Source organism: Mesoplodon bidens (assembly GCF_964165515.1).
Source record: "Mesoplodon bidens genome assembly, chromosome: 14".
Classification (NCBI taxonomy): domain Eukaryota; kingdom Metazoa; phylum Chordata; class Mammalia; order Artiodactyla; family Ziphiidae; genus Mesoplodon; species Mesoplodon bidens.
Window position 1 is genome coordinate 88,721,086 of NC_138170.1, and position 144,179 is coordinate 88,865,264.

General features: G+C 42.3%; 3 protein-coding genes across 8 annotated transcripts; 2 read left to right on the plus strand and 1 right to left on the minus strand.

The window, feature by feature from the left end:
- The first annotated feature begins 22,342 nt into the window (after positions 1-22,342).
- On the plus strand, positions 22,343-30,016 carry ALKAL2 (ALK and LTK ligand 2). 2 transcript variants are annotated; one of them, XM_081254181.1, is made up of 5 exons: positions 22,343-22,722; positions 24,311-24,364; positions 24,450-24,530; positions 27,277-27,342; positions 29,899-30,016. In XM_081254181.1, the coding sequence occupies exons 1-4, from the start codon at positions 22,464-22,466 to the stop codon at positions 27,339-27,341; spliced, it is 459 nt and encodes a 152-aa protein (XP_081110307.1). In that variant the 5' UTR covers positions 22,343-22,463; the 3' UTR covers position 27,342; positions 29,899-30,016. The 2 variants fall into 2 exon arrangements, with proteins under 2 accessions (XP_081110307.1, XP_081110306.1); XM_081254180.1 differs by lacking the exon at positions 24,450-24,530 and having other exon boundaries at positions 22,421-22,722.
- On the minus strand, positions 29,766-46,782 carry ACP1 (acid phosphatase 1). Of its 3 annotated transcripts, none has more exons than XM_081254178.1 (8): positions 46,636-46,782; positions 42,247-42,320; positions 41,884-41,997; positions 35,211-35,272; positions 33,120-33,225; positions 32,893-32,961; positions 31,797-31,892; positions 29,766-30,165 (listed from the first exon to the last, which is right to left on the minus strand). In XM_081254178.1, the coding sequence occupies exons 1-7, from the start codon at positions 46,676-46,678 to the stop codon at positions 31,839-31,841; spliced, it is 522 nt and encodes a 173-aa protein (XP_081110304.1). In that variant the 5' UTR covers positions 46,679-46,782; the 3' UTR covers positions 29,766-30,165; positions 31,797-31,838. The 3 variants fall into 3 exon arrangements, 2 of the variants coding, with proteins under 2 accessions (XP_081110304.1, XP_081110305.1); XM_081254179.1 differs by lacking the exon at positions 41,884-41,997 and adding an exon at positions 42,045-42,158; XR_014017441.1 differs by lacking the exons at positions 29,766-30,165; positions 31,797-31,892; positions 32,893-32,961 and adding an exon at positions 34,412-34,518 and having other exon boundaries at positions 33,151-33,225; positions 41,884-42,158.
- A 171-nt stretch (positions 46,783-46,953) lies between these two features.
- Positions 46,954-88,980, plus strand: SH3YL1 (SH3 and SYLF domain containing 1). 3 transcript variants are annotated; one of them, XM_081254296.1, is made up of 11 exons: positions 46,954-47,113; positions 47,428-47,552; positions 62,892-63,002; positions 65,991-66,104; positions 68,231-68,295; positions 73,806-73,918; positions 75,049-75,177; positions 77,202-77,370; positions 77,986-78,064; positions 83,168-83,224; positions 88,128-88,980. In XM_081254296.1, coding segments are annotated over exons 2-11 (1,029 nt in total). In that variant the 5' UTR covers positions 46,954-47,113; positions 47,428-47,551; the 3' UTR covers positions 88,319-88,980. The 3 variants fall into 3 exon arrangements, with proteins under 3 accessions (XP_081110422.1, XP_081110421.1, XP_081110423.1); XM_081254295.1 differs by lacking the exons at positions 46,954-47,113; positions 47,428-47,552 and adding an exon at positions 47,206-47,427; XM_081254297.1 differs by lacking the exons at positions 46,954-47,113; positions 47,428-47,552; positions 62,892-63,002; positions 65,991-66,104; positions 68,231-68,295 and adding exons at positions 71,091-71,210; positions 71,657-71,693.
- Positions 88,981-144,179: the final 55,199 nt, after the last annotated feature.

Genomic DNA, 144,179 nt, shown 5'->3' on the forward strand with positions numbered 1-144,179 from the left:
CTGAAAGAGAAATTTAAAAAACACTCCCATTTACCATTGCAACAAAAATAATAAAATACCTAGGAATAAACCTATTTAAGACCTGTATACAGAAAACTGTAAGACACTGATGAAATAAATTAAAGATGATACAAACAGATGGAGAGATATACCATGCTCTCGGACTGGAAGAATCAACATTGTGAAAATGACTATACTACCCAAAGCAATCTACAGATTCAGTGCAATACCTACCAAAATACCAATGGCATTTTTCACAGAACTAGAACAAAAATTTTCACAATTTGTATGGAAACACAAAAGACCCTGAATAGCCAAAGCAATCTTGCGAAAGAAAAACTGAGTGGGAGGAATCAGGCTCCCTGACTTCAGGCTATACTACACAGCTACAGTAATCAAGACAGTATGGTACTGGCACAAAAACAGAAATATAGATCAATGGAACAGGATAGAAAGCCCAGAGATTAAACCCATGCACATATGGTCACCTTATCTTTGATAAAGGAGACAAGAATATATTATGGAGAAAAGGCAGCCTCTTCAATAAGTGGTGCTGGGAAAAATGGACAGCTACAGGTAAAAGAATGAAATTAGAGCACTCCCTAACAGCATACAGAAAAATAAATTCAAAATGGGTTAAAGACCTAAATGTAAGGTCAGACACTAAAACTCTCAGAGGAAAACATAGGAAGAATATTCTTTGACATAAATCACAGCAAGATCCTTTTTGACCCACCTCCTAGAGAAATGGAATAAAAACAAAAATAAACAAATGGGACCTAATTAAAAGTTTTTGCACAGCAAAGGAAACCATAAACAAGACGAAAAGACAACCCTCAGAATGGGAGAAAATATTTGCAAATGAAGCAACTGACAAAGGATTAACCTCCAAAATATACAAGCAGCTCATGCAGCTCAATATCAAAAAAACAAACAACCCAATCCAAAAATGGGCAGCAGATCTAAATAGACATTTCTCCAAAGAAGATATACAGATTGCCAACAAACACATGAAAGTATGCTCAACATCACTAATCATTAGAGAAATGCAAACCAAAACTACAGTGAGGTATCACCTCACACCTGTCAGAATGGCCATCATCAAAAAATCTATAAACAATAAATCCTGGAGAGGGTGTTGAGAAAAGGGAACCCTCTTGCACTGTTGGTGAGAATGTAAATTGATACAGCCACTATGGAGAACAGTATGGAAGGTCCTTAAAAAACTAAAAATAGAACTACCGTATGACTCAGCAATCCCACTACTGGACATATACCCTGAGAAAACCATAATTCAAAAAGAGTCATGTATCACAATGTTCATTGCAGCACTATTTAAAATAGCCAGGACATGGAAGCAACCTAAGTGTCCATTGACAGATGGATGGATAAAGAAGATGTGGCACACATATAAAATGAGATATTAGTCAGCCATGAAAAGAGACAAAATTGAATTATCTGTAGTGAAGTGAATGGACATAGAGTCTGTTATACAGAGTGAAGTAAGTCAGAAAGAGAAAAACAAATACAATATGCTAACACACATACATGGAATCTAAAAAAAAAAAAAAAGGTTCTGATAAACCTAGGGGCAGGACAGGATAGACTCAGACATAGAGAATGGACTTGAGGACATGGTAGTGGGGGAGGGTAAGCTGGGACGAAGTGAGAGAGTGGCATGGACATATATACACTACTAAATGTAAAATAGATAGCTAGTGGGAAGCAGCTACATCGCATGGGGAGATCAACTTGGTGCTTTGTGTCCCCCTAGAGGGGTGGGAGGGAGGCTTAAGAGGGAGGGGATATGGGGATATATGTATACATATAGCTGATTCACATTGTTATACAGCAGAAACTAACACAACATTGTAAAGCAATTATACTCCAATGAAGATGTTAAAAAAAAAGCTTGGGGCTTCCCTGGTGGTGCAGTGGTTGAGAGTCCGCCTGCCGATGCAGGGGACGCGGGTTCGTGCCCCAGTCCGGGAAGATCCCACATGCCGCGGAGTGGCTGGGCCCGTGAGCCATGGCTGCTGAACCTGCGTGTCCGGAGCCTGTGCTCCGCAACGGGAGAGGCCACAACAGTGAGAGGCCCGCGTACCGCAAAAAAAAAAAAAAAAAACTTGTAAGTTTGATTAGGTCCCACTTGTTTATTTTTGCTTTTATTTCTATTGCCTTGGAGAGTGATCTAAGGAAACTTTGGTACGATTTATGTCAGAGAATGTTTTGCCTATGTTCTCTTCTAGGAGTTTCATGGTGTCATGACTTATGTTTAAGTCTTTAAGCCATTTTGGGTTTATTTTTGTGTATGGTGTGAGGGTGTGTTCTAACTTCATTGATTTACATGTGGCTGGCCAACTTTCCCAGCACCACTTGATGAAGAGATTGTCTTTTTTCCCATTGTATATTCTTGCCTCCTTTGTTGAAGATTAGTTGGCTGTAGGCGTGTGGGTTTCATTCTGGGTTCTCTATTCCGTTCCATTGATCCATAATCATTCAGAATCATTTATGGAGTGTCTACTAGGTTTCAAATATTCAGCTAAATGCAGAGTCGTCTATAGGAAGCAAAACAGATATATTGTTGCTCTTAACACAGTTATGATCTAGGAGAACTGGAGGCTTTTCTGATGCATACTTTCACCTGCAGCCCCAGCCCATGGACACTTAGAGATCCACGTGCACTGCTGAACTAAAGGACGGATAAACAAAACATGCTCTGAGGGTTCTAACCCACACCGCACATCCCGGAGGGATGATACTGACCTAAGAAAGCCAGGTCTTTACCTTCTTAGGAAGTAGAACTGCAGTGGCGCCGGCCACCGCATTCTGCCACATATGGACCATACTTTCAGTAGCTACTTAGTGCAGAAACTTATAAGGTTCATTTTGAAGGCATTGGGTGACCTCAGTTTTATATGCAAAAAATAATTATTTTCCTTCTTTCTCCTGTTTTCAATTCAAAGACATTCTTTTCATAAAGCCCAAGGGGAAAAACCAAGTAAATGTTAAACAAATGCACTTAGGAATAAAAGCTAAAAACTGAAACCAAAGCAACATCTCGGGCAGGACTCAGGTAAGCAGTCCTGGCCGGGTAGCAGCCTCAGGCGGCCGGGGCTGGGAGGGGTGGCCAGGCCAGTGGGAGAACAAGGGTGGCCCAGGGCCAGACCTTCAGCAGTGGGTGGTCTGCTCTGGGCAGGGCTGGGCCGTGGGCTGCAGGTGAGCCCCCAGTGTGTTTCCAATTTGGGGAACAGAAACATACCATAAAAGCTGTAAATATATACAGCTTGCCCTTCCCATATGCCAATATGTCTCTGGACACCCTTCCCGGAAGACAGCAGTTGTTTCAAGAGAATTCCAGAGAGAAACAGGTTCGACCCGGTGGAATAACAGCCAGAGGCTCAGTGTCCTGAACCGGGTGACAGAGGAGGTGAGGGGAGAGCAAAAGAACAAAGCATGTCTGTTGTCCTCCTGATCCAGGCCTCTGGCTATGCTTTGTAATCTTTCTGTTTCCTTTGGACCAGTTTAAGTGGAGGATTGTCATGCATTTTTGAACTGCACTGAACGCTATTTCAAACTCTCCTAAGATGAACAAATGCTAAAAAGCCAACTGGGGACCAAGGGCTTAGACTGAACACAGCCTAAATGTTTGCTGCAGCCCACCCAGCCCCAGGGTCCTTTTTCTCCATCTGAACTGAATTCCAGATGTCTCACAAGCACATAAGATCTGTATTGTCCTCTGGGCACAAGAGTGATGCAGCCCCTGCCTCGAGTCCAAATAGCACCTGTGAAGCATTTACACCCAACAGCGGAACGTGCGCTCCCAGGGAAATCTGCTTTGTATAAAAACTGGGCTCATTTTAAGATGCAGTTGTGAACACAAGCATCAACATTTATGATGTCACCTTCATCCTCTTCCTTGGCAAATACATCTTATATCTTTTTTATTCAATATTTTTAAATTCTCACTTTCTTGTTAGACTTACAGTATGAAATTCCAGTTCTGCCACTTACCCCTTAATGAGACATGGGGGGCATCATTAAGGCTCTAGGACTGGGTTTCTGGGTCTGTAAGCAGGGACAATTGATCGTAACACTGACCTCATGAAGCCAGAAGGGAACCCCTGACCCTGCTTCAAACTGCACACACCGCGCACTTCCCCTTCCTCTCTGTTGGCTTTGTTTCATCATCTGACACACCATATGCTTTACTCTATTTGTCTGCTGTTCATCATCCCCCTCACCAGAATTAAGTTCCATGAGAACAGAATTTTCCCTATTTACTCACTGCTGCATTTCCAACATCCACAACAGTGCTTGACACATAAAGGGCACAGATGTTTGTTGAATGAATGAATGTGTGTTTCCAGCTCATGCAAGCTACTGGCACATAGGACGCACCCATCAAGTGTCAGCAGCTGTGGTGCTGGCCCTGGAAGGTCACCTGCAGAGGGTCTGCTCTCTTGTTTACAACCCAGAACAAAGAAAATTACTTTATTTGCATGAAACAGTCAACATGTATTTATAGAGTAGCTATAAATTAGAGAACATTAGAGCATATTTTGCAAAATGTACTCTGTAAACCACCAACATCAGATAAGTTGGGGGATCTTTAAAACAGACTATGTCTATATGGGTATATATACAGGGGTTGGGGAGAGACCCATATAAATAGATGTAATGTGATATGGATGTGGAGGCAGGTATGGATGGGTCCTCCTTACTGAATCTGAATTCACTGTTGATGGGAACAATATCTTACTCTCTTTCGTGGCATTCTTAGTTTACATAGGAATCACCTGGCATCTTGTTCAAGGAATACAGGGCTCTGGGCTTCACCCAGACACTTGGTCAGCAGTGCCTGGGCAACTCCAAAAACCTGCCCTGTAAAGCTCTCCTATTTCATCTGATGCTGGTGGCTACAGACCACATTCTGCAAAATATGCTCCAGTGTTCTGTGCAGAAGCTCCTCTATAAATGCTTGTTAACTGTTTAACCCCCCAAAAAATTCTTTGTTCCTATTTACAAACAAAAGAGCAGGATATAGATAGTTCAAGCAGCAAAGTAAATCTTAAAACGGTGTAAGATGGTGGAAATATCTCCAAGAGCCAGAGCCAGGCTTCCAGCTTCACATGGAGCCATCGCAGGGGCTCCTCTGAAAGGTGCTCCTGCCACTGGCCACGTGCGGGGCCAGCCAGGTGCCAGGGGCTTCTCCCCCGCCCCTCCCAGGTGGATCACTGGGTCTGACTGAGAGCTGAGGTCACACATCGGCAGGCTGCCCCTGGGACACCTGAGACACCTGAGACAGAGCAAACATATGGAGCAAACTGGAGCAAACATCCAAAGCCTTGATTCTGGCCTTGAATCTGCCACTTAATAAGGTATTCAAGATGCCTCACAACCTCAGGTGGCAAAGGTCCCCAAAAGCTGAAACACCCGCTGAAATTTTCCTCACTTCCCAGAGGCCGTGAAACACTGCCTGCAAGTGAAATGCATTCAAAGTGGCCACGGCAATCACTACTTTCTTAAAAGAGGTGTGGTCATCCAAATTCAGGGTCTGACATGCATCAGCCCAAATACAGCCACCAGCCACGGTCTTACATGTGCATTGGGCCAATCTAAGAAAATAATCAGCCCAATAAATCACAGTAACTACTTGTTGCTAAATTATGGCAAAAGGTGTCTGTTTACCAACATCACAGGTTATTCTCTTCGTGATATTGAAGGAAACAGAGCTGAACACTTTGGAGTGGCTAGAACATAGATAAAAATGTAAAGAAATTTAAAAAATAAGTTTTAGGAGGCATATTTTCTTTCATAGTTGTAATAACATTAGGTCACTAATAACTATGAGAATGGTGTTAAAGTATGCAAAGTTGCATAGCACAGAGACTAAGCAAAGTGCTTTGAATGCTGGAAGGCAATTCACTTCAGAATATGGGAGTCATCATTTAAAATATGTAGCCCTTACATAGTCATTCAACTCATTGTCTAGGTTGAGATTTTAAATTATAGGTGCAAGACTTTCACGCTGGACTAGGGCTGCCTCTAATCCACTTTAAGGAAATCTCTCCATTCTCTCATTATCTGGGGGAGGAAGGTAGCATTTCTGCCAAAAATAAAATGTTTTCTGTAACAATTGGCTATATGAAATAAAATTGGAGAATAAAACAATGCCTCATTCTTGCATCACTCAACATGGTCATGTTTCAATGCAATGTCGATTCCAAGGCAATCAATTTACTGTGTTGAACCCACAGAATTTTATCATCAGTTATTAGTGAAAGCAATTGATATGTTTCCACTTTATTATTTTGAAATTTTTATGGAGTCATTTAAGGAGATGTTTTAGCCTCTGGTGGAGGAAATCTTGTGCATTGAAGACGTGCTCTTCAATTAAATGGTCAATGTCCTTCAACAGGGATTTCCAATCAGATTCCAGTCACCACCTGCCAAGTAAAAATACTGATCGCTGGATAAGCAAGAAATGTTCACGAGAAACCCTTGGGCAAAATAAATGATCTGTGTTTTATTTTTATATGTACAAAAGATTCAGAGACAGAGACAGGGCAGGAGAGAGAGAGAAAGAGAGTAGGTGCTGATTTGTCTCTCCATTTATATGAAATGTGTAGAAACAGACTCTCAGGGACACTCCAAACTACTTAGGAGGAGAGTGGAGTGAGGGGGAGAGTCCTGATTTATTCTACATTAATATAAATTATTTATTTCTTTTACAGTGAAAATGTATTTTCATGTTACTGGTGTTATTTAACAAAATTCAAAAAGAAATATAGTATCATACTGTACTTTTAGAAATATATTAGTGAAGGTTAACAATTGACACAGCACAATAAATAACTGTTCACACTGTTAAAAAAAAAGATTCAGAAGAGAAAAAATGCTAGTAAGCAAAGGAATAGCTGGCTATAAACCCCCAGGTTGAAGTCCCTTGGTCAGCAGAAAAACTGAAATGGAATGCTAATTAAAGCTCCATTTAGCATGAAGGATAAATTAACACAGTGGTTACCATAGCAACAAAGGGAGTCTAAGGGTATTGGGGTACCCGCATTAAAACAGGTAACATCATAGTTGATATACTTGTGGAATAAATTGATCTTGATAATTCACTGCACTCACTCTCACCTGATGCATATCACCCTGTCTAAGAAAAACTGGGCCATACAGGACCAATGTATTTACATAAATTACATTAAGAAATAAACTAACAGAAAATACTAAATACATGTAAGACAGATGAATTTTGTTGACCATCAATTGCCACTGAGATTTCCCAGACAACCTTGGCTTGAAAACTCTTTCACTTCACCTAATGTCAGTGTCCAGGGGTCCAAGCAAGCCCTGGAGACCATGGGGGATTTGTTCCCCGTCAGCATCCTAACCTCAGAGATGCTCAGACACCGAAGCCCCAGCTCACAGACAGCAGCTTCATCTCCTCCTCCTGCCTGCTTCTGTGGGAGGCACAGCCCCGCCCCTCATCCGCCTTTTACCCAGTTTGTCCCCACGAACACGGATATCCACTGAGGTTCCCGACTCCTGTTCTTTCTACAAAATAAACCTGTATCTTCATCTTGTTTACATAGTTACCTTAAAAAGGTTAGTATAAGAAACTAGGAGGCCTAGTGGGAGCAAACATCCAACGCCTTGATTCTCGCCTTGAATCTGCCACTTAATAAGCTGTGTGATCTTAAGACACTTAACTTTTCTGAATACTTTCCTACAAAGGTGAGAGCATGGGAATAGATGAGTAATTTTCAATTTTTATTAAGCAGTGAAATTCTTTAAGTTTTTCAAAAGTGTAATATTAAGCAGAAGCTCAATTTAAAAATGAAGGAGGGTTGTTCTAGATTAAGGGCCCTACTACCAGAAGCTCAGGCTTGCTGGCCTCTCGTGGGGCTCCCTGGAGCTCTTGAAATACTGGTGCTAGTTCCAATGCAATATGACAAGAGAATATCAAGTAACTCAACAACAAGAAAAACAAATGGAGATTTTCACACAAAGACATGGGAAGCACAAAATGGTACTGTCTCTAAAATGGGGACATCTCAGTTCTTGATGAAAGAGGAGATATGGGGAAGTTGTAATTTGTAAAGGGAATGACCCAGGTTAACATTTACAGTAGCAGCCTTGAATCACAGCGATTGATTGGGGGATAGCTTGTTCCACTGACAAAGTAGCATGCATTAGGTCGAGTCTGGTTACATGGACCATCACACCCAGTCTGCAGTGGCTTGACCACACAGAGAATTATTTTTCACAGAAAACAAGCAGATGTAGGTAGGCAATCTAGCTCTCAAACAGCAAACCCACAATATCAACAGTGTCCCACCGGCTTTCTGCCTCATGCGTCCTGGGCTTGGCTCTTGTCTTAATGGCTTCCTCTTGGCCCTGGCTTGGGGGATAAGAAACAACATGTGTAGCCAACCAAGGAGCCACCACACCCTCACACGGGGCTTCAGTTAGCAAGGGGGCCAAGGAGAACACGCATCGGGCAGCTGTGTCTTCCCCTGACCTTCCCATGGGCTCTCTGCGTTTTCCTCCATGTCTGCTCCAACGTGGCTGACCTAAACCACCCTTGTGGCCCCTTCCTTCCAGCTCCCAGCAAGGCTTGGCCAGCAGGAAGTCCATCTGAGGGAGGGAGAGAATGTGCTTGGGCTGTCTTCCCCTTGCTCCCACCCTGTACAGTCGCCCCAAGGTCATTTGTCTCTCTCCTGAAGCCAGATCCTCTGCATTGTTCTGACCCTCATCCTTCTGGGTCTGGGAGGTGGGAAGCCCCTAAGTACTGCAGTAGCCTTTGTGGTTTCCCCATGGCCTGTCCCTAACCTTGTAAATCATCATATCATTAAATTTCCCCTACTAATTCTAATGACAGATGAGCGCATCTATGAACCATGCACTAGCAGAGTACCCACTTTGGCCAGCCAGCCCCTGGACACTGTCTTCTGCAGAACCCTACACATTTCTCACCAGCATGTTGCCTTCAGTTCAAAATCCAGGATTGCAGATGATACGAGGACAAGATGTGGCTCCTCCAGTCCACCAACCCATTAACTTAAAAGATAAAACTAGCTGCCCTGCTGACATATTCCACGTGCTCTGGTGCTGAGGAAACAGGAACAAAACTGAATCACACAGTAAACCCTCGGTCATCAACACGCTGCGGACACTGGCTCGGGAAGACTCTCCACCCGAGGATGGGGAAACGAAACCCTCAGTCTGAGGCAGCTAACGTGAGACCACAACGAAACGTCCAAACAAATGACAGAGGTGCTGGACCTGACGTCCCAGAGCCACTGACCAACCCCTGAAGCTCCTACCCTTTGTGTACGTGTGTAATGTACATACATACGCATGTATATGTGTATATGCATTGTACATGTATATTTTAAGCCACCTTTGAGTTTCCCATTATTGTTACAAAAATCATTGCTAAAACATTCATTCTCAACTTTTAGGTCAACTGTAGCCAGAGCATGATAGACTTAATGGTGGTTTGAACAGAATGTGTGACTTATCAAGCTTGAAAGTAAAAATCAGAGGCCCAGATGCTGAGGTGATTGAAAGAAAGAAAATGCTTGTAGAGTAGAAGGTCAGGTGTCTTATCGATAATAAGTGTAAGGTTAAAGCATATGTCTTTGGAAATTTCCAGTGAAACAAGTGGAAAAGCAAAACACAGAGAAATAATTCCATGAGTCTTGGACACCAGGGAGAGAGCTGGGGGGAAGCAGACCACCCCCAGACGTCAAAGGACATAATTTTAAATCTAACATGTTTAAAATAATGTAAATTAATGCTTCTAACTTTTAAGGTGTGTGGAATCCCCTGGGGTCTTACTGAAATGCAGACTCAGATTCTCAGGTGGTGGGGGGAGGGGTCTGCATTGAGAGGATGCCGGGCTGGCCGGGGACTTGCACCACCTGCACCTGGGGGCCAACACCAGCTGCAGGAACGGCTTCAGGAACTGAACATCTCCTGTGGAGTGGAAAGGACTCAGGGCCTCAAGGCACGGGTTGTTTTATTCTGTTTGAGGTTGTTTACTTGATCTGACCATTATAAGTCAACGATTTTTGGAAAGGACAGTGTATATGTACAGAATGTGGCATAATGTGCAAGTGGTCTCTCCTTGACCTTTGAAGAAGATTTTCTAGGATGTGATGATGAATGATGATGATGATGAATATAACGAGAAGGACAATAATAAAGAGGAATCTTTCTTGAGTAACAAAAAGGAGCTGCACTGTACTGCTACGTATTCTTCCAAAGCCCCTCACCCTCACTCCCCAAACTCAAGTCTAGCCAGAGTCCGCTTGGAGGTAATGAGACTTGGAAATGCAGAATTCCACAGCAGTAAACACGACGTCTTTGTACATCTGCAAATATCACAATGTTCTTCCGTAGCTTATCATTATTTAAATATTAGGATTAAAATAACTATTGTAAAAATATGAAGAAATAATCAAAATAATCCTAAAGCATCCAAGATTGTTTTAAAAATCTATTTCTATGTAGTGACATAAATTTAAATTTCCAAAAAATAATAATGAATAGCAATTTTCCTTATGAAGTACATATTTCTTTAAAAATAAATAAACCAGATTCTTTAAATAACAAACACCCTTAGCACGTTTAGGATTCAATTCAACTTAAATTTCACCCATGTTCTCAAGGATACACGTAAACTATTACAAGCATATTCTCAGGGTCAGCTCTGCAAAAATACTTTCTAAAAAAATTAGCTAGTTACTCAGATGGAATTTCTACAGATGCCAAACATTTGAAAGCATCTGAATGATTGATTCCATTTTTCATTTTTTATCTGAATGTTCTTGCTTTTTGTAGAGTGGATATTGCCATACTATATATCAGTTTCTCAAAACTGAGTGCATTTTAAAAGATGGAGGAAATTATAATTACCAAACCCCTGAATATGGGACTATTCTTTCACAAACCTGCTAATCATAAGGGTTCAAATAAAAGTCAAAAATGTAAAGAGCTCTTTTACTTCTTGTACATACAAAGTATATTAGAAACGAAGCTGGACCCAATGAAAGCTACAAATTTGGAATTGATATCAATGTGTTCCTACTCTTTTCTATCACTCTAATTTCAACATGCTGACAACAAAAATGGAATTTCTTCATACTGTGGTGTGTACGTGAACTTCATCATTAGAAATTTCATCAAGATTTGAGTAAGAGCACAGTCAGGAAGTAAGAAGCACTGTCAACCACTTTAAATAGGACCTCAGCTAATTTTAGCAAAAACATCCCTTGAAAACGGTTTATTGCCATCAACTCAACTAGGGATGCTTTTAAACTTACACCGATCAATTCCAGGTTGTTCCAACACAGATCTCCACGAGACTGGTTCCATTCTCATTAATGCCGTGGTTATTGATGACATTTAGTCAGGGCCTGCCTGAACAAAGTCTGGTAACCAAGATTCTGAATAATGTAAACTGTATTTACTTTCTGCTATTTATGTCCAGCTACTACGTCATAAAATAAATGCAAAACGATATTAAAACCAAGTGCCACGTTGAAAGGTGTTGTCTTCTCTCAGACTCAAATGCTCCCACTGTGTGGGGAGAAAATAATCCCCCATTGCCATTGACTTAAACCCTGTTGTACAAGATATCGTTCACATTTCTGCCGCAACACTGTTAGAATGTGCTCATTGCTCCTACTTGGATTTTTTTTTTTTTTTTTTTTTTTCGGTACGCGGGCCTCTCACTGTTGTGGACTCCCCCGTTGCGGAGCACAGGCTCCGGATGCGCAGGCTCAGCGGCCATGGCTCACGGGCCTAGCCGCTCTGCGGCATGTGGGATCTTCCCGGACCGGGACACGAACCCGTGTCCCCTGCATCGGCAGGCGGACTCTCAACCACTGCGCCCCCAGGGAAGCCCTTGGATCATTTTTAATGTGTGTTTTTGTAAATATGCAGAATGGTTACCTATGAAATAAAACCATATGATACATTAGCAGGACTCATACCTGCAACATGCAGCTTTTCAGTAATGCCCAGGAGTAAAGAAGAAGCAGGACAACGGGGAAGGGGTATCATGCCAGGTAAGGACACGGCGTCGAAGAGGCGAGAATGAAACCAGGAGACCTCAGCCTCTTCAGGTCTTTAAAGCCTCTGAAAAGGATCCATAATAGGGCATAATAATTATATGACTGTGGCCATTCGTTTATAGATAGAGGAAAAAAAGATAGGAATAAAATGGATCTTTTCTGGATATGGGAAAGTGGGACCAGCACATGGGTTACAAAAATTCTGAATCCACGTGCTGCCAGCAATGGAAGAGTAAACATGAAGTCTGCCAGAGACACGAGCACGTCAGATTGGAAAATGCTAAGCCGTTCAAGAAATATCCACCAATACCGCTCAAAACTGTGAAGAAAAAATAGTGAATTTCAATTTGAACATATACAGAGGGAAAATAAGCCGAAGTGTGCCTGAGGCACGTCATCAATTTTTAGCCACTCAGCAGCAGAGCCTGGGTCCTGAGAGAGGGGTACCCACGCACTTAAGGGGCAGAGGTAACAGCTAAACTCGGTCCAACACCATAGTCAGCAGGAGGGTGGCAGGTGCAGTGATGATGCTTTGACAAACTTGTCGTGGCAACTCCACTATGACAGGTTCTAAGACAGACAACAAAAAACGTTGCCATATAAGGACAAAAGCAGGATGCAGAAAGGACAGAGGCCAGGTGAGTATTTGGTCAAAGGCAACGGACACGAGTCGTGTGAAAACCCAACACTGCCTGTTGCTTAGTTACAGAGACTTCCGCATCCTTTGTCTAAAAAGACTTGCAGATGAAGGAGTAAGAGGCAAGAATTTAAGGGACTAGTCTTGGCCTCAGCGACTGTGCCAAAGTGAGAGCAGATCCGCTGCCTGCCTGGTTTCCTGTGACTCCAAAGCCAACCCAGGGTGCCTCGTGCTAGATTCCAGCAGAAGAAGACAAAGACAGGCACGTTTGGGCGTCTCTGAATCATGCTTATGTCGAACTAAAGAAAGTATTTTAATGAAAAGCAAACTTATGGAACTCACTGCCACGACATGAGGCATAAACTACAGACATAAACCTGTCCAAAGGCATCTGTGAGGAATCACTCCAACATTTATAAACAACCTCAGGGATGACGCAGCAAAATCAGGAAGTCAGAGGACAACCTGAATTTGGCATCACCGAGCCTTCCTAACTGTTCCCCAGAACGCAGAGCTGGAGGGATCTGGAGTCCTTCTCGGGGGTTCTAGTTTTGTGCTCTCCTTGCAAAGCTCTGAACCTGGCACACAGGTGGACCGGGCCACACCCAGTGCCGTCCACCTGCGCACAGGTCCTCAGCCACAGGCTCGCCTCGGAGAAGAGCTGCATCCACAGGCCCAGCAGCAAAAAGCGGTCAGGTGTGCGACTGCCCTCTGTCCCACACAGAGTAGGATAAAGGTAGGATAAGGCTTTTATTTAAACTTTTGTTTTGTATTTGTTTTATTTTGCCTATTTTTTCTAAGTAATCTAATATGACCTCTGAAGCCTAGTATTGAGAACATACTTTGCACACTGCGGTCAGTATTCCTAAATCTGCCGAGAACTATGTCAGCACGTGGTGGGCACAAGACCAGTATTTGCTGAATGGATGGATGAATTACCTTATGGAAGCTAAAGTTTACGTTTCTTCTTTTCACTGTTTGTTTTTTTGTTTGTTTTTTGTTTTTTGGGTTTTTTTTGGCAGTACGCGGGCCTCTCACTGTTGTGGCCTCTCCCATTGCGGAGCACAGGCTCTGGACATGCAGGCTTAGCGGCCATGGCTCATGGGCCCAGCCGCTCCGCCACATGTGGGATCTTCCCGGACCGGGGCACGAACCTGTGTCCCCTGCATCAGCAGGCGGACTCTCAACCACTGCGCCACCAGGGAAGCCCCATTCACTGTATTTTTAAATGCACACATGGAACCTTGCCTCACTGGGAATGCTGATCTCAGGGTGAAACATTCAAGAAAAAGAGCCAGTTCTCTCAGGCAGCGGCAACTTTCTCTCCTCTCCAACCTCATCTCCATGTCCTCTCTCTGGGCTTCTTCCTTTTTTCACTATTGCTGCAAAATGGCTGCTTCCATTCTTTAGATTTGAGTTCAAATGACACCTCTTCAGAGGAGACTTCTCCAGCCACCTAGTGAAATGTAGGTTCCCCTCTACCCCTTGTCATCCCATCTCTCTCTCAGCATTTCTTTCTTCCCTTCTTCTGCACTCTTTGTAACTTGCTAGTTTTTATTCAGTCTTCTATTAGCTGGCGTAAGAATGGCACTGGGCAGGGACCTGGTGCAGCGCTTGACGCGCACAGAAGGTCCACGGCTCTGTGGAAGGACGGCAGCTGCCTGGAGGGAGGGGGGAGTGAGGGAGTGAATGTTAGGCCCCCTCACTGGTCCATCTGCCGCTGGCAAACCCTCTGGGCCCATCCTCCACATCCACCTCCAGAGCTATCTACGTAAAATACAAATCTGAGCACCCATGGTCACTTATTACAGATCACAGGAGAGAGTCCACAGAGCTCAGAATGGCCTCTTCTCTTTTCATTTCTCCCTTACACTCTGCTCCAGAGAGGAACTCCTCAGATGTTCCCAATACGCGATGATCTTTTACACTGAGATACCCTCTCCCTCCTCATCCCCCTCCCTCCATAAACCACCTGGCTCCAGCCCGACACGTGCACTCCATCCGCCCTGGTCTCACTAACTGACACGCTCCGTCACCCCAACAAACACCGAGTCTTAGAGGCAGAAATCCTCACCTGTGCATCCTGCGCATCTACTGGCTCACAGCAGCCGCAGCTGAATGTGTGAGTTCAAGTTTCTCTGCATGAATTCACCCTTCCTTGGTAGAAGTGTAGAACTGTTTCTGTTTGATGTCACTGAAACTGAGTTCTATCAGGACCAGGAATCAGCCTGTATGTGATGGGTACTGAGTATACCAGATCCTCTTTGTCTAATGGATTGCATTATAAAAGTGGCAAAAATATTAGAGAAAGCAGTACTGCCATGTTCAAATGTCCCCATGATTATAAGCAAGGGTTAGGTGAGCAAAAAATAGACCATTCTTAGCAATTCATATCTCTAGCCCACCGTACATATCTATCACCTTCACTTAGGAGTAGACTGTGTGCTGCCTCGGATTCAGCAGTAGCCCTCACCCAGTGGTCTGAGTGCTGGCTGGTCACATGGACAGTTAATACTTCAGGATATTTCAGTCCACTTTCTAACTATAGATTTTCCATGCAGCTGTGAACAAGTCACAAAATGCTGCTGCCCCAGACACTCTGTAGGATTTCGATGATGCTCTCTTTTATGGCATATTGTAAGAGATGATGAAATATAGAAAAAAAGACTTTTAGGACAGTACACACCAAGAAAGACTTAGACATTTTTTATCATTTAAAAAAAATTTAGACACTGTACTAAAAGGTTAACATACATTATCTTGTTTTAATACTCACAAAACTCCTGCAGTAACAGATTCTTGTCATGTCCGTTTTAGACATGAAGAAACGGGGTTCAAAGGGGAATCTCACCCAGGTTCACACACTGGGGAGTGGAAATCAGACCTGAGCCCGTGTTCTCCTCCACCCTCCTTGGCTTTTTAGTCAGCAGAGCTGTTCCCACCTACTTTCTTACGGTCCAGACTCCCATGGCTCTGTGCTCCCACCTTGGACTTGTATATGCACATCTCTCATCCCAACAAGACAACACCCCATCATTCAAGTGCATTTCAAATATCACTTTGCCTACAAAGTCTTATGAGATAGCTTCAAATGGCTATCATCTTTTCTTATTAACAGTATATTGGTCATGACTTTAACGTCTGATCAGATACTTTCTAAAGAGATGGTCTATGTTCAAGTCGTCTTTGTAATTCTACAACACTGGTTTTCATAGAACAGGTGCCTGATAAGTATTTAAGTGATGTTTTATGAGCATCTGTCAGAAAAAAATACATAAGATAATATCTTTGTCTTTTCGAAAATTTTACTTTGCGTGCACAATGTTCCCTGCGTGATGCTAAGCACTGGCGATATAAAATAGCTCCTGGCTGCCAAAATATGATCGTCTAATGGAAGATACAGAAAAGTAATGCAGGATATCTCGGAAACTAAGTGGAGTGAGTGAGGTTGGTGCCGTGATAGGAAGAAGCAAGGATGCAAGCCTCAGGGAGGTGGGGGCAGGGTGTTCCCAGAGGATCTGGTGTCTGAGTTGGGAGTAAGGATGAGTTATTCAGTGAAAGCCAGGAGCAGAAGGATGTGGTTCTAGACAAAAAGAGCCGTTTGGGTGAAGGTCCAGGGGGCAAGAATTTACGAACAGCTCCGCATGGCCGAAGCACAGATCTTGAGACTGGGGTTCCCTTCAGGGAGGCCAGCGAGCCTTTCAGTCCTGCCTGTCTGCCCCGAGCCTGGCACTTGGCTGCACAGGGCTGGCTGCTGGCACACACTCCGCCCTGTCCCGCTGTCCACAAGAGGGGCTAGGGCCCCAGACTCTTGGCTAGGGGTTAAGAGTTGTTTCTTCCTGAATTGCTTAAGGGAAAGAAAACATAACATGTATTAGTTCTCTGAAGAGAGCCTGACCCTCCTACTCACATTGATCTGAACCCACCCCTTGCGAGAGGACAAGCTGAGTGTTTGGCGGGGTCCTGACCACGGGAACTGGGCAGGAGTGCCATGTTCCAGCTCCTGGCCTGCTCCACCACTTCTCCCAGGCCAGATGCAGAGAACCCAGTGGTGATTTCAGATCCCAAGAAAGACAGAGCCTGAGTGACAGCAGGAAGAGACCACTCCCCTCCACATATTAGACCAGGACTTGAGAGAAATAAAGTTTTATTGCATTAAGCCACTAAAATGTATGGACTGCTTGTTACAGGGGTTATCTTACCCTAAAAAGCACTACTTGGTTTGGGAATATCTTTGGAATATGGCACCTTTTTGGCACATTGGAAGTGCCTACATGACCCCAATCAGTACATGTGTCTCCTTTGATCAGGATATTTGATCTCCTGCAGAAAAAAAAAAAAAATCCAGAAAATATATTGATGTGGGTATGTCGTATTGTTCCTCAGCATGGCTATACTTTGTATGATATTCCCATGGGCAAATCTGACTGTTTGTAAATTTGAGATGGGCTTTTTACCAAATAAATAGGAGGGTCTTTTTTTTATGTGTTGATGCAGGGTGTGTACATTTCAATTTACTCTCATTGTTGCCATCAAAGAGTGCCAGACTGGAGCCTCAAAGGACAGATAAGTGTCACCAAGCCTCAAGACATCTTCCCCAGTTGGATTTTGTAACTGAACCAGTTCCAAGGAACAAGGTAAAGTCCACGCTCCCTTTAAGCCTTTTGCCTCTGAGGAGAACTCTTCAGCTTGGCCCTGGGACAAAAATCCAAGCAAGAGTCAGTCAGTCATGCTCAGCGTGTCCCTAGCCTGTACACAGCCTTCGGCCTCTATCGTTTCTGGACCAGCGTGCAATGTGGTTCTGCAAATTCAGAAGCATGTATCGAGGAGTGGAAAGGGGGTGGGTGAGCTACATATCCTTAGAGTAGTGTGCTCCCTCTCATATCTGAGGGAAAGAACTAGGTGAAAGCTGTATTTCGTTAATCCAGATACACTACGAGGTAGTGTTGTTACTTATAAAGGGTTACATGTATTATTGATACATTTATACTGAGAAGGTCAGTCCTGTTAGAAAGCTTGTCTTCCTAAATGTTTTATACAGTTTCTAGGACATTCCTAGCATACTAACATCATATTAATAGTGAAAATAACAGAGCTGATAAAAGTTAAACATTAAGCAATATTTCTTCTTTTTAAAAATTAATTAATTTATTTATTTATGGCTGTATTAGGTCTTCGTTTCTGCGCGAGGGCTTTCTCTAGTTGTGGCAAGCGGGGGCCACTCTTCATCGCGGTGCGCGGGCCTCTCACTATCACGGCCTCTCTTGTTGCAGAGCACAGGCTCCAGACGCGCAGGCTCAGTAATTGTGGCTCACGGGCCCAGCCGCTCCGCGGCATGTGGGATTTTCCCAGACCAGGGCGTGAACCCGCATTCCCTGCATTGGCAGGCAGACTCCCAACCACTGCGCCACCAGGGAAGCCCAAGCAATATTTCTTTATAGCACATGTTATCCTTTATGAAAGGTAATTGTTTTCTCTCTTATTAATAAGAGTTTAGTTAGATTATTAAATGATCAACATAATGGTTGAACAAATGTAACAACTCATTTTATTTAAAAAAATTTTTAAAACATCTTTATTGGAGTATAATTGTTTTACCATCTTAAAACTTACAGTTCATTAATATATATCTACTTTAGAAGTCTTTGAAGTCAGTTAATTGTCATCTCAAATAAAATATATTCCTTTTGGGAGGGAAAGAGTAAATTGATTGTAGTTGAAACATGGGAGTTTTACAGTGTTTATAAATTAAAAAAAAAAAAACCTTTTTCATCTGACAACATAGATCTACAGTATAAGTAAGTTAAACACAGCTTTTCCCTCTTTGGTTAGTTTTCTTTCTATGATCCAATATAGTTTTCTCAAAATACTAAATCAAATCTAGAAAAATACACCATTAGTTATTTTTTTACCAATAATGCTAGAATATAGTTTGTTGTGTAATTTTCTCATTTATCTTTTTTGGGCACTTCATAGTAGAAAGTTATTCGCTTTCTAAAGGAGGGAATTAAATTACTTAATATGAATATGTCACCTCTTCTTGCCTGAAAACAGATGTGAAACTCATAATGATTATTTCAGTGAATTACCTTCAGCTTTTTGTAGGAAACTTGCATTATGCTGTTTTTAAACTTTGTTGGTAACAATCATAGAATTATATAGCTTTAGACTTCAGAAACCATCCAGTCCAACCACCGTTTTGCACAAAAGATAGTGGAGAGTCTAAGCGATTTGCAGCTACAACTTGAAAGTTGTGCACTTGAAAAGTTGAAAAAGTTGAAAAAGTCTGTAAAAAAGTCTCAAACTGAAGGCACTTACAGTCATTTCAGCACAGAGCTCTGCAAAAACGGATGAACTAACACATGAACTGTCTGATCCTCAAATGCCAGATCTCATGAATCTAAAGACTGACCAAGTACCAGTTTTTGTTTGTTTCTTTGTTTGTTTTTTTGCGGTACGCAGGCCTCTCACTGTTGTGGCCTCTCCCGTTGCGGAGCACAGGCTCCAGACGTGCAGGCTCAGCGGCCATGGCTCACGGGCCCAGCCGCTCCGCGGCATGTGGGATCTTCCCGGACCGGGGCATGAACCCGTGTCCCCTGCATTGGCAGGCTGACTCTCAACCACTGCGCCACCAGGGAAGCCCCAAGTACCAGTTGTGTCGCTGTTGTTTATACATCTAAAGATCTAATAAGCTGGGCTGAAGTGTTGGCATATATATAATTGGGTGGTAGAAGGAGTCATTCAAAGAATCCATGTGTCTGTCCCGTTAAAAACTGCAAAATATAAAAAGGATAATAGTGATTACTAACAAGACTTCTTTGCTTGGTGGGGCAGTGGAAGATAGTTCTTACTGGTATTTTTTAGAAAAAAATATCTAGCTTTTGATATGGTAAGATACTATTTAGAAAGAAAGATTATTTGTAAATTTGAAATAATATGTGATTGGGCTAATTTCTTTTCTTTTTTCACTGCAGCAAGATGTTTTTCCAAAAACAGATTCACACCAAAATATTTGACAATAGCAGCGTCACATGCTTCCATTATGCCGGAAAGGTTCCGGCGCAGACAGTACCCGGGCTGCCTGAGGGACGCTGGTGAGTGCTGGCGGAGAAAGACTTGTCACTAGGCGGTGCTCTCCCAAGAGGAGCTTAAACTTCCATTTACACACAGAAAGGGGAAAGGGAAAAGGAAAAATATCTCATTTTATCTGCTTAAGAGCAGCTTGATATGAATGTTTACTGTGTCTAGAGTCTATCTTGACAGAAACATTCACATTTTAGTCATATTGCTTGTGGGGGGCGGGGAACCTCCCTGAGAAATCAAACCATCTCCTTTAAACACATACCCTTAAAAGGTGCGTGTGTGGAAGGGGCTGGACTTGGATGCTCACAGTTTTGTATCTTTCGTCTCTGTTCTATTTACCCCACCTGACTCTGCCAAACACTCCTGTCTTCCTGAGGAAACAGACCGAGGGAAGGGTGGGAGAGGGAGAGGCGGAGAGACAGAGGCTCGGCGCGGGCCCTGCCTGGGGCGTCGAGGCCGCCAGCGCCGCGCCCGCATCATCCTCGGCATCCGTGCCATCCACCCACTGTGCGCTGCCCGGCTAATGGCTGAGGCTTTTAATTCTGGTCCCCACGCTCCCTTTCGGGTATTGAACTGAGAACACCTTTCTCAGTCAGATCGCCGACTTGGAGGATGTCCAGCGCCTGCCCAGAAAGCGCCAATAAAATGGGAAAGTGCGCAATTGATTGATAATACATTTTACAAGAAAAAAAAATTAAAGGAGATAAATTGTTGAACTCTCACAAATGTGCCTGCCTACATCCAAAGAACCAAAACTTTCTGAAAGAGTCGGGCCTGGAGGGAGGTGACCCGGGAGCGCTCCCGCGGGCGTTTCCGGGGAAAGGGAGCGAGAGAACCCGGGGAGCGGGTGGGCGCTGACGATCCAGAGCGCTGTCCTCGTGCGTGGGTCCGCGGGCTGGGGGGGGGTGGTGGTGGCGGGGGAGGGGTGCTGCCGGTGTCCTGCCTGGCAGCTCTGCCCCGAGGTGCCCAGCCCTAACCCAGCCCCTGCCCTCCGGGCTGCCCGCCCAGGACCAGCCTCGGGCAAAGCGGACCTCGGCCCCAGAGTGGTCCCCAGCCTCGCCGGCAGGTCCCCCCAAAACGCACAGACTCCAGTTGACTTATTAAATGCCGAGGCAATCAGGCAGCTCCTTTTTTAATAGCCCAAGATCTACATTTAGACAAAAACAGATCCGAGTTCCTGGTAAAGGCGTTTCTTCTCATCCTGTCACAAGTGACAGGAACGGAGGGAAATAGACTGAAGGAGAGAAGGTGGGGGGGTGAATGGGAGGGACAAAGGGGAGGAGGAGGGAGATGGGATGAAGGGGGAAGAGGCAGGAGAGGGGAAATGGGGGAGGTGGGAGGGGAGGGGACAGGGGAGGGAGACCGACAGGGCGGGTAGAGATGGAGCAGAGAGGAAATGGGGGAGGTGGGGGGGATGCGGGAGGGGGGCTGGAGGGGGGAAGTGGGGGAGCTGGGGGAGGAGACGGGGGAGACTCGGAGGGGGAGCTGGAGGGGGTGGGGAGAGGGGAGACAGACGGGATACGGAGACATGGGAGGAGTTGTTGGCGGGGGGGCGGGGGGGGTGTCTGACGAAGATCCGCGCGGGGATACGAACACTTCAGCGGCTTCTAATTAAAGCCCCGCGCCGGGCCCTCGGGGACCCGCCTGACGTCGGCGGCTGCGGGGATAAGAGGCGCCCCGAGGTCCGAGGCCGGACTCTGCCGGTGCGCACCCCAGGCAAGCGCGGGTTCCCAGCTCGGAGCTGCCGAGGCACCGCGTCCCCTTCCCCGCGCGTCCAGTGCGCTCCGCCGGCCCGGGCGCCGCCGGGCATGGAGTAGCGAGCGGGGCGCGCGGCTCTGGGGCGCGCGGACAGACGCCGGGACAGACGCCAGAGGACGCCCGCGGCTCCGGGGCGCGGGGACAGGTAACCCGGCCAGGCTCCTGCGCGCAGGTGGCCCCGCGGGCGGCGCCGGGCAGGTGTGGGCCGGGCCCCTTCCCCGGGAGCCAAGGGTTTTCCAGAACCTGGCCCAGCGGGCGGCCGGGGCGAGGGTCCTGGCGCGGGAGCTCCTCGGTGGGGATCGGGGACAGCGGGGGGAGGGGGCGACCGCCACACAAAGGCGCTGCTGGAAACTTGAGCGCGGCCGCTCCCCGAGGGAGAGGGGTGTGGGCCCGACCCTCCGAGCGGCCGCCGCCGCCCCGCTCGGCGTGTAAAGGGGACGGAAAGTTGTGGCGACGCGTTGAGCCGCGGGGCGCCGGCGATGCGCCATTTCCAGGAAAGTTCGGAGGCCGGCGGCGGGGGCGGGACGCGGGCGCAAGGCGGCCAGGGCCCGTGCCGCCCGCGCGCGGAGGGCGGGCGCACCCAAGGCTTACTCTCAGCATCAGCGCGTGGGACCTCGGGGAGGGCGAGTCCTCGTGGAGACCGCCGCCCAGCCTCTCGCTGCCGGGCCCCCGCCCGCCCTCCAGGCCTGGGACGGCGCGGCGCGTCCCTCCACTGGGTTGGCGGGCATCCTCTGGGTCCGCAGGGCCGGGGCGCGCGGACCGAGGGGAGTGGTCTTTCCCGCCCTCCCCGCTCCCCCCGCCGACTGGCTGTCCGGGTCTCCCCGCACCCCTGTCCCTGCAGTGAGCCGGGCTCCGGGAGCGCTTCGGATCCGCCCAGCCTGGCCGAGCGCAGGATGCGCGGACCAGGGCGCCCCCTCCTCCTGGGGCTGCTGCTCGTGCTGGGGGCGGCGGGGCCCGGCCGGGGGGTCGCGGAGACCCGGGAGGCCGCGGACAGGCAGACGCTGCTGCAGCTCATCGTGGAGATCGTCCAGGAGCTCAGGAAGTATCACTCGGGGGAGTCCAAGAGGCTGCAGCTCTCGGGCCGGCAGGACTACACCCCGGGCCGCAGGGAGGTCTCGGACTACGGGGCTTACCCGGAGGAGCAGAGAGTGGGTGAGTGTCCCCGCCGCGTGGCTGTGTAGGCGGAGTGGACCGCTCCCCAAGGCCTCCCGGGTGTGTGCGGTGTTGACGGCGGGTCCGCCTGTCCTGTCTCAGGAGACGCTAGAAGAACTAGTACTTGCTTGGAAATAGAACTGTCTTTGAGAACACATATGTATTTTTAAAATACAAATACATTTTGACTGTTAAAAAAACTGGGAAATATTTTTTTTAGAGAAGGAAATAGGAATTCCATGAATGATGCCTGGCAGATAACGTAACTATCCCTCATCCACTTCTAAGACGTGTGAGTTGTTACCTAGGTCAGTCATTTCAGCATAGAACTGTCATCTGTTATTTTGGAAATGGAAATATTTTCAGCAAAGCAGTTTCAACTGAGACAGAAATTCCCATTCCCCCCCCCACACCCATGGCAGAGCCTTCCCAGAGTGGCTGCCCCTTGGGAAATTACCAAGGAAAGCATGCAAGCTTTTAATGCTTTCATGACACAATTAGGTCAAATATGATAAGGTCAATTTTATATAGACTGACTAAAGTTAGTTGTAAATGAAGACTGACATTTAGGAGATGTCTAAGCCTTGCAAGTAAGATTCTTATGGAAATGCTCCCTCTTCAGATGAGAACTGGTGGTAGTGTGACCATGTGCCATCGCATTACTAGTGCAGAACAGGTGAGTGAAAATGAATCCAGATGACTGTAAAAAGAAAAAAGCAAAAACAAGGCTGAAGTCAGAAAGAATGTGTCAGGTTAGTTACCAACACTAACTAGGCGCTGTGCCGGTACAGTCTTTCCCTGGGAATTGTACCTTTATCTCATCCAACCAGGTTAATGTCTGTTTCCATGCATTCACACCAGCCTTCATAACAAGTGGTTTTGACAGCAACTACCCCTTTTTCTAAATATATACCTAGAAGAATATATACCTAAAGCAAATTTTTTGTTTGAAGTACGAGATCAGGTTTTCTTCCTAGAACTGAGAGGTTGTTGAATTTTTTTTTTTTTTTTTTTTTTTGGTACGCGGGCCTCTCTCACTGTTGTGGCCTCTCCCGTTGCGGAGCACAGGCTCCGGATGCGCAGGCTCAGCGGCCATGGCTCACGGGCCCAGCTGCTCCGCGGCATGTGGGATCTTCCCCGACCGGAGCACGAACCCGCGTCCCCTGCATCGGCAGGCGAACTCCCAACCACTGCGCCACCAGGGAAGCCCGAGGTTGTTGAATTTGATTCCCAAGCTCTTCAAGATGAAAGTGTCTACGAGTGATTTATTCACTGGAAGATAACTGTCTCACACACACACACACACACACACACACACACACACCTACCTTTCTTTTCCTATAACTTTACAGTCCCTGCCTCTATCCTAGTGGTGGAGACTGGACATTAATACCGGAGTTTGGAGGACAGTTAATATGATTTGAGGAAAATGTGCCCTATCACCCGTCTTCACATTGTCACGTACTGCAATCATGGGGCTGCTGTGTTCAGGGCAGAATTTCCGGTAACTTTAAACATTCACTTCGGATCACATGAAAACATGCTTCTTTCAGGCAATTTAATAATCAACTTACTTTCCCTCAAACAGAAATTGTTCCTCGAGATCTAAGGATGAAAGACAAGTTTCTGAAACATCTTACAGGTAAGCTTTCCACGCATTACTTCGCCGCTCCCCAGCTCCTGGCATCCCGCAGCCCTCACAATCTGTTTCTTCTTCCACGTTCCAGGTCCTCTTTATTTCAGCCCAAAGTGCAGCAAACACTTCCACAGACTTTACCACAACACCCGAGACTGCACCATCCCCACCTGTAAGTGACCGCATCCAACTCGCTTTAGAAATGCCAGTACAGTGTAGACGAGACTTCAGGCCCCTCCACCTAGGTGAACAGGCCCCTGCCTTCTGTAACCCAGGTTTGCTAATATTACTCCCTGCTGACTATGCAGTCAGGGGCTGGGGTGAGTAGACCGCTTAAGAAGATAACCGCAGGCAGCAGCTAGTGGAACATGGTTTACAGTCATTGGAATGAATCGGCTCTTGGAAAGGGCTGGCCTCTTCCACGCACGTTCCCGAATTCTGGTCTGATGCCAGTCCTTGTATCCACTCAACTCTGACAGTGGAACAAATGTTTCAAATGAGTTGCTAAAATGACCACTGCAGGGTGTACGGTAACTATGGTTGGCCCTGGGCCATCCCCACTGCCCTGGCCAGAGACTTTTTGTTTCCACCGGTAATTATAACCCCATCACCCAGGAATTTTACTGCTATTTCAAAATCCTGCTCTTCTGCTTGGCTTCATCACTAATTCAGACATGCAGGTGCCCTTTTCTGTCTGGCTCTCAGCTGTAACTTTCTGGTTTATACACAACAAAGTGCACTTCATTTTCCCTCAAAAGTGCTTCCTGTGCTCTTCACAAAACAGAGAGTGCTGACAAGTAACTTATTAGCTAGAGTGACATCTGCTAGAGCCCTACACCAATTTTTTGTGTGTGTAGGGATCACAAATTTCCTTCCATTTAAGGCTCACAGGAGGGCAGTTGTACAAATAAGCCAGGTCTCTTAGGAGCTGCTTTCAGGACTGTCCCAAGGGGCAGCAGACCAGACCTGCCTGTCCTGCTCAAAACAATAAGCCCCTTTCCATGAAGGGGAAGCTGCTCTGTGCAGGCAGCAGCATCCCTTTATGGAGCTCCTTGTCTCGCACGTCCGCAAACACGGCAGGCAGACAGGGAGCCCCTTCAGGAGGGAGCTGGGGTGGTCCCGGTCAAAGCTACCACGGGGACAGTGGCATGAGTCAACGGGTGGCACCGTGTCCCAGAAGCTCCATGCTCCAGTCTCACCCTCTCATCCAGGCCACGTGGACCTGGGACACCTCACCTCCCTCTTTCCTTCCTCTGAAATGGAATCACCTTCTGTTTGAGAATTACTAACCTGTTTGCAGGGGTCAGAGAACCTTCTCATTTTGTTTCAATGTGTATATATTTTTATGTTAAATCTTGTTTTACAATAATAGGATCATAGATTCTAAATTTGAAAGTGACCCTTAGGGTCATTGCTTGAATCCTTTCATTCACGGGCAAGGAGACAGACAAGGCACTTAGGCTGCGTGTGCCCCATCGCAGACGCCGCAGGTGCCACCCACATTGCTGCCTCCTTTGCTGAGTGGGCCGCCACCAAGCTCCTAGTCACCCGTAAGGTGAGGTGGTGGGCCCAGGACCGGTCAGAAATGCCCCTGGGCCTGGAAGCAGATCTGTGCCCTGGACAAGTGGCTGCTGTGTGGGTCCCACCTCTCTCAGCCCATAAAGAGCTGCAGAGCCAACCTGGCCACTTCTGTGCTGCTCAAGGCTGCATACGACAGTTCCCAGAATCCTGGCCGGTTAGACAGAAGGAACCACAGACCTTCTCACTCAAGGTGTGGTCCTGGGGTGAGCTCCTGGGAAGAGCAGGGCTTTTGAGTCCACCACACCTGCTGAGCAAAGTCTGCACCTTAAGGGGACCCCAGGTGGACATCAGGGTGGAGAACATGTGGCCCAGTGGGGTCATGGTCGCCCTCAGGATCTCAGGGTGTGTGGCAAATGCCAGTATCTCCTTTGAGCTCCTACAGTCCGCTGCTTCCACGTGTGGTCTCTTTAGGAAAACCACATCCTAAAACACATGGCGCATCTGAAGAAGAGCAGAAAAGCCAGGAATCCTGATGACCCTGCTTCCAGCTGTCAGATAATTTTTTCCTTTGAGCCCAAACTATTATGTCCTCCAGATATTTAGCGGGTGTGTTTTTAGAAGACTTAGGTGCTTGCCTGACAAACATGCTGGGCGTATTTATTGCTGTCAATTTACTCATTCACTCAGAATTTCAGCTAAGAGTATGAATTCTTCCATCTTTAAGTAGGATTTTGTGACTCTTGAGAAGTGAACTTCATATTGAGGAATCCCTTCACGGGCGTGATTGCTGTGTCCTCTGAGGCAGCACCTATGAGACTAATGAAATAGGAAACCATATGAGACACCTAGGAAAACCAGTCTGCGCTCAGAAATCAGCTCTTGCTTCCCTCCATTGTCCAGCCAGGTTTTTTTGCTCTGGTACTTGGCTGTTGACCCACTGTCTTCAGAATTTCTGTGCGGAAGGCTTTGTGTTATGATTAACTCAAGAGGGGACTCGGCCTGCACGTGACCTAGAAGTTAAGTAACACGGGGCACGGGAAGACCGAACTCTAGGAAGCAAAACGAAAGCTGTTTTAATGAGCCCAGCAGCTACTGCGAGAAGAAAACAGGCAGAGAGCAGCCGCGTGGGAGACTCTGCATCCCCACTTCCCACAGCCTCCCAGTTACATCATTTAACTTCTGTCACGTGATGCTAAAGGCCCCGAGGCACCATAAATTATTAAATCAACAACTTCGAGCCATGATTGCAGATGACAGTCTATGTATTGTTTCCAAGGAATTCAGAATATTTAAAGGAATGAATGGCTTTAGCAGTTGCTATGCTTGTTTAAAATGAATGCTATTCATTTAAGTCGTTGAGGTAGCTGACGAGGGTCTGTGATTTATTTCCCTTGTAGACTATAAGAGATGCGCCCGGCTTCTTACTCGGCTGGCTGTCAGTCCGATGTGCATGGAGGGATAAGGTAAGCTGACAGCCCAGTCGCTGTGGCCCACACACCAAAGACTGGATGCATTTGGGACATGAAAAATTCATGGGAGTTTAGAGACAGTCATTCTTCGGGTAAAGTAGACTTACTCTGAGCAAGGTTGACAGAACACTCAAAATAGCTCTAGATACTGTGGCCAGCGGTAAACACACAGCCCCCCAGGCAGCCCCTGAGACCTGGTTGCAGGAGGACACGCTGGCCAAGCGCACATTAACCTGCACACAGCCCACTGGCTACTGACTTCGGTGCGTGACATGGTGTGTATCTGCCCACCCACTTCTAGGCTTTCATTCAAACATTCATAAACGAGTATATGACTAACCACGTCCATGCAAATTTTAGCGACATATCTGGCAAATGTTTGCATTGAATTCTGTCATTATACCAATACACTTATAAAGAATAGCTAAGAATAGGTATCCTCTTTAAATGTTTCTATCAAAGTTATTTTTTCAAAGCCTCTGATGGTAAAAATATAAATACACATTGAGTTTATGAGCTACACTTTTTACCTTGGGCTCTTGAGGGCTGACATGTAACACATAACGCTGTCAGCAAGAGTCAAGGGATGGGCTGAAAGGTTTTATTTTCCTGAGACAAATGCCGTCGATTCCAGCCACAAACTATAACTTCACAACTGGACACTAGCCGTGTGTCCTGGGTGCTATAGGCACAGCCAGACGCCGGGTCTGCCTTGCAGTCAGATGGCTGCCCCTTCGTCTCCTGTAAGTGGAGGAGGGGTGCTTACCGTGGCGAAGGCTGCACTCAACAATGTCTGCACAGACGCTCGGGGTCAGCCGGGCAGGGGGTGCTGCCCCGAGCTGCGTCCTTAGCGCTGCTTCTTCCCATCAGAAGTCCCACTCGCAAGTGGGGGTTCAGTGAAACAAGTGGTTGGGGGGGGTATCATCCCACATCTCCCACAAGCTCACTGAAGCGTGTATGACACTGTCTCTGTGGGGGCCGTGAAAGCACAGGTTTTACTGCCACAGCCGAGAGGTTCCTCCACCGTCACGCCTCCTCCGGATGCTGTCCAGTTTCTCCTCCACGGCCCACGTGGCAAACAGAGAACTTATTTTTAAAGCAATGAATGGATTCTTGTAAGTCTCCCCAAGTACCTGCCCGGGGAGATGAGAATGTTGCTTTTATTAAGCAGTTCTTTATAGTTAAAGCATCACTGTTTCCAAAGATGAACCAGGCACATCCTTGGAAAACAACTGCCGTCTACTCACAAGTGGGGAGACCAGATGCCCGGCGTCCACATCCACCGGAACAACCACTCAGGCCACAGGCTTCCTGTCTCTGTGCCTGCGAGCTAACCCCGTGCTTCCCCACAGTCGTTCCCCAAAGACTGCTCTCCTGCAGAGACAGCTCCCCGGAGCGAAAAGCCCAGAGTAATGGTACCCAGGAGCCTACACTTCCGTGGAACTGCTCCCGAGCATGGGCCTGCCTCTGCGCCGTCTCAGGACGGGCACGCCAGGGCTTTCCCAACACAACACGGAGACCCACGTCACACTGGTCACCACCGTCAGTAACAGTGTTCACTTTTGTCAAGAAGTGGGTAGTTTAAAATACAGATAGTTCTGCTAAAATAATTTTATAACATTTTAAAAGATTAATTGCTTCCAATTCCTGAAGTTCTAAATCGCAGTAGCAAAGTCGTAACTGGCTGGTGACGACGCAGACAGTCAAGGGTTTCTGTGTACCCTGACATCCCAGAGGGCAGAGCACACATCCTGCGTTAGCAGCAGGTTTTCCTTAAGTGGCATAAGCTGCGTCCACATACCTTTCTTCTGCTGCCCTAACACATGAAGATGTCAGGAAAAGCTGCAGAGTAAGACTCCTCTTCCTACTCCAGACCAGAGCCTCAACTTCTTAAAGGCTAAGTCTGAAAGAAGTGGGTCTTTAGAGGGGTCCGAGCACAGGGACCCTCCACACTTGTGGTCTCAGAGCAGAGCCCGAGCCCAAGCCCTTTGCTCCTTCTTGCTGAAACTCATGACCTGATCTCCTCGAGCCAAAGAGAAGCTGTAGCTTCCCAGCCATCCTCTCACACAACAAGAGAGCCTCTCAAACACACCCCTTCGTTACCTGGACCTGCCGCTCCAGTAAGTTAAAAGCCTGAGCCCTGGAATATTTTCAGAGAAACGGAGTTTTGAGCAACAAGTATCCAGCTCATTCTACAAAATGCAGCCTAATCTGAGCAACCCAGGATTGCCCCAAATCAGTGTGGACTGAACTACTGAGGACTTGACGGCAGACACATCAACACTGAGCACTGTTCTTCAGATCCTAACAAGCATTTTCTTCATTTGTGATGATTTTCATCCCTTTAGCACAGCAGGCCCATGATGACTGAGGACTGAGTTACTTTCCAGAATAAAACAGACACACATTTTGGCACACAGGGAAACATTCAGACTGCAATTCCTCATATCTATGCACACATTATGTTACATGTAATCTAATGTATAGGTCTTCCAGAATCAGTAAGCAACTGTGAATCATTCTCTGAAACCAAACGTGTTTGTTTCGCAGTGAGCAGAGCACGGTGTAGCAGCAGCGGCCGAGGAACCGTGAGAAGTGCCTTGGAGACCAACGGGACAGAACCCACTGCCTTCTGGACACACCCCATGAACAGAGATTTATTTTTGCAGACAGACTCTTCCATAATTCCTTTACCTTGAGTTTTGTATGCTGACACCGTCTGTGGACACAGAGTCAGTAAATGGGTGTGCCCGACAGCAATGCTTGCCACTGGTCATTTTAGAAAACAGGAGAATGCTCCACATTTGATGTGTCACGCTGTGAAATGGCAGAGAGATATCTCATTTTCCTGATTAGGTGATGTCACAAATATTTCTTTAGAAGCATAAGCAGAATCAGCAGAATCTAAAACTATATTTTCATATAGCATATGGTATTATTTAATATTTTATTACTTTTACAACTAAATGCCCAGAGTATCATTTGGAATTGCATGAAAAATTAAAAAAAAAAAAGAAAAGAACTTCAGTTGTGGAGACATTGGAGGGTAAATCTGTGTACATGCTCAGGCTAATTTCATTTGTCCTTTGTATAATAAATGTAAAATAGTATCCAGATACTGTGCAATATGTAAATACTGTAAATAAAATGCAAGTAATAAATGAAGTGTTTGCTATAATGAAGTCTTCAAAGTGACTCTTTACTTCTGAACAAGTTCATCGTTGGGAATTCATGATTTACAAATCTTTTGAAAAGACTGAAATACTGGCAGGATATCACAGAATATAAAAGGCATAAATAAATAAAATGAGAAAGCTATGAATTCTTGTAAGGGACATCAGCATTTTTTAAAGAGAGTGGCACTATATGACGGTGACATATTTCTTAACGTACGTGCTTTGGTAGCGAGTATTTCAAATAAGATTGCATCCATATTTCCTGTATGACTTTGTAATGGAAACACTGAACTCCGTATTTCCTGTATGACCTTGTAATGGAAACGCTAAACTAAGAGGGACCTTAAGACTTCCAAAAAGCTCCAGATTTTTACAGGTAGACATATTTTGAATAAATCTGACTGGATCTAATTTTTAAGACAAGTGAATTCAGCAATGAGGTTTTCTGTTCATATGACCCCTAGTCTGGATACAGCCTAAGGACAAAGTCAACTTAGGAGTCCTAGGATTTGTCTGAGGATCTGTATTTAAGACATATATGTAAATATTAAAGAAAACAAACTATAGAGATTTATTTATCAACATAAAGAAACAGAAAATAAGAAATTCCCTTACTTTGAGAGTATTAAGCAATTGCTGAACGATTAGGGCCCTAGGCTGTAATTTCTGAAGTGCTTTACTTTCCTGTTTCCTAGTTGCAAGAAGACTTTTTCCCTCAATTCTTTAGAGCTACCATTATCAAATTCTCAATCCACCCAGCCTCCCACGTTTCAGGATAAGCCCTCATGGAGCAATCCCGCAGGCCGCCACACACACGCCTGGCCAGTCTTCTTGCCGTGGCCTCCCAGTGTCCCTGAGTCTGCCACCCCCGGTGGCCTGGTGGGAAAGATGCCTTGCTCATCCCTCAGGCCCGAGTGAGTTCAGGACTGAAGGTCCCCCATCTGGGACCCCTGTGATACTGAGGACTAGAAGCCGTTCCTCTGAACTCCCCCTGCTTCTGAGCGACTGTCACTCAGACTGATCTGTGACTCAGAGTCCTCCCAGGACTTCGGGTCATCAACGATGAACTGGGGTGAAGACCAGGAGTGGAGAAAAGCTGTCCCTCATCTAGCCATCCACAGGGGTCTGCCTTGGGGTGCTGGCCCCAAGGAGGAGAACCCACACTCCACTGAAGATGGGGGCGCAGGCAAGGCCACTGTGGCTGCAGGGCTGCCAGCTCCTTTCATGAACAGATTACTTAAGTGGAAGCAACGTGCTTACTTAGGCACTTACACTGCTTAGGGTGCTGCCCGGCACGGAGCAGACGGGCACACATCACACAGCATCCAAAAGGGACAGTGGAGGCAATGCTTTCTGATTCTTCTCCACCTGTCAGTAAAAAAACAGGCAGACACCAAACTTGTACTTAGTTGTATTTTTGTAATTTCCCCAGTTTATTTGAAAACAATCTTTTCTGACATATATTCATATGAATTTTAGATCAGTTATCTCCAAGTGCACAGAAATTACCTATATTTGCCTATAATCTAAGCACTGATAAAAGAATACTTAACATATCAATATTTACGCATTCCAACATAAAATGACTTTTTCCCACTTATTATTTCTTTCCCATTTAAGCCGATCTATATTTGACATTCAGGTTACTCACATGCATGTAAAAGCAGACGTGGTCCCCACACTGACCCTAAGGTAAACCAGCACACAAGTGTCCTCCTTCCCAGACATAATCACATTTCCAGAGGCAAAGTGGTTCAAACAGGAACACATAAGCTGACTTCCTTATGAAATCAACTAGACAGACACAAACTAAGGAGTGAAGGTGCTGAAGATTAGTCACACAAACCTTCCTCCTTCCTGTCCTGTAAGTGCGTAAGTGTGCACTGTGCGTGTGTATGAACACTTCTCGCCAATGTCACTGGACACCAGGCCCTGGCATCAGGAGGTAGTGCAGGGCAGGGGCCCTGTCCGCACAGAGGGGAGAGGTCGTGCAGATTCTTGGAAGTGCCAATGGGCTCCGATGCTGACAAGCCTTACAGTGATGTTTTGCTTCATTATGTTCTATTTTGCTGCTCTACTACTTTGTTTGTTCCACTATTTTTGTAACTGGGGCAAAGCGGGAGGTTCAACTAGTCTAAGAACACTAACCCCATAAACTGTCTGAATCAAAATTTTTTATTTATTCGTCCACCAAACGCAACAACTGATTTCCATCTACAGTTATTTTTCAAGGTAAGAAACAGTGAGTCAACTGAAAAAAGGGCTGCGGCCTTGGCTAGGGAATGGTGACACTGTGACACCTGACTGAGAATGCAGGCCTGTGGGAACAAGCCTGGGCCGCAGCAGGACTGGACCCGGGTCAGCGAACCTTCTCCAGGAAGGCTCTGCAGCACCGCACACACTGCTGGTAGACGGTCTCAAAGTCAGCGTCATTACCCTGAAAAGACAGGGAAAAGGAAGAGCAACAAAGCCTGCGTGAGGAAAAGGCCCTTTGGGAGCCTGCCTCCGACTCCCGACGTCAGGGCCCACAGACAGGCTGGTCTTTACGTTATCCCTACCCGTGAACCGCAGGATGGAAGTGAGAACCATACTTACATAATAAGGGTCTTCAATGATGAATTGTTTCTGTGGATCGTAGCTCCCAAGTAGTTCAATTTTCGCTCTGCAGTTTTTAACTTGATTACTTTTCCTATTCAAATCTCTGTAAAATTGAAACATGAACTTAGTTTTCTAATCTATGGTTTCAAGTTAACTGGGACATCTGCTAGGGTTTTATGAAGCATCCATATCAAAATCCAGCAAAAGTGACCTGATTTAAAGAGGAAATCGAACACTTGGCAGCTCTGTACGGCCCTCCGTGGGGCTGCAGTCATGGGGCTCTGTCTCTCAGGGAAGGGAGCTCGCAACAGCAGGGGATTTACACAAAATGTACAGCTTTGAGTCAGACGATAATTAGCATTCTCCTGACAAGGTGACAGAATGGAATGCAAAAAAGCCATGAGAACCAAGTCCCAGAGGGCGGGAGGTTCCACGCTAAGGTGTCCTGATGGTCATCCTCGCACCTACTCCACTGCCTAGGGGGGCTCCACTCCCATCTCCCACCTCAGCTTTCTCACTGAGCTTCATGTGGACTGTTCCTGCATTTGGTTACCAAATCTCTATGGGAGACAACAGAGTCTAACGGGAAACCCGCGAGGCCTCAGAGCACAGACCCTCCCCAGGAAGCAACCGAGGCTGAAACGTGAAGGGCAGGTGGGAGCAGGGGTGGCTCGGGCTGCACCACCAAGTGCCAACCACGTCTGGACATTTCATTAATAGGGTGCCACACAGAGTTCTCTAACAAGACACTGTTGATGATACGGATGAGCTATTCTGTAAGTGAGAAAAATGAGGACGAAACAAAACTAACAAGTGAAAAACAAAAATAGAAAATCTATGTATTTTAACGCAGTTCGTGATTAACGAAAACCTAGGTAAGCCTGTTGCGTCCGTACCTGTCCACCCTACAACAGTGACTAAAGGAAAGAGTTTCTGTTAATCAAACACATGCAACATTTACGGGTTAGCAGTGAAGCAAGACAGTGTGGTCCTGTGCTCACACCGAAGGCTCATCTCTGTCCTCTCGGTGAGGGCAGACACCAAGGGCCCTGCAGGCGGACTGCTGAGGCATCTCACTCAGCAAGACCTATTGTGTGACAGGCAGCACGGTGCCCGTCTTGCAACTGGCGCATGGTCTGCTCATACATTCCCTCTGGTCACTTAGCCCGAGTCTGCCTCTATATTTGTAAAATACATCATATTCATTTATCTTTGCATGGTCACGTTGTATCATATTGTTTGTTAGGTTTAATTTTAATACATGAAGCCCATAATACAAGTAAGCCCACCTCTGACTTCACAAGGAGAGGCCCAGGAAAATGCTCTCATCATTGGTTACCAATGCCTGGCTGAAGAAATGCCACACCAAGTTCCTTGTTGCCCAGATCCATGTCCCCTGAGGTCAAACGCACACGTGAGGCGATAGGGCACGGTGGTGAGTGTGACTCATGACTCACAGAGCACAGGCTAAAATTCCAACACACCCACCAATGAATCTGTGAACTTGGGCAAGTAACGTAACCTCTCTGTGCCTCGAATTCCTCTTTGATAAGATGGAGCAACAGTGCAAACCTTCAGAGGAAGCGCTTTGGTGTGCACGGCACATTATATGCACCATGCTTAGCCATTTTTATCTAATACCTTAATCTGACAGTTCTTGTTTTTTAAATTGATTAAGGCAATCAAAAATTTAAATGAACTAAAACGTCTTCTTTTTGGTTAGTCTTTTTTTGGGGGTTGCTGTGAGGCAGCTGTAAGGGAGAATAAGATGAGAAACACAATAAAACACCATGCTGGCCGTGAATCATTATAGCAATGACAAACTCATTCTCCTGCAAAACAAAGCATCACCTTATATATCAGACTTTTCCTTATCAAAGGGTGTGTCTCAGTGTAAACAGATCTATGAGACTTCAATTCTAAATTATTCTCTGGATTTCTTACTATTCTAAATAAGTACTTCTACATGTTGTGACCATCATTATATATTACAAGTTTAAGGTACTAGAAAAGTCATTTTGGACAACAAACTGCTTAGCCTATTACTGAACTGAGTTGAAGAGAAATACCCTTTAAAAATACGATTACCTCAGGTTGCTTTCATCCATACATAGCATATAATCAAAAGTGGCAAAGTCTTCTTTGGTAACCTAAAAGTAAATGAGAAGTGAAAACATAATGTTTACGTTTAGACCAATCGAGCCTAGAGGATCCAAAACAGAACCTTAAAAAAAAAAAACGATACTTGAATCTGCTACTCACTAATTAAGTTACAAATCAATTAAGGTACTTTAAAGTAAAACAGTTAACCTGATTTCCTAAAATTGTATTGCAAATAAATTTTATTTTATACAGTTCCCTAGAATAATCATAAAATAGTATAATATGTGGATGCAAAGTTTATACTTCATCTTCGACTTCTTAGAAACAAAGTATAATTCAGTTAACTTATTAAAATGTTCCGTATCTGAGCCCTATTTTTCATTCTACAAGTACTCATCCTCAGCCCCCGTGACATGTAGCAACTGCAGCACTGACGGCTGTCCTCGTGGGGCTTCCCTCCTACGCAGGGTGGGCAGCTCTCAGGAGTGACAATGCCTCACAGAAAAATAAAGCAGAGAAGATGGCAGAGAGGAAGATAACATTTTAAGTAGGGTGGTCAGGCTGACTAGAAAGAAACACATGAGTAACTGAATCTCTGGATCTTCTCTATTCTGACTAAATATCCGTAACTTGGACGTGACACGGAAGAGAGTGCCACTCAATATTTTTACTAATTCTAACCTAAACTTTGCACTGTTTTCTGACATAATTCATAAACATAAGCTCACTAAAATATAAACAAAAAACTCTCTTATGATTTTTTACTAGTATAAGTAATGACAGAATAAGAAAGGAACAACTATATTCAATTTTAATAACCTATAAGGGAAAAGAATTGGAAAAAGAATATATATATATATATATATATATATATATATATATATATATATATATATATATAACTGAATCACTCTGCTGTACACCTGAAACTAACACAGCACTGTAAATTAACTATACTTCAATTAAAAAAATGGTAGGCAGGTAGGAAGGAAGGGAAACATGCCGTAATCAAGGATGGAAATAATTTCTAAGAATGCTTTCAATACTCATCTTCATCACTAAAAAAATCCTCTAAAATGTAGTGGCACAATGAAACTACAAAGATTTTGAATACCTGGTTAAACAGAGTAGTGACACTCTACTATAATCAGCGCTGCAAAAGAACCATAAATATACTCACTATTCTGTTAAAAATAATAAATTTTGGCTCTTCGTATGCACTTGCATTAATTTTTAGTGTAGCACATTAATAAAGTACTGGGACCAAATTTTGCTAACATTCCCAAGGTACTAGCTTGTTTTAAAATCTATTAGAACAAATATTACAAGTTATTTCCCCAAATTAGTTGTCTGAGAAATGTCCTGAGATTAAATATTAAACATTGTTTTTAATTTTGGAATGACTGCAATTGCAGATCCTAAGAAAGACTTAGTAACTGACAGCTACATGTAGCTACATGATGTTTAGATGTTAAAATGACTGTGGAAGAAAAGGAACAGCTATAATTAACATCTTATAAAGAATGCATGGTAAAGGATTTCCGCTTGCAGCTATAAATGAAATAGCTTGTGGCAAAACAACCCTATTGCCAGAAAAAAAGTAGAAAACGCCCATCAAAACTAAACACTTCTGCATAATCATTAACGTGCTCCCATGACAGCCAGGCTCAGAAAGGCCAAAATCCCAGCCACGTGCACAGGACCAGGTACGCAAACTGGCGGGCCCTCTGCTGCTACAGATAAGCCTGGCTACCTGAGAGGGCTGACTGGCCACAAAGGGCAGCTGGCATCTTGCTCCCACCCTCAAGAGGACTTGCTGACCCTGGGCCCTGGCTAGAGCTCGGAAGAGAGATCTCAAACTTCCTGGATGCAGAAATTTTTAACTCTTAAAAATTATTTAGGCCTTCCCGCTAAACAACTTGTTACTTAGGGTTATATTTATTGTACCAATATTTACCAAAGCTATTAAAAGTGCAATTTTTATAACACTTATTATTCACTTAAAAATAATTAAAATTCCTTACCTGTTATTATAACATTTTATAAATGAAAAACAGCTCTACTTTCCACACTGAAACTTAGGGAGGAGAGTGGCACTGTTTTACATTTTTGCAAATCTCTTTAATGTCTGCTTACTCAAGGCAGACAGTTCTCCTGTGTGCTTCTGCATTTGATCTGCTGAAATATGCAAAACCAGCCTCACACAAGTATGTAGCTTAAAAGCAGTATTTTAACAGCCATTGCGTAACTGTGGATATTCTCTGATGCAACCCCAAAGCTCATCAGCAGTGGTTCCTTACAGGTTATTTGCAAAATGCAGAACATGAAAACATATGAGCAAACTTCTCCTACTCTGTCCAAGCTCACTGGTTATGGTTAGTCTGACCCTTTGAATGGATCCCTGACTCACACATTTTGACCTCACGGGCCTAGGGGTCCCTGGAACCCACTTTGGGGACTGTGCTTTAGACTCTCACAGGAGGGGCTGTTAGCAATGTCTGAGGACATCGTGATTGTCACGATGGGGGATTAAAGGGGTGCTCAGCATCGCGTGGGTCAAACCATCCAGCCTCCCAGGTCACGAGAAGCCTGCGCAGAAGGCCGCTGATGGAAGGCAGAAGCACCAAAGGGCCAGTGGGCAACCTCACCGGCTGGAGATGCTGGAGGTGAAGCTGGTACCCACACGTTTTCTCCTCAGAGCATCTACCAAGTTCCTAAACTATTCAGAGAAAGAAGCCAAGAGGACAAGTGGAAGGCCGCATGCAGCAGACTCAGTGAGGAAGGAAGAACTACTTCAGAAGCTGCCAAACAGGAACAGCCCTGTGTGCCGAACGCCTCCCCAGCAGGTGGGGCTCCTGGAAGTTCACCCGAGAGGGGCCCGTCCAGCACAGCCCGAGCCCCGCGAGGCAGGTCCAGAAACCCATCAGCTCCAAACCAATCCCTGCCCTACCGAAGCGGAGCCATCTGGGGGCGAAGGTCCTTCACCCAAAGCTTCTACATTGTTTATACATCATGCTCAGCATTTAATCCAAACTAGCAAGCATACCAAGCAATACAACAAAGAGGAAAAGAAAAAAGAAAGCAGACTCACAGATGACCCAGGTATTAGTTACTAGACTTTATGTAAAATAACTGTGATCGGAATTGTTCAAGAAAATATAGGGCAAGATGTAGAATTTCACCAGAGAGCTGGAATCAATTTAAAAGATCAAATAAAACTTAAAGAATTAAATAAAGTAACAGACACTAAATATTCAATAAATAGAGGCTTATGGACTGTTTGAAAACATAGAAAGATTTGTACGTCACAAAACAGATCAGTAGAAAAATCTGACTGAAAAACAGAGTGAAAAGGATGGAGAAAGTAGAAAAAGCACAAGAAATTTATGTTTAAAATACATTTAGGTTGAATCTCAGAAAAATGAGGGGAAGAAAAATATACAAAGATAACAGCCCAGAATCTTCCAGCACTGATGAAAATCATCAAGACACAAATTCAGGAAGTGACTCTGACCACATAAAACTGCTGGTAACTACACACCAAAGAAAAACTAAAGACAGCAGAAGAAAATGACAGCAACTGCAGGAAACAACAAAAAGACAATGGATTAGATGAATCCTTCCAAACAGTTAAAGCAGAAATACCATCATTGTTTGACAAGTTTTTTAACAGAAGAGGGAAAAAACATTAGCCAACTTGTTTTATGAGGCTGCTCGACCCTGACACAGTGTGTGATGCCAGGTGTGTATCCACCCCTGACACAGTGTGTGATGCAGGGTGTGTATCCAACGGAACTGCACACATACAAAAATATTCAGTGGAGCTCAGCCCCAAACTAGAAACAACCCGAGTGCTCATCAAGAGTGGAAGTGATAAATAAACTGTAGCCTAACTGTAAAATGATACTGAGTCCACAAATGAAGATGACTAAAGCTTTGCTATGAGCAACAATACGGAGAATCTCACAAAGGAAAATGCTGACAGAAGTATACACACTATAGGATTCCACTGCCATAAGGTTAAAAAGGTAGACGGCATTTTGAGTGGGGACCTCTGGGGTAGAGGGAGTAGAACTGGTCGTGCCGGAAGATGCACTGAGCACCCTGACATCTGTGTATGTGTCAAATAAAGTTTACTGAAAAGGGAAAGAATGTATGATAAAGTAAACATCCCCACAGAACTAACCGGATATGAGAGTTCCCATACTCCAGAGACATGATTACACGCGCTAAAAAGAAAAAAGTACCCTTAATGTATTTTGTCTATAAAACCCAGGTTTAATAGAAATATTAGAATAGTTCTCATACAAATTGTGATACTCACTAAAGAGGAAATCTGTAAACATTAGAAAATGCTAAAAAGTAACAGAGATCTCACGTGATACTGACATATCCTACTAGGACTTCCAAATTTTAAAAAAAATCATTGTTGAGAAAATTTTCTTAAAAGCAACAAGAAAAAGAAAAAGAAAATAGATCATGTGGAAGTACTACTTCTAAAACTGGTAATAATTTCATAAGCAGTAACTTTCTAGCTTTGTTTTTTTAAGGCATGTGTATTTAAAATATTTCATTTGTACCCACTTTTATTATAAACTTAGTGTAGGAAAAATAATCTGATCTTAAAAATAGAAAACATGGAAGTATGATTGCTCATAATTCTGAAGGTCTACTCAAAATAAATCTACATTATTTAAAAAACAGAAAGTAGAAATTGGCAAGGTATGCAAAACCCTGAAGAGATCAGAATGGACAAATGATATAAAAAATGTTTAATCTCCAATGAAAATTCCACTTAAGGGTCCTTAAAATAGTTAATTTAAATAGGAAATTGTTAACATGCAGAGTCAACTGATGTAGCCAGAAACTAGTTCACAGATCTCAGTTATCTAAGTCAAAAATAATGTGTGTATTACTAAGTTCTGAGACATTAACATATTAAAAGTGTTTCTATAGTAATTTTGTTTTGTGAATTTTCTGGCTCACACCTCAACAAATAAACCTGTAATTAAATCCAAGTTCTACCACTTTGCAGCCGCATAACCTTCAATAAGTCATTTATTTTCTCTCCAGAACTGTTTCTTGACCTGCAAAGTGTGTTTACCAACCACTCCTTTCCGTAACTGATAAAAATTGAGAACGACCAAAGTTTAAAATATGATGTTATATGGCAAAGCAATCTGCAAAGTTTTAAATAGAGACAAAATTTAGTATAACAGTGACTAAGGAATCTTTATCCAGTCTTACAAAAAGTTCTGATCCAAGCACTAATACTAAATTATAGTTCTCCCACTGCCATCCATACTTACAAACATGCAATATATTTGACAACTGATTTTCAAAATATTTGGCTTCTCACTTTGAAGGCCTCAAAAGCTCATCTGACACTAAGCCATGACCTTTCTTGGCCTATAGAGACTACATTTTGTTAGGATGGATACAAAAGGAAGTTAGCAGATTTTAGCGAGGTTTTTAAAAAATCCAATTGAATCTCCACAAAATAATCATATTGATAAAAATAGCAGTCCCTTTAGAACAACACGCTAGTCAGAAACGAAGCGTGTTTCTGTAGCAGCTGGTCCCCGTGGTTACAGAAGGTGCCAGCACAAGCACCCACAGCAGCTCCTAGACTGGGAGGGACTGGACGGGCCGCCTACAGACCCCAACGTCTCACCACGAATGCTGCCATGAAAACCTCAGCACCCCACCTCCCACGGTTCCACGGGAGTCTAGAACCCTGTAGCCCAATAAGGTGCCCTCCAGACCAAGTGGCTATTTAAATGAGTTACAATTTAAAGTTCAGCCTCCATCACACTGGCCATATCTCGAAAGTGCAAAAGCCACATGCAGCTGGTGGCTTCCACCCTGGAGAGCAGATAAGGCACCATCCTCCTCGCAGGACGTTCTGCTGGGCCACATTCCAGAACCGAAACCCAGAAGTACTACTGGTGTGCAAGATATGCATCCATAATAATATCAGCATTACCCTGTATTTCTAAGGCACTTCACAGTTGGCAATATGTTTCTGTATTTATAACAGAAATTTATTCTAGCAACAACCTAGTAATGGAAGCAGACTAAGTCACTATGCCTTAAATGTTTAAAGACCTGACAGACAGAAAAAAAAGGTGATGACAACTCAGGTCTTCCAGCTCTTAGCCAGGGCTCTCTCAACCATGCATTTTTTTTTTTCCTAGTCCCAGCTCATTTCCACTTTTTTTTTTTTTTACATCTTTATTGGAGTATAATTGCTTTACAATGGTGTGTTAGTTTCTGCTTTATAACAAAGTGAATCAGTTATACATATACGTATGTTCCCATACCTCTTCCCTCTTGCGTCTCCCTTCCTCCCACCCTCCCTATCCCACCCATCTAGGTGGTCAGAAAGCACCGAGCTGATCTCCCTGTGCTATGCGGCTGCTTCCCACTAGCTATCTATTTTACGTTTGTCAACCATGCATTTTAATAAGTCAACTCAAAGACCATGCAAACCTTTCAGAACTGTGGAACCAGAATGGGTGTATTGTGGCTGGTTAGGCCGACCCTAAATAAACACACTCAAATAAACACACTCATTACACATAAGTCTGGTTAAGCCTCTCACCACCTCTCAGGTTATGGGATCAACGTATTAGAAATTAAACAAGGTCTCTTCTACCTGTCTTGCTTTATGGGCTGTGTTAATGCCATGATTTCTTAGGCAGCTCACAGCTCTTGGATCTGGCGACCGGCCCACGTTCCAGTCAGAAACAGCGCCACTGTCAATGACCCACTGCAACACAAAACACACAAGTGCACCTTCAAGGTCAAGTACGGTACCTGCCGGGCAATGTGATTCATGGGGATACCATGCCTCTTCATGCAAGCCTGCCCCCGATAATCAGGAGGGTTTCCTAGTTCATACGTGGACGTTGCTGCACTGTCTATCCTCCACTGCAGGAGAAAAAAAGAATTTTTTTTCACAATTTTCTGCCCCAAAGCCATTCAGGTTGGCCTCTTTAAGGTAGTGAAGAGTACTTACAATATCTGAAATGTTTTGATCAGTTACAAGTTTCCTGAAAACTGCTTCTGCGATGGGTGATCGACAGATGTTACCTTGAAAAGAAGGAGGGGGCAGAGAGTGAGCACCTGGTTTGAGGGAAGCAAGGTGCTCTTCTCTGAGGTGACCGTCCTGCCAGCACATGGCAGAACCTGGGGGAACAGCTGACCCAACCCTGCTCAATGATTTCACACCAACTGTCCAAGTACTCAAAGTACAAATGACAAAGACATCAGAAATCAGAACAGTTATGAGCAAAATCATCGTTTTTCAGGTTGCTATCACTGACCCAGAAGCGAGTCGTGAAATCAACAAAGTGGGTCGCAACCAGCCTATTTTAAAATGAAGTACAACAGAATAGAGTTTAAAATATGTATTTTCAAGTACTGCACATAATAAAGATGGCTATTGTTTCATAAAACACACAAGCAAATGTATTTAGGCCTAAGAGTAATTCCACACAGACTTCTACCGCAGGACCTGTGCGGAGCCCTTGCTTGAGTGCTGTGGGCCCAGAAGTCAGCCAGCTGGGGTAGGGATGGTCCTCCAGGCTGTCCAGTCTGCCCAGAACTTACAGCAGCTACAAGTTCACAGAGCCCCAGAGCCACCCTCACTTCAAACCAGCTGAACCTTCCAGGTTCAATATTTCTCCAGAAGGATTGCAGAATTCAGGAAAATGCTATACTTATGATTATAGTTTTATTATCACAAAAAGATACAGAGCAGAACCAGCCAAAGTCAGAGAGCACAGCAAAGATTCTGGAAGAGTTCCAAATAGGACACTTCCTGGTCCTTGGGGACGTGTCACATTCCCGCCACCCATGTGTGACAGTACTCAGCGTACTGCCAATCCAGGGCACCTCCCAGAGCTCCAGTGCCAAGGATTTATTGGGGTTTCATAAATAAGCCTAACTGATTGAATCTCTGGCCTGTGGTTGGACTCAGTGTCCAGCCCCTTCCCCTCCCACGTGTGGCTCGCAGCCTCCACCCCGAGTTACCTCCTCAGCATAAGCTGTGTAGGGCCATCCCTGAATCACAAAACACTCCTGTCACTCTGAGGGAATTCCGAGGGGTTTGAAGGTTACCTCCCAGCAGCCAGGACAGAGGCAAGACCTCTCATTAAATTGGGTCAAATTCCTTACTACACAGGGGAAGATAAAAGACAGAAAATCTTCCCTCAAAATATTTCTACCACGTGCCAAGCAATGTATTTATGGGAGATACGGAATTAGCTGTAATAAAAACAAGAAAACAAATGCTGATAGACAAGCAATATACTACAGGAGCACGGGAAAAGATTCTAAAAAGCATAAAGAATAAGAAAATTTCTTATGAGAAAAAAAGAAAGAACAATTAGGGCTGGTCTTTAAAGGATGAAGAGTATTTAAATACTGGTTAATTGTAGGAAAAAGGTAATCTGACACCACTATGTTCTCTCTCATCTCCCACTGTGTTGGCTGGGACACAATTAACAGCACACATTCTTTAGACCTTTAAAACATTAAACACTTAATAATCTTGCCAAAATAAGGAGTTCCGTTCTTTTCTGCTATTACCCTTACCAATGGTATACATCTGGCACTTCCCTGCACTACAGTCTGAAAAAGGTCCAAATAAACGCTTTGAAGGAATAAAACTTTTGTTTCAGAAATGTACTGTTGTTACTGTCCTGCATACAGGCTACCAAGTGAAATGGCAAACAGCAACCTCAAATACCCCAGAACTCCATGTCTCACCCCCTCCACCGGCAAAGCTCTGGTCCAACACACGAACTCTCTCTGAACTGTGGGTCTCCCTCCTGTGGCCCTCACCCCTTCTCAGTCCAATCTCAACACAACAGCTGAAGGCTTCTTTTTAAACTTCCCACCTCTGCTCAAAATCCTCCAATGGCTTAACTCGCTCAGTGAGCCCAAGTCCTCACACGGTCTCACCAGATCTGTCCACCACAGAAACTAAATGTGGGTCTGAAAACTAGGGCTCAGGACCCACCAGCTTTGTATATAGTTCTCAATGCTAAAAATAATTTTTTACATTTTTAAACAGTTGAAAAATACTCAGAAGTAGAATATCTTGAGAATATTACATAGAATTCAAATCCCAGTGTCCATACACAATTACAGCCAAGCATAATCATTTACGTATTGGCTAGGGCTGCTTTTGCACTACACCTTTGGTATGGCCTACAAAGCACAAAATATTTGTTCTCTGGCTCTTTACATAAAGAGTTTGCAGACTCCTGCCCCAGAACACTCACTGTATGTGAGGAAGTAACTTCTCCCCTATGTACCAAGAACAGTACTACTTATGTATCCACTGGGAACTGAGAAAACAGTCACATTATCTCTGGGTCCTCAGGTACAGAGGAGTGTCTGACTGAGAAGGTACTAGGTCACCAGGCCCAGAACTTCAGCTTCCCGGCCGTTTCTTGAACATGGCCAGCACCCTCACTTCAAAATCTTTCACCTGCCTTCCTCTGGGTCCAGAGTGCTTTTCCAAAATACCCTACACTTGCTTCCTCATCTCCTTCAAGTCTTTGCTCAAATGTCACCTTCTCGGTAAGGCCTCCCCCGAACAGCCTACTTACAGTTGCACTCCCCTTCCTCTCCCCCTTTCCTGCCTTACTGTCCTAACCAAATACTTGATTGTTGATGATATGAGATGCCCAACCTGAGCTGAACTGCCCTTTAAAAAAATGTGTTGATGGGCCTCCCTGGTGGCGCAGTGGTTGAGAGTCCGCCTGCCGATGCAGGGGATGCGGGTTCGTGCCCCGGTCTGGGAGGATCCCATATGCCGCAGAGCGGCTGGGCCCGTGAGCCGTGGCCGCTGGGCCTGCGCGTCCGGAGCCTGTGCTCCGCAACGGGAGGGGCCACAACAGTGAGAGGCCCGCATACCGCAAAAAGAAAAAAAAAAAAAAAAAATGTGTTGAAGCTGTCAGTCAGCCTTCAGCGGAGAGCTTAAAAATCAAATGATGCCTACTGTCAAAGTGAAACAAGGAGGCCTTTTACTTTTCCCCTCATAGAAATTCAGTTCTGCAAATACCTAGTGTGCATCATATTTTGTCTTAAAGCTGGAAATACAAAGAAAAATAAGAGACAGTTATTGCCTTCAAGAGGGCTAAATCTAGCTATAATCTCAGGAGGCTATCAAGTTAATTATAATAAAGTTTGTGTGAGGAAAGGTGTCTATAAAGCGTCATGGGAACAACTACCTCTACCTAGAGGATCTGGAAAAAGTAAAGAAGGGAATACTTGGGTCTGACCTTTTAGAAAGGCTTTCCAGGCAAAATGCAAACTGGGTTCCCAGAAAGAAGCACACAATGGAAGGCACACTGAGCATCTGAAGTGCTGGGGAACAGGGAGTCCAGAGGGTGTGTGGGTAGGAAACGGTAAAGGGGGTAAAGTGGGAAACGCTGAGCACACTTCTGTGGTCTTCTTTAAGGGTGCACCTAAAGAGGAGTGGAAGGAAATGCAGGAAATGCAGACTCATCGGAAGGTTTTAAGTCACTGGACTATTGACCATATAGGCCTTCCTCTCCGGGGAATTAAGGCGATGGGGTGGAAGCACTGAGGTGCCCTATCAAAGGAAAAATCCTGAAAGCTAAAGGGAAAGTGAGCTCTATTTTAAGTAAGGGAGGCTAACTGTTGAAATCCTAAAAATGAAAATAATTCTGAGCTGGAAGGTACCTGAAGAATTAAAAATAAAAAATACCTTCATTTTCATGTAGAGGAATATTGGCACATGGAGCTGTTACATAGCAACCTAGGGAATCATGTCTCCCTGGTTTGGCTTTTACAATCAGGAAATCCTAAACCTTTGCACTTCCCCTGCCTTTAGGTCAGATCCATTTGTGAGCATGCGCCGAGGAAACATGCCAGCAAACCAGTGTTGTCATGGGTTTCGGCGCATCAGGAGGCCCTTAAAGGACAGATCAGTCCAGTGGCCTTGAGTCTATCTGATGAAGGGGAAAAAGGGATTCTAGGCAAGTGCAGTGCCAGGAACCCTGGCTTGGAGTACAGGTGCTGCAGGTGAGAAGGGAACCGGGCTTGGAGAAAGGACTGTACAGAAGCTAGAGGTCGAGGCTTGCATAGAGGACTTCAGCAGGTGACAGGGGATCCGACTCGGAGACAGGACTGAACAGAGGACCCCGCTTGGAGAAAGAACCGGGCACGTCAATGACACGCCGCCTGCAGAGCTGCCCAGGCAACTGCGCCGCGCTGACGGAGAGCGCGGCGCCCCATGCCACCCTCGGGTCTCCCCTCTCCGGCCTCCTCCGCATCACCGTTCCTGGTCCAGCGGCGCAGCCCAGAGCGCACGAAGCCCTCCCCAGCCCTCCAGGAAAGTCAAAGTGGGGCTAGATCGGCGCTGTCTCACCCAGACACACGAACAGCACTGACTTGGTCACCTGTTCGGCCATCTTCCCGCACTCATAGAGGCGCTCACTAATCACGTCGGAACGTTTCTGGCGCGGCGCATGCGCATCACGAGGGGCCCGCTCCGCGCGCCCGCGTAGTCCTGCCCCGGCCCCACCCGGAGCGAGAGTGCAGTCTCGCGCTTGCGCAGTCTGGCCCCAGAGCCGCCCGCGGGAGGCGGAGCCGAGAGCCACCCCGAGGGCGGGGGGTGGGGCGCGGGGAGGGGAGGGATGGGGCGGGACCAAGAGCCACCTGGAAGGGGAGGGGCCCAATGGGGGAGAGCTGGGGTCACGCGGCTCTGCGGAGTCACCACCCGAGGGCAGGAGAGGGCGTAGCCCCGAGCCCCGGGGTTTTGGGGGCCACAGACTGAAGCCAGAGAGACGGGGCCTGATGGGTCCCCGAGTGTCCTCAGAGAGTAGGGAGTCAGTCCTGGGATTCAGGTGAGCGCCCGCCACCTGGGCCGCGCGGCCGAAGGTGAGGCCCGCGATCAGGGGCTGGGCGGGGTCCGCAAGGGCACCTCCTGGTACCCCGAGACCCCCGCCCCCAGTGCCCGGGTCGGACAAGGTCCGCTCTGCGGCAGGACGGCCGCTGGGCTGCCCAGTTGTCGAAAATGGGCTGCTTCAGCAGCCGCCCTGGGACCGGTGAGGGCGAGCGCACACCTCCCTTAGCTGCTGTTTTTGTCCTGCGAATATGTGCAAAGTAGCTGCTTTGCCCTGGAAAAGCGGGTGTTTACCTGCTCCCTCACCTGTCTCAGGTGTGCACCTCGCTAGACCGGTCCCTGCGCTGGGAGGCGGAGCCGAGCGGGGAGGGCCCCTCCTCTTCCTGGGTAGGTGTCGGCAGCTCCAGGGGCGCCGGAACGGGCCAGGCTCGGGGTCGCAAGTGAGTACGTGTGTCGGTGACGCCGCGGAACCTCACCTGGAAGCGGGACCACCCCTTACGCTTTACAGAAGTTTTGCTGGGGAGTGTACATCTTTGGTGAGAGAGGTAGAAACGGTGTCTTTGGGATTTTTTTGCTGTTGCGCATCTATTAACACTTAGTTATCCCACAACTGTCAAAAGTTAAGAGGAGCCAGCTCCCTGGACTCTCCACAAATGCGGTTGTGATTCAGGTTTAGCCCCAGTTGATTCAGTTCACAGAATGGCTCTTCTCGTCTTTAATTTTAGCGATTATCATTCACTTCATTTGTAAATATCTAATATTTGAAAAGCCAAGTATTAGTCACTATCTTTTTTCGTTCCCGTCTGTTTTAGTGGGGGACATGCTGGACCTTTGTTGGAAGGTTTGGCTTCAGCCTGCGCCTGGCTCGCGCAGCAGGAGTCAGAAGGCTGCCATTGTTTGAGGGCTCCCCAGGTGTAAGTGCCAGGCCCTCCGCACCTCACCTGGCCCTGCCTGTGATCAGCCACAGTTCCGGGGAACCTCTTGGGGCAGAGTGGCCGCCTCCCTGGTGCTGTGAGCGCTGGACCTTGGACCTCTTTCCTTTACTGTGGTGGTTTTTCCTTGTGTGATGAAATAGGAAACTGCTCTAAACAGGTAGATGACCATAAGGTAATGAGATTTACCCTGCTAGCTGGAAATGTGTCAATTTCACTTCATCTCAACAAATAGTTCTGTGTCACCACTGCTGCTGAGTTGGAGAGAATGACACAGACAGGGGACCCCTGCCCACAGAGAGAAGGAATCTGATGGCCCCAGAATGTTCTACCAAAGGGGAGGAGGTTTTCAGGTTTTCTTTTGTATACAGAACATGCGTGTCCTGCATTTTTGTCCTCATGAGAGTTTTTATTGAGGTGTGGGAGATGCCTGAATTAATAATGGGTTAGTCAGAAACTCTGCACACACGCACCTCAGAGAAATAACAAGTCTCCATGGTGCTGTTTAGTTCTTTGTGTGGCCTGCTATTGGAATACCTGCGCAGTGACCAGCTGGAGGTTAAAATCAGTTGTTACTTCCATCCTGTTTATCATGCATAAACTAAGGAGAATTGGTTATCTGGTTTACAAATGTTCTATTTAAACAAAATTTCTTTAAAATGAGTTAATACTATCCCTCATCTTTTGTAAGATTAAAGAAAAACATTTAAAAGAAATCTGTGCTCATCAAGAGTGATTTGATGCTTTTATTCCATTTAGGAAATTTTCTCAGGGGCTTTCTCACTGTTTAGAAAGAAGGATATGGTGTTTGGAAAGAGAACGCTGACAAGTCAAGGGGATGTTGCTGCCGTGTCGCTGAGTGACCGGTGGTCACAGACGTCTCTCTACAAGTTGCCTTATGTGCAAGTGTCATGATAAGACATCATCCTGTGCAGTTTAAGACCTAAACACACTGAATTTTTATTTTCTTTGGGAGGAGTCCATTTTTCACAGTCACTGATCAGACTAATGTGGCATGTGTAGTTCTGCTCTGAGCCAGGATCACTCTTCAGTTTGAGCAAAGGTAAAGTGGTATAAGTCAAGGGTCTCCTTATGTTGGAAGTTATGGTTCTTGTCACTCCATACTCTCTGTCCCCTGTCTGAATCCTGTGGTCAGGGGAACAAGAAAAGAGGCACAGGCCACGGTAATGTTTGGGGCTCAAATCATCAGTTTAGTTTGAAGTTTGGATTAGAAGGTTAATGACCTGACCAGAGAGACCAGTTTTGATTTCTAGAACTGACAGACTTTGTCTCCTTAAGACAAAGGAAGCAGTTAAACGCAGGCCACAGAGAGATAAAGCAGAAACTAATAAAAAAAAAAAATCTTCCAACAAAAAAAAAAAAAAAAAAAGAATTAGTTTAAGAAACAGTGGTGTCCACCTAGAGGGGTGGGGTAGGGAGGGTGGGAGGGAGACAGAGGGAGGAGATATGGGGATGTATCTGTCTGTATAGCTGATTCACTTTGTTATACAGCAGAAACTAACACACCATTGTAAAGCAATTATACTCCAAAAAAGATGTTAAAAAAAAAAAGAAACAATGGCCATAGTTATCACGTGGTAGTGTCCGAGATGATAACGTCCTAATAAAGCTAAACTCAATATTTCAAAGGCTTTCAAAAGATTACATAGATATATAAAGTTTCTTTTACTTTAGCTAAGGCTTATAGCCAAAATAATAATTAATAAAAAATTTCCTATAGGTAGCCCTCTCATAATTGACTCCATTAAGGAAAATAATATATTAGATGCTTGTTGACCAGAGGGAAAGTTTGGGAAGCCCTTGAAGTCTTAAAATGGTGAGGTGTTGGGAAGGGGCCTTTCCTCTCCCTGCTTTCATTCTAGACCGGAGGGCTAGACTGGAAACTAGTCAGATTTCTCCCCCCAGGTGGCAGTTTACTCCAAATAGTATTCTAATGTCACCGTGGCCCCCAGTCACCCCAGCCCTGACTTTATTGCCCTATGACCAATATGGGAATTATTTCTACATCTTAAGCTCATTTCAAGCTTTTGAGGTTTCCAAAGTAAAAATTTTCTCAGTATTAAAAAAAAATCCTCTTAATTAAAAAAAAAAGTCTTAGTATGGAAATTTTCAAATATTTCAGTTACTTTTTAAAGAAAACTTTACATCTGTTTTCTTGGCTTGAGGTTTGGCATCCATCCTTCTCTTAGGAGTAAACTCAAATATTTATAGATGATTTGCTTTGCCTTGGAATTCAAGAGACTTAAGAATTTTATGAATGCTGAGATGCAAACCATGACAATAATGACCTTATCTTCACAACTTCAGCAATATAATGATATCAGCATTCTGAACAGACCATGCCCCTCTGCCTAATGGTACAGCAGAGGAAAAGTGGATGAGCCGTGACTTGATGCTGAGGACAGGAATTGAGGCTTGTCTCTAAATCGTTGTTATTATTTGTTGGCTCTGACAGAAAAATTCACCATTATACAACTATGACCTGGCAATATGCTCATATTAGAAATGTAATAGGATCTGTACTATTCAAACAAATGAGCCAGGTTCTTCTGGAATTCAGCTGAATGTGAAGGTGTCCTCACCATGACCAGCCTTGTGACACCCAGCTCGCAGTGACACAGGGCTGTGTCTAGCACTCAGGCTTAGTGATTGAGCTTTGTGGTCTGCAGGCATCCCGGGCTGCATGTGAATTCCCCAGTCCAGTAGCTTTCCTTCCCATGTTTATAAAAGAGGCTCTGACCTTCCCTACACAGGATGTTTGCAGTAGTGACTCTCAACTGTGGAATTTGCTTATTTAACTGGTTTAATTCTGCTTGGTTGATGGAGTTCAAAGTAGAAGGTCTTTTGGGGGTAAGGTTTATGTATCATTTACTAAGCTTTAGTTGCACGTGCCAGAAAATCTGATCCAAATTGGCTTTAGCAGAAAAGGATTTTACTGGTCCATGTGACTGAAGAGTCCAGAGCTGCTTGTGGCACCAGCTGTGGCCCAGCCCTGGGCTCAAGCAGTGCCGGCAGAGCCCAGGTTCTCTCTCCAACTCTAGTCAAGCGCTCCTCGGCATGGCTGTGCTCTCAGGCTCTCCCCAATGGTGACAAAACCTTGCAGCAAGTCCAGACAGAAGTGCCTGTGAAAGAGGCAGTTCCGGCAGCTCCCACACAAGCCCTTGGTCAGATGCTGATGTGGATCAGCCTTGGTTCCAAAGCTCTGCTGTAGCACAAGGAGGGCACTGGGTCTAGTTCTGCAAATGGGTTCCCCTTCAGGTGCGGCGTGGTGGAAACAGACACACTGTGATGGTTCCAAAACCAGAGGCATAGATGCTCAGTAGGAAAAGCAACCAATTTCCACTGACATTTATTGATTCAAGTCAATGCGATGTACTGACACCTGGATATATGAAGAGGGCTCTGCAGGGGCACAAAGCTTTGTAAAAAGCACTGCTTCTGGCCTGTAAGGATTGCAGCTGAGTGGTGGACAGCTGTGTGGGTATGAGTCTCAAATCACAAGCTCGAGTGCCGGAAATGTAAGCATTCTATTGAGTCCTCGTTTTCAGCCACGTCTCAGAGTGGGAGTTGAGAAGAAGCGTCAGGTGTATGCCGTCTCTGCCCACTCAGGTTTGCTTCTGGGTCTTCAGTTATCATTAGTTCTGAAGCTGGGCCCTGCTGCACTCACAAGGTCCTGACATCCCAGCTCTGGTGGAACAACAGCAGAGTTTCCTGCAAGCAGAGAGCTGGCTCTCCCGTGCCTTCTGGGCTGAAGGGGTCTTAGTTGGGTGAGCACCACTTGGCAGTGGGGCTGCTTGAGGCTTTTTAGACCAGTGTGCTTGTTGGTCTCCTTACACTCAGATCTCCTTAGTTTGGGGTTTGGTTTGGTTTGGTTTTGTCCTCCCTTTCCTGTGACAACCTAGAAAGGACTATTTTAAGGTACTATGCCATCAACTTGTACCACGCTTCCCTCTCACCCTCCTCTCTCTCAAGATCTAAGAAATGTTACAGAGTCTGAGAGTCAGGGAACCTTTGCTCTTACTCAGCACACATTCTTCTAAATCCACTGGATTTTCTATGTAAATGAGCCTTTCCTAGTCCTCACAGGGTTTTAATCTTTAATTCCTAAAAGCAACAAATGCTTTATTCATTTAACAAATATTTATTGGGCACTTACTATATGTGATTATGGTGTGTGTTGGAGATATTACAGTTAATAAAATAGTCAATGTGCTTAACCTCATGGCACTTACATTCTAGAGAGGGAGATTAGGTTAGAACGATTAGATTAGATAGATAGACAGATAGACAGACAGGGTAGATAAAAGCCATGCTGTAGACTAAATATGGTGGAAAAACTTTGAGGCATGTTATCAATGAGATATTACTTAGAGCATTTCTTTGGAGAAATGACCATAGGAGTTCAAGACTGGAAACAGAGAAACCACAGAGGAGGCTGCTGAACAGACACCACAAGAACGGATATTCCCTGGGCCAGACTGGTGGCAGGGGAGCGGGTGAGATGTAATCAAATTCTGAGCATGTTGAAGGTCTATACTCCAGTAGGGTGTGCTGGTGGATTGGCACTGGGAATGAGAGAGATATGGAAGTCACAGTTGACCCAGGTTTTGAGTGTGAGCTCCCTGATGGATGAAACCTACCTGGAGAGGAAACTCAGGGAGCAGGCTGGAGAGGAGGTTAGGGCATCACAGTTAAGTCTAAACGTGATTAATTTGAGATGCTTACTTGGATACTTGATTTCAAGGTCCAATCAGTAATTGATACAGTGAGTCTGGCATTTAGGGAAAGGTTAAAGAATAGATCAAGCTTGGAGGATTATCAGATATAAATGGTGCTTAAAGTCACAGGACCTGAGGTGTGAGTGTGAATAGGAAAGGTGGAGCCTTGGGGAAGCTGAGAGGACCCTGATAGGGCTGGCCTCCACTTCTTCACTCCTTCTCGGAGGCTGTCGATGGGGAAAAAATGCACAATGTGAGAGTTGTGAGTTAAGTTTTATTGGGGGCAAAATGAGGACTGTAGCCCGGGAGACAGCCTCTCAGATAGTGCTGAGGAACTGCTCTGAAGAGATGGTGTGGGCAGGCCAGTATACACGTGATTTCGGTGAAGGGGGTACATGTAATCAAGCACACATTTTGGCAGAAGTTCGCTGCCAGTCACAAGCAGATATCTCTATCAATGATTTTAGTGCTTTTCTAGATAGGAGAAAATGCGAGAAGCTGTGCTCTTAAAATCTTCTCCTGAAAATATCTAAGTATCTGAAGGCCTGTTTTGCCAGTTCTTTCCAGAGCACAGAGGGCTTCGTTCCTGAGCTCCGTCCTGAGCTCCTTTCAGGGTGTGTTAAAGGTCAGCGACTGCAGTGACCTAATCTTTGTAGAGTCAGATGGCAAGTGACAATTTTCAGTTGGCAAGACAGACGAAGGCAGTGTTAGCAACCTTGGCACTGCTGGGTCCTCTGGGACCTCTCCCACAAGACATGGTGGCAGGCGTCTTCCTTGCTTCTTGGGTCATCCGTTGTTTTGTGCGGCCCAGGTGGTAAAGCTCTGCTCAGCTGCCCCAGGAAGGGATGGCCCCGGGGTGGGGGAATCTTGCCAAATCTCAGGTCTGGTCTGAGATTTAAGTTAGTCATGGTTTCAAGTAGAAGCAGTGTTTAAAGTTGATTTTGAAGAATGAGTGGAATTTTAAGAGGTCAGAGGTTGGCATTTTTTTTCCTCTAAGGCCAGACAGCCCGTATATCAGGCTTTGGGGGCCAAGAGGAAAACTGAGGCTATGTATCGACACTTACGCAACAAGAGAGAAAACAATCTTCCACAAATTTTTACTGATAAAAACTGAATTATAATAATAATTGAGAACTTTTTTTGTAATCCAAGTCTACTGATGGGTAGAATGGGATTCTCTTTATGGGAGAACGTTTTCACCTTGAGTTCACTATTTAGCGCCCCTCATCACGATAGATCACAAATGTTCAGCTATCAATGCTGATCTAGGATGGGATTTTACCTGTTTCATCTTTGAAAGTGTGCTCACACACAAAATATTCTTCTTTTGATTCATTTTTTTTCAACCAGCCGTGCCCATGGGAGAACAGGGCATGGCTGGATGTGCCGAGTCCTCGGGGCCTCTGAGCTCCCGACGCCCCTTCGGTACGTGCTCTGGGAGGGGCGGTGGGGCTCCTGGGAGGGGCTGACGCCGAGCTCCCTCAGGGAGTAGTGAGAGGCCATCTGGCGAGCCCGTTTGGCCAGAGGCCCGGGAAAGCCCTCTCGGAGTCCTCTCCACAGCCCCCCGCACTGAGAAACCAGAGGCCCCACTGCTCTGAGGACTCCTGCCCCTGCCGCCCCCAGAGGGAGCCCAGCCTGGTGGAGCGCAGCTGTCCGCCGTCCTCGGGCTGAGCGACAGCTTCTCCAAGGAGGGCTGCATCTCCTCACATTTCCCCCCCGAGGACTGTCCCTCAGCCAAGGGCGCCACACAGAGCGAATAACTCCCACAGTGAATATCCGCTCTTTGACCCGCTGTGTGCATCCCACCTGCCATTGGACTCTGTCTGCTATACCTATTCCAGGTGAACAGGGCGGTTACGGCCAGAGGCATAACTCGGGCGCAATGAGGAAGGTACAGGAAGGGGCCTATAACATGAAGTTTTCAGGCACGTGCTAATAGGAGCACTTGGTACAGCAAAGATCTGTCTTTTTATCCATTTTAACATTTAATAAAAAGGCAAAACTACTGCTTTGCTTTTAGAAGGACCTGCAAGTAGTCTATTAGGAATGCCACGTAATCAAAGAGAAAGATACTGACATATGGTATGTTATACTTTATGTGTTTTTACCCAGTTATCTACCTCGCCAAACTAATTAAGTGATGAGAATGTATATAAAACAAGTCTAGTCCTAGGTTAGGAAATTAAAATTACAGATTCTTCTCCATCTTTCTTCTGCAGCAAATACCATGGAGAGATGAGAAATAATTTTTAAACATAGTAAGTAGGGTTATGTCAGCTGCAGCAACAAGCCCCCAAATCTCGATTTCTTAGCACAAGAAGAGTTGTGGTGGGCAGCTTCCCCTGTGTTCTGATCCAGGGGTCTCCATCCCTCCCACTGTGGCTGTATCCTGGAGACCCCTTCAGGCAGCCAGTGGTAGGAAAGGGAGGGTGCAGAAAACCCTCCTTCTCACTATTTGGGCATAGAAGCAACATCCATTACTGTCTCTTGGCAGCCGCTCCCGGGGCCAGAGCTGTGCTGACGCGGGAAGCACACGAGTGTGTGGGAAACTAGCTAACACAGCAGACCCCCTGCATGCGACTTGTTCATTCCATAAAGAGTAAGGTTACATCATCTTAGATCCCAACAGAAATTAAGAAAACAAAGGCCTCAGCTAGTCCTACGCCAGGTATCAAAGCATGTGCGTTACAAATGGACAGTGCACGTTAGTCGGTTTTCTAGTCGCACTCCGGTTGCCTTGCTGATCGCCAACTCGGTACCTCCTTTGTAGCGATCCAGCGCAGAAGAGGCGGGCTCCCATCGCGTCTGTTCACACCGGTTGTGGTTTTCGGAAGCTGTCAATTGTGTCAATACCATATTGGAAACATGGAAATGCCCCCTACCATGCACACTTTTTCTTGATCACTGTGGAATACCAAAGCCAATTGTATGTCATTAGCCTGCTACTGACATTAGTCAAGTCATGATTAACAGCTACTTCCGTAAAATGTACTTTAAAGGCCGAAATATCTACATAAATATGTTCACTTGGAATTTTTCTAGGTTGTATTTTTTCTAAGACCTTCTAAATCCAGACTGTATAACCAAAGCATTGATAATAGGAAAAGTTTAAAGACCACTAGTAAATCGACATAATTTTAAATGGATGTTTTAAGATTCCTTCCCTGTTTAAAAATTATGTGCTTCTGAGAAGTTTTCTGTGTTCTTCTTTGTGTTTCATATTCACCATCGCAAGTGAAAGTAGAGAACCAAGAGTATCAGCCTTTCTGTATGTCAGTACCATCGTCAAAATGGGACAGTGTGATTTTAAACAAATACATGATCGAGAAGATGAAGAGCAACTTTATGTTAGTTCCTAAAAATTCAAAATTCAGAATTGTCAATGGTATACAAATGCATATAATAACAACTGAATATTTAGTGTATAGCCACTCACCAAATCCCTGTCCTTTGAATTATGTGTGTGTGTGTGTGTGCGCGCGCACGCTCCCACATGTGTGGGGGAGGGGAGGCTATGTGTGCTCTCTTGTTTGTGTAAAACATAAGGGTACACTTTTCACTTTTCTACACCTCTTCATGCAAGACATGTTGTTGGCTGTGAGAGGTCAGATTTTAAACAAAAGACAACTTATGGAGTAATTATTCATAATATACATATTTTTTTACAGGTGGATTCATGTTTCCACTAATATATTAACTATTTAATAGTACAGGATTCAACTTATGCTGAACAATCTTTGTTCTGTAATAGTTCAGACATACAAAGGACTATTGAGAATAACAATTTTTACATCCGTGACTTACTATGCACAGCCTAAGGGGAAAAAGTACAACTTTCCAGTAAGCTTCCTATATAAGCCTTCCCCAGGGCCACCCCACCCCCAAATCAAATATCATTTTACTTTATTTTTATATATAAATATTTGTATAACATTTATGTAAATGTTTACATAAATGTGTGATACCCTATATATCTTTATGCAACTTGTTTTTGCTGTCAATATTATTCACATTTTGCCATGTTGATACAGTAGATCTAGTTTATCTGAAGTTCTGTGTAGAATACAATTTTAATACTACACCAAACTAGATATATCCGTCCTCCTCTTGAGGGACGTTTGTCTCCTGTTTGAATGTATTTATTTATTTGTGCTGTTAAAAGCCCTGCCTCGGTGGGTGGCTGGGCTCAACAAGTTACCACAGACTGGTCGGCTTACAACAGACACGCCCTCTCCCACCTGGAGGCTGCCCGTGGGGTGTCAGCCGGGCCGCGCTTGGAGGCACGCACCCCTCCAAGAGTCCTGACTTCTCTCTCCCAACTCCTGGGGTCCCAGTGCTCCTGGGCTTGTGGCTGCACGGTCCAGCCTCTGCCTCTGTGACCACGTTGCCTTCCCCTCCTCTCTGCATCTTCCCCTTTCTGTCTCCTTAAGGACTTAGGGGCCGCCTGGGTAGTCGAGAATGATTAACTTAATTACGTCTGCAAAGACCCTGTTTCCAAATAAGGTCCCTTTCACAGGGTCCAGGTAGACATGAATTTGGGAGCCACCATTCATCCGGGCAGCCAGTGCCTCTGAGCACGTCCAGGAGTAGAATTGGTGGGTCATCTCCAGCTGTCCTCAGCACAGCTCCCACAGCAGCTGCACTTACTCACGTCCCCACCAACGGGACAGAGGCTTCCCTATGTGCCCCTGCACAACCTACACATGCTCATTGGCAGGCTTTTTTTAATTTCCGTCAACCTAAAGGACAAGAAACGGTAATGCATTATGGTCTAGCTTTGCATGTCCCTGGCTTCTAGGGAGTTTGATCAACTTTTCATATATTTATTGGCCATGGAGGTTTCCTCTTCTGTGGATTAACTAATTGAACACTTTGCCCCATTTTCTATAGTGATTTCATATTTTTATTGATATTAAAAGATCTTTATATATTCTGGGTGTGGTACATATATACAATGGAATATTACTCAGCCATAAAAAAGAATGAAATCATGCCATTTGCAGCAACATGGATGGACTTAGAGACTGTCATACTGAGTGAAGTAAGTCAGACAAAGAGACAAATATATGATATCACTTATATGTGGAATCTAAGAAAAGGGTACAAATGAACTTATCTATAAAACAGAAAAAGTTACAGATGTAGAAAACAAACTTATGGTTACCAGGGGTTGGGGGGAAGGATAAACTGGGAGATTGGGATTGACATATGCACACTACTATATATAAGACAGATAACTAATAAGCACCTACTGTATACTACAGGGAACTCTACTCAATACTCTGCAATGGCCTATATGGGAAAAGACTCTAAAAAAGAGTAGATATATGTATATGTATAACTGATTCACTTTGCTGTACACCAGAAACTAACACAACATTGTAAATCAACTATACTCCAATAAAAATTTTTTTAAAAAAAGAAAGAAATGGAAGAAGCAAAATGTCCAGAACTAAAGAAGGATTTAAGAATTCAACTTCAAGAATCCTAAATTTTAAATAACAAAAGAAAAAGTAGAAGATCCTAAAGATATGATAGAAATACAAATTGAAAAATTCAGATTGATTCATAATTATAATAAATCAATTAACCATAAATCATGTCAATCATAATAAACATAAATAAGTTTAAATTTTCTATATTAAAAAATAAAAGATCTTTAGATATTCTGGATCCTAAATCTCTGTCACCTAAGTTTATGACAAATATCTTCCAATCTGTGGCTTATATTTTTATTTTTTAAATGTATGTTGATACAACTTTTTAAACTTTAATGTAGTTGAATGTATCTGTAGTTTCCCGTTATTGTTGTGCCTTGTTTGTAGCATTCCTCCATCCTCAAATCATAAAGATATTCCCTATTCTTTTTATTCTAAAAGTACTAAGTTTTGCTTTTAATATTCAGGCATTCAGTTACATTGAATTTTTGTGTGTGTGTATGATGTGATATTGTAATCTAATTTTATTTTGTTTTCCTTTGAATGACCTAAAGTCCCAGAATAATTTATTAATCTACCATGTTATCTCTGTCATATACTTTTAAATATATGAGTATATATATATACATGAATATTCCTTTCTTGCTTTTGTCATGAAGGTAGCATTTTTAATTAAGTACTGTGGATTATTCAATGAATTGTGTTGTATATTTTTAAAATATTAGGTTCTCACTTCATATCCTATACCAAGGCAAGTTTGAGGAGGATCAAATATTTAATGTAAAATAAAAGCTCTGGAAGAAGAAAATTTAGAATAATACTTGTATAATTTTTTTCTTAAAGGCCTTTAGTCACAATAATAGAAAGGTGATAATGGTAGAAAGCTCAGAGAGATATTGCCATATAAATAAAAACAAATACTGAAAAACTATACATAAAAGTATAAAAACAAGAAGCTGAGATACAAACTTGCGAAATGATTAAAATTATAGACAAAAGGAGTATGGCACCAGAAAAATAAGCAAAGAACATGAACAGAAAATATGCAAAATAAAATGTAAACAAACAAACAAAAATCGCTAGTATTCAGATTAAATCAAATAAAAATTGCTCATCCTTTCTGATGTGCACACTTTGCCTCGACCAACTTCCCTAGTAACAGTACGAATTTTTTTATGGTAATACCCAGTGGTTCTAAGGTTGGATAGTAATTTTAGAAGGTGATTTGATAATGGAATAAAAAGCTAGACATTTTTGATTTTTTTCAGTCATTAATTCCAACTCCTAAGATTCTCTCAAGATAATTACCATCGAACAGTGGTATCACTAAAAACTAAAAATGGAAATAATCTACTTGTTTAGCAATAGGAACCAACTGAAGCACACACTAAAATGCAGACAGTAGTATTGGTGAGTATGAGTAGTAGGGATGCCTTTTTTCTTCAATATTTGTGTATCTATATCTTTCCTTTATTTTTACAATGCACTTATGCCATAATTTCTGGTGGTTAAAAAATATAGAAAAATTTTCAGGGACTTTCCTGGTGGTCCAGTGGTTAAGACTCCATGCTTCCAGTTCTGGGGGCGTGGGTTCAATCCCTGGTCGGGGAGCTAGGATCCAACGTGCCACGCGGTGCAGCCAAAAAAAGAAAAAACAATTTTTCCTCATAGTTGGGCCTTTTGCACTATGAATTTGAAAAGTAATTCTCCCATAATTTCTGGTTCTTTTATAGTATGACTTTTGAGGGTTTTTTATTTTATTTTATTTTTTTTCCGGTACGCGGGCCTCTCACTACTGTGGCCTCTCCCGTTGTGGAGCACAGGCTCTGGATGCGCAGGCTCAGCGGCCATGGCTCACGGGCCCAGCCACTCTGCGGCATGTGGGATCTCCCTGGACTGGAGCGCGAACCCGTGTCCCCTGCATTGGCAGGCGGACTCTCAACCACTGCGCCACCAGGGAAGCCCTGACTTTTGGTATTTTAAATCATCAATGCATTTGGAGTTTATTGTTATGTAATGTGAAACTGTGGATGACTTTTTTCCCCCAAAGGACCACTATTTATTGTGTACAACAGCTTTTCCACAATGATTTGAGGTGCAATATTTATCATATATTAAATTAATTTATATATTTGGGCCAATTTCTGAATTTTTTTAATGGATTATTTTATATATATAAATTTATTTTATTTTACTTTTTTTTTTTTGGCTGCGTTGGGTCTTCATTGCTGTGCGCAGGCTCTCTCTAGTTGCGGCGAGTCAGGGCTACTCTTCGTTGCAGTACGCAGGCTTCTCATTGTGGTGGCTTCTCGTTGGGAGCACGGGCTCTAGGCATGTGGGCTTCAGTAGTTGTGGCACGCGAGCTCAGTAGTTGTGGCTTGCGGGCTCTAGAGTGCAGGCTCAGTAGTTGTGGTGCATGGGCTTAGTTGCTCCGCGGCATGTGGGACCTTCCCAGACCAGGGCTCGAACCTGTTTCTCCTGCATTGGCAGGCGGATTCTTAACCACGGTGCCACCAGGGAAGCCCTGAATTTTCTATTTTGTGAAATTGATTTTTCTGTCTGTATTTACATCACTAAGAGGTAAACTATTGAGGCTTTATAATATGTTAAACCAGAGCTTATCCCCTTCATTCTTCTTCTTTCACATATTTTCTTCTAGCTTTTCTTGCTTATTTTTCCATATGAGTTTGGGAACTACTTTGTTTAATAGTTAGACACTTGTTAGACTTAAAAGAGAATATGAATTTGATTTCATTTTTCAAAAAGTAGAAAAACCATCATAAGAAAATTGAAAAGATAAATGGCAAAGAAGAAATCAATGTTTGTAACTCATATTCTAGAAAAAAAGGTTTATTCCCTTAATATACAAATCAATAAGGAACAGAGAAATAGCCTCCATAAATGGGCAACAAATAAAAAAAAAAGATTTGACAGAAATGGAAAGATATTCAATATTACTCCTCATAAAAAACAAAAGTACACTGAGAGCTTCATGACAAAGAAACTGGTACTGGAATTGCCACTTGCCGTAAACAACCAGAAATTGGGGAAAACATATGGAGCATCTGTTTTCATGTTGGACAACAGGCGAGTGGGTCTAGGATCCCAGAGGAGAAGGGAAATTGAGGTAAAGTCCACAATTGCCCGTTTTTCTGCCTGGAGCACTTTCCAAGCTGCAGCACAGGGAGGGAAGCCCACCGTGGCATGGATTCGTTCTGAATGGGAGAGACAAATTGAGTTTGGAGAGGCTGAGCAACTGGAGTTTACAGAGCAGATTCCCAGAGGAGAGTGAATCAGAGATGGAAGGAGCTCAAGAAATCTGCAGAGGGACCCGTGAGTCCTTGGCTGAGCAGGAAGCGTTGTGTGAAGGGGACACTTTCAGGGCAGGGCAAAGAACGACTCTCAGGAAGCTGTGAGGCAAACAGTCCTCAGAGTTTATGCAGCATTGGGAGCAGTGGTTCCAACCAGCCAAATGAGAGAGTGTGTCACATCTGAGGACATTCAGGAGAGAGCCCAGAGTCACGTGGTAACTGCAGGCCTGGCACCGAAGACTACACACTCCAAGCAAAACATAAAAGCAAGCCTTGGAAGGACTGAGCTGATCTGCAAGTGACTCCCTGGTGCCAGCACAAACGCAGCAACACTGTTTAAAGAAGACAACAAGATCTAGATCCTCACCATGGCAGTGTTCATAGCTCTAGCAACCACCAAATTTCACTAGCAATGGGCAGAAACAGTAAAACATAAACCATAACTAGGAGAAAAGTCAGTCAAAAACAGACCCAGAAAGGGCGGAGATGATGCAATCATCAGACAAGGATATAAAAACACTTTTTAAAATATGCTCAAGGATTGAAAGAACAACAAAAACACAATGAGGATAGAACTGGAAAGAATGAAAAACAACCAGTGGAACTTTCAGGGCTGAAAACACAATCTTTGCAATGAAAAATTCATCTGATGGTCGGAACAGCAGGATTTATATTGAAGCCTCTTGATTTATTTGACTCTTCTGGTTCCTTGTCCTGTGATAAAGGAATGATCCATCCCACATACTTCAGAGCTGGAAAGATTATGTGAGCATTGCTAAGATGAATAAACCTTCCTCTGAGTTTATGAATACCCAACCAATGCTGAAAACATAGAATGCTATACAAGTGCAAATGTTCATTAATTGAAGTAATCACTCAATTCCTGAGTCTACTAGAATTTTACTAATAAGGAAAATCTGTGCAGACAGGTCAAACATTTTCAACAAAATAGTCAAATATATTAAATTTTATATTATCTGTTATAGACAGTAGTAAAATACATCTTTTGTTCATTCTTAACATTTTAATATTTTTTGTTAATATTGTGGTGAGTTAAGAATTACAGGGAAAAGATACATAATTGGGAGACTGGACCAGATTTTAAGATCCTTTAGAATTCCATGATTTTATAATTTCTGAGATTTTGAGAGTTTAGGGTTTCCCAGTCTCAGTGAATTTAATTTACTAGGAAAATAGAGATGAAATGATCAATAAATAAGGATTTTCAATTTATTTCCTTTGCCTGGTAGGATACAATTTGATAATGCTTAATTGTGTATGAAAAAATGAAATTACAGCAAATTTCTAACTTCTATTTAGTAGATCTCTTCATTAAAATCATTTTTTTAAATCTTTCAGTGAATAACCCTATACCTTCCAATTTGAAATCTGAAGCAAAAAAGGCTGCTAAAATTCTAAGAGAGTTCACAGAAATAACTTCCAGAAATGGACCTGATAAGATCATTCCTGGTAGGTAATAAAATATATACTTTTCACTTCTACATCTGCTCTGTTCCTTAACTTACCTTCTCAAACCTTGACTTCACACAGGTCCTCAGACCACCTTTCTCCTCTAAGCCCGTCTTCCCGGCTGGTGTCCTGGGAAGCCTCCCTCTCCCACCCGCCTTGTAAGACTCCCTCTCCTCCTCCCCTTTGCAGGGCCCATGGCCCTAAGTACCCTGTGTCCTTTTCCACTTCCACTTTCCTCAAACTCACAGGTCCTTGTCCTCAATTTCTGAGGACTTTTGCAAACTCATCTTGCTAACTCACTAGCTAATCTCATAAATAAATTTTAATTTTGTGTTTTTTTTCTTTCTAGGTAGGATAGTTATACTTTATAGTGGTTTAAGAAGACTAATCAATGATTCCCAGCACAGCTACACATCTGTATTCCCTGGGTCATTAAAGTGCAGTTCCTAAACTCCCCCCGCACCCTGACCTGCTGAAGCAGACCCTGGGAGCAGCGTGGCCAGGATTACAAATTTTATCACGTCTCTAATGTGATTCTCCTGTAGTCAGGCTGACCACACAAGACCTGGTCCAGAGGCAAGCCTTTGGGAACCACTGTCTGTTCATTACTACCACCAGTTATTTCTAAAAGGTGTTTCCGAGAATACCTACCTGATGCAAAGACACTCATATGCAGGCTAGCTTAGGCAGCTGCGGGCTAATTTCCCTCTTAGTGCAAAACTCTCATCCTGCATTAGAGAAACCAGTTTAATTTCTTAAGCCAGATTTTCTGAAGTTATTTAACAGACCTTTCAGGATTGTAAAAATTTCTAATTTGTTGTTGTTATAGTAATAATATTAAGTGTTGTTATTTTGGCCCAGCCACTCCTCCCATCTTAAGAAAACAGCGCTTCATAGAGCCTTGCTACTCGAAGGCAGATGACCACATCTGGGCATCACCTGGGAGCTTGTTAGAAATGCAGGACCTCAGGCTCCACTCCAGCCTGATGAATCAGAATCTGCATTTTTCACAAGATCTCCAGTGAGTTACATAAACGTACAAGTTAGAGAAGCACTGTGTAACACTTGAAGAAAATTCAACCGGAAGAACTCAATTTTCTTTAGCTCTATTCTGAAGCAGAAGACAAGACATTTCTCAATATACAGCAGCATCTACATACATGTCAGGCTAGCCCAATTTACAGATAAGCTGTATTTCCTACCATAAAAACATTTGGGTATGGATTTTTTCTCGTGGATTTTGTCCAGCAAAATTCTGCCTTGACTTTATTCTGCTTCCAGTCAAGGGCCACCCGACTCCCTTTCACTGGGTGTAGCTCAGAAAATGAAAACCCGTTTACACAGCAGCCTGAATAAGGGAAGTCCCGCAGGGGTGCGGGCTGTGTGTCTGATGGAAGCCAGAGAGGCCACAGCTGCCAGATGACCAAGCCTCATCTTTCCTTGGGATGAGGAGGGAGGGCCCATTACGCGCACATTAAAGCTAGGGAGGTGTATTATGTGATAGGAGATAAAATCTAAAAAATATTTTAAAACAAAATGCCCAGACCTTTAGACTTTCTTACGCTGTGAGTTCACAGTCCTTTGGTGTGAGGGGCTCTGAGAAGTAAGTGAAACTCAATTTAGAGAGTAAATCTGCAATCAGTGCATCTACTTTACAAATGAAGAGCCAATTGGACAGTTATTTAGGGGTTATTGGTATTTTAATGTCCCTGAATCTGGGTGGATAAGATATAAAAACACACCTGACATTTGAACTATGTTCATTTTATTAAAAATATACTTCTGTTATACCTAATGTTTCTGAATAGAGGCAATACCCACTGTAAAAGCACTGAGAATGGCATGTGAGGATATTCTACCAACAAGTGTATAAACAAACCTACCTGATGTATAATGAAGCTGTCAACATCAGTACCATGTGTCACACCCTTTAGAACACAAGCTAAGGCACACTTAGTTGATGACCATCAGAGAGAAGAGAGCCTTACTTCTAAACCTTGTTTAAGTACCAAGAGCTCCAGGAATGGTCTGTGTGTTACCCTCCTCGTGCTCTTGGTTGAATCGTCTCTGAGAGTCTGTTATTAATTTAAACTTTGAAATGGTGTGCATAAGTGTATTAGAAATTTAGTGTTTCCTAGGGACACCCACAAAGCCTTTCTTGTGTATTTGAGTACACTGTCTGGTTTGACTTCCTTGACAGAATATTTGACTAAAATGATGATAAATTAAACTACCTTAAAAGTAACATTGGGATCCAAGAATAATTTCCAATGTTTAGGCTTCCTTTGTTATTTGAAAGATGTGCTATTGTGTAAATAAATCCACAGACTAGTAAGGCACTGTGTTTAGTGGGTACCTAAGTTAATAACCTTCCTTTTATGTAACAAACTTCCCTGAAATGTGAATAAACCAATATTTTGTAAATTGAATTATATTTTCAGTGCACTGGTAGTTATGTGTTATTCCAATACTGATCAGATCACTTTATAAAGTCAAAAAACTTTTTAAAGTGGCAAAATCATTTAATTGTCCTGGTTTTGAATCCAGATTTTCATATTAATAGCAGCTGAACTCAACAATGTGGCTCTAAGTTCCAACGTCCTGCTACACACTGCGTGTCAGTCACTTTGGAAGTCTCTCCTTAATACTATGTAGGTCTTAATTTCTTTGAAAATACTTTTATAACTTTTAAAATTATAAATTATGTTGTAAATTAATTGAAATCTCCAAATTATTTGTCCTGCTACTAGATATCAGTACAGTCTCAACCCAGTGTCTCATTTCTTGTGTCCATTGCAGGATCCTGAGCACCTGCCCTGTCGGGTTAGGGCCACCAAAGGCTTCAGGCTTCTCTGTCCTGGGGCGGTTTCCTCGCAGTTCCCTGTGCTGCTGAGGCGAGGGAGGCCCTGGTCCCGGGAAGCAAACCTGCATGCACAGGCCTGCTGAGCTGTCACCTGCCCAGTGCTCACCTGTCTTCATCTTTTGCAGCACACGTCATTGCCAAAGCCAAGGGCCTGGTGGTCCTGTCTGCGATAAAAGCTGGGTTTCTGGTCACTGCGAGAGGTGGCAGTGGGATCGTGCTGGCGCGCCTTCCAGATGGAAGTAAGCTAGCGTCCCTTCACTGGGAGGGGCGGAGAATCCTCGTCCCTTTTTTGTTCTGTTTCCACTGTGAACAGGTTTTGTAGGGAGACAGACAGGTTTTCCGGTGCCGCCTGGACTACCTTCCTCGGGCCGCTCCCTCCGTTTTCTCCATGGTCAGCCAACCCGTGAGACTCAGAATATCAGAAGAGGGGGCCCCCGTCTTTACACACTTTGTTGTCCTTCCATGGAGCATATACTAAACATTGACATTGTATTTCTGTTGTTACATGTGCATTCTTATTCCTCAGCTTCACCTTACAGTTGCTTTCTTTTGTTTTATGGAAGCCTTTTTCCCCCCTTGTTCCTGTTCGAGATCTTAAAAACTGAAACATTTTAAAGAATATCCCCAGGGCAGAATCAAATTACGATCCGTATAATTTGGTTTTACTTTCTCGGGCGAAATCTAATACTTGCTTTTTCAGACATGACATCAAAATATGTTTGCTTGAATCCCAAGAACCAACATATATAATACTTAAAATGTGTGTAGGCGTGTCATAACCAACTAAAAGGCTTTTATATGAATTTAACATTTGCTGTTCAGTTATATAATTGAACACATTTTTCTGTTAATAGCTCTTTTTAGTGTAGATAATTTAATTTTATTTTGAGGGAGAACATGGGCCATCCACTGACAGGAGATACATCGGCATTTGGGGGGCGCACGGCCCCAGAACTTGAGTCAGCGGGATTTGTTGTCCCCTGTGAGGCGTCCCCACAGCAAACGTGAGTTTGCCCCTGAGGTTGTGGCTCAGATTCCATAGCTCTGGGCTTGGCTACGAAACAAAAAATGACAACATTCTCTTCTTCTCAAGAAAAGAAGCATTACCCAAATTTTCATGGGCAGATTCCCAGCAGTACAACCAGACAAGTAGGCACACTCAAATCGAGTCCACCGTGAGATGCACTCTGAGTCTGCAAGGAGCCCCCAGCCCTGCAGGTCCGAATGGTCATGGACCGGTGACTGTCAGAAAAGCGGGGGGGGAGCCGTCGACACCTGGGGCTCCTATCAGAACCTCAGGTGGACCTTCCTACTGGGTTAGATACCTAAGTTTCTGTCCCCCATCTTCCCAAGTAGCTGCTGGTCACTCTGCAGAGGGTAATATAAAAGCCACCCAGTGGGGCACAGCAAATCCCCAGACCCTGGCCAGGTGGGCAGTTTTTAAACAGGGACAGTCCCTAACATAGGAAGTGGAAAATAACTTTGAGATTATGAGACATTAATTTCTGTAATCAAAACCCCTCTAAGCCCAGATAGATTAGTTCTGGGTATATTCAAGCACTAGCCTGTCATCTAGAATACATGATAGCAAGAAAAGTTAGGCTTAGGTAGCTACTGAGCGTTTTCAGAAAGTACTTCATCTAGACTATCCCACCCACCCCCCAATTATTTTTTTCTAGACTTGTTTAACACAATTGTGTCTAGATCAGGAAAAATAGGCACACAATAATCCTGAAATGTACCATATCATGGCAAATGGAATTATTGTACTTAGTTTCCAAATGTAAGGATATGTATCTTGTTAGAATTTTAATAATCTTGAATTTATAACCTATGTCTTGTGCTTCTACTAGGTACAAACTGTGTCAAAACAGTTTTTGCCCTCCAGGATTTACAATAGAAATGGTTTAGTATTATGCTACCCTTAGAAGTGATTATAATAAAATCTTTTGAATCCATTTGCTCTCTAATATCTATGACAAAATACTAACAAAAGACTAGAATTCCAGCTCAATTATTTTGTAAAACATTATGAATACTGATGGTTGTAATTATCAAATGCTATGTATATTTAATTGGTGAGAATTCAATAGTTTGGTATTAGGCATGTTTGTAGGGAAAGATTAGAAAACATAGACTTGTGAGTTTATGAGGCTCATAATGAATACCTAACACCTTTCAAACCTTTTTAACTTAAAAAATTATATATATTTATTAAAGAACATTTAAAAACATAGGCAAAAATGCCAAAATCTCATCATTTTAAGAAGAAGCACTATTAATTCACAGTTTAGCATTTTTCCTCCCCGTATTTATGTGCCAAGGAGTGTTAATCTTAGAGTAAATGTTGGTTTGTTTTTATTAGAATGGTCTGCACCTTCGGCCATCGGGATAGCTGGGCTTGGTGGAGGATTTGAACTAGGAATAGAGGTGAGTGGGTGATGTGTGTACATACAATTGCCCTATTCTCTAAAAGCAACTGATACATGAAAGTTGGGTGATCGCCTACTGTTCTTGTTTAACCACCTATGGAAATTGTTCCCTTTTATTTTCTTGACTCTCTACCTGAAGCTGTGTAATGTTTATAATTTTTCTCCTTTTGCTTCATTGAGAGTAGAGTTTCTTTCATTCACCATCTCATCTGTTTCCATCTTTAGCACATCTGTAGAACACTTATTCTCAGATCTGACAAACTACAATTGGCAGTTTATGGCTTCTGATTGCAGAGTCATGGGTGCAAACAGCTCAATGCCATGTATCAACATTTGTGGCAAAATCCATTTTGGTATCCCTAATGTTCAAACTACTTCCAACTTTTTAAGTAAAGATTGACTTTGTATTGTTTCATTTTACAACTTTGCTGCTAATGATTACGGTTTCTATCAAATGGACTAGAAATTATACCAGTACACACTTGTTTACAGAGGTCTCTCCCACAGGGAGCATCTGCATGATATCAATCTTTCGTCTGCTGCTTTATTGCTAAGTGATTGGTAAATCAAATCTCCTAATATTCCCAAATCATTTTCTTCTCAAATTTCAGTCCATTTCTTCCTGAACTATCCTTTTATGAATTTGCTGTGTTGCCATAGTTTTAAATGCCCTTGGCCTTATTAGGAGGAACTATTTCCACTACTGATTTTCATTTTTATTTGACCTTTACTTGCTGCTGCATAAATTTGTGATATAAAAAGAGGAACATATTTTAGTTTTGCTATCATGACTGCCTTTTGGTTTTATATTCAACCAAATCATGGCCTTCAGAAACATCGCACTCATGTGGAAAGCGTATTTTCAGCATCTGTTGTGCAACCCTGCTCACACCTCCTGGCACTGTACCCAGGTGTCCCTCATCACTGCCCTCTGACCCCAGGCTTTGGGGCTCCATCTCAAAGAGCATTTGCTTATACTTGCCATTTGTGGAAACTTTGAATGCAACTTACCCTCGTGGCTGTATAGAAATTAACTCTGGAATTCCATTTAAATACCTTACATGGAAGATAAGTATTAACTTTTAAAAACATCCACTTCAAGTAGAGATTAGAAGACTGTCCTAGGAGTTTGTGCCTCTTCAATATGACCTGGCTTTGCTTCCCTGAGTGTGGCTGTAAGGTTAGAGCTGTCGGTCACTTTTCAGTGCTAATGAGAGGCCGTGCTGGTTCCCCGGGAAGCATCTCAGACCTGGCCAGAAACATGCAGTTTCCGGGTGCAGCTCTGACCCAGGAAGAGCGAGGGAGCTTGGGGGTCGGCGGCCATGCGCCCGCGGAGCTCCTGCGGCTAGATGCTCTTGTCGCTCCAGCTCCAGTTCCAATGAAGTGCAGCAGGCCCGTGGCCGACTCAGGCAGCGGGACCCACGCCCTCGAGGCTGCAGCCCCCCCAGGCTGCCTGGGCTCCTCTCTGGCATTCTTCTTCCGCCAGACGCTTGCTCCTAGCGGGATGGGGTGCTCGGCACATGCTCCAGTCTGGAGATTTTCTTGCCTGGCCCTTACCTAGGTTGTGAGTCCTTCATACCTGTGTCCTCAGACTGGCCAAGTATCAAGCTCAAGTAGACGCCCAAAATAAATCTGTTTCTTTAAAGCACTGGCATCATCGGTTCAAACTATTAAATGTTTGTTGAATAATTTAATTATCTGCCATTCTGTTTTGGAATGGAATAATTAGCAATGATGGCTAACATTCTCATAAAACTCTCACATGCCCTCTCAGAGAATCATTTCCATACTGTAGCCATACTGAGTGGCCGTCGCTGCCATCGTTGTGTAGATAACTGAGTTACGTGACGTCTCCAGCCAGAGAATGACAGGCTGGCCATTCAGAGGGAGGCCTCTGGCTTCCATGGGTGCTTGGGTGAGTCTCCTCGCTGCTAGTGCCCCCTCTGGTTCTAACTGTAACTCCCACCCATATAACACACCGTGGATTTCAGGGCACGGATGAGGTAGGCAGGGCGCATGTGATTATTTTCAATGCACAGAGATGCTAAGCATCTTGCAGAGGTGGTGTGTGGCCGTCTCTAATTGGTTTCACTGGAGACAGAGCCTGAGACAGGGCTCGTGGTGCACGTGACTTACTGAGCAAATGTTCTGGGTTGGAGGGAAACTATAAGGGGCTAAGGGAAGCAGGACAGAGAAGGGGAAGGGTCCAAGCAAGGCCGTGGTTCCAGGTAAACTCGCCCTGGTCTGATGACAGGAGGAGAAGGCAGGTCTTACGACAGAGGCAAGGGGGCTGGCGTTTGGGGTCCGCTGCTCTCGCCACCTGGCAGCACGTGGGTGTGGCGTGTGGTGGCAGGGCTGGAGGGGACTGCAGTGCCCCCCGTGGTGGGACCAGACCCCTCTCCTGAGCCCAGGACCCCCTGTGAGCTTCCGCGCCCCTGCTGCCTCCCCCAGGTGGCGACCCCTTCATTACACGTGGAATGCGTACTTGACTATCAGGAAGTCTAGTTTTAGCTCCGCTTTGGAATCTAGACCAGGTTACGGTTCTGAAGGTATGTGAAGTTAGGGATGTGTACAGAATCTGTAGGCCTTCAGGAGCTTGGGCATTAGTTAAATATAGATTATGGCACTGGTCCACTCATGAGAACTGCTGAGAATTCCCAAGGTTGTATAACTCACACACACCCACCAAACACAACAAATGAAAGATTTAAAAGTCAGTGGAGTAAGGAAAAATAATGCTAAGACTTGGTTTAAACACCATTAATATTTTCTTTCCAGGACAATTATAGCAGAGCCCAGAGGTCTGAAAACCCTGGTACCTTGGATTATCCAATTGTTCGTTGTTTACCAAAAGCCAGAATCCACACTGGGCCATCAAGTCAGATCAACCTCGCTTTCACCCAAGATTGTAATGAGAGAAAAATGACTCCGCTTTTTCCAGGAGAATTTGGATGAACCCTTTTACTTTAATGATGAGGAAGGCATCTAGGCTTAAGTGGAGAAACTACAGTTAGAGATCAGAGTTCAATTTCTAAGTCCCCTAAGATTGCTGTGCAAGGGGAGGATCTGTTGGTGTGAGGAGAGGAAGCGGATGGGAACTCCTCAAATTTGGGTTGAACGTTGAGGCTGATGATGCCACGTACTGAGAGTATGAAAGCTTACTGCCCACAGGATGAGGCTTTCTGGGGAGTGAGACAGACTCCCAAGCAGAATGGCTTGAGAGATGGGAAAGAAGACCCTTCTATGGAGGGTAGGGGTGGGGCTGGGGGACGGGTCTCACTAGAACCACAGGAGGGAGCCCTGGGCTTCCTCACCAGGTTGTCTGGATTTGGGGCTTGAAAGCTGTTGTTTCATTACAGGACGACAGCATCAGAGACTCGGTGGCTTGGGTTCAAGGTGGGTAAACACTTGAGAGGGAGATGGGACAGTGCCGTGTTGGGGACAGGGTGTCAGGGGACGAGAAGCCCTCCGGTTCCTGAGAACATTTCTCCCCCAGCTTTTCCTGCATGATAGTTGTATTTTTTTAATTCTTTTTAAAGAATTGAGTTTAATTGTAAAACTCACATTTTATTTACAGTTAATTGTATCTTAATGCAATCTTATTAAGAAGCCTTTATCAAATTCTTAAATGTCTGTCTTAACTGTTTATTTGCTCCATTGCTCCAGTTTTCTTTCTGGGAATCTGTTTTGCTTTTTATTCTAAGCTGTGGAAATAAATCAAGAGCTGTTGGCAGTACTGCTGCTCTTCAAACTGTGCTGCTTTGGACATAGTTCTCTACTTAGTCATGTCACCAAAGAACACAGGATTATCTTACTCTTATTTCAGGAGAACTGAATTGAGACTAGACATAAAATTAAAGGATTAATTTATTTTCTTTATTGACTCATATAGTTGTGCCTTACTTAACTATCCTAAGACGTACCAAGTAGAAGGAGACATAACAACTAGAGTATCCACAAGGTCACGGCTGGAAACTTATACTATCTGTGTATACTCTAAGCATTACGCAAAGTAATTTCATATATGTTATCTTAAAAAGTATATAAGATTTGGTTATGTAATCAGTGGCAAAATTGCTTAACTTTGCATGAGAAACGCTAAATAATTCTGTATCATTCAACACCATGATCCTCAGAAATTGTCCATGTATAAAATGGAATTAACAGTTGACATGAGTCTCAGTGATATGTTTTGCATGCGTCAATTAGCTGGCATATTTGGTCTGTCCTATGGAACTTGAGTGTATTTTTTCATGAAGGGATTCAAATTAAACTGTATCAGAAATTCCACTAGGCCCTTCCAAGTGCAATCACATTTGGTAATAATCAGATTCTTCTGTCAGATGAAAACAAAGATTTGAAAAATTTAAAGAACAATATAAATGAAGTCATCTTTTAAACATTAATCTGCATGGCCTTTGCATATTTTATTGAGATGTGGTAAATATGCCAGGGTTTACAAATGATTTCAACTCATCTTTCAAACAACCCTAGATTTGTGTATATGCATATATACATGTATATACATATACCTATACGATTATATATACTTAGAAATCTGGTTACTATTATACCCATTTTACAGAGGAGATTGGGGCTTTGAGCCACTCAATCATTTGCCCAAGGTCACACAATATGCCAGGGGCAGAAGTGGAATTAACACCCAAATGGTTTCCATTTTGAGCCCAGATTCCCAGCGCCAGGCCCTCAGGCCTTCCGTTCTCTGGCACTTGACACACGTGCTTGACCTCCACGTGGTTCAGGGGGCAGGTCCTGCTGTGGACTTTAACCATGAAAAGGCCAAATGGAGCCAAAATGCTGCAGATGGCCCGGTGCTGCGAAGAGGAGCTGGGTTGAAAGTCTGGCCTCCCCAGCCGGCGCCTCTCCTCTGCGGTCGTGGGGTGAGGGGCCGTGGCCTGGGCACCCTGCGCGGCCTCACCGGGTGTCCCGCCCCAGCAGAGGCGAGTCTGAAGAACACGCCCTGTCTACAGTGATCCGCCCAGAGCGTGGAGACTCGCTCCAGCTTTGCTTTTACTTGGAGGATTAACCATGGTAATAGGCATAAAATCTTCCTCCTGGTGTTCTGCGCTTTTGGGCGGCTTCTGCTCGGGGGTCGCGTGGACCTGCAGGGGCGCCGGTGGGGACCAGACTCGGGCCCGCGGACTTTCCAACCTGTGTGTGACCTTTTCACGTGTCACTAGGACACGTCACTCAGCCTCACTAACCCGCGAGGCTGCAGAGAAGAAGAAGTCGATGCCCGGAGACCTCACACCACGTGCTCGATGCACAGTGAGTGCCCGGAGGCCTGTGCTCTGATTCCCGGTGGGAAGGTTAGCTGCTCACATCGATGCTCAGCTGAAAATACAGCACGACTCTGCTTGCATACTTTCTTTGGCTGCATTGAAAGTCTTGCTGCATTACATATCGTATGTTGAGTTTTAGTAAACATGTATTTAAAATAATATTTAGACATAATTATTTTAAAATAAATGGCTGTCTACATTTCAGGTATCGGATTTGGTAATAATTTTGAATTATGACAGAGCAGTAGAAGCTTTTGCAAAAGGTGGTAACCTAACACTTGGAGGGAATTTGACCGTGGCAGTTGGGCCCTTGGGAAGGTGAGCACTCTGAAATCCCTTTTGAGCAGCTCTTGGATAGTGAAGGCTTTAAAACTATATTGTTTTCCATTAAGAGAAATGAATTAAAATGACAGAAGTTTATGATTTACACGTGTCCCAGAGGATTTGAGGCTGCTTACAAATAAGAAATATACAAAACACAAGCCATTGTGATAAAATGAGAAAATCTGAAGCTAAAACACACAAAAAGAAATTAAATATTTCAGAAATGCAGGCTGTTGTATCTACAGGAATCAACATAAAATTTACCTTTAAGCTTTGAAGGAGCCAGGTCGAGTCAATTTTAATTCACTGAGAAAGGACAGCGTTGATCAGGGAAAAAAAGGGTTTTTTTCAAACTAAATTATGAAAAATTGAAATGGAAGTGTTTTACTTGAGTGATGCTTACAATACTTAAAGTGTATTTCCTTCTCTATTAATCAATAACTATTCTTGAGTTAATTGAGCAATTAAATATTTTAACCCCAGACTGTTTATAGAAGTTACTCAGTAAAATCATTTTAAAATGTTTCTAAGTTCCACGAAAATACTCACTGTAAAAAGAACCACAGTCTTTTACTCTTGAGGTATGTTTCCCTGTTTTAGTGAAGGAAGACAATATGGGAAAATATCAGCGGTACGTGTGTTCTCCACATGCATCACACTGTGCTACAGCCACCTTACCTTCTATGTACTTGCCATGAACTGTCCGTCCTCTAGACCACTTTGAACACACCTAGCTTAGGCCAGCAGGAAGTAAAATATGTAAAAATGATTGAAGTTGGGGATGGGGTTGGTGGTGTGATGAATTGGGAGATTGGGATTGATGTATATATATATATATATATATATATATATATATATATATATACACACTAATATGTATAAAATAGATAACTAATAGGAACCTGCTGTATAAAAGAAAAATCAAATAAAATTTAAAAAAAGAGAAAGTCCTATGGACGTGACCTCATTAGATATTCAATAAATAATATTTCCCCCCCCCAAAAAAAATGATTGAAGTAAGTGCAGAGCAAGATCCTTCTTTTGGGTTAGAAGTACAGTGCCAAACAGTCATCTTTAAGTGAAGATGCTCACAGTTCTGTGATGCAAAGCCTTCTGTTTTGCAGGAATTTAGAAGGAGATGTCTCCCTAAGAAGCTCAGCTGCTGTCTTTACTTACTGCAAGTCAAGGGGCCTCTTCGCTGGCATATCTTTAGAAGGTAGCTGTTTGATTGAGAGGAAAGAAACTAACCGAAAGTAAGTGCAAGGCAAATAATTTTAATTGATTTGAAAAACGTGCGATGAGAAAATAATACTTTGTAGATTCATGTCGTTCTTAAGAGAGTACAGAGTACCTTTGTACAGGCAAGTCTGTTGGCACCGTTTTTCCAACAGCATTTGCTCACTTTATGTCTCTGCATCACATTTCGGTAATTCCTGCAATATTTCAAACGTTTTCATTATTACTACATTGGCTATGGTGATCTGTGATCAGTGACCTTTGGTGTTACTATGGTTATTGTTTGGGGCACCAGGAACTGCACCCCTATAGGATGGAGAACTTAATCAGTAAATGTGTGTGTATTCTGATGGCTCCTCAGACTGGCTCTTTCCACTCACCACCACCCCCTGCCCCCAAGTTTCTGTCCCCCTCCTCAGGCCTCCCGATTCCCTTAGACACAACAATATTGAAATTAATAACCCTACAAAGACCTCCAAGTGTTCAAGTGAAAAGAAGAGTTGCACGTCTCTTACTTTAAATCAAGAGCTAGAAATGACCGAGCTTAGTGAGGAAGGCATGTCAAAACCAAGATGGGCCGAAAGATAGGTCTCTTGTGCCAAACCGTTAGGTAAGCTGTGATTGCAAAGGAAACGTTCTTGAAGGAAATTACAAGTGCTCCTCCAGTGAACACACAAATGATAAGAAGGCGAAACAGCCTTATTACTGATATGGAGAAAGTTTTAGTGGTTTGAAGACCAAACCAGCCACAACATTGCCTTCAGCCAAAGCCTCATCCAGAGCAAGGCCCTAATTCTTTTTAATTCTGTTCAGGCTGAGAGAGGTGAGGAAGCTGCAGAAGAAAAGTGTGAAGCTAGCAGAGGGGGACTCCTGAGGCTGAAGGGATGCAGCCGTCTCCATAACATCAAAGTGCAGCGTTCCTCAGGAGAGGTTTCCTACTGTTAGGCTCAGCCTTTGTCTTTCTTCCATAAGATAGAGACCAATTTTGATTTAAAAAACGCAAGATTTGGAAGTATCCTAACAGGTGACGAGGAACTTCCACTTTAAACTGGCATCTGGCTAATTTTTCCCAAAACTGCTCTTCTGTATTTCCACGAAAATATGTCTAATTGCCCAGAAAAAGATAAAAAGCTAAGACTGAGAGGACTAATTCTAGAACCTGGCAGGAATCCCACTAATAGTGACCCTGACAGGGCTGGCCCTGCTGGTGGTGGACACACGTCTGCCGCTTACAGCAGACTTGAGAGAAGTTGAGTACCAAGTCTGCGGTGCCTGTTTACCCAGAATCCCACAGCACATGCAGAAACGTTCGGTGCAGACCTCAACAACCAGAAAATAGGAGGAATCGGGGGGAAAGTAAGGTTCGCAGAACTCTCCTTCTTGAAAAGTCAAGAGAAATGTTTTTACTTCTGGTTTTATTAATTTGAGAAATTTAAGTTAAGAATGCTTTTAGAAATTTGTGATTCTAGGCCTTTGGAAGATTTTCCAACTAAAGTTTACCTAAATCCTGGATAAACTAAAACAAATATACTTCTTAATCAGTTGCAGGGCTTCTAAACATGTAAGGCAAATCCTTACATAATTTTGGTACAAGTAAACATTTTAAGGAGACTATATGTTAGCACCACTTTTATAAGAAACTTAAAAAGTAAAAACCTATAAAGATGCATAGGTATGTGATTGTAATTATATGTGTATTAGTGTTTATATAAATATATGTTTATTATATGCATTTGTATATAAATATTCTATATATGTTTTTATGTATAAATGTATGTATATGTGATGTGCTTTTATATAATTGGGAAAAGGATATAAATATCAGACCATTTATGGTGATTGCCTCTAGAGGTGAGCTTGGAGAGGTGAATTTAGAGGCTTTAACATGGGTTATGGCTTGTAGTTAGTGTTTGAAAAGTAGTATCTATGAAGTGCTATATGTGAGTAAGTCACACACACATACACACGTGTGTGTCCTACATTTAACTCTAGAAAAGATCTATGTCTGCAAAAGAAATATTCTTAATATATTTCTTATTAGATTTTATTGCCAAGACATTCGAGCTTATGACATTTTATTTGGAGATATACCACGGCCTGCTGAAGCAGAAGATCTTTATGAAATTCTTGATTCTTTTACTGAAAAGTATGAAAATGAAGGACAACGAATCAATGCAAGAAAAGCAGCACGGGAGAAGAAGAAGGCTTCTGTAATAATGCTTGGTTTTTATATTTTTCTTAGTAGCCACAGAAAATTTCTTTATATAGAACATTCTATCCTTGATATCAGGTTTCTAATAACCTACTACACTTCCCTTGTAATTTCATTAACATAAAGTTCTTGTGAAAATGTCATAAAACCTTGCCAGTCATCTATGCAAATTTCAGGAAGAAACATGGTTTTCCATGATTGCATTTCTGTAAGGATAGAACTTTATAATATTAATTAATAATACTAATAACTGCCGCTAGCCCAGGGCCTTGACGTGTAGAGGGTTTTGTGCGCCTCGTTCAACTAGTTCCGCACCTTTCGGAGCCATGTGGCCCTTTTGGGGTCAGTGCATCGCTTTGTTCCACCTGCGCGGTGGAGCGCCGGGATGAGGGAAGCTTCCGGTTATAGACGTGTGTCCCCTGCCATCACCCGCTTGTTGTCCAGTTCAACCAGATGTGGCCCAGAGCAGTACGTGTGCTCTGTTAATGAGTGCATAGGATAACGTTTGCCGTGTACACCCATCAGGGGTGGGGCGGGGGGAAAGCCTTATATGCTCCTAAGTAAAAACAGTATTAAAATCACGTGCATTTTTTTTTGTTGTTGTTCCTCCCAGGCTAAAGAATTGCCTTCAAAACCATTGTCAAGACCACAGCAATCGTCTGCAGAAGTACAGCTGAATTCTGGCTCTCAAAGTAAATATTTGTGTTGCAATTCAAATACATTTATAATTAAGTAATCGTGAAATATTATTAAGAAATCAAGCTACATTTAATGATAGATCTAAAGTCATTACTTTAGCGTCAAATAGAAGAACTAACGAGTATTAAAGAGAGAAAAACAAATGCTCAGCCTCTTCGAAACACACAAGGCAAATTCTCATTCCTGTAATTTGTGAAAATGTCTATTCTCATTCAGAAAATGCTTTTCCCAATTGACAAAGTGATTTATCTTTAAAGTTTTTCTTTTTTTGTCATTTCTTCCAAAGACAATTATCCTGCTAATTTGAAATGGAAACAAATAAGTCTATTTTTCTCATATACACATAGATGTATATTTCTGAATATTAATTTGACCATACATTCTTGGGAGCTCAGGGTTTCATAAGGTGGTTTTAAAATAGGATAAATTCGTGAAGCAGCAGGTTTTTGGCCTTTACACCTCTTTCCGTCACTCATTTTTATGACAGTCGCTCTTGGAATTCTGCATTTCATGTATAGAGGTTACCAGTAAATAGCAATATATTAAAGTAGACAATGTCTCTTGTAATAATTAACTGTTCTGCAAGTGGCTTTGGGCTGGCTTTTGAGAGCACAGTGATGAATCTAACTTGTCTCCTCCTTTAAAGAACTTTCCTTCTAGGAGCAGAGATATCACAGGTGGAAAAGTAACTGCAATCACTGGAAGGAAGTACAGTTGACCCTTGAATAGTGCAGAGGTTAGGGACGCCAACCCCTCATGCAGTCAAAAATCCATATATAACTTCTGACTCCCCCAAATAGCCCATTGCTGACTGGAAGCCTTAGTGATAACATGAACAGTTGATTTACACGTATTTTGTATGTTATATGTGTTACATACTATATTCTTATATCAAGTAAGCTAGAAAAATATTATTAAGAAAATCATAAGGAAAAGAAAATACATTGATCATACTGTACTGTATTTATTTATACCATAAGTTTACATTGTCTGTTTACAAGATGAATTGTCTGTCAGTACATACATCAATATTGTCTTATATGATACAAAAAACTGTAAATGTTATATGTATTACTAACGCTAGACATAAAAAATGAAAAGATAATAGAAAAAGAAATTCGTATTTACAGGTATAATGATTCATGCATTGATAAAAAAGAAGCAGCAATATGACTGCTTCACGGTAGCCTAGCCTATACACTAATGAATGAAAAGTTATGAAATTTTTATGGCACACAGTATGACAGCCATATTGATAATACAGTATTAGAAACATTGTTACATTTTTTTAAAACCACTTACATGTGATGAAGACTGATAGTTTCTCTAATTATGAGAGAGAGAGAGAGAGGCATACAGTACAGCAATGTAATTCTTTGAAAGCCAAGTTATAAAACAGTAAGAAAACTAACACATTATTAATTTTGTATTAAACATGACTCACCTTATGCCTGTGTGAGGATAGGCTATCCACTTCGATACACGTCTTGCCCATGATGTTCCGCACGATGAACACTTAGGCGATGATGGCGATAACACAAAGACGTCCCGTACAATTATTAGATTTTCACATGCGGACATTCACACATACACCACAGAAAAGTTTATTAACTGAACAGCATGATGGTTATTTACTATTCATTAAGTGGAGGTGGGTCATCATAAAGGTCTTCATCCTCCTCATGCTCACGTTGAGCAGGCTGAGGAGGAGGAGGGTTCGTCTCAGGGGTGGCAGAGGTGGGGGAGGGGCGGGGGGAGGGGGAAGCAGGAGAGGCAGGCACACTCAGTGTCACTCGATGGAAATACATCGTAATTTCTGTCTGACATTTTTGCTTTTTCATTTCTCTAAACATGGGTCTATAGGATACCAGTCCTCCTTCCACTGTTTGCTTTAGTTTCAGTGCCTGCATCGTACACGTTAAAAGCAGGCTTGAATAATCAGAACCCTCTTCCGGATTGTCTGGTGTCAGCTTGTTTCTGGCACTGCTTCTGTGTCTTCTTCCTCATCGACTGGCACTGGTTCAGAACCTCTCATCTCCATCTAGTCGTCTTTTGTTAATGTCTCCGGTGTGGTGTCTATTAGCTTTTGAAATTCTCCAAGATCCGTATCTTGAAACCCTTCACAGCAACCCCCCGCCCCCATCTATTTTGCCATATCTACAATCTATTTCATGATTTCCTTGATTGGCTCTGTTGTAAATCCTCTGAAGTCATGCACGACATCTGGAACAGTTTTCTCCAGCAGGAGTTTATTGTTTCAGGATTGATGGCTTTCATGACTTTTCCTATAAGAAATAGCATCTTCAGTGGCGTAATCCTTCCAGACTTCCATAATGTTCTCTTTATAGGCGTTTTCTTCCATAGCATCAACAGTTCTTTCCATAGAGTACCATGTGTGATGAGAGCCTTTAAAGGTCTTGATGATCCCCTGATCTAGAGGCTGGAAATAGAGACGTTGTGTTTGAGGCCAAGTGCACAACTTGGTGGTCTACTCATGGAGTTGAACTCACGGGGTTCTGGGGGGCCGGGGCATTGTCCAATATCAAAAGAACTTTAAAAAGCAGTCCCTTACTGGCAAGATACTTCCTGATTTCAGGGACCAATCCAGAAAAAGGGTTCTCACGGTCCAGGCCTTCTTTTTGTACAACCAAAAGATGGGCAGCTTGCGTTTATCTTTTCCCTTCTAGGTTTGGGGTTTAGCAGTTCTATAGATGATGGCAGTTCTGATCATAAACTCCACTGCCTATGCACAAAAGAACAGAGTTGGTCTATCCCTTCCTGCCTTAAATCCTGATGCTCACTTCTCTTCCTTCTTAATAAATGTCCTTGGTTGCATTTTTCTCTCCCAGAATAGGGTAGTTTCATCTGCATTAAAAACTTGTTCAGGCAGATGTCCTATCTCCTCAATGATTTCTTTAATGGCTTCTGGGAACTTGTCTGCTGCCTCTTGGTCACCAGAAGATGCTTCTGTTATCTTGACAGTATTTAAGCAGATAATTCACTAAAATGATCAAGCCAGCCTTTGCTGGTATTTAATTCTCCAGCCTTAGATCCTTCACCTTCTTTTTGCTTTAAGCTCTCATATAATGACTTTGCTTTCTCTTGAATCATATTAGAGTCGATAGCAATCCTGCACCCACATAAAAACTGCATTTTTAATACAAGATAAAAAGGTTTCTCACAAAAGATGCAAGGTTTATGTGTCTGTCGGTGTAGCTGCAGCAACAGCTTCATGAATTTCCTTTTCTTTAAAAAAAATTTTTTTTTGATGTGGACCATTTTTAAAGTCTTTATTGAATTTGTTACAATATCGTTTCTGCTTTATGTTTTGGTTTTTTGGCCACAAGGCATGTGGGATCTTAGCTCCCCAACCAGGGATCCAACCCGCAACCCCGGCATTGGAAGGTGAGGTCTTAACCACTGGACTGCCAGGGAAGTCCCTCCTTTTCATTTTTTACAACGGTTCTTACACTGAATTTATTTACGTTGGAATAGTGGGGAGCTGCAGCTGCAGACTTCAATTTACAGTATACATCAAGCAGTTCAGCTTTTGCTTGTAATGACTTTTCTCTGCTTCTTGGAAGCACTTCCAGGACCACTAGTAGCACTTTGTATGGGTCCCATAGTGTTATTCAAGGTTTACATCGTCCCCAAAATGTAAGAACAACGATTCAGTTTGAAATATGGATGTTAATGTTGGTATAGTTAGTTAAGTCTGATGAGCAGTAAATACTTTGTAGATTAGGTGATTTACTTTTTTTTTTTTTTTTTTTTTTGCTTTCAACAAAGCTGAAGAGAGACTTAATGGTGCTGTTATCTGAATTTATAATAAAAATAGTAATTAATATTATTATTATATATTATTTTAAAAATCACATAGCTGCTTATCACCAAAATAAAAAATTATAATAGTAATAATTTATTATTTCATAAGTAATATTTTATTATTGCTATTGTTTGATGATAGATCACTATGCGATTTTTTTTTTACCTCTATCTTAGAAGGGACATAAAAAATTCTGTTACATTCCTATAAAATATCTCTTTCTTGCCCTCTCTAGTTTTTATAACAACCAGCTTTCTTAACACCTAACACCTATATCTTTAAAAAAGAACACTGAAATACAATTTAATGTTGAAACTATGTCATTCCAGAAATAATAGTCATCCTGTGTATATGAACTAATTTTTAAATTGTCCACTTATTGAGATGCATTTCAAATAACCTTTTACTTCCCTGTTTAGTAAATTAACAAATTCATACTATATTTAAAGTTTTGATCAATGTGTGCTAATAATGATTATGATAACTCAATCTATAAGAAATTATTTAGTAGATGATCGTGTTACATAAAATAAAATTTTAAAAGTAAATTTATGTACAAATTTGTGTTGTAGAAACTTACATAAAGTACAATATTAATACATTGCTAGAAAATCTTTGGGACAAATTAAATGAAAATATGATTTAACGGTTAAAACTTAAAAACATCTTGTTGATTTTCTTTAATGAATGCTGATGGGTTCAGATCACTATCATATTTAGATCCTTTTATCCAAAAAGGGAGTGATATGAATGTTTAAGTAATTGATATTGAAATATGCTAAAAAGTACACCCTTAAGCTTACAGTTAACAATTTTAGGTATCAATTTAAAAACATACAAGTGAATACTTGCTGTTTAAAAATTACTTCAGATGTTAAGCAAGCAAGAATGTCTGAAAATCACTGGCTTGGGGATTATAAATTTTCTTATTCAGGTATTTTCTGGAAAAAGAGTTGTCTGTGTTTTTCCTGAATGTGTAATTGCAAGGCCATGAGTTGTAGTTTATGTGCGTCTGGTCATACGGATATCAGACATTTACCATCTGCCTTACGTTTGGTCTATTTTCAGGTAGAAAATAGGAATACCTGAGGAATATTCAGGTACTCCTCTTGATTTAAAGATGATAAAATAATGATATTTCTATCAGAGTGATTTAAAATATTTACTTAACGAGAACAAGCTTTGACATTCTTGGGTATTTTATATACTATATACTAATAAGTTTTCTAAATGTTCCCCCTCTTTTATTTATCTATTTACTTTTTTTCAGGTAACAGAAATGAATATAATCTCTATCCTGAACTTTCCAGCTACCGTGAGAGAGTCGGTAAGTAAAAATATCTCTGTTTTCAAAATGATTCATAGCCATCTTATAATTACAAACTTCCTAATTAATCTAGCAGGTTGTGAAAATATCTGGGAAGTTGTTTAGCACTGCTTCTTTGATTTATGGGATATCCACGTTATCTTGAGAAGCACTTCATTTAAAACATGCTCTGCACAGTTAGAATGATTAAACTTGATAAGGTCAACAGACAGGCTGGACTTGCTTGGGGAAGGGGACCCATTGGGACCTGAGGGATAAGGGACATTAGCTACAGTTGAGCAGAGGCTGTGGTCCATCCCCACCCTCCCAATGTGGATCCCCCCCAAGAAGGCCTTGGCAAAGTGACTCTGGGAAGTAGGGTTCCTTTTTTCAGATTTCTCTAAAGCCTGTACCTGTAGTATAGATGCCTAATAAATATTAGAAATATCTCTTAAAAAGCAATAATGGGGCTTCCCTGGTGGCGCAGTGGTTGGGAGTCCGCCTGCCGATGCAGGGGACACGGGTTCGTGCCCCAGTCTGGGAAGATCCCGCATGCCGCGGAGCCGCTTGGCCCGTGAGCCATGGCCACTGAGCCTGCGTGTCTGGAGCCTGTGCTCCAGAACGGGAGAGGCCACAACAGTGAGAGACCCGCGTACTGCAAAAAAACAAAACAAAACAAAACAAAGCAATAATGGAAAATGTCTAATAATAAGAAACAAAACCCTAACTGGGCTCTGGAGACAGAGGCTCTGACTTACAGCCAGTACTCTCATTCACTGGCTGTGTGATCCAAACACAATGTTACTTCCCATGGTTGGGTGGTTGGGTGGGTTTTGCTTTTATATTTGAGGGTAGGACAAGTTAAATGGTATAAACAGTACGTAATAAGTTAATATAAATATTAATTTATTTTAGTTCTTTCTCAAAATATAAGAGATTCTGAAGAAGAAAATGTAAGGAAAGATTTAAAGTCTATTTAAAAAATAAATCTTACTTTACATTACCGTATGAAATGGTTAAATTCATACCAAGGACTTCCTTACACCTGGTCTATCAGGCTTGCAGGGAAAAGTCACAACCCACAGTCCTGAGGCTCGAGTTGAAAACGCATTTGAGCAGGACATCTGGCTCCCCACAGCCTGTCCCATGCCCACAGACGAGCTGCAATTTTGCACGGGCATAACGATAATTCTCCAGATTGTATGTACTTTTGCTTTGCACCCTTTGGAAGCTCCAAACCACCTAGTCATCTGGCCTCTCGGTGAAACAAGCCTTGAGCGTCCACAGCCCCGTTTACTGGGGTGGTTTGTAACTGAAGGTCTGTACCTCCTCGGTCAGCCTCCATCATCATCTTCTCATCCACCCTACGACTGTCAGTAACACTTTGGGCACAGTGGACAGCTCTCTATTGTGGGACTGTGCTGTGCGGGTTTTAGCAGTACCCATGGACTAAGCCCACTCGATGCCAGTAGTACCCCTTCCCCAGGTGTGACAACCACAAATGCCCCAGACTTTGCCTTTTGAGAACCGCTGGTCTGGTGGCCTCGCCTGGTAGCCTCATCCGGCTCACTTGCCATTGACCCTTACACTCCTACCGAGGACGTGGTCACCAAAGTTATAGATGCCACATGTAGCCTGGAGGGACATAGGTGCTAGGATCAAGTCAGACACCCAGCTCATCACTGCAGTAAATGTGAAACAAAACCAAAGCTGTGTTCTCTTATTTCTGGTTGCTTCTTGAAGGGGACCTTCCAAAGGCTGAGATTCTTCTTCTGAGTCATGTCTTGGGCCAGATGTGTTGGCTACATATGGGTTACATTATGCAGGCTCCGCTGAGAAGTAAAATAGCAGCATCCCGTGGACGCAGACTTGCTAATTATGAGCCTCAGAGCAGCTGCCAATCACCAAAGCTGATTGTAATCTGTTTCCTGTTAAGCATAGCCCTGATTTGGGAGAGAAAAATAACCTCTATTTGAATTAAACTTGAATATTTTGATGAAAGTGGTCAATTGCTTCAGAGATCCTCCAGATTTTTTTTGAGCGCAGGAATATAAAACTTGAAGGCATATATTGCTCAAAAGGAAGGCGTCTGTGAACACTGGCTGCTGTAGTGACCCAGTGCGCTTTGTGTCCATGGTTTCCAGGGTGGTCTCCCTTCCTGGAAGAACATATCTCCTTGGCTCACCTTTTCTAATGAAGTATTTTGTGGGCATTAAACTTCTCCTTTTGGAAATTATCACAAATATTTACAGTAAAGAGGAACTTTCAGTCATTTTTAGCTTATTGAAGAACAAGCTAGCAGCAGGGCATGGCACTGGCCTGTGAACTGGTCCCTCCTGGGAGCACCTGCCCTTACTCGGGCCCGGCTCACTCCTTTGTTTTCATGTGAATGAACTTTGCCAACAACCCCTCAGCTCCCGACTGTCCTACACTCTTCCCAGGAGGTAGAGGGATTTGCCTGACTGGTGAGTTGGGTGAGGAGTTTGGCACTCCTCTGTCTGCCTCTCTTAGCCACATTCTTCACTAGCTCTACCAGCCATGACACCTCCCTCTCTGCCTCACCTCTGTTCGAAACTCGAGTGGGAAGAGGAACGTTGACTGTTGGCCTCCTCAAACCCAGCAGCACCGCCTTGTCCTCTGCTGCAACTCAGTACCATCTGCTTTGCCCTTATACCCATCTTTCCCATTATCTTATTTGGAAACCGCAATTCAGAGGCAGGGATCGAACCAAGTCTGTGACCCCCTCTGTCTTTTCTTTAGGTCATAATATCTTTCTTCCTCTAATTTATTCATCATAAAATATATTTCTAAAACTGCTAAAAACAAATTCAGTTATCAGTGGTTACCAGGGGTCCTCAGCATCGGATATTCTTATTATTTGTACAGTCTGGATAACTCAGTGATGCAGGAAAATATACTAGTTCTCCTTGAAAATCTGCCTAACAAAAGCAAAATGCACTGATGAATCTAAGTTCAGTCTGTTGAATGCAATTTAAGACTCATATGGTTGCTGAGGACCCTGGGGTATAATCTCAATAGTGATTAAGATTGTCTGGAGAAAGACTTCCGAGATTCAAATCTCACCCCCTTGGGCAAATCACTTAACATCTGCAAGTCTCAGGTTCATATTCTGTGAAGTGGGGATGAGGGAGCTGCCTCCTAGGGAGTGAGGAACGAGGGTGCTCATCACAGTGCCCGGCTCAGGGAACAGGAGCTGCTCTTATCATAGCCACACTGAATGACACCTGTTATCATGGTGATCACCATTCCTATGCATCTTTGATTTTGTGTACAAAATGTGTACATGTATGGCAGCTAAGATGGCTATGGCTTCCAGAACATTCTCTGATATTCACAAGCACTCTTTTTTTATGTGCTTCTTTCTATTATCCGAAATGTCTGGGAGACAAGAGGGGGAGGAGGAGTTACTCAAGGGTCTTCATTAATTAAGTTCAGTTAATTGAGATTGAGCTTTATATATGGAGGTTATAAATGTAATTATTGATAGAGGAAAATAGCTTTCAGAATGATTTTTTTCTTTAACATTAACTTACATTCTTCTGATCTAATCACAATGAGGCATGGCATTTCTGCACGTCCCATCTCAATGTAGTATTATAGCTACTTTTCAAAGTACATAGTAATGACTGTTCACTCATATGTGTTAGTAGTCATTTAACTGGTTTTGATTTTATCCAGGCTATATCAAAATTTTATTCTTTTAATGACACACTTTTAATCTTATTCCTTAAAATTAACAGGTTAAAAGTAAATACAGTATAAAATATAAAAATATACAGAACTTTTCTGTTTTATAGAAAAAAATTGTACCAGTAATATTGCTGATATAATTATACTCGTTATTATTAAAGTTATTTCTTTAGGAGAACTCAACTACATGGCACATGCTTTATTGAAAGAACTGTAGCACCATCTTGTGTGAGATACACATTCAGTGCTTCAGTAAATGTAGTTTAACTAGAGTGTTGACTATTTTCATTTCTTACTAATAGGCCAAGGTCACTTTATTTTTTCTTATTATAGTATTATAGGCTCAAATAAGTAACTGGATTTAGAATTTGGTTATTTATATTTTCAGTACATCTGTACTAAGATGCATTTAACAAGCATCTAATTGCACAAAATTATATGAAACATAGAAATACCAAATTCCATGTAGCTGAGTACCCAGAAAGTATCTGTTTCTTTATATTTCTTATGATGCTATACAGTTTGTAATATTTAATGTCTTTTACTCATGTTACCCACTCAATTCTCAAGGTATTTTTTTTCCCAATATGGGTTGAAGTTCTGGTTAAATATATGTCGACATGCTTCTTGATGTGCTAATTTGAATTTCATCTCTCTTTTGAGAGAAAGGAGCAAGTAAGTACAGAAATGAAAACAGCCATAAAAGCCTGGGGAAAAGAAGTGTCTACTGATGAAACAGCAAATGCATCCGAGCTGTAATCCTCATTATCAATGACCACAGAGCACGATTTTTAAGTTGAATCTTTTATGATACAATCAAGTGCATAAATATCAGCTTTTATCTAATAGCTATGATTCATTGAAGCTACCATGACTATTCTATTGAAATTGGAAAAACAATGATATTATCTTATAGTTTAGTCAAAATTTAAACAATTATAACCACAAGTATTTGCCAAACACATATTTAAGTACATAGCAATATGCAGTTTGACTTGTGTGGACTTAGGAAATGTTATTACCAAATATTTGCTCTCTACAAAGAAGAAAAGCGTAAGTTTAATAAAGTGATGAAAATCACACAGACCATGTGCTGTGAGTTCTGCTGGCCTCCAACATCAGAATACCAAGCCCTGAGTTGTTAATTTATATCTTACCTACACATCCAGTTTTTCTCATGAAAATGTGAATAAATACTTTTTTCTTGTTTCAGGCAATTTGAACCCATCTATAGCAGTGACAGCACTGTATTCTTTTGAAGGACAACAGCCAGGAGATTTGAGTTTTCAAGCTGGAGACAGAATCACAGTTATATCAAAAACAGATTCACATTTTGATTGGTGGGAAGGAAATCTTCGAGGTCAAACTGGCATTTTTCCAGCCAACTATGTTACCATGAATTAAAGTTTATATTATTTTCTTCTTTGAGGATTACAAAAAAAAATATTACTACACTGGCAGGATTTACTATTCAGTTAAACAATGTTTAGTATAAGTTTAAAAACACTTCTGTTTATTCCGTAAACTTATCCAGTATGTAAAAGATTTTGTTTATCTATCTATCTATATATATATATAGTTACATATCTTTAAATACTTTCCACTGATTTTTATCACATATACTATTTAATAGTTTAATATCCTCCAATTTATATGGTCACATTTCTTTTGTGTTCATTTTCAAACATCACTAAACATTTGATTTGGCTAGGTATATGATGACTTTATTTTATCTGGAGAATCTTAAGGATAGGGGCATGAATACCAATTTATATATTTGCAAAGTGACTAGAAAAGAATACATTGGCTTAAATAGTGTATTAAGCAATACTTAGAGTTGTAGGTATTAACTAGAATATTAATCCTTAAAAATTATCTCTATACCTTCAAAAATTATATGTAAGAAACACACTATGACAAAGAAATTCAACCACTATGCATTAAAAAATGATGACATCTGTTAACTTTCTTTCTTTATGAGGTTACGCTTGTTCATGGGTAGCAGTAAAATAACGTTATGTTGATATGGTTCCATTGTCCCTAAATAAATGTTTTTAAAATGCTAAGTTAACGTCTTGATTTTGTTTTTCTTATTTTCTTTTTGTAAAGTAACCAGAGGTCTGTGGTTGGTCTGGATGTTAAAACCCACCTCCAGGGCTTCCCTGGTGGCGCAGTGGTTGAGAGTCCGCCTGCCGATGCAGGGGACACGGGTTCGTGCCCCGGTTCGGGAAGATCCCACATGCTGTGGAGCGGCTGGGCCCGTGAGCCATGGCCGCTGAGCCTGGCGTCCGGAGCCTGTGCTCCACAAGGGGAGAGGCCACAACAGTGAGAGGCCCACATACAGCCAAAAAAAAAAAAAAAAAAAAAAAAAAAAAACCCACCTCCATGACTATGCTACTGACCTCTTTTTTTCAGCTTTATTAATATATAATTGACAAATAAAGTTGTAAAATATTTAAAGGGTACAACATGATGCTTTGAAATACATATGCATTGTGAAAGGATCCCCACTTAGTTAATTAACACATCCATAGTCTCACATATTTACTTTTTTGTGGGTGTGAGAACACTTAAGTTCTACTCTCTCAGCAAAATTCAATTGTATGATGCAATATCATCAACCATAGTCACCATGCTGTACACTAGATCCCCAGAACATATTCCTCTTAGAAACTGGAAGTTTGTATTATTTGACCAACGTCTCTTAATTTCCCCCACCTCCTGGCCCCTGGTAATCACCAATCAACTCTCTGTTTCTAGGAGTTTAGCTTTTTTAGCTTCCCATATGAGATCATACACTATTTGTCTTTCTCTGACTGACTTATTTCAGTTAGCATAATACCCTCAAGTTCCATCCATATTGTTGCAAATTCCAGGATTTTCTGCTTTTATTTATATACACCACATTTTCTTAGTCCATTCATCCATTGATGGACACTTAGGATTTTCTACATATAATAACATGCCATCTGCAAACAGAGATAACCTTACTTCTTCCTTTCCAATTTGTGTGCTTTTCATTTCTTTTTCTTGCCTAATTGCTCTGGCTAGGGCTTCCAGTACTATGCTGAATAGAAGTGGTGACAGTGGACATCCTGATCTTGGAGGGAAAGTTTTCACATTTTCACCATTGAGTATGATGTTATCTGTGGGCTGGACATATATGAGCATGTTGTTTAATATCCACATATTTGTGAATTTTCCAGTTTTCTTCTTATAGTAGATTTCTAGTTTCATATCACTGTGGTCAGAAAAGATGCTTGATGTGATTTCAACATTAAATTTATAAAGACCTTCTTTGCGCCTAACATAGGCTCTATCCTGGAGAATGTTCCATGTGGACTTGAGAAGAATGTGTATTCTGCTGATATTGGTCTAATGTTATTTAAAGACAATGTTTCTTTATTGATTTTCTGTCTGGACGATCTATCTATTGGTGAAAGTGGGGTATCAAAGTACCCCACTATTATTATATTGCTGTCTATTTCTGCTTTTAGGTCTATTAATATTTGCTTTATATATTTAGGTGCTCCTATGTTGGGCACATAAATAATTACAAATGTCATTGCCTCTTGTTGAATTGACCACTTTATCAGTATATAATGACATTCTTTGTTCTTATGACAGTATTTGGCTTAAAGTCTATTTTTTCTGATATAAGTATAGCTACCTCTGCTTTCTTCTGGTTTCCATTCATGTGGAATATCTTTTTCCATCCCTTCACTTTCAGTCTGCATGTGTCCTTAAAGCTGAAGTGAGTCTCTTGTAGGCAGCATATAGTTGAGTCTTTTTATTTTTAATCCATTCAGCCAGTCTATGTCTTTTGATTAGAGAATTTAGTCTATTTACACTTAAAGTAATAATTGGTAGGTACAGACTTACTATTGCCACTTTGTTCATTGTTTTCTGGTTGTTCTGTGATTCCTTTGTTCCTATATTCCCCTATTGCACTCATTCTTTGTGATTTGATACTCTTCTGTAGTGGTATGCTTAGATTCCTTTCTCTTCATCTTTTGTGTATCTACTGTAGATTTTTGCTTTGTGGTTACCATGAGGGATTACATAAAACATCTTGTATTTATAACAGTCTGTTTTAGGTTGATAACTTAGCACACGTATTAAAGTTCTGCATTTTTACTCTCCCCCCTCCATTTTGTTATTAATGTTACAATTTATCTCTTTTACTTGTGTGTACATCAACAAGTTCTTGTAATTATAGTTATTTTAATGCTTTGTTATTTAACCTTCACACTAGATTTACAAGTGATTTAACCACCACCACAATTACAACAGTAGAGTGTTCTGAATTTAACTCTAGCCCTAGACTTCTGTCACAGCTTCCAGTTTTGATTCCTTGCTTCCACACAGCAGCCAAACGATCCTTATGCTCCAGATTTTTATCCTGCTTTGTGTTCTTATAGACTTACATTTTATACATACATGTGTTGACTTTTTTATAACATAATTCTTAAGACATGGAAAAAGAATGAAGACTCGCATTATCATCACCCAGCAAGAAATAAAACACTCTTCCCAATCTCCCTCCCTTTCTAACTCAAAGGTAATCATCATCCTGAATTAGCTGTTTATTAATTCCATATATTTCTTTACACTTTTATTACATATGTATGTGTCCCTAAGCCCTATGTGGTATTGTCTTGCATACTTGTAAGCTCACAAAGTTTAAACTTTTAAACTTATAAAAATTATACTGTGAATGCACTCATTTGCAATGGGATTATCATAAATTATGATGTATACATTCAAGGAATTAAAAGACAGGGTGGAGAATTTCAGCAGAAACTTGACATACAGGAGAGAAATGAAAAAAATTGGAATTGAAAAATAGAATAAACCAAGAACACAATAAGTGGATTTAACAGTAATTTAGACATAACAAAAAGAGAATCGTTGAACTGAAGGTAGTTCTAAAGCATAGTGAGTTGAAAAACTTGAAAATACAGGAAAGATTTGTCTGCTCATTTTTCCACACTGATGGGATTACAAGACTTTATGGTATTTTTTAAATGTAGCAAGTTAAGCAATTCTTCTCACTTTTTTTTTTTTGCAGGTTTTCCTGGCTGTTCTTTTAGTTTATTTTCATGTGTGAACTTAAGAATCAACTTAACCATCTCCAGAAAAATGACTTACTATTTTTTCAGTGGGATTGTGTTAAATTATATTAATAATTATATATATATAATGTAAGGAAAATTGTCATCCTTATGATGTTCATTTGTCCAAAGCAAGGATAATGGATGTCTTTCTATATGTCCAAGTCTAATGTTGTTTTTAGAAGTGTTTTAAAGTTCTCACATGATATTTGCATATTTCCTGTTAAGGTTACATCTCGGCACTTCATCATTTTTGTGGATATCTTAGTTTTGCATCTACCTACTTTAAATATCTCATCATCTCATTTTTTTACATGCTTCCTGTTTCACCAAAGGTCCTTGAGGAGAAGACCAAGTTTTATTCAACTTTGTATTTTCAGTGCCCAGCAAAATGCTCTGTTACTGAATGAATTTCCCTTTCTCCATTGAGGAAAAAAAGAGAAGACTCAAGAAAATTAAACAGTTTGCCAAGGGTTACGGACTGTTAAAAAGAACTGGAACTTAAAATACACTCTTCTGAGTCTACAGAAACAGTCTATATTTAATGGAATTAAACAAAATCCTCCAACCATTATTCATATATCATATTTGTTTTACACTTAAGACTTCACTAGTAGTCAGCTTTTGTAAAAAAGACAATTTTTTTTCTCATCCAAGATGTTCATCATGAACATTTCTTCAATATTACCTACAATTAGGAAATTTTATTAAGAGGTTCAATTAGAATTTAAAATACTTAAAAAAAAAAAGCTAGAGGCCTAAACACCTTTCGAGTTTTGTCTTTTGTCATCTAGAGTATTTTCTGTACACTCTCTCTTCAATTTCAGTATTCTCATTTTCCTGTCTATTTAAGTACCTCATTAATTTATGGTCACATTGAGTGGCCTGGGCTTTGAGAGTCAACATCCTGTGCTGTCAGGGCTGCATTTACAAAAGACAGCAGTAAATTTTAACAACTAGCCCCCCAAGTGTTTCCAACATCACCAGGCTTCTTCTTTGTGAAGATGTGTCCCAATGTGGTTTTACCTTACTGCTTCTAGGAAAGGTAAAATGAGGCCACGGGGTTTCCTGAAAACACGTGTGACAGAGTAGCCAACTCACTCAGACCAGAGAGAGACAGCAGGCAGGAAAACGTTGAAAGCACAGCCCGCTGTCAGACAGTTAGGACGGCTGAGCCCTGAGCGCTGGACACTGAAAGGCAGATCTCCCTGCCTCAGAATGGGGCGCATTTTAAATGTGTCATAGAGAATTTATGAGATGGTCCCTCTTCCCAAAAGCTTGAAATGTAAAGATCGGCCTTGGTCAGATCCCTCAGTGCTTGGCATGGTTTTGTGGGTAAACATCGTGCTCAGCCAGTTACCTGCTCTAACAGCTTAGAAATTCACTCCCGAAGACACTGGCTTGGCAGGGCTCCAAGGAGGCCTGCATGAGCAAAGAGCCAAGCGCTTGGCACCTCATACGTGTTCAGGATTAGCTCATCCTTCCCGGGACAGTACTGGCCGTTTTCACAGAACACCTGTGTTATGGTGCATCCTGTTTTCCATGCAAAAGTCATGCACAGATTTTTTTTTTTTCTTAGCTAAATTGAAAATTGAGTAAGTGATCCTTACGTTGCATAATGAAAAACCTTGCACTTACCAGCAGAAGGTAGTCCATCATTCTAGAACCTCCCCTGCAATCAGATTTGCCCTAAAAGTAATGATAAAAATCAACAGGGCAATGCTTTCTACTATGGATATAACAATTTATTTCACGGCTTATAAATTAAAATAAATTTTACAGAACTACAAAGAAAATCCAGCCCATTCATTACAATAAAACAAAATTGTAACAAGTGTACCACATTAATGCAAGATGTTAAAAACAAGGAAAACTGGGGGTGGAGGTGATGGGGACTTGGGAATTCTCCATACTAGGGGCTCCTTTTCTTCTGTAAACCCAAAACCTGCTCAAACAGTAAAGTCTTAATTTAAAAATAACATGAAATCAACCCATTTGATCTTATAACTTAATCCACTCATAAGTAAATTGTAACAGCTGAGGAAAATATAATTTCTATTTTTATATGACAGTATTAGCCCTTGTTTTCAAGATTCAAACATCACTATAATTATAGCATGTAATTTAAACCTTTCAAGGAAATTAGAAGTTACAGGCTGAGGATATTCTGGGAGAAGACATACCACTTTTTTCTTTCTCATAGGCAAGAGCTCCGGAAGGCCACATGAACAAAAGCATGGATTTTCAAAGAATGTTCAATTCCATGTGAAATTGGATCAATAATAGAATTTGAGTCTTGGTAAATTTTTATCATAGCCATGTAACAAGCTTTTGGGATGATTAAATGAGCTAATGGATGTGAAAACTCTGGAAACCTCCAAGGAGAGCAGCAGCAGGGCAGGGTTGGAAGCACTGGCTTCTTCCTCGGGAGGGGGTGGCGGGGGGTCCTCGTCCACACACACTACCCCTGAGGGCCAACACTCTTGAGCTCTATGACAAATATAAGTCGGATCCGAGGTAGGGAAAAATGTTTGGAACACTTTAAAAGGCTATTTCCCACAGCATAAGGAAGATGCAAAAGGTCATGAATGTCTAGTTTTTAATTTAACACGTATTCGAAGAATGTTCAACTGAGAGTTCCCACTGAACTCATCTAGGAGCTAATTGATGACTACTTTGGGGTGGGGAAGAAATGCACGTGCAAACACAGTGGTGATTTCGGTCATCCCTGTGAAGATGGGGCTCATCTAGTGGGCAGAGCCCATGTTCCCCTAGTGATGCTGGCAAAAAGTCTGTCCTGGATGAGATTCTTCTGTAACAGGAGAGTGAGACCAGCAGTTAAGACTGCAGGCTCTGGATCCAGCCTCCATGACTGGGACCTCAGACAACTTATTTAATCTTTCTGTGCCTTAGTTGCCTTATCACTGACAGTCACATGAAGCACTTAGAACAGTGCCCAATACGTGAAAAGCTCAATAAATATTAGCACTTCTTTGCAACCAGAAGAATGTCTGACACACTGGCTTAACCAGCTTTTTCAAGTAATCGCTTGTACTCGCAGTTTAGATAAGCTATATCAAAAAGGGAAGAAACAGGGGCTTCCCTGGTGGCGCAGTGGTTGAGAGTCCGCCTGCCGATGCAGGCGACACGGGTTCGTGCCCCGGTCTGGGAAGATCCCACATGCCGTGGAGCAGCTGGACCCGTGAGCCATGGCCGCTGAGCCTGCGCGTCCGGAGCCTGTGCTCCGCAACGGGAGGGGCCACAGCAGTGAGAGGCCCGCGTACCGCAAAAAAAAAAAAAAAAAAAAAGGGAAGAAACAATTCTCTTCTGCTCCAGAATGTGTACTGGTGATGGGACCAGCTCCTTAGACGCAGACGGGGATGTTCCCTCTAGGTTTGGTATTCACAATACCTCCTCAAAACGAAATTCTGCCAAGCCCGGGTCCTCCATGGGGCTCATTCCTGTAGGTTCCTCCTGCCACCTGCTGGGTGAGCCCCCAAAGGAATGAGGCTTCAGCACAAACAGCCTCACACCTGGCTCTGTTGGAAGGAGCCCCTCCCCCTCCTGTTTTCCACCCTTGGGCTGATTCCAGCTGCAGGGTGGGGAGGACTCTTCAAGGCTAAAAGCGTGGGCGGTTTTTCTTTGCTTTTTGGGAGCTTCCCTCATTAATGGGTCAAATATGAGTTATGCTGAAGATTTAACATGACGGTTAAAAATCGTCAGTTATGGTAAGAGCAGGATACTGCAATCTCAATTTTAAAGAAAGTCATATAAAACATTTCAAATTTGAGCTTCACGAATATTTTCTCAAGCCAGGTGGCAGTAGTGAAAAAATAGACCTTTTATGCCCTCTTTCAAGACATTATGAAATAGTTTAACACAGCAAAAGAACAATCCATTGCTCTAGAAGTGTTTTGGAAACAAAAGTATTTTAAAAAATGGTTACTTTCTTAATTTTCGTTGTAAACTAATGAGAAGTAGTGGTAAAATAATTGTGATTTTTTTCAGACACATGAGTCAGTATTTGGAGAATGGTTTAACATTGATTTTCTTAAATAAAACATTGATTTTCTTAAATAAAAACTTACCTTTATCTTAGAGTAAATGACATCTACTCAAAATATATTTGTTACTAACTCTTCATAAATCACCATTTTTTCTCACTTGGGAAATATCTAAGTTTTCATTTTGTAAAACCCGATAGCTATATTAAGATATGTTTAATTGTTTTTGTTTATAAAAAGTGATCTTTTTTTTTGAACTCAGGCTTACATATAAATATTTCCTGTTTTTATTTATGTCAAATGATACCAATTTTCCATTTAAGATGCCAATACAAGATTTCCTTTTGAAAAGTGTTAAGTAACAGGGAAGATGGCTTTCTGATGTGGTAAAAAAAAACTTGTGAAATTCTATATAAGTGACTGATGTTTGAGGAACAGTACCTTAGGAGATATAGGCACCCACTTTTAAGAAATGTGGCAAATGTCTGCTTCCTCTTAAACCTAGAATTTCACGAAAAAGATGCTGTTACTGCAGTAGAATTGTTTAGAGAGAATTTGTAAAAACGAATGACATAGATCATTGTGAAAGTCAGGTTCCATGTTTGATCTCCAGTCTACAAAACAAACAATGCAATGTACAGTCAATGAAACACATTACTGATTTAATTTCACTTAAGTTAAATTGGGGGGGGGCATAAAATAAACACAATCTGAGAAATGCAATACTACAGACTAATGTTAATGTTATGGAAAATTGGAATAATAATTGCCCTTCCTGACCTTATTTCTACTCAAGATTTTCATTAGCGTGTTGGATTTCACTATAAAGGTCTTGGTTATCACATTCTTAGATTAAGCAAATTTGGCAGGGATTACAAATATGTAAAGAGACAGTTCAGTATATAAATGCGTTTACAAACTAGAGTAAAAGGGCAAATCTAATATAATCCAACTACAATAAACACAAGAGTCAGCATCTTCTTCCCCTCTGCATAGCCCATTCCCCGGGTTGAGTAAATAAAAGTGGCAAAGGAATAGTTTTAAAAAGCAAACATGGCAGTTTAAGAATTTCCATACTCTTAATTCACAGTCTATTTGCAGCAAGATATTGGGTTGGCCAAAATGTTACTGAAAAACCCAAATGAACCTTTTGGTCAACCCAATATCTATCTTAGGCAAAGGAAAGGAAGGAAATCTGTCTTTTCAAAAGACGGTTTTCTCCTCTTGGGACCTGAGAAAAATGGGCCAGCCTGACACTCTCTCCCTGGTTTGATCCTGCAGTGTCCTTCGGAATGTGAGAGTGTGATTAAGTGACTAACGTCAGCATGGATGCTGATGAAGTAAACCACACAGGTAAAAGCATGTGGGAGTGTCGGGCATTTCTGGGGGGCAACCAGGAGAAGATGGGCATGTCTGACTTGGAATCATCTGGAGTTGGACAGGTTTTGTGCTTGTCTGGAATCCAATCTCTGTTATAGTATTTTTGGAAATGCCTCTCTATGTACAAGAACACAAATGAACATCTAAGGTCCCATGATGTTGACATTCACCTCCAGGCAGCAGTTTCCAGTAAATTTAACAGCAGTGTTTGGAGATCACCATGTAAATAAAGCATCATTTTAAACTGCATCAAAGAACATGAAAGTGACATAAAATGAGAGGAGAAACCACAGAATGAACCTAACTGTGTTGCAGGTGAGTCACTGGAAGGGGAAGGAAGGAAAAGTGCTAACCTAACTTTAACAGGATTTTGACTGAAAAAAAAAAAACTTAAAATTATGCAGTAGTCCTACACTATAGTCAGTAAATGTGTTCAGTGGTGTGGGGTAGCAATCATAACTCTGTGAGCGCTAGGACTGAACAAACAGGAAAACCCTGTTTCTCATCCTCAGGAAAAAAAGTTACAAGTACAGCATGGAATAAAGCGAGAATGAGCCCTTGGTTTGGGATTAGAATCAGAGGCATCCCCATGAGCGCATGGTCTTTAATATGCATACAGATAAATGGACACAGAATGTCCACACCATGCATTTCCAGCTCTGTTCCCTGAGAGAGCCCAGGAGCCATGGCACCCTGGTTGTCATGAACTCACCCAGCACCCCCCCCACCAAGATCCTGGCTTTGAAACACCATTAAAATACCATCTAAATATCAATAGAAGAATTGGCTGATCCCGGGGTTGGGGGCAGGGAAAATACAAGATGAGCCTGGGAAATCTGTGGGATCAGAAAGTAAGGAAGTGCTCAGAAAGGGTCTGCGGATGTGGGGAGGGCCAGGTATGCACTGGGGAGAGCTCCCAGTGACCTGAGCTTGAATAATATGAGCAAAAAATAATAATAATGAAAACTTTCTATTATAACCCAGAAAACAAACACCCAGAGTCGATACTGATATAAATAATTGAATAAGTAAGTAAATGGGGAAGAAGGGCAGGTCTTCCTCAGGGAAGATTCTAATCAATAACGTGAAAAGAATCAAGAAACTATAAAATCGCCATTAGAACACTACACTGATCATTCTTGCAGGCCAGATCCACTCACTGATGCAAAATTAGGGGCAAGGGATTCATACATATCTTCAAAGTGTCTCCCCAAGATCTTTGATTAAAAGGGATAAACGGTAACCTTACAATGGAGAAGCCCAGTAGATAGTACTTCAGCCAAGTGACCAGGGCTAACACCATCAATAATAACATTGAGAAGCAGTCAGCAAACTCTCCAAAAGCACTTTCTCGGTGTGAAAGACGGGGAGACTGAGAAATGTTACAGGTTGAAGGAGAGCAAGGAGACAGATTCCTGGAACAAAGGACATCGATGGAAAAACATGAAATCCAAATAAAGTCTGCAGTTAGTCGTTTTGATAACTGATAAGATATTAACATTGGTAGGAGATGGGTGAAATGTATGTGGAAAATCTATGCAGTATTTTTGCAAATTTTCTGTAAGTCTAAAATTATGTTAAAATAAAAAAAATATACAATTGCAATTGACTTTTGTACATGAAGAATTTTTTTTAAGTTTTGCACGTTTTTAAGTGTTGCTTGAGTATGCCTTTAAGGCCCGAGTCTCTCTACTTGGCATTCTTAAGGGTTAGGGCTAAATTTCTGTGCTTGGCTAGGTTGTTATTGTATTTGGCTTTTCTGTATGTTTTTATGTGCACGTTTACATTATTTCATAATTGTGTTTTTATTATCATAGCAGAGCAAACAGTGCTGTCTGTCTTCAGACACAGCTCTTGTGGGACTACATAAGCAAAGGATGGAAAGTGGAAACCAAGGAAGGAGACTTTGCCTGAAGCAAGGGGTCCTTCTTGCTTAGCTTAGCAGATCACCTGGTGGTCCTAGGGCTGCTGTGCTCATGTAGGAAGTGAGATTTCTGGGAAAGCTTCCCGGACTTTGACATTAGTTTGAAACAAAAGAAATCAGTCCTGAGTGATTTCTCTTTCCTTTCTCAGTCTGGACAAAGCCGTGCTGTGAACACACTGCTCCTTGACCAGCTTGTTCTGCCAGTAGTTTCCAGACGTCATCTGGTTTTCACGTATGGCTAAGGTTCAGGTTCAGATAAACTCTGTGGGGCCAGTTTAGTATCTGATAGACTGATCCCTCCATCAAATACCCCCAAATCCTTACTGGTTACAGTGTAAATCCAAAGGACTTGTGTCATACTAAGAAAAGAGTGATTAAAGAATTTAGTTAAAAACAAACAAAATTTTAAAATCTCATGTAATTATTTTATATTCACAAAGGTGAGCAATGTTTTGTTTTTTTCTTTAGCATGTCGAATTGTCCACACTTTCACTTAAGTCAAATAAAAATATTACATGTGTATTTCAGTCCTCATGGTTTACCAGGTACTTTCCAGACCATTCTCTCATTTAATCCTCACAGCTGAATGAAGATAGTACCATTGTGCAAATATTAGTGGTGAAGAAACTGGGTGTCCTGCCCAACATCACACTGCTAGTAAGTGGCAGACCCAGAGCTCCAAATTGGTGGCTGTGCTGGTTCCAAGCTTACATGGAGGCTCCAGTCAGCCCTGAGACTGTGGGGAAACCAGCTGTGTCACCGATGGCTCTCGACCATCTACAGGTATGGACCTTTCTACCATATCCTGTCTGGGTCCTGAGTCTGAAGTAATTTATATAGAGTCACATAAATTTTAAGTCAATGTGATATGCTAGAATTAGACTGCTGAGCACAGTGGTAAATACCAGACCTGGACTCGACTGCCTACAAGCTCTATGATTTATGGAGAGGACTTTCCGCCTTTGAACCTCAGGCTTCCCATCTGTAAAAAAGGTATGAAATAAGATAGTGCATGTAAGTGATTTCATTGAGTGCTGGGCATTTAGGAAATGCTCAATAAGCATTACTGAAGTATTATTACTATTGTCACATAAAGTTTGCAACTTGAACTGGCGATCACCGTTGATCAATATGCGTAAACCCAACTGGGAGCTCGGATGTCAGCCACCCGTAGAGCCGGCGTGCTTTATTTAGCTCTTGCCACTTTCTGGCACGATCATCAGTAGACATGATCATCAAGGAACATGAAAGTAGGAGGTCCTTGAGCATCACACAGGGTTGTTAATTCAGGAATCACTGCACCCAAGGGTTTTGTGGATACCATCTGCTTCTAACTGTAGTTTCTGAGGCATGTTCATTGAGGACTGAACCTACCTCTAATGCACACTGTATTCTCTATGCCTGTTTCCATCTCCGTATGTCCCTGATAGGACGGGGCTTTGTCGTTGCGCCCTCGGAGCTTAGCCCACTAACAGACCTGCACTAACTGCCAGTTAATAAATGGAAGTTGGGTAAGACTTGCAATTCTCATGTTAAAATTTTGTGCCTACATATATAATAAGACCACTTTCTAATGAAATCTATGCTAGTCTATTATGTTAAATGCCTATTTGACCATCTATACATCCAATCAATATGTGTTTATTGAATATTGTGTGCCAGACACCATTCAAGGCAGAGAATAAAAAAGACAAATATCCCCGTGCTTCTGTAGTGGTGTGAGAATTATGACTGTACTGTGCAAAATAGGAGGTTCTAGCACTCTTGCCACTCATCAGGGTCTAGAAAAATAGCACAAGGATGCATTAGAAGCAGTGTTTGGTAAAACGACTCTTTCTGATGCCATACTATGAAGTAAAACTGAAAGTCATCCAGGTTGCATGAAATCTTCTCAGATCACCTCCTTCCTGCCCCAGACGCCTTGAAGCCAGGTGTTTCCCACAGCCAAAACACAAGCCTGCCGGATAACAGTCTTTCCTGTCTGCTCCTGACGCGCAGTCCCTGTCTCGCTCATCTTCTCTCCTCAGGTCTATCACAGAGCACACATCAGGTCGGCAAAGGCCCAACCCAACTGAAGTAAGTCTGTAGCTTGCATTCTTGCACTCTTGCAAAGCAGTTGAAAACAAAATTAAGGCAGAAAAAGACATAAAAACATATGGGTGTAAGTTTGAGGAACTCAAAAATGATCAACAGACTAGAAAGGCTAACTTTTAGTCAGTGTTTTGGATTTTTATCCCCCTAATTATCCTAAAATGGTCACATTGCTTTATTCCTTCACAATAGGCACAAAAAAAGAGGAGGAACGCCTCCTTTTACAGACCTTGGTTGTTCTGAGATGCACCCATCTCTCCAAAAGAAACCCTTGATCTGAATTTATTTTTATAATTACATGCACGTTATCTAAAAGAAACAAAGAACGTGAGAAAGGGTAAAGTTTAAAATGAACTTTAAACTGTGGGAATGCAGACAACACAGCTGGAGAGCAGAGAATGGCGGGGAGGGCTGCTTAATGTCTGTGCTGCAATATACTCACCCCAGCAAGATGACCCACACCATGCAGACTGGGACCAAGGGTGCAAGAAATAAGATAAGTTAATTTTATTTTTAAATATTTCATGAGTTTCAAAGTACGTGAAGACCAGGGAAGAGCCAGCTACTGTTGGCCATGTAGGTAATAACATTTAACTTTTAAAGGCCCATCGTGGTTCAATATTATTTTATTTACAGCCATATGAACATTATATTCATTAGTGTTGAGAAACTCTGAAATATGACACAGCCGTTACAATTATGATTATGACAACTAAATAACAACTCAGAAAAATGCTTACAATATATTGTTCAGAGAAAATTAGGATACACAGTTTTACATGCGTTATGACGAAGTGAAATGTATACATCTTTGGAGGTTGGAAGGGAAAATACAGGTGAACACAGGCTGTGTGTCAGGGTGCTGAGGTCATGAAGTAAAATTTTTCTTTGTCTAACATTTTATATCATGTTTTATTTTCTTAATAACAGCTAAAAAAGATTTCAAGTAGAAATTAATTTTTTTCCAAAGGGTAAAAATAAACACAACCAGGATATTAGTTTGCTCTTTCTTGTTCTGGTGTACCTTTGCCAGACAAGCTAGAATTTCTGTCTTAGCACCTCCACAGAGATTATAATTACAGTGTCAGTCCTGAGGAGAGAACTTCCCATGAGGTTACACGGTCAACCCTGTAGAAGCCAGGTAGGTTCATTGCAATGTGGATGGGTTGCTGTGTCACTTAGGTTCTGAAAGTCACCTGGGCAGCCATCCGCATCAGTACACATACCTAGAGAGTACGTTTCCTGTTTAAGTCACTAGAAGTAAATTGTCTCTTACTGAATAAGAGTAACTGTGAATATGTAGCAACTGTTCCCCTGTTCCCCGTCTGGGTGACAACGGAGGGGTAGCCCTTGCTTGGACCTCCCTGCTGCCCACTGCCCGGGTCTGCCCTGGGGTGGCTGCAGCAGTTAAGTTGGGTCCACTTGGTCCAGGTTTTTAACTCTCAACAATATTTGAAGGGTTTCTTAAATACAGTACTTTAAAAATGCTATAAAATATTTAGTTGAAAAAGGTTGAGTTCATACTATATGCATGCAGGCACAAACCACATAATTCTAGAAACAAGGTGATTAAAGTCCTTAAGTTTCTGTTTCCCAGGCAGTTACAATGATTTCACTAAGGCTCCCACGTTCTATGGAATAGAAGTTCTATTTTCAGTTTAATTCTTCTCCCAGGAAGAAGTTCTCAGTATTGTGAGCTAAATACTGCTGTGATTGGTAATGAGGGACCTGAGGTAAGAATTGAACAACACTGTAGCATAGGGAACGCCATACGAAATTGAACACTGGATACAGAATGAAAGCCATCCTGGACAAAAATTATTTCTAACTACTGATGATGCTGCACTTTGCCCAGCCCTGGGCTCCTGGCAAAGAGCAAACGTTAGGCATCCCCACTTTGTGTTCTGAGAAAGGACCGACTGCAAAGAACACCTTCCCCACACCTGAGATGAGACCCCCTTGTTCACCAGCGACAAGACCACTTGTCCACGTTCCCGTTCTTTGTCCCATAAACGGTTAGCTGAACTGCTTTGTCGCCACTGCTGCAGGAAGCACACCCGTCGGCTTGTTAACCAAACTTTGGCTAAGATTCTCTCCTCCCTGTGGCCCCTGAACTTGGACCCTCCCTTGAGCATTAAAATGAGGAATGCCCCCCTCACTGCCTCTCTGCGGAACAGCTGACCTCTGACCTCCTGCCATCAGGCTTGCCCACACCCGTCTTCTTATCCTTGTCCACTCCTCCCCAGAAAGACCAAGGCTCGTCTGCCCAGGCTGGAGATGCTTGAAGATCTCACGGTCAGAACCTCCCCTCCATTGTCATGAAGTCCCCTCCTCGAGGTTTGTTTGATCTGACGCCTCACTGGTTGAGAATTACACTAAGTTCTTAACTACAATGAACAATAGCAAAGAGGGCTCACTGTCTGTGATGTGGCGACTTATGGACCAGGGAGCCAGGAAAAACAGAAACAAATGAGACTTTGGAAAACTTACAGCTGAGGACATAGACAAATAAAGCAAGCCTTGGAGTCTAATCTGCAAGAACAGGCAAGTCTTGATTGGCTCAGGACAATGCTAATTCTTGGTGGCCAGAAGTGTGCGATTTCACAGGGCTCACATGGCAGGAAGTGGAAATGGCCTTTGTAAACTCAGGTCCTCTAAAAGGGGACAACTAGAGTGCTTGAAAAGCAAATCAACCTTGGAGAAATACTTAGCTCTCTTTGAATCCTGGTGGAGGGAAAACAGGATAAAAGAGAAAAAAGTCACTCCAGAGTCTTCCTGAGCACAACGCTTCAGTTTGGGGTTTCAGTCCACATGCCTCTGTGATCCCCAAACCCTAATTCTAAAATGTAAAGGCCAGGGCTAGATAGGGCAAATACACATCCTCTTTGGGACAAAGGGATTTAAGGATGGCCTGGGTTTTAGGGCCATATAGGCCAAGATCCAAAATTTCAGGCCTTTACAAGATATTTTGGTAGAAGAGTGACAATCAGATGTACTCTGATGTCAGGGAGTGGTGGCCAAAAAGGGGCTACAGAGGAATGATTGTGGAACCCTAGCTTCCAAATGGCTTGGATGTTGAAGGTGAGAGCAAGGGAAGAAGGGGGTCCATTTGCTCGACGGGGGACTTGCAGCTCTCCTTTGGCTGTGTAAATTCTCGTGTGCCTCGTAGACATCCAAGGGGGTGCTCTTAAGTGAGACTTGTGTCTGCAGACCTAAAGCCCAAAGAAGGCTAACATCTACCTGTGGAACACGCATTTACCTAAAGAAGAATACAAAAGAGGAGGAGGGAGACCGGGTCCTGGGAGAGCTCTGTGAGGGGCAGAGCAGAAAGACGGGGGCTATGAGTAGCCAGCAAAGTTGGGAAAAGCAAGAAGATTTAATGAAATAAAAACCAAGGGAGGACTTCCCTGGTGGCGCAGTGGTTAAGAATCCGCCTGCCAATGCTAGGGGAAACGGGTTCAAGCCCTAGTCTGGGAAGATCCCACATGCCACGGAGAGGCTAAGCCCGTGCGCCACAACTACTGAGCCTGTGCTCTAGAGCCCATGAGCCAAACTACTGAAGCCCACGTGCCTAGAGCCCGTGCTCCGCAACAAGAGAAGCCACCGCCATGAGAAGCCCATGCACCACAACGAAGAGTAGCCCCCACTCACCGCAACTAGAGAAAGCCCACACACAGCAATGAAGACCCAACGCAGCCAAAAAAGAAATAATAAATAAATAAATAAATTTAAAAAAAAAAAACAAGAGAAAAATAATAGTTAAAATGAGAGGCACTGGTCAGGAGGACCAGAGCTACTGGGATGACAAGTGAGGTGGAGACAGAGGAGAGCCCCTGGGGGTTGGTGTGGAAGTCAGTGACAGTCTAGACCACAGTCCTCCCAGGGGCGGGTACAAGCCAGAGCCCCCTGGAGTGGGGTGAGGGCAGGATGAAGGGAACTGCGCGGAGGGAGGCCCGGCGGGGAGGCAGGTGAAGAGTCCTCTGTGAAGGTGGCGGAGAAAAGCGCAGAAGTGGAGCATGTGGACAGCAATGGTGCCTACAGGGCCTGGAGGGGACACCTGAAGGGTGGGGCTTCGAGAAGGTGGCCTTTGATATGTTCAGACTCGTCCAGTTACTGTCTCAGGGTGAAAGGCACACTGTGCTCAGAAATAGTCGGGCTGGTAGGCTTGGGCTCAGAAGACCAGGGCTTTCCCATCTCTGATCTCATGTAGCTCAGTCTCTACATGAGACGTGGGAGGTTCAGGAGAAAAGCAAAAGCACAAAGTGGCCACTGTGGGGACTCGGCGTCGTTTCCAGGTGGCCCGCAGGGCGGACTGAGAAGCATGGTCTGAGGCTAAAGGGGCCCATCTCCAGACCTGGGGTCACCCTGGGCTCTGTGGGGCAGACCCAGAGTGGCGGCCACGGCTCCGGGCCGAAGCGCAGGTCAGGCAAACACGCGGGACAACCCCAGGGAAGGATGCGCACCTGCCCGGATGTCCCAGACAACGGACACAAGGTGCTGGTGTGGTTTACTTTCAGAGTTGTCACCTGACTTGTTCAATTCGGCGCTGATTCTTTGGTTCTGTATTATTTGCAAGATTCCCCTTCAGGGGCCAGCTCCTTCTTAGAAGGGGCTTAGAGGCCAGTTTAAGAGCAGACAGTGAGAAAAGACGATAAAAGGGGTGGGAGGACACTCTTTGAGAGGAGAGATGCCAGGCTTCGCTCTGGTACTGAAGACAAACTGTGTGTGTATTTTCCCCAAGAGAGTCGGGAAGAGGGAAGGATGCATGGAGAGGAGACACCCTGAGAGACAAAGAGAAACTCACTCAGGTGCGTGGTTGGTTCAGATCCTATTATTACAAGTCCTTCAAATATGCTTTGGTCAGTAGAAAACACTGTGACTACCTGTAATATTATTTATTTAAATATATGGGCATATGGAAATGTATCTCAATAAAATAATTCAAAGGGAGAATGAAATTATAATAAAAGTTACTCATTGTATTATGAATCATAATGTAATCTAAACGTCCAACAGTAGCACTGAGTGTAAGAGAATCACATATAGTCACTCTATAGGATATTGTACAGCATCCAAATAAAATCTAAATATGGAGCAACACATTATAACATACACAGTATAATAGAAGTGAAATAAGCACCATACCAGAATATTTTTTCTAAGCAATGATGAAAGTGAGGTAAACATGATTATACCTATGAACAAGAACTGGAAAAGTGTGTCGGAAAATGCTAACAAATGACTTGTTAGGGTAGGGAGAATGTCAGTGAAAAAAAAAAGGATTCTGAGTTTGTTCATTTTTTACGGTCTTGTTTCTGCATGAGATGATCTTTGAAGCTCCGCCCACACCCGCTCTGGTTCACCACAGGCGCATGTTGTGAAGACAGAGGCTCGATGGGGATAGTCACACAGGCGTGCATGTATCTATGTCTACAGACAGGTCCTGGTGAGACCACCGTGGACGTGCCAGGTCCTGGTCCCTGAGGAGGAGTGCTCCTGCTGTCACCGGCTGGTAACTCCTGCTTGGCCTGACTCTGGTCTTTGGAGCCCACGGTGAGAGTCTGTCCTGTGGGCCCCGATCTTCCCTGTCTGCTGCCTCTCCTGTGTGCCCAGGGCCTGTCTCGGTTCACAATTAACTTCTATTTATTTTGCTCTCTATCAGATATAGGTTGTGAGCTAGTAATAAAAAATACATTTTAAGGATTGGTTTTTTTAAATCAACCTTCTCCTCAGGCTTATGGTGAGTTATTGGTTATGGGAAAATGTCTAGCTAGGCCATAGTGGGGCCAAGACAATGTAAAATTGGAAGGGTAAAAAAATTCTAAAATAACCCTCTCTTTCTTTACCTCCCCCAAAGCTAGAAAATTTTAGGAGCCAGGTGCTTTCAGAAGGGAAATAATGTCCCAGGGAGGACTTTTTGCAACTCGGAGGAACAGACCTTTGCCTCGTGGCCTCTTTATAGCTGCTCTGAGCTTTGGGTGAAGGGAACGTCCTGAAAGGAGCTTCCGTAGGCAGCTGGAAAGACCTTGACCTCCAGACCTTGAGGGAGGTTAAGAGTCAAAATTCTCTGCAGAGCCCTGCTGGTCCAGACACAGGCAGAAGGCGCTGACATGGCTGGTGGGCTTCAGTGCAGTGCTTCTCAGACAACGGGAGCTGACCACAAATGGAGGGTGAGAGGCAGAGAGTCCTGGCTTATGATACAGCCAAGCAAGTAAGGTTTTACAGCTGATTTTCCAGGAGCGAAGTAGACAATCCCAAGCTCTACCAAGGAGCAGGGAGCAGAGGCCAGGTGAGGGCTGGTGGAGCAGCACAAAGGCCTGGTGGGGGGGTGGGCAGGGACTGAGGAAGCTCTTTCTCCACGGAGAAAGACCACTGGGTGTTCTGGAAAAGTCTAGACGTTGTCCTGTGTGAAAGGGACTCTCATGCCCTGCTGGTGAGAGGGCCAATTGTGGCCACTTTGCTAAACAGTGTGGCAGCCACTCCTACATGTCCGCCCAGGAAAGGCGAAAGCTTAGGGCCCCACAGAGTCTGAATGCAAATGTCAGCTTTACCTATAACCGCCCCAAGCTGGAAGCAATCCAGAGTTTCTCACTGACAAGCAAGCTGCGAGACATACACTCAACGGAATGTTGTGTAGCAATAAAAAGCAATGAAATATTGATTCACATAGCAAAGAAAAAAAGAAAAGACACAGGGAGGGAAGTCCAAGACCCTCTGAATAAATAGACATCAATAATGACAGAATGTGGGGCAATGGTCACCTCAGAGCACCCTCCCTGGTCTGAACGGATTTCCGACCTTTTGGTTACTGTGGAGGAATTGCTAAGTGTATTCAAGCAGCCAGAGACTCTTGCTGTGGTGAAATGGGAAAGCACAGCTGTAGGGTTCAGAAAGGCTTGAACTCACCCTCACAAGCAGTGATGTCACCTCAGGCAGCTGCCTCACCTGCTCTGAGACCCAGGTTTCTTCCTGGGCTGTCCTAGGCATTCAGTAGGTGTTTCTTCCCTCCCTCTCAGCTCTCTCACTGAGAAAATAGTGCCATATTTCCTTTACTTTTCTTCTATCATAATTATAGCAACACTTACTTTCTCTCCAACTTAACTCTCTGATATTTTCACCAATCATAAATCCAGCCACTTGCAGCCCATCCACCTGCTGCTGGGAGCATCTTGCCAAGCGGGCTGCTGCCCTGCAGCAAGTGAACAAGAGTGGTTCTGTGAGCTACAGCAGGTGAGAAAGCGCTGACGGGGTGTGGCTGGGGGTTTTGCAGGGAGGCTGGTAGAAATAGGAAAGTGCAAGTGGTAACAGCAAATCCACAGATGTGGGTTGTGGGGCAGACCTCAGAGGTTCCTCAGTTTAGCTGGTAGTTCTTTGACCCAGGGTCACAAAGCTTCTACCAGCCTGAGTAATTGTGTCCTACGATTGGGTAAGCACATATGCCTTTTAAAATTTTTAGATTTTATTTCGGATTGTGGGTACAATCACATTACATTAAATTTGGCATCATAGACATTTCTGAATGTCCAGTTCAGTGGTGTTAAGAGCATGTATATTGTTGGGCCACACATCCCTAGACATCTTCATCTTGCAAAACAGAAACTCTGTACCCATTAAACACTAACTCCCCACTCTCCTCCCCCAGCTCTCAGCAAACACTTTTCTACTTTCTGTTTCTTTGATTCTTTCTGTTTTATTGTTTTTACTTTAGATTCCTCATACCAGTGGAATCACACAGCATTTGCCTTTATGCTGAGTGAGATAAGCCAGTCACAAAAGACCCTCAAAGTTCATCCATGTTGCAGCATGTGTCAGAATTTCCTCCTTTTTTAAGGTTAAATAATATTCCATCTAGTGTGTATACCACATTTTCTTTATTCATTCATCTTCCAATGGAAACTTACATTGCTTCCACCTCTTGTCTGCTGTGGATAAACCTGTAATGAACGGACATGGACGTGAGATCCTGTTCGAATTCTTGCAGGGATAACTCCAGAAGTGGGATTGCTGGAAAATGGTCAGCAAATGGTTTGAAGCCAACATGGAGATACAATTTGTTCAGAAAACAACTAGCTTAGTATTATTCCAATTATATTTGATATGTGTACTGTACTCTAAGAATATAAATATAAAACATCTCTCTCAAGACCACTTATAAATAGTCTTAAAAAAATAAACTCTCCGTATAATTGCTCTTCAATTTCGGCATGCACACATATTCTTTAAAAATGACAACAGAATCTCTCCTTTTAATTTTCCCTGGTGTCCACTTTAACAAATTAAGTCTGTAGTTTACCAAAAATTGTTTAACACAGCTGACATGTCTTCTTAACTGCATTAATTATTAAAGAAAATATCAAATAAGTCAGCATCTCTTTCCTACAAGGTAATGGAGTATTGTATACATATTACTGTATATTTTTAGCATATATGCACAATACTTTTACAGATCAATTTGGAAATATATAATAGTATTAATAAAAGAAGATTGTTTCTTCCAAGTCTGAAATGAGTTAAATAATTATTGCATTGCTATTTTTATACTCTGCTTTTTAGATTTTAGCATTTCTCCATTTTAAAAAAATCCCTGAACATAATTTTAATTATTACATAATATTCCATTTTTCTCCACTTGTTAAATAATTTCTTGTTGTTATACATATGGATTATTTCCAGCTTTTCACTGTCGTATACATCTTTGTATATAAAGTTTTCTTGTAGCACTCATTTGCCCAGAGAAATTTCTAAAATACTAAGTCATAGGCTGTATTTCAACACTTTTGATATATATTAACAACTGTTTCTTTAACAAGTTGCACACATTTGTTCAACATCAATATAAATAAGTATTTCCAATATGACATGTTTCCAAAAAATCACAGAGGCATGCTGCTTATAGAATTATATAGGTATGCATTTAAAGATGAATACATTTTTGTTTATAAAAGTAGAGATGCTAAGCAAAGAAGTAGTTGAAATAGCTAACATCCACATGTTTCCCAGAGGCTTTTTTAGATTTTCCAAATGAAAACTAAATAACTATTTAAAAAGTAAACAGTCCAATGCTTTTGTCTTATACAATTTTTCTTTATTTAGGCAAGTCAGGTTTCTTTCTTAATAGCTATTCTTACTCTGGACATGATATGATATGTTGACCACAGGATTCCATATGCAGATAACACACTCATAACTAATCAAAAATATAGGCTCACTTGTTTTTGCTTTGAAACATAATTTCTTTTTTCTTTTATTTAAAAAATTTTTATTATTGCGATATAATTGACATATAACATTGTATTAGTTTCAGGTGTACAAGGTAATGCTTGAACATTTGTACATGTTGTGAAATGACCACCACAATAAGTCTGAGTACCATCTGTCACCTTGCATAGTTACAAATCGTTTTTCTTTTTCTTTTTTTCCTTGTGATGAGGGCTTTGATTGTGTATTTCTGTTTATTCTCACAACTTTGTTAATCACCACTTTTATAATTTTAACTATTCTCTTCCTAAACTGATCTTGTATATTGGCCTTAGGGTTTATTTTTTATTTTTATATAAGTTGAAATAATTGTAAGAATACTATAAAAAACTTCACCCTTTTTCTCCAGTTGTTTACATTTTGCTTCATTTGCTTATTATTTTATAGATCTTTATTTGCTTTTATATGTGCATATTATTTTTTCTGGACCATCTGAGAATAAGTTGGAGACAGTAGACCACTTTATCCTTAGATACTCAGGCGGATATTTCTTAAAAGTGAGAATTCATGATGGAGGAATAGATTTATCTAATGCTATATAACAAATTACACCAAAACTTACTTGACTGAAACAGCAAACACTTCTGTGCCTTAGGGATCCAGGGTGACATGGCTGGGTCTCCCGCTCTCGCATCATCAGCTGGGGCTGCGCTCTCATTTGAAGGCTTGGCTGAGGCGTGCGTGGCTTTCGCACTTGCCCCGTGGCTGTTGTCAGGGTTTGATTCCATGGACTGTTGGACTGGGGACCTCAGCTCCTTGTGGCTGTTTGCCCGAGGCCACCCTCAGCTCTTAGCCATGTGGGACTCTGCACAGGGCAGCACAAAACATGACAGCCGGCCTGCATCAGAGCAGCCAGAGGCAAGAACAAGAGTGCAACAGCAAGGAGGAGCTCAGAGACTTTCAGATGCCTCTGCTGGAAGCATGTCCCGTCACTTCCTCCACATTCTGTTTATTAGAAGTGGGTCACCAGTTCAACCCACCCTCACGGGAGGACTTTGCACAGAAGCATGGGTACCAGGAGACATGATCATTGCGGGGGCACCTCAGAGCTGCCTACCACAAGAAAGATTTGATCAATTCTGACCACCCATCTCTACAGAGCTTCCAAAAGTTGAATAACTCTTCTGAAGCTGAATGCCACAACACATCTTCCCAAATCAGTTTGATTATGTGTGCTTTATGTTACAAAAAGCAACAAAAACTAATAATACTTTCACATATTTATAATAGAAACACATTTCTATTGATGAGCTATTTAACTGGAGTCTTAATTTCCCTTAGAATAGTTCACATTCATGGTCCTGGAGGAATTGGAACACAAATCGTCCTCCTAACAGTTTCCCTTCCCCAGTGAAGAGCACTGAATATTTGGAAACAATTAAATAATTTGCACATTTTCTTTAAAAGAGATATCATCCTGTTTGTTTTCCTGTAAATACGCAAAGGAAGTTTTATGCGACTCAGCTACGCAGGCTCCCTGATTGCCTCTCTACCCCGTCTTCAGCTAGATCAATATGTCAGCTGCGTGGCTGAAAGGGCAGCATGTCCCTGTGTGGGGAACAGGAGTGGGCCCGGGACAGGGAGCTCTGGGCAGCACTGTCTCCCGCTGAACACGGGCTCCCTGAGGGCCTGCCCGGGACTCACCTCCATAAACACGCTCACGTTCCTGAGATAGATGATGTCTCTCGGTTTGGGGCTGTGCCCACTTATTCCTTTCCATTTTTTCCTCTTAGTCTAAAAGCGTTTAGGGAAACCTTCAGCTAGGCCCAGTGGGCCAAAGGAATAAGATGCCGTCCCTGTATTTAACTTGCTCCTAAGGCCAGCAGGGTAAACGAGGGATGCTTACAAATAACTGCGCTGTGGGATGAAAATGTGCGCAGAAGGTCACCTTTCATCGAGAGGCACAGAAGTGAAGACCCGTGAGATTCGGCGGTCCGTCAGGAGTGACTGCCTGCTCCGGTGAGCCCTGGTTTCCTGCCGCCCTCGTGCACCCTGTCCCTCATCTGGGACAATGCCCTGCTCTCTGAAATTCTCGCGCCTTCCGTCTCTACCTTATACAGCACCCAGCACTGAAAAGACCAGCGCACTGACTCCCCTTTCTGGTTCAAACAATGCTCTAGGCACTTCACCAGGCCACACATTTCACCCACACGTCAGCCCTAAGAAACAGATATTGTTATTTTTCTTTAACTAGAAGAAAACTGAAGTTTAAAAAAGTATGTCCACATCTTCTTTATCCATTCATCTGTCGATGGACACTTAGGTTGCTTCCATGTCCTGGCTATTGTAGATAGAGCTGCAATGCACACCACTGTGAAGCAATTATACTTCAATAAAGATGTTTAAAAAAAAAAAAAAGTATGTCCAAACTCTGAAACCCAGTGCCTTTCCACTTTCCTCTCAAAGCCCAGTTACTTCCTGATGGACACGCTCTGTTGCCAGACTCAATAAGCAATAAACCCAGAGTCTCCACAACTTTCTTCTCTGAATCAGAGCCCTCTAGCAAGATAGGCTTTTTGCAAATTTTACTGCAGTAGAGGTATCTGAGGCCTTTGCCAGATCACAATGCCAAAGCTAAAGATGGTCTTTTCTCTGTAATACCAGCATTGAGGCATTTATGACTCAGGAATGAAAACTTCATCTGGCATAGCCTAGGCATTTGAGCTCCCAGACCCAGAAGGATTTGTTTTTTGCAGGAGCTGACTAACCCTGCCTTGATCATGGCCTGCAGGAATGCAACACCCCGAAAACAGACCATAGCATTTTAGAGAATTTTGTTTACATGACACTAACCCCCAAATGACCTTAAATTCTAAATAAAAGTTCAATAGGCAATTTGTATAAGAAACTTGTTTTTAAAGAAAATAAATTATATGACAAGTTTATTATATATATTACAAACTAGACTGGTGAACATTTTTCTCAACATTTAAAAATCTGTAATTAAGACCCTTCAGTACATAAAGCTTACATAACAGAATCTAGCAGAAATCTATAAAATCTAAACACATTTCTAAAAGAAGAGATGGTGCCACATAGATTTATATGCCGAGGCTTCCAGGGAGGCTGCCCTGTGTGGAGACATGCATGTTCTCTTTAACCGTCTCAACATTTTGTGTCCAAGACAGTCTTAGCTCACAGGAATTTTCAAAGCACATTTGTCGGCCTGCATTCTGTGGCATTTGGCAAGTGAGACTTGTTTAATATAAGGTGTCAATAAAGCCAAGGTTACGGTATCTAAAAATAATCGACACTGATCCCCAGGACTGCATATTCAGTTAGTTTGCCCTGTGCCCTGTGCTTGGATCCATTCCGCCAGGGTCCGGAATCCTATGCAATGGCACCTCTTTTTTTCCAAAAGAAGAAAGAGGCAGCCTGAGGCTTTAGGTGACTTGCTGATGTTCACAAAGTTTAGAAGAGGAAGAGCAAAGACCTTGTTCTATTGTTTTTATTATTCAGGATGGGAGTGTCAAGTGCAGTTGAAGTCACCGTCATCAATAACCCAACACGCCTTAGGTTACAAAGGCTCTCTGCTAAAACTGAATGTTTTTTTTCTTGGGAGTCACACAGTTTCAACTTGTTTTATGTTTACACATTTCCTAAACAGGTCATTTGAAAGATCAAAGAGGTCTGTATTCACGCGGAATGAAAACTCTGAAGAGGGTAGGCAAGAGCACAGCTTTTGTTACCATCCCAAGGGTGTGATGTGGCTTCATTGTATTACACAAAAGACAAGCAGTGTCACTTCACCTTGGAGAATCTGAGCTAGCCAGAACTGACTCTTTTTTTTTTTTTTTTTTTTTTTTTTTTTTTTTTTTTTTTTTGCTGTACGCGGGCCTCTCACTGCTGTGGCCTCTCCCGTTGCGGAGCACAGGCTCCGGACACACAGGCTCCGCGGCCATGGCTCGCGGGCCCAGCCGCTCCGCGGCATATGGGATCTTCCGGGATAGGGGCACGAACCCGTGTCCCCTGCATCGGCAGGCGGACTCTCAACCACTGCGCCACCAGGGAAGCCCCAGAACTGACTCTTAACGGTGACTTGCCCCTTTATTCTAGGAGGTGCTAAGGTTATCCAGGACAATGTAGTATTGATATTTTTGGTCACACTGGGGGGTGTATGTGAAGAGCGTGGATGTTCCCAGCCATCGACGCAGGGAATGAAACAGGCCGGTGTTTATTCGAGGTGCTACACAAGAGTCACTGGTCTTTCTCTGTGGAGGGATCCATCCTTTGAGCAGAGGTTTGCAAGTGGGGAGGGAATGGGGAATTCCTGTGAACTTCAGTGGTGCTGCATAGACAGAGGAGGTGATGTTTTATGTCTTGATAAAACATCAGGGCTTTGATCTCATCTGACATCTCAGCCTCTCACTGCTCCTCTAAGGCTGCAGCAAAATGCTCACTACATGAAGCTATGACTCAGCTGTGTTTTCTGGTTTGCAGTGATGTCTGTAATACCCCTTGACTGTTTATACTTTATTGGGACTAGGAGGTACTAAAAGTTCCACTCCAGGCACTGTATCTATCCAAACACTGTGTACATTCTCCCTCTCTCTCTCTCTCTCTCTCTCTCTCACACACACACACACACACACAGCTGTTCTCTTTTCCTAGAGGCTGTGTGAGAAAATGAAAAGGAAATCAGTTCTGATGAAATGCAGAGGCGTCTTTTGGTTCTAAAGGGAGCTGAGTTGAATTCAGCAAGCACACGGCCATCAGTGTGTGAATGGGATTCAGTTCTAGACAAGATGAGATTGCCAGTAGAGACAAGTCACCCTGCACCAGCCGCCTAGGTAACTTGTTTGTCCTTTGCTTGGACAGCTCACCACATGTGTGCATGAACACGTGATATGCACTCATGTGTGAATAGTGTACAAAAGACCATGCACACACTTGTATATTCATATGCATGTGTGCACTTGTGTGAGTGCACGTGTATGCATAACATTCATGTCTGTATATGTGTGCATGCATGTGCACATGCATGTATGTGTGTGCGAGCTCATGCATGCCTTGTGCTTGATGTGCATGCTTGTGCATGTGCCCACATGTATATATGTGCCCGTGTGTGTTTGTACATATTTCTATGTGTTTGTGTGCATATGTTTGTGCATGTGTGGCACATGCATGTGTGTGTGGCACATTTGCTAATTTAGCCTGCAGGTATCTGACAAGAGTCAATCTTTCCTATATTTTTATGTGGGTATAAATTCATTTTAATTCCTTAACATGAACATTTGTGCAGTTATCTGGGTCATTCCTTCCCAGTGAAGGTTTAATTGCTTCACAACTGGAATATGTCAAGTTTATCCTTCTTGGGATCAGTGTCATAAATGTTCTCCCCTTGGGTCAGTTCAAGAGTCTGCTGCCAACATGATGCTCTCTGGTCACATGGGTTCACATGAGTTCTGACTCCATGGACATATGTTCCTGGGGTTAAGGCTTCCTTCTTTTACCTCCGTTTACATATCATCCTTTCCTCCGCTCCTTTCCCTCTGCCTCTGTCTCATGTTCTTCCCAGGGTCTCATCTGGGCTGACTTCTTTTGGACAATGGAAGCAGAGGCCACGGAGTCAGTCAGCCTGACTTCTGGTCCCATCTCCACTCTCTTGCCCAATTAAAGCTGTGTCCCAGAGGAGGCTTCATTTTATTTGGTCTTGGATTTCTCAACAGTTAACAATATTTGGGTATATTAATTTAATTACAGGTTTGTTTAAAGAACAAACAAGACAGTATATGTCAGTCATTTTGTAAACTTTAAGCTCAGATCTTGCTTTCTTTATTTAATTATAAAATCCTCCACTCCTTGCTTCTTCCTTGATTGCTGGCCTGGATATTGAATTAATTCTATCCTTTCTATTTAAAAAAGTTATTATGTGTGAAATTGCTGATATTAGACTATTTTCACCTCTAAGAATGTCACTTTCACGTGGTTTATCCTACTAATTAAAAATATAGCAAAGTGATACATTTGCATTGTCTAAAACCTAAACAGGGCCAGTAGATGACAACATAAAAATGCTGTTTGTGTCTCATTTCGCTAGGGGGTCAGTTTCTGAAGAATAAGCATATCTGCTCGTTTACTTTTATCTCTTTTTCACCTGGAGATCGTTTCCCTTAAATTTCTGGTGATGTTTTACTTTCTGTTCACATTTAACAGTGTCACTTCAAAAAGGTGAATGGAATCTATACATTGTCATTAGTAAGGTTGGTCATTAGCAAGCGGCTTTCTTTGGGGTGATTTGATAGGGAGTACTCACTATGTTGAAATTTCCCAAATATTAGAAAGGGTTGTCTTTGGTCTAGACTTTTCCCTTTCTCTAGAGGAAAATCCCTCCTCTCCTCTCGGAAGGAGGGTTCATGGTTGCTGGTGTTTTCCTCACTGGTGGCAGGGAGAATGGGTGTGCCGGGAGGGTTGAGGTGAGGTACTGAGGGTCCACCATTCCAACTACAGATTTTAATAAATCCCTCTGTTTTCAGAGTGCTGCCTCTACTCTGGATGCCTTGAATCTCAGCATCCAGAGCTCCTCCCCACACGTGTGGACTGTGGTTTCCTTCACTCTGTGTGAGCTCCAAGTCAGTTTTTGTCTTCTGCTGATCACTCCTCCACCCCCTATGATGGAGATACTGTGATAACAATGCTTTCTTGGAAGGAAAGGCTATTATGGGTGAGCACTTGGTCCACCATCTTTAATCTGGAAGGCTTTCTCCTCTAACTAATAGCAAAGATTGAGAAAATATGCAGTAACTCAACTTTGGGGACAATTTGAACATCTTGAGGCACCAACTTATTGTGTTTCCTGAAACTGGTGATAAGAGAATAGTTAATTATTTAGCTTCTGCTTTGTCTTAAATATATTGTGCCAGGTTTTTGGTATTATTCACCCTCAGAAAGTACAAATCAAATTTTGATATAACGTTTTCTTGGAAGAAATTACTTAAACTACTCTTTAATGCCATACTAACAGTGTCACCAAATCTTTATTTGAGACAAAATTGATTCCTTTCTCTATATAAATTTTTCTCCATATAAAGATATTGTACTTTGAAAAAAACATATTATTTGGGAATTCTAATGTCTTTATTGGTTTTCTTGAAGTTTTTGGATAAGACAGAATGACCTGATATCATATCCCTATGGAACATCTAGCTGTGCGTACCGGAGGAATGGGAAATTTTTAGAGGAAGACAAGGACAGGGTGGTAATTGTCACTGTTACCCTTTCACAGAGGCGTAACCTGAGGCTCAGAAATTTTTCAACTGGAATTGAAACTAGCACCTGATTCTATATTTTATAATTGAGTGTTCGTTCTCTTATACCACATGATATTCCATCCTTTTGAATTTCTTTGCCAAGGCTGACTAGTTATGAGCGTCAGCCCTCATGCGCTAAGCAGGCATTCATGTCTCTTATCTTCTGTTGGTGTGCGGTGTGCAAGTAAACTTGAGAGGAGTCTGACGGCCACCTCCCCGTGTTTGTCACGTGGGTCTGCACTGTGGCTTTAGTCCTCTGCGTCCTGGGCTGTATCCTCGACAGTCTCGTGGCGCCGCCCGGTGGCCGAGGTCCACCCCGCAGCGCCACCCCGTCTCGGGAAAGGGAAGACTCCAGGACCCCGTCCTGTCCTGTTCTATCAGAATCCTCCACCTCCAGAGAAATGGGATCCCACATGCAGGCAAATTATCTGATTCAGTTAGTGAGATCTGAGAGGCTGGATACCTCTGACGTCATCAGAGCCAGTAGTTTTCAAAATGCGTGAGGGAACTCCAAGGAGCTTCATAAACTACAAATTTTATACTTAAATTCCAGTTTAACCACTGTATTTCCTCCATTTCTTGGCATGCGTTTTCATGTTTTAATATTTTTGAAGTCAGGTCACACCTTACAGTTGCTGCAGTGAGGTCTCTGATCTCTGGGGAAAAGTATCAATTTGTGAGTGGTGAAGGTTCAGTTAACAGGACCTCAGCATCCAGAACGTCCAGTTTACAATCATTAAACTATTCCACATGTTTAAATGCAAGAGGATCATATTTCTTTCTTTGTAGAAGTCAAATTAGATCTAGCAGAAGCTCCCATATATCAGGATGCGGAAAACTCCTGTTCACAGAGTTTTGTCTTCTGCACCAGAGCACTGGACACTTGGGCAACCTGAAGAAACCCAGTAGCACCTTATTCCTCCCCCTCCAGGCTATTGTCTCAAGTGCTGGTCCTTCACAGGGCGGGGGAAGGGGGCAGCTGCCCCTGGTCTCCTGGGAGGGGTGCTCCTCAGAGGACTTCACAGCAGTCCGATGCTGGTGGCACTTTTCTCCTTAAACTGTGTTCTGAATTATATTTTGTCTCAGGGTGGTCTTCCTGTCTCTTGTCCTTACTCTAGCTTCACATGACCTTGACCCATTAGAGCGATAGCCTTGCTTCTATGTATCATTTTGAACGTTGTCCCCTCGATTAAAACTTCATTCCAGTATTGGAGCCAATAGAAAAATTAACTAAATAGTTCTTCCATTTCTATATCCACTATCGCTGATAGTTTGTGTTTTTTATAGTTATTTAATTGTCATGCTAATGGGCTTTTTTTCCTTCAGTTTACCCACCTGAAATAATTCCAGCCCACAGAATAAAACACAGAATATTTTGGCAGGTGTTGGGTTAATTTCTGTAACTTTTCTTGATATAAATTGAACGTGCATTGTTTTGCTTTCCACATTTTCTTTCATATAATATCTGGATAATGCTTCTCTGGTCAATAACCCTGTGATGGTTAATTTTATGTGTCAACTTGGGGCCAAGAGGTACCCAGATTAAACGTTACTTGCGGGGGTGTCTGTGAGGGTGTCTCTGGCTGAGATGAGCACTTGGATCAGTGGAGTCAGTCAAGCAGTGGTCTTCCCTCCAGTCGGTTGATGATGTTTCCATAACCCAGAAGGAAAAGCAGAGGGAGGAGGGTTCACCCCTCTGCTTCCTGGCCACCTGTACCTGGCAGGGTAGGGACCTCTCTTTAACAAGAACACGCAGGGCAGAGTCGGCAGCACCCTTGACCAGGGCAGGAGCAAGGGGTGTGAGAGCCCTGCACTGAAAAGGAATTACTGTCAGTATTTGGCAGGATTTCTTCTAGGATAAGCTTTTTAGTCTATTTTGTCTTCTGCTTTCTTGTTTGAACGTTATGCTATACACACTTTTCATATATCAAAAGTATTAATGACACTTATTGGCTAAGTCAAATCTCATTTAACCAAAACATACAATTTATTTAAACCAGTTCCTTATTTGGGAGGCTTTTAATAATTTTATTTCTTCTTCACTATTTTTTGTCTTGTATATCTCCAGATAAATATGTTTAAACAAATTTGATCATTTAATTTGGATAGATACTGTGAAGTGGAATTAATAAGACAAAGAATATGAACTTTTTAATAGTTCAAATGTATGTTGCTGCCTTTCTCATCATATAAATATAGCACCATTGTATGTATGGTGCATCACTAAAGTATTGACAATATTGCTTTCTCATTTTTTAAAATTCATAATTTGTAAATATTTTATTCTCATTTTTATTAATTCTTTATAAATATATAGGCTCTATGTTTCTAAAAAACTATGCTGCCCAGTGTTACAGTGTTTATAGATTATTCCTAATTACAAGTACCTGACTTGGAGGTTACTGTCTGGAGAATTTAACCTTGAGGTCCTTAATGGATGCTACAGTCACTCTATATTGTTATAATATTATATAAAAATATAAGTATATTTATAGCCACAGGTGCTATCCTCATTTGTGAAGCTGTCTCTCCTTCACTTTGGTGGTCCTGTGAGTTATCAGCACCACGTGGTAGGTTTGGTTTAGCACGGTGACTGTCATTGGAACCCTGTGTAGCCCTGCTCTCCTAGTCGATACCATACCATCTTCTTCAGTTAACCTTCCAGCATCCAGCCACAGGATGGCATCATGAGCTGGGAAACCAGCTAACTCATTGGTTTCTGATCACCGCGTTTTCAGGTTAAGAGTAGGCTTAAATTCTATTCAATAAATGCACAGATCTCCGAACATTAAGTCAGAGGGAAAAGTAGCATGCTTGCTAGAAGGAGTTGACCTTATTTTAATAGAACCAGTAGCAATGTTCTGGGCCACTATAAGCCACTGGCTTGATATAAATTAACCAAAGAATTCTTTAGTGTATGGTTTAATCATTCCAACTGTCCAGAAGTCCGGGGATGATAAGGAGTATGGTAAGTTACAGGTATTTATAGGGTTTTAGAGAGCCCTAAGTTACCATAGAAACAAAATGGCTTCCCCTATTGGATTCTAGATGGTTAGGATGATACAATCCATTAAGAATTGGGATGATATAGTTCAGTAAGACCTTGATCACCATGTCAGCATTTGTTTTAGCCATTGAGAATACTTTCTTACCTTCTGATGGCAGAATTTCTAGGAAATCCATTTCCACCAAGTCCCAAATGGCCCCAGTGGGCTTCCATGCCTTAGAATAGATGTTCTTCATAAATAGTTTTTCTGACAAACAGCACTCCTTTATGTCATTTCCTGAATTAATTGACCCTGTTACAAGTGTGGTAAGAGTCCAAGATTTCCAGTATATACTTTTGTTCAAATGAGTTTGCTGGCATGAAAAAACCACCGGAGCAGGTAACAGCTAGGATGGGGATAACTCCATCGGGCACCCTCATTTTCCTGTGGCATCTGTAGCTCCTCTCAGTTTCCAAATTCCTAGTCCTGGGAGGGCTGCACACTGCTGCAACTGTCAACTGGAGCCCTGGGCAGAAGTAATGGGGCTTCAGTTTCCCCAGTTCAAACTTTATTGGCCCTGTTTGCGGTTTGGTTCTCAAATTCATGTCCTCCGGCTATTTCATCTTGTTCTCCAGGATGCACTACAGAAATCTGTTAGGTAGGAAACTGCAATGACTCTGATAAACCAGCAACTTTCTAGGTGATACCTTAGTTCCCATTGACGTTGGAAGGCCTCTGTTCTTTCAAATGTGGCCCATGGCATGACAGTCCCCAAATGTACGTCAACCATCAGCAAGGGCGGGTTTTCACTTTACGACCAGTGGCTAATTCGGCAGTTTGCATAACAGCTGTGCTGACTTTCTGTTTGGCAGAGCATAAGCCCCCAAGACCACGAGGACTGACTTTCCCTGTGTGTCTCTCATGGATAAGCACTGTCAGGTCAGCACTGGGACCGGGAACATCAGAAGAGCCAGACGGAGGTTGAGCATCTCCCTGAAGGGGAGCTTTTTGTAAGTTATTTTCATATGTTACATTCTTGAGATCATAATTTTCTGCTATTTTGAACACTGTCATTTTCAGTCTTTTACTAAACATATTCCATATTTCTATAAAGTCCTGTATCTGTGGACAATAACTAAATAAAAAGTCTTATGAGAACTAAATGTGGTAAGTCTCCACATGTATGTACTATGAAGCTATAAATGGTGCACAGAGGTTAGGGTGCCCCCTCTAGTTCTGGCCCTAATGAATGGGTGGCGAGTGTTAACGGGTGCAGACAGAATTTTCTCTGGGTTTCTCACTTCTTAGTGCCCCTTCTTGCTTCAACGCCCATATTACAGAGTCCTTTGGTGTTCAATGTCATTTATTCAGCACTGTACTTATTCAAGCAAATTATGTAAGTACACGCATGTAGACCATCGGTCTTTTGCAGAATGCCTTACTTCTGCAAAGTGCAGTCTCCGTGGCTAAGTGCACGGCCACGCACAGCTCTGACTCTCTGCCCTGAGCTGTTCCTCCTCCTCTTCTTCCCAGGAGGCTTGCTGTCCCCCTGCTCTGGGAAGTACCCTTTCTTGTTTGCTAACAGATTGAAACAGGCCCTGTTGTTAGCATCATGACACTTGCACCAAATGGCTGTAGCTGTAAGTACGACTAGGATTTTCCCATTTACACATTTTATGTCTAAAATCTTGAGGTTTTACAAGGTTATGATATTGCAAGTTGATCTTCCTCACTTCCTTCAAAGACTAAACAAAGTGCAGTGCTTTGTTGTGCTTTTACAATGAGGAGGGAGGGGCATGGTTGCCACATCCCCTGAGAACCTCTACTGAAGGCTTTGCACCTACAGGTGTTGGGCACCGTTTCTGCCTCCCTTGAGAAGTTCCTAGTCTAAGTCATCTGAGCCCAAGTGTCCCCTTTCTCATGTTCCTGAGCAAGACAAACGTAGGGAGATATTTTTAATCACCCACATCCAAACCGCTCCTTTGAGTAGCTAATTTGGAATTATTGCAGCTTAGTTTAGAAAATATAGATTCTAGCATTAATATTCCTGGGTTTTTGGAACAGGAAGCAATGCTGAGATGGCGACAGAAGCCCAGGGACAAGGCAATCAGTGGTAAGATCGGAGAACTGGGTTCCCGTTTAGAATTCTCCCTGCAATGCTGCAGCTGCGCCCTGCGATGCCTATCAGGCCTGGTCCCAGGCTTGTCTGGTAGCTCTAGGGCCAAGTCCCACAGGCTGATGCAGAGTTGTTCTTGAGACCATTTATCCTAGTGAACTGTGCTATCCTACCAAGCAAGTCCTGACCCCAACATCACACAGCTTTTAAGCACATCCTTAGCATATGAGTCATGCGTTGAGCATTAAGAACAGATAATGTTAACGTATCAGCAATGGGTCTCACTGGACACTCCACTTCACGTGCAGCATGAAGCCACTCAGTTCTAAGTGTGTTTCTTCACATGAACGCCCAACAAGTGAATTTATTTCTACTCACAGATTTCTGTGCTTTGAGATGATTCCAGGTGAATAGAAGCACAGAATCTCTATGATTTAAAAAAAAAGTCTTAGAACATTAATGAAAAAAGATAAATGTTCAAATGTTGCAGAAAGCACAAATATCTATGCAAACACTAGCATCATCATTATGAGTGTTGTCGTCATCGAAACTCACCTCTTTTCAGCCCTCTGGTAGATTGAGCATTCCAAGTCCCTAATTCAAGTTACTTTTCTAAACTAAGAATAAGAGGAGACTCAGAAAACACAAGGAGTACTAGAGATTTTGACCAGATCATGACATTTTGACTGGTTACTTCTCATTGCCTTTGCAAAGTAATTTGGGCAACACATAGACCAATGGTTCTCAAACTGGCTACATATTAGCATTATCCTGGGAACTTGAAAGAATAATAATGCCCAGTTCCCTTTCAAAGTCCTCTTACCATTTTAATAGGTATTATTTGAAACCCATCAGTCAAGTAATTCTAGAAATTTTAAGTAGGAAGAAATTATGAAGAAAATCTGATTCAATTCCCTCCATTAGTAGATGAGAGTCAAGGGATTTGCCAAAGTCCTATAATGATTTAGAGACAAAGCTTGGTCTAGAATCCAAGTGAGTTTGCCCTTAATCAATTGTTCCCTGAGAAGCAATATCTTTTGCGCAAGCTTTTAGCAGAAATCTCTTTCTTTTCGTTTTCTAAGTTCTAGGCTATTCACAATGTTAACCAAATATTAGTTAGAAGGAACCCTCTATTGATATAAGAGCAATTGCTTTTATCTCTTGGTAAAAGAGGTTATCTCTGGGAACTTGGCACAACCTTCTTTCAACTAAGAAATCTCTTTAAAAATGGCAATAAAGTCATTGATGGAAAATATGGGCTTCCTGGTTAAATTCTATAAGTCACACAGCCTGTGGTCATTTATATCTGCTGCCCTTGGCTTACACTTGGGCGCCTGCCAAGTGGGTTGTTCCACAGTAGAAATTCCTTCAGGATTTTGTCTTGTTTTCTTCTCTGTAGCCCATAATATCTATCTCAATGCCGAACACATAATGAGTCACAATTTATCATCTCTCTTGTGCCTGACTCTATGATAGGTTTTCAGGTCATAACCATGAATAAGACAAGGTGGATATACGTATATCTATAACTGATTAACTTTGCTGTACACCTGAAATTAACATAATATTGTAAATCAACTATAGTTCAATTAAAAAAGGTTAGAGTCCAGTGCATTCAATAAACAATTATTGACTTGAAGTAATTTAATTTCACTGCTTAGGGCTTGAATTCTTATACTTCCAGTTCCTATCAGTGTTCCTTTGAGCAAGTCATACAAATGGTCTCAGCTTCAGTTTTCTTGTAACTCATAGTAGCTAATGGATATTTTTCAATATCTAAGTGCTTTATTTATTTTTACTCACTTATCACATCAGCTCTATGAGGTGGGGGGCAGCAGTATAATTATCCCTACCTTACAGATGAAGAAACCAAGAATCCTAGGGGTTTTTTTGTTTTGGTTTGGGGTTTTTTTTGGTTGCTTCGGGTCTTAGTTGCAGCATGTGGGATCTTTGTTGAGGCATGCGGGATCTTTCTTTGTGGTGTGCGGGCGCTTTGTTGCAGTGCATGGGCTTCTCTCTTGTTGTGGCACGTGGGATCCTAGTTCCCCGACCAGGCAGATTCTTCACCACTGGACCACCAGGGAAGTCCCAAGCATCCAAGTTTTAAGCAAGTGAAAGAGGCAGAATTTGAATGCTCTGTGCTTCTAATCACTGTTATACTGCCTTGAAATGGGTGTATTCAAAGAGCAACAAAAGGTCACTGTGGGCATGGAATGAACTAATTTATATTAAGTGCCAAGCGGAGTGCCTACCTATATAGAAATCATTCAATAATATTATTACGATTATTATGATGATTATTTGACGATGCAAATAACGCTTCCTAGTCACTAAAGTTTTCCTCTGAAATCTTATTTTATTCACCATGAAGGAGCCTTTGGTTCTGACCACCTTTCATCAGAATAATTCCTCCTCCCGCATTGCCCAATCTTGTGGTGTCCTACTTCAGTCTTAGTACTAAACAGCATAGGAGATTTGAGGACAGTCCTCAAAGGGAACTGTCGAGTCCACACTTGTGAAATGATATATAATAATTATTATTATTAAGCATGTCATATAGTAAATACTCAATGAATATTTGATATTTTAAAAAATTACAGTGTCATTTATTTCAATTATGTGCATCATGGCATAAAGATAGCCTAACGTTTATCAGGAGGTTGGATGATAAATATATGAAACAAACCCATAGTAGAATAGGGTACCTCCATTAAAATGTAACAAAGTAGATTCATATTTATTTATACCAGACCTTTCAACGGTATACTTTAAGTTAAAAAGCAGATCACCCAACATCCCTTTTGGTATAATCTCATTTTTATCCAATTGTATATTTTATGTAAGATTTAATAAAAAGAAGCTTAGAAAAATTACTCATTCAAATGTTAGTGATGTTTGCCTCTTAGGTTGTGGACTTAAGATGCCTTATATTTTCCTCTCTACAATTTCTGTATTGCTCATTTTTTCTATATTAGTATGTATTATATTTATAATTAGGAAAATAAAGCTATATTACTCTGAAAAAATAAGAAAAATTATTTCTAATTAAAAAAGAAAAATGTTATAGGAGTAAATATAATGAGATGAAAGAGGAGCATAGTCATAACAATCTTTAGCTATGTTTAGTTTTTAGACAGGAAATTAGACTTTAGCTTTCAATCTCTTTGAGCAGACAAAATCTTGGTCCAAATGAAAGCACCTAAAAATGCAGCGAAGCCCACACTGCACTCGAGCAAGCTTCAGACTTCATAGGAATTCCAACGGGCACATGTGTCGTCAGGATATTCAAGTGATAAAGCTGATACAAAGCACTTCTCTGCTGATGCACAGCACAGCACAGGTGCTTGGAAGATGCGGCTGGCTGTCACAGAGAGCCATCTGCTGGAGGAGCAGAGAATCTCTCATCTACGAACCTGTAACCAGGTGAGCAGCCTGGAAATGTTGAGACGGTGCCATGGCCTTCGCTCATGTCACAAGAGCTGTCGCCTTCTTCTTATGACTTGAGAAGCAGGTGTTTTGTTTGTATTTTAATGTGAGCTGAAGAGAGAAAAAGAAGATAGGTCCAGAGGCTTCGTTGGAAGAAGTCCTTGGCAGGTGCATGTTGGACTAGTGTCAAGGGTAGTTCTGGGATGACAGTTATCTCCTGTCGTTTGAGAGAAGTCACCTGCAGAAATGTGGGCCCTATCTTGCCTTATGTGCTTTAGTATTTGGACTTAAAGTTCCCCAGAGTGTTGACTCAGCACTGACTTCATTTACTGAGTGTTTGGAAGCCACATTGTAACATGTTGGCTGACCAGTAGGATCCTTTCCAAAAAAATGACCACCTAAAATGTATTTTCATGGGAGATTACACCTTCTGGCTTATAAATGCAAATATCTTAAATGATAATCCTCATGGTTGAAAATTGTAGGTCTTATGCATCCTTACAGGAAAAAAATGTGCTCTAGGAGTGAAAACTTTGCAAGCTGATTTTAAAATAGGTTGGCAGCTGACATAAAATTTCAACACAGCTTTAATAAAAAAATATGTGCTAACAAATTGGCAGGGAAACTTGAAGTGAATAAGTCCAATGAACATGACAAGCAGACCACAAGCTGCAGCTCCTGTGGCTAGAGCTCTGAAGACCAGCTACCCAAAATTTCAGTCCCCTTAAGGGGCACATAGGAAGCCAACCTTTCCACCTGAAGAAACAGAAGGCAGCCAGTTTATGATGCCTTATTAGTTTGGCTTTCCTGGACAGGGCCGTCTTATCAGCTCAGTATTTCTATGGGCTGCTTTTGTGTTTAGTTAAATGGACATTTTTCTATGCTTTTGTACACATTTTGCTTATATGTCACATTTCTAAGGAGTGGACATCATACCTCTGACTCCAGGGTTACAACTATACAATAATTCCCTTTCATCAGACCAATGTTTCTATGATTATCGGCAATTGCCTTTAGCTCACAGAATAGTTCACAGACACGCAAGCAAAATATCAAGGAACCTGGCTCTAATTTTAAACTCAGTAAACGTCCTGTTCCTACATGTCCACAGCAATGGATTTTGATCACCAGAATTAAAGGTGCAAACAATTCCAGATATTTCTTGGTTTCCAAATCACCACTGGCCTCAGTTAAAATAAATATGGATGTTCTTCCTTCTATTAATAAACTCCCTATCCTAATGTGTTAGGTACAGAGTGGGGAACCTAGAAGTGGTGAACAGATTTAACTACTATGATACTGGAAGACGTGGCTCATATTTCAAATCCTGGAAGAGTTTTCCTGGAGTCAGGATTGGTAAACTCCAGGAGCAAAACACTGAGCTCGGGGTATGTCTACCTCTGATTGGTTCATCCTTCAACCTGTACAAGAGGCAGAGTGGTTCCTTCCACCATTTTTTTAAACCTTCCAGGAGGCCACATCCTGCATGTCTTTCCTTTCAACTCTCCACTGGACTGTGGGTTCTTTAGGGTACTTATCCCTAAAGATGTTGGGGCATAACCTCCCACTCAGATGTGGGCCGTATATGATGACTTCCTTCAAAGAATGTGTATGGAAAGGGGGGAAATATTAACTTTAAGTGAAGAAACCCAATAAACATGACCTCAGCCAGGTGATGTAGGTTCACATCAATGAGACGTTGTAGTGACTGGGCGCACTCTTGGTATGATGTGATGAAAATTACACTTTACCTCTGTGGTCTTCCTCCCAAACCACATAATCCCAATTTAATAACGAAAAAAGGGCATACAGATTCTAATTAAAGGAGACTACACAAAATACCTGACCAGCACTCCTTAGTACTACAAGGTCATGAAAACAAGGAAAGTCTGAGAAACAGTCACAACCAAGAGAAGCTTAAGAAGAAATTATTACTAAGTAATTTGATATTCTGGCAGGATCTTGGAACAGGACATTAAGAAAAATCTAAGCAAATCTAAATAAGGTGTGAACTTTAGTTAATAATGATGTATCGACATTTGTTCATTGATTGTGATAAATATACCGCCAGCGTAAGATGTTAATAATAGGAGAAATTGGATATGCGGTATACGAAAACTCTCTGTACTGTCTCTACAATTTTTATAAATCAAAATCTATTCTAAAATTAAAATTTTATTGAACAATCTTCGCATACATGTAGTTGCTCTAGTACATCCCTTTAAAAAGCACCTTTGGGAGCGACATCAGCAAGGCCCCCGCACGCTGCACCCAGCTGAACACAGCTGACGGGGCTGCCCAGCGGCCAAGTGCCGTGTCTCCCTCCATGCAGCTCCCGACTGGGGTCTGGAGACACGGCTGCAGTGAGACCTGCTCCCCAGTGGCTGCGGCACCCGCTCTCCTGCACTGGGGTACCACAGTGCCGCACCATCTGTACTGCTGCTCCCGGCCCCCCGGGTTCTGAGTCAGCCCATGACCCTCCGTCCCTGGGGCCACCTGTTGCCGCATCTCACACCCTGGGCCGGGCCACGGCTCTGCCTTGCCAACCCTGGGCCCATGCTGTCGCTGTGTCCCACACCCCACTGGGACCCAGGACCCAGCTCTACTGGTAATCTGCATACTCTCACACCTCACACTCAGGCGCCACCACCATGGCAACTGTCCCTGTGCCGAAAGCTCCAGACCCACAGAAGTTCCCGGACTTGGCTCTGCTGCCCCTCTTAGCCCTGGTACGCCAGACCCAGTGCCAAGAGGGATCCCTTGGCTAGAACTTCCCCACATGGGAAAAGAACAAGAGAACACAGCAGCCTTTGCTACCCAAGCTATTGTAGACACCCACAAGACCCCAAAGCCTGGGCCACTGAGACCCCCGCAGTGTTCGCCAACATATACTTTGGCCAACGGAGCCATACAAAGACTTCATACGCCATTGCGCCCTCCCCAGGGCCGGGGATGCTGTACCCCTCCCAGCTGGTGCCCTCTCTTTCCCCACCAAACACCGTCCCAAAGGGCCTGAGGAAGGGACTGCTCCCTCGGGTGCACAGATGTGAGAAGACCATTGTTACAGGGGCGATGAGGACTGGATATTAGTTGTCACTACTGCATGATGCCTTTGACCTGCTCTGATGACAGACCCTTTACACCCACAAATGAAGGAATGCAGAGAGTGAATCCCACCGACATGCCCACAAATATGCCAACACCTTTGCAATGACAGAAAGTCAAAAACACTTGAAAAGTTACGCCAGAAGGAGACCAGGAGTTCTTCCTGTTCCGTAAGCTGTAGAAATGGGAAACAAACCTGTTAAGTTCTAGTCGTGAATCATTCTTGTCTGGGAATTCAGCCACTGGCACCGTCTTCCTTGGGGAGGGAAGGAGACTCCCTCCGCGGTCAGTAAATATTCCCTCTGAAGTGGATGGTGGAGGAGAACTCTCCTTGCCTGAGTGTAAACATCAGGACTGTTTCAGGTTCATTAAGCCATTGTTCTAGCTTTTAAGCAAACGTAGCCCTCACTCGTTATATAAACCTTATGCCAGAAAAAAGTCTCATTCCAGCAGGTGGAACATAAACACCAAGCCAGAGGGACCAGAAGAGACCAGGCAAATACAAAGTTAAACATAGTTGTTTGGGAACCAACATTTCAAACCATGGGATGTTAGGCCGTCTGCTGACGTCTATTAAACGAAACATCTGTTAACAGGTTGTTAGCAGAGTGTGACAAAGAGTAGTTACACTTCAGTGCCGTGGTATAAAATGAAACCTGACTTGATTATTTTTACACTGTTGAGCTCTGCCCCACATTCTCTGAGACTGCAGGAGAGAGACCGTCTCCTTGCCTGGGGGAGGGAGCTGCAGCAGTGTGACCTGCACCCCAGGGGCAGAGACTGTAAATGTCTGCAGCTCTCTGCGGCCCCCAAGCCCATCACAGAAGCATTCTGAGTCCTACATCCTGACTTCTGGGTAACACACGCACATGCACATGTGACACAGAGGACTTTTTGGTGGAAACCATCAGCATCTGCATTAGCACCTGGCTCCTTCCTTGTCAGGAGCAAAGAATCTTTATCTGAACAGTGTGTGAAATAAGTGCTCCAGAATCTGACAGACTTGGTTTGGATCCTGGCTCACCATTTAAAATGAACTGTGTGATTTTCGTTACAAAAAAAATCTCATGAAAATGCTACTGTTATCTCTAGGGGTCCCATACTTAAAATAAATCAACAATGCGTGGGGCACTACTATATATAAAATAGATAACTAATAAGAACCTACTGTATAGCACAGGGAACTCTACTCAATAATGTGTAATGGCCTATATGGGAAAATAATCTGAAAAAAGAGTGGATATACGTATATGTATAACTGATTCACTTTGCTGTACACCTGAAACTAACACAACATTGTAAATCAACTATGCCCCAATAAAAATTTTTTTTAAAAAGCTTAAAAGAAAAAAAAAAGAATAAATGCAAAACAACAACAGCAATGCATGGGGAAAAGCAAAGCAAATTTCACCTTATGCTACAGTGTCAGAAGTTTAGTTACCAGAGTGTTTGTTAAGCTAATTAATAATGAGTGTTCTTACTGCCTCTGTGCTCATCACTGTGCTAACCAGAAGAGATAGAGCATATAAACAAAATCAAACATGACCTTTTCTTCATACATGAAGAAAGGGCAGCTAAAGTTCTGGTACATTCTTAATTCTGATCTTTGGCTGTCCTATTTATATCTCAAAAGTGGAAAAAAATCCTGCTGACCAAATGTTATTACCTTTCTATTCAATACATGGTAAAGAATACGTTTAATATTTCATTTCACTTATTCAACAAATATAATTCTAATTCAACTTAAGTTTATGCTGGTCTTAATTCTAACCTACTTCCTTTCCCTGAAAACATCATGAAAGGACAGTTTTGCTGGTCAGCACAATGTATTACATTTGGAGTATTAGGAGTTATAGTTTTCTTGGTTTTATATTAGAAAGTTAAAGTTTAAAAGCTGTCTGAAAAATAGAAAATTGATTTATGCCATAATTCTCTATGCCCTGTTGAATATGAGTTGCTTTAACGTCAAAAATGAAAAAGTGAACAAAGTAGGGTTGCAGTAGCTGAGAACTCAGAGCTAGTGGGCTGGCCCAGGGCATGTGCTCTCTCCAAAGCCCAGAGATTTATTCAGTACACACAGCAGGGCTCCATAAACCTCTGACACCACTGTCTGGTCTCTGCAGTGAAGGAAAGGAGTAACCAAGGACTTTTTTAAAAGGTAAAATATTCCCTTTGAATATAATACTCAGTAATGGGTTTGAGTTAGAAAAAATAACTTTTCCCAAATTTTAATGTATTTTGCGTATTCTACCAAGATCCTAGAGCAAATGGTTTCACAATGAAAGGGTGCTGGCCCTGCCATCAGGGAGACTTGGGCCTGAAGCCCCGCTCTGCCACTTAGAGCTAAGTGACCTTGGCAAGTGACACTCTGAACTTGTTTCCTTACCTGCAAATCAACAAATAGAATATCTAATAAATTATAGTTGGAGGATTGAATGAGATAAGGTATGTAAACCAGCTGGCACGTAGTGAATGCTCAGTAAATGGTATACTAATTACCATTGATGTTTACACATTTTAACATTTTTTTATTCTGTATAATGTACATAAAAATTATCTTATAAGTGTCTTCTTTGTCTTCCAAGTTTCTGAGGATGAAAATATGATGATTAACTTAAGAGAAAAAATAGTTCTTGAATATTATTGGCCTAAATCAAAGTAATTTATATCAAATAATATATAATCTTTCACTCAGGGGCATCAGGGTTATGTTAAACCTGACTCATAGAGGCTAATAAACAGGGGAGGAGGTTTAAGTCACTAAATGGTCTTACCTTTAGTAAGGTCTTACCTTTAGTAAAGTCTTACCTTTAGTAAGGTCTGCTTATTTTATTCAAACTATATTACAAATGTGTTTTTTAAATAAAAATGGTATTTGCCAAAATGCTAGAATCTACTGAATTTCCTGTTTGTTCCTGGGGCATTCTTTAGTGCAACAACTCTTTCAACAAGTTCTAAAGGATAAGACATTTTCAGTCCTGGGACTTAAAAAAATACTGTTCACCTAATAAAAATATAGAGTTGAAAAGCTTTTTAAGTCAGATATCCAGATGTTTTGTCTACATAAATGTAAACAGTTAACCATTTGGAAACATCCCCATATCTGAGGGAATTTTTTTTTTTTTTAGTGTTTAGTTTCCATTAGATTCTTTGGATTAACATAGAAATGATAAATGATTAATGTCAGTGAGGAACATTTAAAATTTTGGTCCTGCCTTACTAGGTGGTACTGGTTCTTGTATCACATTTGAGTTGCTTTCAGGAAACCAGAAAAGGTATTAATTTTGCTAATTTCTTAGCAGTTCCAAGTAAGCCTGAAAGTCAAGATGAATTAAGGATGAAGAGCCTCTTGGTATTTGGATAAGTTGACAGTCAACCTGTGAGTCATTACTTAAAATACACACCAATTACATGTGCGTACAACCAGCTTTTCCAACAAACACAGCCTCTCCCATTTCCCCTAATTTTAAGAATTTCTGTTAATGTGACATCTTGGCACAGCCAGCGTTGGTTTTTTGTCAGCTCATAAGTAACCTTGACCTTGGAAAAGTTATACTATTTCTCTGTGAACGCTCTCTTACAAAAAGAAAAGGAAACAAAACTTCTTGAAACATTATATGCCCAGTCAGATCACCAAGCAAAAAGCTTACAGTGGTTTTCCTAAGAATTTACAACCAGGTGGCTCAAGTCACTAACTTAATAGGACTGTAAAACTGTCAGCATTATGCAAATACTTCGCAAAGGATGTTAAACAATATACAGTTTTTGGTTAGTTCACCAATTTCCAACCTATTACACTGCTGTGTCAGCACAAGGATCACAAGAAGACAATAACAGAAGAGTCTTTTGCAGAAACAAAATGCTAGATTAACAGAACTAAATATTGTATTTTTTAAGTCAATTTCCTTTTCCTTGGGGGCTCACTGACTGTTATTTATTTGAACTACTAATCAGTCATGACATGCAGCACAAGCTGCCTATAGTTTCTGACCACAAAGAAATCATATTAACAATTGGGGCGGGGGGAGGGGGGGTGCTTTAAAATTTCCTGAAAAGTGTCAATATAATTTACATGGCAAGTATGAGTCTGATAATTTAGTTTATGGGGACCCTTTACTGTCAGTATTAAGTGAAACATGATAATACAATTTGTATAAGTAAGTGTTCAGATATCTGTTCTGTATTTAATTTGGAAACAGTTGTCCAGGTAAAAGGCCAATGGAAACAACTGTAATAAAGCTAGTTATGTGGTTGCAGTGCAACTACTGTAATACAGAAACTGGGCTAAGTGATGTGCAGTGAAAATCTCACTTCATCTTTCCAACAATGCTATAAGGTAGATACTGTTATTATCCTAATGTTTCATTTATGGAAACTGAGACACGGAAAAATTCAGTAGCCTGAGTCCAGAGGCATCACTCTTAATCTCTAAACTATGCCCTCTCTACCTGTGTATCTGGACCAAGAGAAAGCAGATGCTGCTCTTTAATTCTTTCTCTCCATCCTCAATGTTTGTACCCCCAATGTCATGCCATGAGTGGTATTTCAAGGAAAGAATTAAGACTGTGTTATTGGAACCTGATATATTAGAGTTGGCAGTTTGGTACTGAGCAAGAATTGTCTCCTACTTAAGTGATGCACTGCTAGTTTACACAGTGACAAAGTAGAGATCGTATCCCAGGGAAGGAGCCCATGGTCTCAATTGTAGTACCCAGATTTTAAATAAAGAATTCTCCAATTTCTTTTAAAAATTTAGAAAAATTGTTTCTGAGCCGAAGCAATATCAGCAAATAGTATATGTAAACAAACTGTACCTGGTTACAATCTAGTCTTTTCTGTCCGATCGTGAACTAGTGGTTCTGGTTCCCTCTAACCTTCTCCTGGTCTTTGAAGCTCACCTTGAATTCTGTTGTGAAGCGCTACCTGCTCCTCGGGTTTCTGTGTGATCCTGGAAGTTCACGCCATCTTGCCACAAGACATGTTGCAGCAATTTGTCATCCCATTCAACATATCCGCTCAGCTGCTTCAAGTCGGCGCTTGTGGATACCCTCACTTAAGGAATCGCTCAGATGACAGAGGGCTTTCACGATCTCCTCCTGGAGCCCTTGGAACAACCCTCCACAGGCTTCAGCCTACAGAAAAGAGAAGATCCAGTGGGTAGGGAAGAAGTGGAGAAGGAGGAGAGGGTAGGGAAGAAGGAAAAGCAGAGCCACCGGTGGAAGTCAGTACGGCTTCCTTTCCCAGGCCTGAGTCTAGGGCACCGCGGTGATCAGAAGAGCCCTCCGCAGCCCCAAGCAGACATTCAGGATGGCTTAGGGCTTCTCCCAGTTCTCACCACCCAGGCTGCTAGGCCTCCCTCAGGGGTGCTGTGTCTTACTAGCGGCTCATCTGCCCTCCCGGAAGGCAGGAGGGCAGGTGAGTAGATGTAGTCCTTGTGGACTCCCACAGCAGAGATGCTTGGCCCCCAGTGTCCTAGAGGGTATCTTTAATTTCAGATTTTACCTTAGAAAACCTCTCCCTCTGTCTTCCACCTGTGTCCTGAGAAAAGAGAAGCCACATCACAATAACCCTTCACTCTGAGTGCTTTGGAGGATTAGGGTCACTCATCTACTTAAGATCCGACAGAGCCTGTGATTCCCCAGAGTCCTTGTCTGACCTCGAAAACCTTGGTGATGCGCCCCACAGCCGGCCTCATCGACCCCATTTCTCCCACCCGTACCCCTTGCTGAGGGCCCCCGGCCACACCAGCTCCTGTGGCCTTCACTTCGGCCCCCCTCACTGCTCACAGGAGCCCTCCTCCCTCTCCCAGCGGCCTTTTCTAACTCCCCTACTGAAAATGACAGCCTCGACCGTCAGGATCAGTCTCCTCACCCTAACTCACTCTTCCTCACAGCACTTATAACACTCACATTGTATACACTTTACTTCTTCTTCCTCCAAAAGGAAGTAAGATCCTTGACGGTGAGGGCTTTACTCTGATTTGCTCAGTGTGTGTCTTGGTGCCTATACATCAAGTATCTGATGAATGACCGCAAAGATGACTGGATTAACTCTTTGTGTCTGCTATTTTTGTTTGAGTTTCTCACTCAAGATGACTCCTTCTGAAGGCCCCTGAAGCTCTCCTCTACGCCACTGCCCAACACTATAAATGCACGTGAGGATAAAATTCTGCCACCTCAGCTGACACATTTGGACATGTCTGAATCCCAGCAAGAGCAGTAGTTGAGTTTTTGCCCCTGAGCTCTCAAGCCACATGCAAGATGCCACACATCATCCTAGTAGATTTTCTCAGATATGTCTAAATCCTGCCTAGATGAAAGGTGAGAACTTTTCTATATTTTGCTTAGAATTTGAAAATTTGTAACCACTTTTTAAAAATCTTAAATGTGGTAACATAAAACTCTACTTTTAAGCAATGTCCTCTCCCTTTATATTTTTAACTGAAAGTTGCTGTTACCATCTTAAATTTTTAAATTTAAGAACTTAAAATTAGAAAATTCTGTCAACCTTTGAAAAATTCACAACTCAAAACAATCATTCCTCCTAGGTTTTTATGAAAAACAAATGAAATGATATGTTCACACAGAGACAGTTTTGTAATTCAAAATAATAATAGCAACAATGTATTTTTTCTACACAGCTTTAGTTTACTTAGTTCAACGTTTTCCTAATTCATTAATTTCTTCTTCTGCCTTTAGTAATACCTTTCTTTTGCTTTCTTTTGATTGTTTCTTGGTTTTCTTTCTAACTTTTCAAATTGCTTGTTTAATATTTTTATTTTTTTAGACGTGAGTATTGATACAAAATTTCTTCTTGTAACTGCTTCATTTGGTCCTACAGATTCAGATAGTATACTATGCTGTCATTGTTACTTTCAGGGAAATATGAAATTTCAGTTATTTAATAGCATTTTTTTTTGCTATATTCAGGTGACTGGACCTTTTTTATGTTCTTATTTTATTATTAATTTCTAGTTTTAGTACATCACTGTTGGAGAAGCTTATATTTTTATTTATTGAGGTTTTGTGTTCTATGATGTACCAGTTTTAAGGATGCTTTCATTATTTGAAATAAAATGTATTCTTTTTCATCAGGGGCCTGAATTTAATATATCCATAAGAACTATATTATTGATTATGTAATGTTCTTAATACGTCTTGAACTGAGAGAGGCTTAGTCTGATGTTTCTATATTTACTTTATTGTTTCTATTTTTCCTTGTAGCCTTTGTAGTTTCTAGTTTGTGAAAGTTGTTGCTTTATTAATTCTTTTTATTTTCTCCAGCTTTATTGAGATATAATTTATGTATAACATTGTGTACTTTAATACACCATCACAGCCCCTGGCAACCATTATTCTACTCTCTGTTTGTATGAGTTAAGCTCTTTTAAAATTCCACATATAAGTGATATAAATACAACGTTTGTCTTTATTTGGCCTGTTTCACTTAGCATGATGCCCTCAAGGTTCATCCATATTGTCACAAATGGCAGAATTTCCTTCTCTCTCCTCGTTGAATAATGTTCTACTGTGTATGAGATATATCTATGTCTCATATCGTCTTTATCCATTCACCCATCAATGGACATTTATGTTGTTTCCATATCTTGGCTATTGTGAATAATGCTGCAATGAACCCAGGAGTGCAGATATCCCTTCAAGATCCTGATTTCAGATCCTTGGGACATTAACTTAGAAATGTGATTGCTTGGATCATACAGTAGTTTTGATTTTTTGAGCAACCTCCATACTGTTTTCCATGGAGGCTGCACCATTTACTTTTCTACCAACTGTATACAAGGGTTCCAATTTCTACATCATCACCGACACTTCTTTTAATAATAACCATCCAAACAGGTGTGAGGTGATGTCTCATTATGCTTTTGATTTTGATTTCCCTGATAATTGGTGATAGTGAACATCTTTTCATATACCAGTTGACTATTTGTATAGGTCTTCTTTGGATAATGTCCCTCAATAGGTGTGTCTGATATTTCTTTCTAACTTGACTCAGATCATGACTCTTTGACAAGCATCAGAGAAGTGATGCTTATGTACTTCTCAGTGCATCCTGTGGGGTGGCACATGATTTCAATTTGTCCCATCACAGTTTATGTTAACTTTGACTGCTTATTGAACGTCATGTCTGCTAAACTTCTCCACAGCAAAGTTGCTATTTTTTGCTTTAGGGCAATAAGTATAAAATAATCAGCCTGTAATCTTCGAAACTGTCATGTTCTAGAAAACAAGGCTGTAAAAGACAAGGAAAGGCAGGGATTCTTGAATGTGAGAAGAAAATAACATGTATTTTATTTAACTGACTCCTTTTTGCCCACCACTATATAAACCCATTCCCAGTGAATACAATGATTTCACTAAGCAGTGTATTGGGGATTTTATTTTAGAATAGAAAATAGCCTAATATATATGCATGTTTAATGAGTACTTTGAAGTTAGGCCTTGTAAAAAATTTTTAATTCTTTGTTTTCATACAACTGTAGATTTTTGACTCTGAAGACGTGATAATGGTTCACGGATATTCATAGAGAGATGTCTTCATCCTATACATGTGGGAAATGATCTGAAGAAGTTAAGCTTCATGCTCCATAATCAACAAAAATATAAATCATTTGTACTCCTGAAGAAACTGTTATTATCATTAATAAAAGGTGCTAAGATAAAAAAATATTTGAACAATATATACATGGGTGTACCTTTTCTAAAAAGCAGCAGCTGTCAACAGCATTTACAACATAAGAACTTTCAAATTGTTTTGGCATTAGATAAAGAATATTAATTGTTATTTTCTGTCTTAAGCCTCCCCAGGTTCTAGAGGATTTCATCAATTATGTTTATAGTTTCTTGCTTCAGGGCTCCCTCATCACTAGTGGCTTTGGATTTCGGGGTCTTCCCTACTAGAAAATCTTCCACAGATGCACACACCTTTTTGACATTCTCTGACTCTGCTCTGTTTCCTCAATGTGGCCATTAGTCCTGCCTCCTTCATATGTGAACAAGTGGTTGAAGTTAAAGGAGAAATGGCTGCAAAAGACCAACAAGCCACGGCCCAGACTCTCCCCACTTGAACCTTCTTGGACCTGGATTCCCTGAACCCTGATACCCTGATACTACATTCACATCACGCACCTGCTACTCAGGGCTTGTTCTTCCTGACTTGGGTTTCTCCACAACAGTTTCACTCTGCTTGCCTCTGGCTTTGGCGACTTGACACTTTCTCCAGGTGTGGTTTTAGCTTGTACTTTACCAGCGACTGTCCACACTTGCACTTTGCCTGTGATCTATCCCTACCTCAAGCTGATTCTGTTCATGTACTTAAACATTAGCTTCAACAATACTCTCTGATCCAACTACCCCAGCTCCTTCTTGGGCATCCAAACCCCAAAGGCTGTAATGTGAGCCCTACAACACTCTTTATTCACCTACTCACTGAGTAATCTTTCTTTCTTCAGGTCATAACTTCAAGCTCAACTTTAACTGGTGCTTGAAATGCCTTCTACCAATGTGACCAATAACTTTTTATGTTTGCAGAGTATTGTATTTTACAAAATGCTTTCACATGTCTTTGTGAGGTAGGCGTGATATGGTTTGTCATCTGTCCTGAAGACAGTAGAAGTGCAATTCTGAGAAGCTAAACAATTTCTTCAAAGGCATGCAGCTCATGACAGACAGAGTAAGGGCCAGGGCCCCAATTTTTTGCTTCAAGCCTTGCTCTTCCATTAAGGCATAGTTGCCTAGGTTGTATTGCTTTTCTAGGTCAAAGCGACAGTGCAGGGCACCATTCAAACTTATGGAATTGTGAATCAGAATAGGTGCTGTTTACATATGTTACTCATACTAGCAAAAGCATTTTTAGACTTTGGTTCCCACAACCAGACAATGTTTCCCCTCCCCCCCCCAAGATTCTGTTCAATTGTCTTTACACTAAACAGAGGCAGTTAGAAAAGTTAAAGGCAACTTATTTTTATTAGATGACATCCCTGGAGAGACAGCAGCATGCATATTGGTATCACACAGCCTTTGGAATAAGAAAGACATCAGTTTGAATCCTGCCTCTTGAACCAACCAGCTATTTAAATCTCATGCTGTTTAATCTCAGTTTCCTCATTTGTAAATCTGGAATATTAGTATTTGGTACATAGTGCCTAGTATATATCAGGTGCCCAATTATCATTTGATAAATAATATATAAATATTTTACAAGTGTTCTTAAACTGAGAGGGGTGTGTGTGTGTGTGTGTGTGTGTGTGTGTGTGTGTGTGTGTGTGTGTTGTTAGCTAAGTCAAGAAACAATGGTGATGCACATGAAGGACCTGGATCATAATAGGTTCTCTACAATTTTTTGGCTTTATGTGATCCTAGGATGTGAAAGGGGCTCAGAGAGTGGGAAAGGCAAAAGGCCATACATTCTCTCAATTTTAGAGTTAAAAGATAATCTGAGCAATTTTCAAATTAATCCTTTTACTTTACAGATAAAGTTTATTACTAATGTTGGTAAGAGGCAAGTAGAAGAAAAATTAAAGAGGTCTCAACCACTAAAGTTTATAATAGTTGATCCTCACAACCACCCTGGGAGTTGGTAGATCAGATATTAAAATCACCATTTATAGATGAGAAATAAGCACTCTGGGGAGTTAAATAATTAGCCAAAAGTCTCACCTGGGAGATGCAGGGACAGGTCTCAATCTTTGTTCTTTGACCTTAAGATCCATTGCTCTTTCTATAGTCATTATTTTTTAAGTAAAGAAACATTGGTTACTTTCACCCTTGGCAATAATTCTATGTCATTAGGGTTGACATATATCTATTGTTATCTGTTATTATGTCTTGTTCTTCTTACTTATATAATATTCATGATAATATCTATCTTTAGATAAAATAGGAAGAAAGAAAAATGCACTACTTTGCCTTTCTGCCAGGAGGAAGCTCAGAGGGTCTGTAGACAATGAATGTTTTCTGAAGGCAGTAGTTGGAATATATGCATGTTCTTCTCTTGTTTTGATTAGTGCCTAATGGTTTTCCACTTCAGGTTTCTTCAGAATAACCTCAAACACTAATAACTAATAACAGAACAGGCGGCACTCCTTGTTGGAAGTGCTGGGAAGGCTGGCCTGGTGTTTAGTCATTACAAGATGCAGCCAGCACGGACTTAGGAAGCAGGCACCAGGAAGCAATCACATTTAAATCCAGAAAGATCTGCTCAGTCATGATCTCAGTTGCAATAATTCTTGAACTGAAAGTTACAGCCTTAATGCTAGTAGGGATATATGCCTTTGTTTTTCTTAACCTTGTATTGTAGTGCTTTCCCTGCATGCAAATGAGATTCTTAAGAAAAATTTAGCATAATTTTCTTCTTCTTTTTCTTTTTTTTTTAACATCTTTATTGGAGTATAATCACTTTACAATGGTGTGTTAGTTTCTGCTTTATAACAAAGTGAATCAGTTATACATATACATATATCCCCATATCCCCTCCCTCTTGCATCTCTCTCCCATCCTCCCTATCCCACCCCACTAGGTGGTCACAAAGCACTGAGCTGATCTCCCTGTGCTATGCGACTGCTTCCCACTAGTTATCTATTTTACATTTGGTAGTGTATATATGTCCATGCCACTCTCTCACTTTGTCCCAGCTTACCTCTCCCCCTCCCCGTGATCTCAAGTCCATTCTCTACATTTGCATCTTTATTTCTGTCCTGCCCCAAGGTTTTTCAGAACCTTTCTTTTTATTTTTTTTTTTTAGATTCCATATATGTGTGTTAGCATACGGCATTTGTTTTTCTCTTTCTGACTTACCTCACTCTGTATGACAGACTCTAGGTCTATCCACTTCACTACAAATAACTCAATTTCATTTCTTTTTATGGCCGAGTAATATTCCATTGTATATATGTGCCACATCTTTATCCATTCATCTGTTGATGGACACTTAGGTTGCTTCCATGTCCTCGCTATTGTAAATAGAGCTAGCATAATTTTCTTTAGGAGAAAAACTTTGAGGAGCCATGCTGTAAAAATGCAGTAGAAGAGTGATTAGACTATAAATGTTTAGAGTCAAAAAAGAAGCAGCAGCTTGGTTTCTGGCCTTAACACAAACTAAATGAAATTGGACAAATTGCTGAGCCACTCTTGGTTGAATATTCCCCTACTGAAAATAATAACTGTTACACAAGAGTATAACATAGATAAAATTTGCAAAGGTAAGTTAGAGGAACTTTTTAAAATATGAAGCAATTTATGAAGAACTTACAGCATCTTCTCTGATGTTACCTCTTTTATATCTGGAGGCCCTCTTATCATCCTCATGTTACAGATAGGGAGGTCCACCCCAATGTTCCACAGCAAGTTACATCAAAGTTAGAAGAAAAGTGCAAGTCTCTTAACCATGGGGTTATAGATTAGCTACCAATATGGTCAAATAAAGAACATATGTTTTATATGCTTTTGAAGCAAATTTCCTGCGGAAAGTTAGCTGAGTATTGAAATTGTCCTTTACACGTCACTTCTTTTTACATCTTCACAGATTAGATACATAACATGAAATTGAGGGCAGAGAAAGGTTAAAGACTACAACATGGTCACACACCAAGTTGCAAGCAGGCCTTTTAAAAATCATATATAAAGAATTATTAAGAAAGTAAAAACATGTATCCTGGAGAATTGTGATAATCTGTCTGATTGTTTTCTTCAATCTTTAACTGATTGCCTCTGGAGTTAATTTAAAAATTGAGGAAAATTAACTATTATTTCAATAGTACTTGGAGAAGAAGAAAAAACTTCCATTTGAATGTGAGGTCAAAAAGTGCACCTACTACTGTCTAGTGGACAAGTCTAAACCCCTTAATTCCCAGCGTTACGAGAGGGACGTTGTTTTCTTTTTTTGCGGTACACGGGCCTCTCACTGCTGTGGCCCCTCCCGTTGCGGAGCACAGGCTCCGGTCGTGCAGGCTCAGCGGCCATGGCTCACGGGCCCAGCCGCTCCGCGGCATGTGGGATCCTACCGGACCGGGGCACGAACCCGTGTCCCCTGCATTGGCAGGCGGACTCTCAACCACTGCGCCACCAGGGAGCCCTATGAGAGGGACTTTTAAATGACACAGTGCGAAAGGGGTGTGAACCCTGAGAGAAAAACCACGCCATGCATCCCAAAGCTGGCCTGCTGATCTGCTCCTGTACAGATCAGCACCAGGCAGGAGGAAGACAAAAACAAGAGCCCTGGGTGATCACGTCTGAACAGACAGAACATAAACCTTGTCCAAACCACAAAACCCCAGCTGGTCTGAGTGACGGCTACACAGCTATGTCAGCCCAGCCTCCCACCTCCTGCTAAGACTTGTTGAGACCCCCCCAGTCGTAAAACTGCCTGGATCCCCCGAGCCTCTATCCCAGAGCAGAGCCCTGCTTCCTCACACTCTCCCCCAGATTACTGAACACCAGCCAAATCTGGTAGGGTCCTTCCTAACACCCTCTTGGCAGAAGCCCCAAGGTCCTCTTGTGGTTGGTCTCTTCTCTTTAATGAGTAATAATTTGTGCCTTAATCATGCTCAGGACATGTCATACAGGAGATGACCTTTCATTTCTTGGTCTGAGTGGTGGTCACATTAGTGTTCATGTAATGATTCATTAAACCACACACTTATGTTGTATGAACTTTCTCACATGTGTATAATACTTAGTGATTAAAATTATTTTTTAATTCTGCATTGGATACAGGGGTATGTTTTTTAGCCCAGGAATAAAATATTCCCTTCTGTCAACTTACTGGGCAAGATCATACATATATCAATAATGAATATATTTTTAAATCCTGGAAACGTAAGCCTCATGTTTAGACTTTAATAGAGTGGGATAAAAAGAAGTGCAATAGACCAATGTTCCAAAATGTAGTAATAGTTTACATCAACACAAACATTCCCGTCTTTGTTTTCTCAGGTCAAATGCATTTGAACTACCAAATTCATCAAAAGGAGTAAAGGACATGAGCCCACATGCATTTCAAGCAGTGGGGGAGACACTGAGGACTTATTTTTCACATTGGAGGAAATGCCAAGAATGCCTAAGATTGGGTGTTTCGGACCAGGGACAGGAACTCAACATCAGGCAAACTTGGAGGGATCCGGCCTGGGGGAGACTTGGCTCTCTTCCATGTGTGCTTCTAAGTCCCACTGAAGGCAGCTCCATCAACACTCAGCAGCCAGTGGAATCAAGACCAGAGTGGAGGATCAAAGGATGCCTTTATGGGTCACCCCTAGAGGCGTACACATCACTCTGTCCATATTCTGTTGACTGGGACTCAGTCACTTGGGTTCACCGCGCAAGATGGGCTGGTGAATGTAGTCCTCATGCACAGCAACTTTTCAGCTAAACATTTGCACTACAGAGGGAGCACACATCTTTGGTGGAGGGCTCTCCACCTACCCATCTCTGCCCTATATGAGTGAGAAATGTGACTTCTGTTATGTGAAGCCACTGTAAGTTTGTTTGTTTGTTTTTCAGTATCTCAATTTGTGTTTCCTTCTTAACTGATACCACGGAGAACATTCCATACCTCAGAGGGATGGCCACCAACTACCAGTTGTCTATTATCAAAATT

Bases quoted from the DNA above. Each gene is read 5' to 3' on its own strand.
- SH3YL1 (XM_081254295.1), top strand. From the start codon at position 47,364: ATGTGCAAAGTAGCTGCTTTGCCCTGGAAAAGCGGGTGTTTACCTGCT. The intron at 68,296-73,805 runs GTGAGTGGGTGA...TCTACATTTCAG, and splicing joins GATTTGAACTAGGAATAGAG to GTATCGGATTTGGTAATAAT. The intron at 77,371-77,985 runs GTAATAATGCTT...TGTTCCTCCCAG, and splicing joins GGGAGAAGAAGAAGGCTTCT to GCTAAAGAATTGCCTTCAAA.
- ALKAL2 (XM_081254181.1), top strand. From the start codon at position 22,464: ATGCGCGGACCAGGGCGCCCCCTCCTCCTGGGGCTGCTGCTCGTGCTG. The intron at 22,723-24,310 runs GTGAGTGTCCCC...TCCCTCAAACAG, and splicing joins CCCGGAGGAGCAGAGAGTGG to AAATTGTTCCTCGAGATCTA. The intron at 24,365-24,449 runs GTAAGCTTTCCA...TCCACGTTCCAG, and splicing joins GTTTCTGAAACATCTTACAG to GTCCTCTTTATTTCAGCCCA.
- ACP1 (XM_081254178.1), bottom strand. From the start codon at position 46,678: ATGGCCGAACAGGTGACCAAGTCAGTGCTGTTCGTGTGTCTGG. The intron at 41,998-42,246 runs GTAAGTACTCTT...TTTGTGTTGCAG, and splicing joins ATCAAAACATTTCAGATATT to TGGGTCATTGACAGTGGCGC. The intron at 32,962-33,119 runs GTAAGTATGGTT...CTGTCTTTTCAG, and splicing joins TCATTGAAGACCCTTATTAT to GGTAATGACGCTGACTTTGA.